The 140,039-nt window shown below is 43.7% G+C and overlaps 4 protein-coding genes across 4 annotated transcripts; 2 read left to right on the plus strand and 2 right to left on the minus strand.

The window, feature by feature from the left end:
• Positions 1 to 17,635: 17,635 nt before the first annotated feature.
• On the plus strand, positions 17,636 to 52,426 carry ttc23 (tetratricopeptide repeat domain 23; the record flags this gene model as incomplete). Its single annotated transcript, XM_084172043.1, is given in 6 exon segments — positions 17,636 to 17,836; positions 17,988 to 18,096; positions 18,337 to 18,515; positions 32,188 to 32,337; positions 52,342 to 52,355; positions 52,357 to 52,426. Coding segments are annotated over 6 exon segments (723 nt in total).
• Positions 52,427 to 61,072: 8,646 nt separating this feature from the next.
• LOC311137517 (synemin-like) lies at positions 61,073 to 68,633 on the minus strand (the record flags this gene model as incomplete). The annotated part of the gene is made up of 4 exons (XM_084172044.1): positions 61,073 to 63,183; positions 64,306 to 64,361; positions 66,051 to 66,175; positions 67,842 to 68,633. 4 exons carry the CDS (start codon positions 68,631 to 68,633, stop codon positions 61,073 to 61,075), a joined length of 3,084 nt encoding a protein of 1,027 aa, XP_084028170.1.
• A 470-nt stretch (positions 68,634 to 69,103) lies between these two features.
• On the plus strand, positions 69,104 to 70,492 carry pgpep1l (pyroglutamyl-peptidase I like; the record flags this gene model as incomplete). The annotated part of the gene is made up of 5 exons (XM_084172049.1): positions 69,104 to 69,137; positions 69,303 to 69,355; positions 69,457 to 69,537; positions 69,932 to 70,158; positions 70,237 to 70,492. The coding sequence occupies 5 exons, from the start codon at positions 69,104 to 69,106 to the stop codon at positions 70,490 to 70,492; spliced, it is 651 nt and encodes a 216-aa protein (XP_084028175.1).
• Positions 70,493 to 76,582: 6,090 nt separating this feature from the next.
• On the minus strand, positions 76,583 to 115,294 carry igf1ra (insulin-like growth factor 1a receptor). The gene is made up of 17 exons (XM_084172050.1): positions 115,156 to 115,294; positions 111,852 to 112,060; positions 111,033 to 111,159; positions 110,649 to 110,884; positions 107,252 to 107,419; positions 106,860 to 107,067; positions 101,654 to 101,925; positions 100,506 to 100,648; positions 100,218 to 100,383; positions 99,976 to 100,078; positions 99,710 to 99,780; positions 99,394 to 99,623; positions 98,623 to 98,727; positions 98,220 to 98,379; positions 97,846 to 97,975; positions 86,299 to 86,433; positions 76,583 to 78,934 (listed from the first exon to the last, which is right to left on the minus strand). The coding sequence occupies exons 1-17, from the start codon at positions 115,269 to 115,271 to the stop codon at positions 78,400 to 78,402; spliced, it is 3,114 nt and encodes a 1,037-aa protein (XP_084028176.1). The 5' UTR covers positions 115,272 to 115,294; the 3' UTR covers positions 76,583 to 78,399.
• Between the last annotated feature and the right edge of the window lie 24,745 nt (positions 115,295 to 140,039).

The following is a 140,039-nucleotide window of genomic DNA, read 5'->3' on the forward strand; positions in this document are numbered from 1 at the left end:
TAGGCTATATCCCTTCAAAATATTGTGGATTTATCACAACACATACCATATTCAAGGAGGCCACAGTGAAAATTGAAGTTATGTCTGGTACTTTACTGACATCTATTGGACCATTTGATAATTTATCCAGCTCTCCAATACAGTCTATGGTCCAGCAGCCCCATCATCAGGAAAGGAATAATGATAGCATGTGTAGATTAAAAACACATTTCCTATTAATACAAACATATACATGTGTAAAATAGGACAAATATAAGCACCCACCTTATTATTATTATTAGAACACATGTTATCAGAATGAAACTGTATAGCACTTATCTGAAGTGCCCTTTTTGTCATAAGTAACTTCTATTGCAAAGCTGGCAATCCAAACTCTAGTAATGCTGCAATATGTAACTTTTTGGGTGACCTGACCAAATTCGCATAGAAACGTGAGTTATAGATCTGTCATTCTCATTGAAAGCAAGTCTAAGAAGAGGTAGATCTGTTCGATGAGCGCTATTTCTATGCTTCCCGTTTTTGCGTCTTTTACTTTCAGTTTTGTACACCAGCCTAAAACAGAAGAAAATACAAGATTTTTGGTTATTTAAAATATATTTCACAGCAGTTTAGATGGTACAATGATTCTTCTCTACACTATACATTGCTTGTTTTGTCACATCAACTGAAATTAGGGGAACTATTATAATTCTTGTAACCAGGAAATGGAGGAGAGATTTCTGCATAGTGCACCTTTAAAAACCTAATTAATATAGGCTTACTGATATTGTGGCACTATTTTGTGTGTATTGTTCACTGCTTTAAAGCAACCCTAATAAAATGAACATGTTAGTTTGAATTCAGTCAAGTTGCCTCTCTTTACATCTTCAGACAGCAAAACAAAGGGATTTGGCATAGCCCATGGAAGAATGTACAACTACACAGACCCAAAGACACTAGGGAACGATGATGGATAGGGATTCCTCTAACTGGATTTCCACTTGGCTGGAGCAAGCTTTTATTAAATGTTTCGATTGGAAAATGATTACCCCGTCCAATGTGGGACTATAGCAAGGTGGTCTGTATATCCTCACACTCCAGGACAATTGACTATAAACCAATAAACCCACAAAGATCAGTCATATTAGAAATTAATGAGGTAGTCAACGGAACAATTTCTTCCTTCCCTAGTGTCCTTCAATGATCCTAGCCAAAATAAGGAATTTTATGAGCTGTTGAATCAAACAATAAGAAAGCATATTATTTATTGCTGCAACTATGACAGTATGCTTACTGTAACGTTGGTTATCAAAACAGAAACGAGGTAACATGAGGAAACTAGAAAAGCTACATTTTTCATAGGGGATTTAACAATAAGTAGACATATCCATGTAGCCATATGATACCACCCCACCTTTTTGTAGGGGTGGTACACAGGTTCTTTACATCAGGGAGTGGAGCATAAATGAGGCAACAACTTGTCATGTAACAACTTTTTTTCAACAGAGTTACACAAACAATGATGTTTGTCTTCAGCTCCAGGTACTTCGTTTTTGTGTTGTGTTCTTACGTTGGGTATAAATTAGGCTTAAGGACTGTGTTGCAGTAAGAGTGGTTTTGACAAACTGATGGCAAGTTTTCCATTCTGGAAATCAGATGGAAAACTAGTTTTGGATTGCTCTTAGTCTTAAAGCTCCCCCTCTTGGGATCTTTGGGACTCACAAGCTTCTCCACCAAGAGAAGGTGGTGACCCACGGATCATATTGTTTCAAACTTGATTTGTCATTGAGTGGACTGTGCCTGGCTGCCTTAGATTCCCCCGAAGATCAAAGGTTGGGTCTGACCGTCATTGGCTAATCAGCTTTCATGTCTGTATTTTGGCAGATTTTTAGGTTGACACTTAAGAGTCCTGAAACCCAGACCATTAGAGTCTTGCCAAAACCCAATATATTGTGGTTGTTTTGGGTATTTGGGAGTTGTTTGGAACACTGTGTTTAAAACAAAGAGGGACAGTCAATTGGCACACAGGCCACATTTCATATTTTGCACACGGGCAGCATTTCATTATCGGCACACGGGCCACATTTGACAATCGGCACACTGGCTACATCTGGCTAAAGGGTTGCTCCGTTCCTCACAAAACTGGAACAAAATAAGACCATCATTTTTTAAGATCTTTCTGAAATGTAATACATGAAAAAGTCGTTTGGAGCAAGGATGTTTGGTACGTATTTGAAATGTGTATGTATTGTTGAGAAATTATTAATTGAATTTGTTATATGTTTTACATTTTGGCCTTACCCAGGATAATGTTTCATCTGTATGTACTAAAAATCAAGAATTTGTGTAATATGAAGTTTTACTACATGCTCTGTAATAAAACATTTCAACGTTGGTTTGGTGTTTGTGGTTTAAACGGATCAAGAGTGGCGAATCCAAAATTTGCTTTTATGGAGTTCAAAAAGTAGGCTATACATAGGCCTACTATCTAAAAGTATACTTTGATGTAATCTATGTTGAGGTAGTCAAGGCCTACCGGTGAACAAAATTAACGCACCCAGCACAACAACAAAAAAACGTGCCCCAGCACATAGCCTCTTTCATCCAATTACAGAACCCAGCCAATCAGTGCATTCGTAAATTCAGTCTGGAGTTTGCGGTGTGTGCGGTTGGGAAGTTTCAAGTATGGGTAACTGCATAATTGGGGTGTCTGAAAGTGGTCGTTACGAAACAAATGGAGGACCAACACAAGCGTGTGTGTCGAAACAGTTCATTGGGCAGATTGGTTGCCACTTAATACAGTTTTGTGTCGCTACTTCCTGTTTCCTTGTAGAGCTTATTTCAAAGAGCGCTCTGTAAACTACGCCCAGTGGGCTGAGCTAGGCATGTTGGATTGGACACGTTTTCATATGGAGAAAAGCCTCTCATTAATGGGTCCGCCATGGTTCTATGTAGCCTAGTTATGCTAATATATTTGAGACCAGTGTATTGCAGTTTATTTCGTCTTTCAGCCTGGTCTCATAGACTAGACGTAACATAGTAAAAGTAAATCAAGGAAAACAGAAATTAGTATGACATGTTACATTTTTTTTTCAGACGCTCTGATCCAGGGCGGGTAGTTTGCCCCCGGTAATGCGTTCGGCAGACCGCACCACCCTCTGGAGAGCCCTGCGGTTGTGGGCGGTGAAGTTGCCGTACTAGGCGGTGATACAACCCGACAGGATGCTCTCAATTGTGCATCTGTAAAAGTTTATGAGGGTTTTAGGTGCTAAGCCGAATTTCTTCAGCCTCCTAAGGTTGAAGAGGCTCTGTTACGCCTTCTTCACCACTCTGTCTGCGTGGGTGGACCATTTCAGTTTGTCGGTGATGTGTACGCCAAGGAACTTGAAGCTTTCCACCTTCCCCACTGCGGTCCCGTCGATGTGGATAGGGGGGTGCACCCTCTGCTGTTTCCTGAAGTCCACGATCACCTCCTATGTTTTGTTGATGTTGAGTGAGAGGTTATTTTCCTGGCACCACACTCCCAGAGCCCTCACCTCCTCCCTGTAGGCAGTCTCGTCATTGTTGGTAATCAAGCCTACTACTGTTGTGTCGTCTGCAAACTTGATGATTGAGTTGGAGGCGTGCTTGGCCACACAGTCATGGGTGAACAGGGAGTACAGGAGGGGGCTGAGCACGTACCCTTGTGGGGCCCCAGTGTTGAGGATCAGCGAAGTGGAGATGTTGTTTCCTACCTTCACCACCTGGGGGCGGCCCGTCAGGAAGTCCAGGACCCAGTTCAGACCCAGGGTTCAGACCCAGGGCCTCAAGCTTAATGATGAGCTTGGAGGGTACTATGCTGTTGAATGCTGAGCTATAGTCAATGAACAGCATTGTACATTTACATTTTAGTCATTTAACAGACGCTCTTATCCAGAGCGACTTACAGTTAGTGAGTGAATACATTTTTTCATACATAGGTATTCCTCTTGTCCAGATGGGATAGGGCAGTGTGCAGTGTGATGGCGATTGCATCGTCTGTGGATTTATTGGGGCGGTAAGCAAATTGAAGTGGGTCTAGGGTGACAGGTAAGGTAGAGGTGATATGATCCTTGACTAGTCTCTCAAAGCACTTCATGATGACAGAGGTGATTGCTACAGGGCGATAGTCATTTAGTTCAGTTACCTTTGCTTTCTTGGGTACAGGAACAATGGTGGCCATCTTGAAGCATGTGGGAACAGCAGACTGGGAAAGGGAGAGATTGAATATGTCCATAAACACACCAGCCAGCTGGTCTGCGCATGCTCTGAGGACGCGGCTAGGGATTCCGTCTGGGCCAGCAGCCTTGTGGGGGTTAACATGCTTAAATGTCTTAATCACGTCCGCCATGGAGAAGGAGAGGCCACAGTCCTTGGTAGTGGGCCTCGTCAGTGGCACTGTGTTATCCTCAAAGCGGGTGAAGAAGGTGTTTCGCTTCTCTGGAAGCGAGACGTCGGTGTCGGCGACGTGGCTGGTTTTCTTTTTGTAGTCCGTGATTGTCTGTAGACCCTGCCATGTCTTGTGTCTGAGCCGTTGAATTGCGACTCCACTTTGTCTCTATACTGATGTTTTGACAGTTTAATTGCCTTGCAGAGTGAGTAGCTACACTGTTTGTATTCTGCCATATTCCCAGTCACCTTGCCATGGTTGAATGTGGTGGTTCGCGCTTTTAGATTTGCGCGAATGCTTCCGTCTATCCATGGTTTCTGGTTAGGGTAGGTTTTAATAGTCACAGTGGGCACAACATCACCTATACACTTCCTGATAAACTCAGTCACTGTTTCAGTCTATTCGTCTAAATTATTTTCGGAAGCTACCTGGAACATATCCCAGTCCGCGTGATCAAAACAATATTGAAGCGTGGATTCCGATTGGTCAGTCCAGCGTTGAATAGTCCTTAGCACGGGCACTTCCTGTTTGAGTTTCTGCCTATAGGAAGGGAGAAGCAAAATGGAGTCGTGGTCAGATTTGCCAAAAGGAGGGCGGGGGAGGGCCTTATAACCATCCCGGAAGTTTGAATAGCAATGGTCAAGGATTTTAGCAGCGCGAGTACAACAGTCGATATGTTGATAGAACTTTGGCAGCCTAGTCCTCAAATTTGCTTTGTTAAAATCCCTGGCTACAATAAATGCAGCCTCAGGATATGTGGTTTCCAGTTTGCATAAAGTCCAGTGAAGTTCTTTGAGGGCCGTCGTGGTATCGACTTGAGGGGGGATATACACGGCCGTGACTATAACCGAAGAAAATTATCTTGGGAGATAAATGGTCGGCATTTGATTGTGAGATATTCTAGGTCAAGTGAACAGAAGGACTCGAGTTCCTGTATGTTACTACAATTACACCATGAGTCTTTAATCATAAAACACACACCTCCGCCCTTCTGCTTCCCGGAGAGATATTTATTCCTGTCTGCGCGATGAACTGAGAACCCATCTGGCTGGACCGATTTCGACAGAATATCCCAAGAGAACCATGTTTCCGTGAAACAGAGTATGTTACAGGCCTTGATGTCTCTCTGGAAAGAAATCCTTGCCCGTAGTTCGTCGACTTTGTTAACCAAAGATTGAACATTAGCGAGTAGGATACTTGGAATCGGTGGGTGGTGTGCGCGCCTCCTAAGTCGAACCAGCAGGCCACTTGTCACGGTTTCGGCCGAGGCTGCTCCTCCTCCTGGTTCGGGCAGGCTTCGGCGGTCGTCGTCTCCGGAGTACTAGCTGCCACCGATCTATGTTTCATGTTCGTTTGGTTTGGTCTTGATGTTGTACACCTGTGTCTAGTTAGTCCTCGTTAGTGTTCTATTTAAGTCTCGTTGTGTGTGTCTGTGTTTGTGTGTTATTGTTTCGCTGTCGTGTTTTGTGCACTACTGTTTGCCTTGTGCATTTCGCATTTTCCTCCTCTGTGTTAGGAGGTTTATTACGCACTGTTTTGTGCGCCTTTTGGTTTTCGCCTGTGTGCGGACTTTCTCGCCTCCGGGCGTTTGACTCGTGATTTTGAGTGTGCTGTTCACTAAAGTTTATTGGACTTATCTTTCTGCGTCCTGCATCTGATTCCTGCACCACACCCACCTACAGCACCCACTGACAGAATAACACACCATTATGGAATCAGCAGGATCGGCTGTGACACCTGTGTCGCTCGAGGAGCATATCCATTGGCAGGAGGGCCAGATAAGACAACTGGAGACCGCTCTACAGGACGTGATTAACACCCTGCACCGATGGGAAGCCAGCAGGGTACCCACACCTCCACCTACCCTGTCCACCCCATCGGCCGGTCCACCAGCCCCAGGTCCGGAACCCAGGAGGATTCGGCTCTCGCTCCCGAGGGCGTATGACGGAACAGCTGCCGGGTGTCAGGGGTTCCTCCTGCAGGTGGAGCTCTACCTGGCCACTGTACACCCGGTGCCCTCGGGACACGAGAGCTTTTCCGCCCTCATCTCCTGTCTCTCGGGAAAGGCGTTGGAGTGGGCTAACGCCGAGTGGAGGAAGATGGACGCCAACACCATCTCCTACGCCGAGTTCTCCCGCCGCTTCAAGGCCGTGTTTGACCATCCACCTGAGGGCAAAGCGGCGGGGGAGCGGCTAGTCCACTTGAGACAGGGGAGGAGGAGCGCACAGGCGTTTGCTTTGGAGTACCGGACTCTAGCGGCGGATGCAGGGTGGAATGAACGGGCTCTCATTGACCATTTTCGGTGTAGCCTCCGGGAGAACGTTCAACAAGAGTTGGCCTGCAGGGATACCCATCTGACTTTCGACCAGTTGGTTGATATGTCCATCCGTTTAGACACCCTGCTGGCCACCCGTGGACGTCCCGAGGGGGGTCCGTCCATTCCGCCCTCCGGCACCTCCGAGCCGAGCCCTATGGAGCTCGGGGGTGCCGGCGCCAGAGAACGGTGTAGGAGGAGCCCGAGGGGGCCTGTCTCCTGCACCAAGTGCGGTCGCGGAGGGCACACTGCGGCCAGGTGCTGGGGAGGGTTCTCCGGGGGAGAAGACAACAGGCCACGCACTGGGGGGGCCTCCCAGGTGAGTAGACGCCCCACCTACCCAGAGCTTTCTGTTGCGCACTTTTGTATACCTGTTGGTTTTCCACAGGTTGCACCTCATTCCCAGCATAAGGCGCTAGTAGATTCAGGCGCAGCTGGGAATTTTGTTGATCGAAAGTTTTGTTTAGAGTTAGGGATCCCTCTCCTACCCGTTGACAAACCTTTTCCCGTTCATGCCTTAGATAGCCGTCCGTTGGGGTCGGGGTTGATCAGGGAGATCACAGCGCCACTTAGGATGTGTGCGCAGGGGGGTCATGAAGAGACTATACAGCTGTATCTGATCGACTCTCCTGCGTACCCAGTGGTGCTGGGGATTCCCTGGTTAAGCACCCATAACCCTGCTATTTCGTGGCAACAGAGGGCTCTCGATGGGTGGTCTGCTCAGTGTGAGGGGCGATGTCTGGGTGTTTCCGTGGGGGCGACTTCGGTGGAAAGTCCAAACCAAGTGCCCGCATTGCACATTCCGCCTGAATATGGGGATTTAGCTCTTGTGTTTAGCAAAACTAGGGCGACGCAGTTGCCTCCCCATAGACAGGGGGATTGTGCGATTGATCTCCAGGCAGGAGCAGCGCTCCCACGGAGCCATGTGTATCCTTTGTCTCAAGAGGAGAGAAAAGCTATGGAGACCTACATAGCCGAATCTTTGAGACAGGGATACATTCGGCCTTCCACTTCCCCCGCCTCTTCGAGTTTCTTTTTTGTGAAAAAGAGAGATGGAGGGTTGCGCCCGTGCATTGATTACCGTGGTCTCAATCAGATTACTGTGAAATACAGTTATCCACTCCCTCTGATTGCGACCATGAAGGAGTCATTGCATGGGGCGCGGTTTTTCACAAAATTGGATCTCAGGAGCGCGTATAACTTGGTGCACATTAGGGAGGGCGATGAATGGAAAACAGCGTTTAGTACCACGTCAGGTCATTTCGAATATCTTGTCATGCCATATGGGTTGATGAATGCTCCATCAGTCTTTCAATCCTTCGTAGATGACATTTTCCGGGATATGCAGGGACAAGGGGTGGTCGTGTACATTGATGATATTCTGGTGTACTCGTCTACCCGAGCCGAGCATGTAACCCTGGTGCGACGTGTATTGAGGAGGCTGTTGGAGCACGACCTATATGTCAAGGCAGAGAAATGTCTGTTTTTCCAGGAATCGGTCTCCTTTTTGGGTTATCGGTTGTCCGCGTCAGGGGTGAGTATGGAGGTGGATCGTGTGTCCGCTGTGCGTAATTGGCAAACTCCAACCACTGTAAAAGAGGTGCAGCAGTTCTTGGGCTTTGCGAATTACTACCGGAGGTTTATCCGGGGTTTTGGACAGGTGGCAGCTCCCATCACGTCCCTTCTGAAAGGGGGTCCGGTGCGCCTGCAGTGGTCAGCTGATGCGGACAGGGCCTTTGGGAGACTGAAGGACCTGTTTACGTCGGCTCCGGTGCTGGCGCATCCGGATCCCACAATTCCCTTTCAGGTTGAGGTGGACGTGTCTGAGGCTGGTATAGGGGCCGTGCTCTCTCAACGGTCCGGCTCGCCACCTAAACTCCGCCCCTGTGCTTTTTACTCCAAAAAGCTCAGCCCGGCGGAGCGTAACTATGACGTTGGGGACAGGGAGCTGTTAGCTGTAGTTCAGGCCCTTAAGGTGTGGAGGCATTGGCTTGAGGGGGCTCAACACCCTTTCCTCATTTTGACTGACCATCGGAACCTGGAGTACATCCGGGCAGCGAGGAGACTGAACCCTCGCCAGGCTCGATGGAGTATGTTTCTCACCAGGTTCGTATTTAAAATCACGTACATCCCTGGGTCCCAGAATGGCAAGGCAGATGCACTGTCCCGGCGGTATGACACGGAGGAGAGGTCCGTTGAGCCTACTCCCATACTACCGGAGTCTTGCCTTGTGGCACCGGTGGTGTGGGAGGTCGATGCCGAGATCGAGCGAGCGTTGCGTACCGACCCCAGCCCTCCACAATGTCCTGAGGGTCGGAGGTACGTTCCGCTCGAGATTCGGGATCGACTCATCTACTGGGCTCACACGTCACCCTCCTCAGGACATCCGGGTATTGGCCGGACAGTGCATTGCCTTAGCACTAAATACTGGTGGCCTACTTTGGCTAGGGATGTGAGGGTTTACGTCTCCTCCTGCTCGGTGTGCGCCCAGTGTAAGGCGCCCCGACATCTGCCCAGGGGTAAGTTACAGCCCCTACCCGTTCCACAACGACCATGGTCCCACCTCTCGGTGGATTTTGTAACAGACCTTCCCCTCTCTCAGGGGAATACCACCATCCTGGTCGTTGTGGACCGGTTCTCTAAGGCCTGTCGTCTTCTCCCTATGTCGGGTCTTCCTACTGCCCTACAGACCGCTGAGGCCCTATTTACCCACGTCTTCCGGCATTACGGGGTCCCCGAGGATATAGTGTCTGATCGAGGCCCCCAGTTTATCTCCCGTGTGTGGAGAGCGTTTATGGAGCGTTTGGGGGTCTCGGTTAGCCTTACCTCGGGGTACCACCCGGAGAGTAACGGGCAGGTGGAACGTGTCAACCAGGATGTGGGTAGGTTTCTGAGGTCGTATTGCCAGGACCGGCCGGAGGAGTGGGCGCGTTACATTCCCTGGGCCGAGATGGCCCAGAACTCTCTCCGCCACTCCTCTACTAACCTAACCCCTTTTCAATGTGTATTAGGTTACCAGCCGGTTCTGGCACCGTGGCAGCAGAGCCAGATCGAGGCCCCTGCGGTGGATGATTGGATGAGGCGCTCGGAAGAGACGTGGAACGCTGCCCACGTCCACCTGCAGCGGGCCGTCCTTCGTCACAAGGCGAGCGCCGATCTCCACCGCAGTGAGGGGCCAGTGTACACACCCGGAGATCGAGTCTGGCTCTCTACCAGAAACCTGCCCCTCCGCCTGCCCTGCCGGAAGCTGGGTCGGCGGTTTGTGGGGCCCTTTAAAGTCCTGAGAAGATTGAACGAGGTGTGTTATAGGTTACATCTACCTGTTGAATATAAGAATATTAACCCCTCGTTCCATGTGTCTCTTCTCAGGCCGGTGGTAGCTGGTCCACTCCAGGACAATGAGATAGGAGAGACTCCTCTGCCCCCATTGGACATCGAGGGGGCTCCGGCGTACACCGTTCGGTCCATCTTGGACTCCAGACGCCGGATGGGGGGTCTCCAGTATCTCGTGGAGTGGGAGGGGTACGGCCCGGAGGAGCGGTGCTGGGTGCCGCGGAGGGACATCTCTCCTGTCGGAGTTCCACCGGGACCATCCTGTGCGCCCTGCTCCGCGTCCTCCTGGTCGTCCCCGAGGCCGGGGTCGGCGCACGGCTGGAGCCGCGCGTCAAGGGGGGGGTACTTTCACGGTTTTGGCCGAGGCTGCTCCTCCTCCTGGTTCGGGCAGGCTTCGGCGGTCGTCGTCTCCGGAGTACTAGCTGCCACCGATCTATGTTTCATGTTCGTTTGGTTTGGTCTTGATGTTGTACACCTGTGTCTAGTTAGTCCTCGTTAGTGTTCTATTTAAGTCTCATTGTGTGTGTCTGTGTTTGTGTGTTATTGTTTCGCTGTCGTGTTTTGTGCGCTACTGTTTGCCTTGTGCATTTCGCATTTTCCTCCTCTGTGTTAGGAGGTTTATTACGCACTGTTTTGTGCGCCTTTTGGTTTTCGCCTGTGTGCGGACTTTCTCGCCTCCGGGCGTTTGACTCGTGATTTTGAGTGTGCTGTTCACTAAAGTTTATTGGACTTATCTTTCTGCGTCCTGCATCTGATTCCTGCACCACACCCACCTACAGCACCCACTGACACCACTCCGAGTGCCTCTCCTCCGCCGGCGATGTTTTGTGTCAACCGCTGGAATCAGTTCAGTTGCCCTGGGGAGAGCAAACAAAGGATCTGCTTCGGGAAAGTCATATGGTATCCTGGTCATAATGCCGGTGAGTTACCGCCGCTCTGATATCCAATAGTTTTTCCCGGCTGTATGTAATAATGCAAAACACTTTCTGAGCTAATAATGTAAAAAGGAATACATAAAAAAAACGAATACTGCAAAGTTTCCTAAGAGCTAGTCGCGAGGCCGCCATCTTCGTCGGCGCCAGGATTCCGTAATTTTATGATGTTGAAATGCTGAAGTTGAAATGGTGCTGGAATAGTGGAGGCAGCTACTGTTTTCATTGCAACTTGTTCTAAATCAATTTCTGTTTAGCCTGGGTCCAGGGTGTCTGGGATGATGGTATTGATGTGAGCCATGACCACCCTTTCAAAGCATTTCATGGGTACAGATGTGAGTGCTATGGGGTGGCAGGTGGCCTAGTGGTTAGAGCGTTGGTTACCTTGACGTTCTTGGGCGCAGGGACTATGGTGATCTGCTTGAAACATGTAGGTATTACAGACTGGGTCAGGGAGAGGTTCAAAATGGCAGTGAAGACACTTGCCAGCTGGTCAGCGCATGCTCTGAGTACGCATCCTGGTTAATCCATCTGGCCCCGTGGCCTTGTGAATGTTAACCTGTTTAAAGGTCTTACTACGGAGAGCGGAATCACACAGTCGTCCGTAACAGCTGGTGCTCTCATGTATGGTTCAGTGTTGCTTGCTTCGAAGCGAGCATAGAAGGAATTTAGTGCCAGCATCGGTTTGTGGTAGTAAATAGACATCTACAAAAAATACAGATGAAAACACTCATGGTAAATATTATGGTCTGCAATTTATCATGAGGTATTCTAACTCAGTCTAGCAAAACCTTGAGACTCCTTTCACATTAGAGATCGCGCACCAGCTGTTGTTAACAAAGAGACACACACATCCCCCTTAACCTTACCCGAAGCTGCCGTTCGGTCTTGACGATGCATAGAAAAACCAGCTAGATGTACAGTATAGTATCCTTGTTCAGCCATGACTCTGAGAAACATAGGATATTTCAGTTCTTCAGGTTCCATTGATAGGATAGTCTCGAATGGAGTACGTCCAGTTTGTTCTCTAGTGATTGTACGTTCGCCAATAGAACGGAGGGTAGAGGTGGTATATTTACTCGACGATGTAGTCTCATCAGGGAGCCCGCTCGTTTGCCTCTCTTCCTCTTTCTAGTCTCGGGGATTAGGGCCTGGTCCGGAGTGAGCTCCAGCTTCATCCAAATCGAAGTGAGTGATCGCTGTTCTGATGTCCAGAAGCTGTTTTTGGTCATACAAAATGATGGTGGAAATATTATGTAAAAGGTTTAGATCAGTGTAAAAAAACACAAAACAACAGAATTGGTCAGGAGCCCGTAAGACGGAAGCTATCATCTCTGCAGCGCCATCTTAGTGTGTGTGTGTGAGTCAGATTGTCCAGTGTCCACAGCAACACTATTGATGGACTATGCCCCCCCCCCCCCCCCCCCCCCCCCACACACACACACACTTTTCTTATTGAAATGGTGAATAAAAGAAAACTATGCTTTCATTTTCAATTAAGACACAATGAAGACATTGTTAAAGATTTAATGTATGCTTTTATACAGTCTGTATCTCTGTATTACAGCAAGTCAAATAAAGATGAGTGCAAACTGGAAGTGTGACTTCTTTCCCCAATGATTTCCTAAGGCTGAGGTATTTTGTCAGTAATCAGTTATTCAATACCAAGGCTAGATGGGGTTGGATGGGGATAGATGGGGCAACACCACACACAACTGCAATGCAACTAATTAATCTCATTGGTACATGACTATTCAGTCTGTTGAATATTCCATCAATGAAAATATGGATTTCTTGGCTGAATTAAGGTTTTATTAAACCTTCGAAATGGACACACACCTACACAATAAAGGAAGTTTGTCAAATAAAATCGTTGACAGGAAAAGTAATTTACTACATGAATTATAGTTATAGCCTCTCCCCTTCATTTGCTTAACTGGGGGAATGGGATGGAGAAATATTTTTTACAATAGGCAGGGTGGGGCTAAACAGGCAGAATGCATCCCAAAGGGCACTCTATTCCTATATCTGGTCAAAATTAGTGCACTATGTATAGGGAATATGGTGCCATTTGGGACACATTCCATCCGTTGATGAAGCCACCTGAAATCAATGGCTGCATACCAATTGTCCATCCCTCTCTTCATCCATATCCAAGCATTGGCTTGAGCTACACTACATTACCATGTGGACATCTGCTCGTTGAACATCTCATTCCAAAATCATGGGCATTAATATGGAGTTGGTCCCCCCTTTGCTGCCATAACAGCCTCCACTCTTCTGGGAAGGCTTTCCACTAGATGTTGGAACATTGCTGCAGGGACTTGCTTCCATTCAGCCCCAAGAGCATTAGTGAGGTCGGGCACTGGTGTTGGGCGATTAGGCCTGGCTCGCAGTCGCCATTCCAATTCATCTCAAAGGTATTCATTGGGGTTGAGGTCAGGGCTCTGTGCAGGCTAGTCAAGTTCTTCCACACCAATCTCGACAAACCATTTCTGTATGGACCTCGCTTTTGTACACAGGGGCATTGTCATGCTGAAACAGGAAAGGGCCTTCCCCAAATTGTTGCCACAAAGTTGGAAGCACAGAATCGTCTACAATGTCATTGTATGCTGTAGCGTTAAGATTTCCCTTCACTGGAGCTAAGGGGCCTAGCCCGAACCATGAAAAACAGTCTCAGACCATTATTCCTCATCTACCAAACTTTACAGTTGTTACTATGCATTGAGGCAGGTAACATTATCCTGGCATCCGCCTAACCCAGATTAATCTCTCCAAAGAACACGTTTCCACTGCTCCAGAGTCCAATGGCGGCAAGCGTTACACCGCTTGGCATTGCGCATGATGATCTTAGGCTTGTGTGCGGCTGCTCGGCCATGGAAACCCATTGCATGAAGCTCCCGACGAACAGTTATTGTGCTCACGTTGCTTCCAGAGGGAGTTTAGAACTCGGTAGTGAGTGTTGCAACCGAGGACAAATTATTTTTACACGCTACATGCTTCAGCACTCCCGTTCAGTGAGCTTGTGTGGCCTACCACTTTGCGGCTGAGCCATTGTTGCTCCTAGACGTTTCCACTTCACAATAACAGAACTTACAGATGACCGGGGCAGATCTAGCAGGGCAGAAATTTGACGAACTGACTTGTTGGAAAGGTGGCATCATTTGACAGTGCCACGTTGAAAGTCACTGAGCTCTTCAGTAAGGCCATTCTACTGCCAATGTTTGTCTATGGAGATTGTATGGCTGTATGCTCGATTTTATACACCTGTCAGCAACAGGTGTGGCTGAAATAGCCGAATCCACTGATTTGAAGGGGTGTCCACATACTTTTGTAAATATAGTGTACTTTACACCATTGTTAAATCCCTGGGATGAGAAGAAATGTGCAAGTCCACACTTTGGTAGAAGGACAATGGATATGCAGCCAATGTTAATGGTCACACACCTTTGAGTTATTAGTTTTAAAAAAAAGTGTATTCTATAAGGGCAAATAATTGACACAAGTTGTTGCAGTAAAAGGCAAGACAATGGTTCCAGAGCTGTATAGGTTAATTAAGGACTCTTCCAGAAAATTGCTGTAAACAGCGCCACACTCAGGCAGAAAACTGAATGTTCTATTCACAGCCATTCTACTACAGAGGGAGGCCTACTGGATGTCCTATTTAAAAACATTGACTCTAGTGGTCTGAATATTACTTTGATCTCAGGCCCTTCTTATGAACAATTATATTTTCTATGAACAAGTCTTATAAATGAATATATTATTTCTACAGCTTATCAGCGTACACCCAATATGTTCCCCCTGTTGATTATGCTTATTATGCATTATGGTTGAAAAAGATTAATGAAATTGGAAACAATTAAATATATATGTGAAATTAAATTAAACAATAATGCATGTTGATGCTAATCTTATGCTAATGCTAATGATAACAATAGCCTAATATATTCAATATGCTGTAAACTATTGTCTTTTAACAGTTTCACTCAAATTATTCTAATCAACCTAATAATTATGACACACCCCTCACTATTGTCATTGGTTGAACTAATTGCACTATATGTCTACATAACCTGGTTCAAGCATTCATGACATAACCCTGAAGAAGGCACAGTGATGCCGAAACGTTGGTGTTTTACCCAATACATTACTGGGAGTTTATACATATGGAGTGTGCGACTCTCTTTGTTTTTATAGCTTACAGTTTATTCGCTGTTAGTCAGCACCTCTAAACTAAATTATTTTCTCTGGGTGTGCGCCAGCTCATGCTTTTTATTATAATATTCTCAGCCAGGCCCATCTTTTCAAAGAAAACACAATTTAATTGTATCTCTATTTGTATCTCTAATGTATTCAAACACTGGTGGTAACCAGATGACCCCAATTATGCTTCTCTCTGGTATGTTCTATTGCGAACTGTCTGGGACTCGTTGTTGTTTCCCTGTTTACTACTCAAATATATTTTATTAAGTCAAAGACGAAATGAACTGCAATACAGTGCATTCAGAATGTATTCAGACCCCTTTACTTTTTCCACATTTTGTTACATTACAGCCTTATTCTAAAATGGATTAAATAAAAAAATCCTCAGCAATCTACACACAATACACCATAATGACATAGCGAAAATCGTTTTTTATAATTTTTTTGTTAATTTATTACAAATAAAAAACAGACATACCTTATTTACATAAGTATTCAGACCCTTTGCTATGGGACTCGAAATTGAGCTCAGGTGCATCCTGTTTCCATTGATCATCCTTGAGATGTTTCTACAACTTGATTGGAGTCCACCTGTGGTAAATTCAATTGATTGGACATGATTTGGAAAGGCACACACCTGTCAATATAAGGTCCCACAGTTGACAGTGCATGTCAGAGAAAAAACAAACCATGAGGTCGAAGGAATTGTCCGTAGAGCGCAGAGACAGGATTGTGTCGATGCACAGATCTGGGGAAGTGTACCAAAATAATTCTGCAGCATTGAAGGTCCCCAAGAACACAGTGGCCTCCATCATTCTTAAATGGAAGAAGTTTGCAGCCACCAAGACTCATCCTAGAGCTGGCCGCCCGGCCAAACTGAGCAGTCGGGGGAGAAGGGCCTTGGTCAGGGAGTTGACCAAGAACCCGATGGTCACTCTGACAGAGCTCTAGAGTTCCTCTGTGGAGATGGGAGAACCTTCCAGAAGGACAACCATCTCTGCAGCACTCCACCAAACAGGCCTTTATGGTAGAGTGGCCAGATGGAAGCCACTCCTCAGTAAAAGGCACATGACAACCCGCTTGGAGTTTGCCAAAAGGCACCTAAAGACTCTGATCATGAGAAACAAGATTCTCTGGTCTGATGAAACCAAGATTGAACTCTTTGGCGTGAATGCCAAGCGCCACTTCTGGAGAAAACCTGGCACCATCCCTACGGTGAAGCATGGTGGTGGCAGCATCATGCTGTGGGAATGTTTTTCAGCGGCAGGGACTGGGAGACTAGTCTGGATCGAGGCAAAGATGAACGGAGCAAAGTACAGAGAGATCCTTGATGAAAACCTGCTCCAGAGTGCTCAGGACCTTAGATTGGGGCGAAGGCTCACCTTCCAACAGGCCAACAACCCTAAGCACACAGCCAAGACAATGCAGGAGTGGCTTCGGGAGAAGTCTCTGAATGTCCTTGAGTGGCCCAGCCAGAGCCCGGACTTGAACCCGATCGAACATCTCTGGAGAGACCAGAAAATAGCTGTGCAGCAACGCTCCCATCCAACCTGACAGAGCTTGAGAGGATCTGCAGAGAAGAATGGGAGAAACTCCCCAAATACAGGTGTGCAATGCTTGTAGCATCATACCCAAGACTCAAGGCTGTAATAGCTGCCAAAGGTGCTTCAACAAAGTACTGAGTAAAGGGTCTGAATACTTATGTAAATGTGACATTTCAGTTGATTATTTTTAATAAATTAGCAGAAATGTCTAAAAACCTGTTTTTGCTTTGTCATTATAGGGTATTGTGTGTAGATGAATGAGGGGAAAAAACAATTTAATCAATTTTAGAATAAGGCTGTAATCTAACAAAATGTGTAAAAAGTCAAGGGGTCTGAATACTTTCTGAAGGCACTGTAAAGGCATAACTAGGCTACACAGAACCACGGCCGACCATTAGAGGCTTTTCTCCATATTAAAACGTGTCCGAGCATAGCCGGAGGAAGTAGGGGTGCTAAGGGTGCTGCAGTACCCCCAGATTTTTTTTATTTAATGTAGACAACACCCCCAACCCAAAATATCTTCCCACGGCAATGTGTCCGAGAGCAATATACTGAGTTCTGCCCACTGGGGCGTGGCTTAGGGGGTTTTCTTTGAAATAAGCGCTCATATCGTCATATTCCAATGGCTCGAGTTATCTCACCACACTGTATCCACGACAACTGATGGAAAAAATAAACAAACATGGCATGAAATTATTCTGCAAAAGGTTTTTAGATTAAAATGGCTAATAATTATCCAAGGGCAAAAACACACTCCAAACCAGGACTTGGGTCAATTGAATGTGGAGAATTTTTAATTCTAAATTGTGTTTGTGCATGCATTGCTGTTTGATGTAAGAAAAAAAACTTTAATTTCAAAGAGATTAATTATGCATATTAGAATCAATGTGAGTTATGCACGTCTATGATAAGAATGATGATGATTGTTGTGATATGGGCAGATCATCTGAATGCACCAGAAGCATCAGTGGGAACAGGTGAATCTCCTCATAGTGATAAAGGACTGGCAAGTGTCTCTCAAAGAGGAATGGATGACATGGGCGAGTCTATGATGATGACTCCTGAGGAAAAACTTACCCAGTATGACAGCAGAGCCCAAGCCTTTGCAGACACCCAACAGGTAGGTTTGCAGGTAGTAGTTATGATAGTTATTCTGTCAGTTATTCTGTCATGTTCAGGAATTGCATCATCAAAGTTATAATGCATGACATGTACCACTCAGCATCTAGAAGGCTGTTTTCAGTAGTGCACCTATGCTTTTCTCCCCACAGTTTGATGCTTGTATCCAGGACCTTGTCCGCTGTCTGGTGTATGAAGACGGGCACCTGAAACTAGCCCAAGCCCATGTCCGACTGGCTAAGGCATACCTACAGTTTAAAGGTGAGTGATGTCATGACACTTTACAATGAGGTACCATCTATAAAGGGTTTATAATCAAGGCCGGATTACCGAACGGACACACTAGGCATGTGCCCCAGGGCCCCCGACCCAGAAGTCAGTGCCCCAGGTCCCCAAATGCGGTAGTCCGACCCTGTTAATAATAAACTGTTAGTATTGCATATATTGATACCTTGACATAAAATCTTGGAATGACCTGTGTGTTGTACTTCATTCCTCCAGGCTGGGCAGTGCAGGCCCAGGAGCATTCCGACAGAGCCAGTGAGTTGCTGCCCCTCTGCTCCCCCAGCTACACCTGCTGGGAGGACAGGCTCCACGTCCACACCTGTCTCCTCAACATATACCTAGCACAGGGAGGCGCCACTGCTGCTGGCCAAATATCCTTTTCACACATTCTGTCTGTGAGAAAACTCTGACTCAAGGATATTAGAATCAGGAGAATCATTAGGAAGTTATTCAATCTTTATATTGAAAGTATGTTATTTGAAGCCCAAAAAAACATTAGGAGAATGATTGTCTAAATGTGAATTCAAACAACTGAATGGATACATGTTTTGTCAAAGGGTAAATTGAGGGCACATGCTTTAATATTGACTTGTTCATCTCCTTAACCATACCAACTCTTGAGGAAGCAGAGTCCAATCATCTAAAAGCAGAAATGCTTGTGGGAGAACTTCATCAGCCAGGAGGAGAAAATGCAGACTGAGTTTGAAATATCATTTTCTCTTTCCAGGTACAGAAGAGAAAACTGAACTAATCTACAGAAATATTTTGTGTCAAATCATTTTAGAAAAATGAAATTATTTGGAGCATTGTGTGTATCTGATCAATCTGGCCTTTACTTCAAAGTTCCGCTGTGAAAGCAGAGAGCACTTTGATATTTTCCTGCACTCTCTAGGTATCACATGCTATGCTGCTCTATTATTTCCCCAGACTTGTCCTGCAGTATCATATTCAGGTTGAAGCCTGACTACCTTGGCACTTCTCAAGCAAAAACAAGTAAATGTTCAAGTGAAGCATCATTGTAGATTCAGATAAGGCTGTTGTTTCACATTTAGATGTCAACATACACCCTGTAACCTTGAGGGCAGAATAATAGCCTATTATTGATACTGTTCTGAATATATCCACTGAGAAAGACAACATTAGGTTTAGGCCACAAGACGGTGGCAATGTCTAACATATTGACTGAGAAAATCAATTTGAAGGGTTCCCCAACCAGGACGGATTTGGCCAGCGGGTGATTTTATTTTGCCCACCAAGTTTTCTGAGCAAAAATGAAGTGTGTATATATATATATACAGTCATGGCCAAAATTGTTGGCACCCCTGAAATTTTTCCAGAAAATGAAGTATTTCTCACAGAAAAGTATTGAAATTACACATGTTTTGCTATGCACATGTTTATTTCCTTTGTGTGTATTGGAATAACACAAAAAAAACAGGAAAAAAGCAAATTTGACATAATTTCACACAAAACTCAAAAAATGGGCCGGACAAAATGATTGGCACCCTTAACTTAATATTTAGTTGCACACCCTTTGGAAAAAATAACTGAAATCAGTCGCTTCCTATAACCATCAATAAGCTTCTTACACCTCTCACCCGGAATTTTGGACCACTCTTCTTTTGCAAACTGCTCCAGGTCTCTCATATTGGATGGGTGCCTTTTCCCAACAGCAATTTTAAGATCTCTCCACAGGTGTTCAATGGGATTAAGATCTGGACTCATTGCTGGCCACTTCAGAACTCTCCAGCGCTTTGTTGCCATCCATTTCTGGGTGCTTTTTGAAGTATGTTTGGGGTCATTGTCCTGCTGGAAGACCCATGATCTCGGACGCAAACCCAGCTTTCTGACACTGGGCCCTACATTGCGACCCAAAATCCTTTGGTAATCCTCAGATTTCATGATGCCTTGCACACAGTCAAGGCACCCAGTGCCAGAGGCAGCAAAACAACCCCAAAACATCTTTGAACCTCCACCATATTTGACTGTAGGTACTGTGTTCTTTTCTTTGAAGGCTTCATTACATTTTCGGTAAACAGTAGAACGATGTGCTTTACCAAAAAGCTCTATCTTGGTCTCATCTGTCCATAAGACGTTCTCCCAGAAGGAATTTGGCTTACTCATGTACATTTTGGCAAACTGTAGTCTTGCTTTTTTATGTCTCTGTGTCAGCAGTGGGGTCCTCCTGGGTCTCCTGCCATAGCGTTTCATTTCATTCAAATTTCGACGTATAGTTCGCGCTGACACTGATGCACCCTGAGCCTGCAGGACAGCTTGAATTTCTTTGGAACTTGTTTGGGGCTGCTTATCCACCATCCGGACTATCCTGCGTTGCAACCTTTCATCAATTTTTCTCTTCCGTCCACGTCCAGGGAGATTAGCTACAGTGCCATGGGTTGCAAACTTCTTGATCATGTTGCGCACTGTGGACAAAGGAACATCTAGATCTCTGGAGATGGACTTGTAACCTTGAGATTGTTGATATTTTTCCACAATTTTGGTTCTCAAGTCCTCAGACAGTTCTCTTTTCCTCTTTCTGTTCTCCATGCTTAGTGTGGCACACACAGAAACACAATGCAAAGACTGAGTCAACTTCTCTCCTTTTTATCTGCTTTCAGGTGTGATTTTTAGATTGCCCACACCTGTTACTTGCCCCAGGTGAGTTTAAAGGAGCATCACATGCTTGGAACAAACTTATTTATCCACAATTTTGAAAGGGTGCCAATAACTTTGTCCGGCCCATTTTTTTAGTTTTGTGTGAAATTATGTCAAATTTGCTTTTTTCCTTTTTTTTTTTTGTGTTATTCCAATACACACAAAGGAAATAAACATGTGCATAGCAAAACATGTGTAATTTCAATACTTTTCTGTGAGAAATACTTCATTTTCTGGAAAAATTTCAGGGGTGCCAACAATTTTGGCCATGACTGTATATATGTGTTTTTTTTGTTGGACATAAAAGACTGTAAAAACACCAGCAAATCAGCTTCAAGTGATTTTAATTTAGGAAGATATATATGTGATCGTATGGAAATGTAAGCAAGGTTTGAAATGATTATGTTTTAGTCAAATATTATATATGTTTGGGCTTCTTGCGGTCAATTTGCAGTCTACAAATGATTTGTAATTTTGTTCCGGCCCACGGCTGAATCTAGTTGATGATCCCTGATTTATAGAGATCAATTGTAATGGTTCAGTTAGCTCAGACAATGTGGTCTTTTCTGCTCTAGTTTAGACCTGTAATGTCATGGAAAGTCTTCACATTAGAAGTGCATTTAGTACCCTTAAAGTTGCGATTTTAGATGTAAACAGCAAGCTTTTCTTCCAGGCCTGTTGTCAAGCACACTACTGGTGAGAGCGTGCACAGCTGCGGGCCAGCTTTGGGTGGGGTTACTGCACGTCCCACTCGTTCAGTGTCTGCTGGAGCAGTGGAGCAGGGGCATGGAGGACAACACATCTCCAGGCCATGCATAAATTATTAATGATTCCCCGCAATGCACTGGCTGTAAGAGCTAACCCTTGTGTACTAGGGATGCTTTTTGCACAAAACTGCATTGATCAGGCATTCCTAGAGGCCGGTGATTTTAATGCAGGAAAACTGAAATCTGTCTTACCTCATTTCTACTAGCATGTCACCTGTGCAACTACAGGCAAAATAACTCTAGATCACCTTTACTCCACACAAAGCTCTCCCTCGCCCTCCATTTGGCAAATCTGACCATAACTCTATCCTCCTGATTCCTGTTTACAAGCAAAAACTCAAAAAGGAAGTACCAGTGATGTGCTCAATATGGAAGTGGTCAGATGAAGCAGATGCTAAGCTACAGGACTGTTTTTCTAGCACAGACTGGAATATGTTCCGGGACTCATCCAATTGCATTGAGGAGTTTACCACATCAGTCACCGGCTTTATTAATAAGTGCATCAACGTCGTCCCCACATTGACCTTACATACATATCCCAACCAGAAGCCATGTATTACAGGCAACATCCACACTGAGCTAAGGGCTAAAGCTGCCGCTTTCAAGGAGCGTGACACTAACCTGGATGCTTAGAAGAAATCCCGCCCTCTGACGAACCATCAAATAGGCAAAGCGTCAATACAGGACTAAGATCAGATCCTACTACACCGGCTCTGACGCTCATCGGATGTGGCAGGGCTTGCAAACTCCCACTGATTACAAAGGGAAACCCAGCCGCGAGCTATCCAGTGATGCGAGCTTACCAGACAAGCTAAATACCTTCTATGCTCGCTTCAAGACAAGCAACACTGAACCATGAATGAGAGCACCAGCTGTTCCGGACGACTGAGTGATCACACTCTCCGTAGCCGATGGGAGTAAGACCTTTAAACAGGTTAACATTCACAAGGCTGCAGGGCCAGATGGATTACCAGGACACATACTCAGAGAATGCACTGACCAACTGACGAGTGTCTACAATGACATTTTCAACCTCTCCCTGACACAGTCTTTAATACCTACATGTTTCAAGCAGACAACCATAATCCCTGTGCCCAAGAATGCCAAGGTAACCTGACTAAATGACTATCGCCCCGTAGCACTCACATCTGTAGCCATGAAATGTGTTGAAAGGCTGGTCATGGCTCACATCAACACCATCATCTCAGACACCCTGGACCCACTCCAATTCACATACTGCCCCAACAGATCCACAGATGACGCAATCTCTATTGCATGCCACACTGCCCTCTCCCACCTGGACAAGAGGAACACCTACATGAGAATGATGGTCATTGACTATAGCTCAGCGTTCAACACCATAGTGCCCTCCAAGCTCATCACTAAGCTAAGGATCCTGGGACTGAACACCTCCCTCTGCAACTGGATCCTGGACTTCCTGACAGGACGCCCCCAGGTGGTGAGGTTAGGCAACAACACATCCGCCACACTGACCCTCAACATGGGGGCCTATCAGGGGTGCGTGCTTCGTCCCCTCCTGTACTCCCTGTTCACCCACGACTGCACAACTCCAACTCCATCATTAAGTTTAAGTTTGGTGACGACCCAACAGTGGAAGGCCTGATACCGACACGGATTAGACCGCCTATAGGGAGGAGGTCAGAGACCTAGTAGTGTGGTGGCAGGACAACAATCTCTCCCTCAATGTCAGCAAGACAAAGAAGCTGACCGTGGACTTCAGGAAATGGGTCTGAGCATGCCAACATTCACATCGACGGGGCTGTTGTGGAGTGGGTAGAGAGCTTCAAGTTCCTCTGTGTCCACATCACTAAGGATCTATCATGGTCCAAACACACAAACACAGTCATGAAGAGGGCACCACAGGAGGCTGAAAAGATTTTGCATGTGCCCTCAGATCCTCAAAACGTTATACAGCTGCACCATTGAAAGCACTGCTTGGCATTCAACTGCAAGGCGCTACAGAGTGTAGTGCGGACGGCCCAGTACATCACTGGGGCCAAGCTTTCTGCTATCCAGGACCTCTTTTATTTTTTCATAATTTTTTTTTAGAGGTGGATCTGAGAGTCACCAGCAGCAAGAGCGACATCATTGATATACACAGAGAAAAGAGTTGGCCCAAGAATTGAACCCTGTGGCACCCCCATAGAGACTGCCATAGGTCCAGACAACAGGCCCTCCGATTTGACACATTGAACTCTATCAGAGAAGTAGTTGGTGAACCAGGCGAGGCAGTCATTTGAGAAACCAAGGCTATTTAGTCTGCCAATAAGAATGCAGTGGTTGACAGAGTCGAAAGCCTTGGCCAGGTCGATGAAGACGGCTGCACAGTACTGTCTATTATCGATCGCGGTTATAATAACGTTTAGGACCTTGAGCGTGGCTGAGGTGCACCCATGACCAGCTCGGAAACCGGATTGCATAGCGGAGAAGGTACGGTGGGATTCGAAATGGTCGGTGATCTGTGTGTTAACTTGGCTTTCAAAAACTTTCTAAAGGCAGGGCCGGATGGATATAGGTCTGTAACAGTATGGGCAAGTTGCAGCGGAGGGTGCAGAGCTGGTGGCTGGGGTAGTGGTAGCCAGGTGTAAAGCATGGCCAGCCGTAGCAAAATGCTTGTTGAAATTCTCGATTATTGTAGATTTATCGGTGGTGATAGGAGGAGGTGCTCTTATTCTCCATGGACTTTACAGTGTCCCAAAACCTTTTGGAGTTAGTGCTACAGGATGCACATTTCTGTTTGAAAAAGTTAGCCTTTGCTTTCCTAACTGCTTGTGTATATTGGTTCCTAACTTCCCTGAAAAGTTGCATATTGCGGGGGCTATTTGATGCTAATGCAGTACGCCACAGGATGTTTTTGTGCTGGTCAAGGGAAGTCAAGTCTGAGGAGAACCAGGGGCTATATCTGTTCTTAGTTCTGTATTTTTTGAATGGGGCATGTTTATTTAAGATTGAGAGGAAATTACTTTTAAAGAACAATAATTTATACATTGTGTTGTTGAGGGAATCAGTTCAAATGACCACACCTCTCCACTCCATTGATTACTTGTTAGTGGTCCTCTGTAGCTCAATTGGTAGAGCATGGCGCTTGTAACGCCAGGGTAGTGGGTTCGATCCCCGGGACCACCCATGCGTAAAAATGTATGCACACATGACTGTAAGTCGCTTTGGATAAAAGCGTCTGCTAAATGGCATATTATTATTATTAAAGAACAACCAGGCATCCTCTACTGACGGAATGAGATCTATATCCATCCAGGATACCTGGGCCAGGTCAATTAGGAAGGCCTGCTCGCTAAAGTGTTTTAGGGAGCGTTTGACAGTGAGGAGGGGTGGTCGTTTGACCGCGGACCCATTACGGACGCAGGCAATAAGGCAGTGATCGCTGAGATCCTGGTTGAAGACAGCGGAGGTGTATTTAGAGGGTAAGTTAGTCAGGATGATATCTATGAGGGTACCCATGTTTACGGATTTAGGGTTGTACCTGGTAGGTTCGTTGATAATTTGTGTGAGATTGAGGGCATCTAGTTTGGATTGTAGGATGGCCGGTGTGTTGAGAGTTGCACCCCTTCTCAAAAAACCAACACTCGATCCCACTGATGTCAACAACTACAGACCAGTATCCCTTCTTTCTTTTCTTTCCAAAACTATTGAGCGTGCCGTCTTTAGCCAACTCTCTTGCTATCTCTCTCAGAATGACCTTCTTGATCCAAACCAGTCAGGTTTCAGGACTGGTCATTCAACTGAGACTGCTCTTCTCTGTGTCACGGAGGCTCTCCGCACTGCTAAAGCTAACTCTCTCTCCTCTGCTCTTGTCCTTCTAGACCTGTCTGCTGCCTTTGATACTGTGAACCATCAGATCCTCCTCTCCACCCTCTCCGAGCTGGGCATCTCCGGCGCGGCTCACTCCTGGATTGCGTCCTACCTGACCGGTCGCTCCTACCAAGTGGCGTGGCGAGAAGCTGTCTCCGCACCACGTGCTCTCACCACTGGTGTCCCCCAGGGCTCAGTTCTAGGCCCTCTCCTTTTCTCCCTATACACCAAGTCACTTGGCTCTGTCATATCCTCACATGGCCTCTCCTTTTGCTACGCTGACGATACACAACTAATCTTCTCCTTTCCCCCTTCTGATAACCAGGTGGCGAATCGCATCTCTGCATGTCTGGCAGACATATCAGTATGGATGACGGATCACCACCTCAAGCTGAACCCTGGCAAGACGGAGCTGCTCTTCCTCCCGGGGAAGGACTGCCCGTTCCATGATCTCGCCATCACGGTTGACAACTCCGTTGTGTCCTCCTCCCAGAGTGCGAAGAGCCTTGGCGTGACCCTGGACAACACCCTGTCGTTCTCCGCTAACATCAAGGCGGTGACCCGATCCTGCAGGTTCATGCTCTACAACATTCGGAGAGTACGACCCTGCCTTACACAGGAAGCGGCACAGGTCCTAATCCAGGCACTTGTCATCTCCCGTCTGGATTACTGCAACTCGCTGTTGGCTGGGCTCCCTGCCTGTGCCATTAAACCCCTACAACTCATCCAGAATGCCGCAGCCCGTCTGGTGTTCAACCTTCCCAAGTTCTCTCACGTCACCCCCCTCCTCCGCACACTCCACTGGCTTCCAGTTGAAGCTCGCATCCGTTACAAGACCATGGTGCTTGCCTATGGAGCAGTGAGGGGAATGGCACCTCCGTACCTTCAGGCTCTGATCAGTCCCTACACCCAAACGAGGGCATTGCGTTCATCCACCTCTGGCCTGCTGGCTCCCCTTCCTCTGCGGAAGCATAGTTCCCGCTCAGCCCAGTCAAAACTGTTCGCTGCTCTGGCACCCCAATGGTGGAACAAGCCTCCTCACGACGCCAGGACAGCGGAGTCACTCACCACCTTCCGGAGACATTTGAAACCCCACCTCTTTAAGGAATACCTGGGATAGGATAAAGTAATCCTTCTACCCCCCCCCCCCCCCAAAAAAAAAAAAAAAATATTGTAAAGTGGTTATCCCACTGGCTATAGGGTGAATGCACCAATTTGTAAGTCGCTCTGGATAAGAGCGTCTGCTAAATGACGTAAATGTAAATGTAAATGTTAAGCATATCCCAATTCAGGTCACCAAGCAGTACGAACTCTGAGGATAAATGGGGGCAATCAATTCACATATGGTGTCCAGGGCACAGCTGGGGGCTGAGGGGGCTCTGTAGCAAGCAGCAACAGTGAGAGACTTATTTCTGGAAAGGTGGATTTTTAGAAGTAGAAGCTCAAACTGTTTGGGCACAGACCTGGATAGTATGATAGAGCTCTCTACAGTAGATTGCAACTCCACACCCTTTAGCAGTTCTATCTAGACGGAAAATGTTGTAGTTGGGGATGGAAATGTCTGAATTTTTGGTGGCCTTCCTAAGCCAGGATTCAGACACTGCTAGAACATCAGGGTTGGCGGAGTGTGCTAACGCAGTGAATAACTCAAACTTAGGAAGGAGGCTTCTGATGTTAACGTGCAGAAAACCAAGGCTTTTACGGTTACAGAAGTCAACAAATGATAGCTCCTGGGGAGTAGGAGTGATACTGGGGGCTGCAGGGGTTAGCCTCTACATCACCAGAGGAACAGAGGAGGACTAGAATAAGGATACGGCTAAAGGCTTTAAGAACTGGTCTTCTAGTACAGAGAATAAAGGGGGCAGATTTCCGGGCGTTGTAGAAAAGATTCAGGGCATTATGTACAGACAAGGATATGGAAGGATATGAGTACAGGCGGTGTCAGAGGAAGGCCCTAAAAATGGTCAAAGACTCCAGCCACCCTAGTCATAGACTGTTCTCTCTGCTACCGCACCGATGCACCAATTCTGGAACCAACAGGACCCTGAACAGCTTCTACCCCCAAGCCATAAGACTGTTAAATAGTTAAATAGTTAACCAAATAGCTACCCAGACAATCTGCGTTGACCCTTTTTGCACTAACTGTTTTGCTGCTGCTACTGTTTACTATTTTTATTTAATTTTATTTCACCTTTATTTAACCAGGTAAGCCAGTTGAGAACAGGTTCTCATTTACAACTGCGACCTGGCCAAGATAAAGCAAAGTAGTGCAATAAAAACAACACAGAGTTACATATGGGGTAAAAAAACAAAGTCAGAAATACAACAGAAAATATATATACAGTGTGTGCAAATGTAGCAAGTTATGGAGGTAAGGCAATAAATAGGCTATAGTGCAGAATAATTACAATAGTATTAACACTGGAATGCTAGATGTGCAAGAGATTATGTGCAAATAGAGATACTGGGGTGCAAAAGAGCAAAATAAATAACAATATAGGGATGAGGTAGTTGGGTGGGCTAATTTCAGATGGGCTGTGTACAGGTGCAGTGATCGGTAAGGTGCTCTGACAACTGATGCTTAAAGTTATTGAGGGAGATAAGAGTCTCCAGCTTCAGAGATTTTTGCAATTCGTTCCAGTCATTGGCAGCAGAGAACTGGAAGGAATGGCGGCCAAAGGAGGTGTTGGCTTTGGGAATGACCAGTGAGATATACCTGCTGGAGCGCAGACTACGGGCGCAGACTACTATCTGTCACTTTATTCCTAGTTATATGTACATATCTACATCGTACCCCTGCACTTCAACTCTGTACTGGTACCCCAAGTTATCGTTACTCATTGTGTATCTATTGTTACTTTTATTATTACGTATTTTACTTTTTTTATTATATATCTATTTTCTTTCTCTCTGCATTGTTGGGAAGGGCCCTTAAGCATTTCACTGCTAGTCCACACCTGTTGTTTACGAAGCATGTGACCAATACCATTTTATTTTATTTTGATTTGATCATTGTGTTCACTTGTGGGGCAACATTGTTAATATATTAATTCCTTCCCACCCTTCTACACTCAAGAAGATGTGTTGTTACAACCAGCATGGTATTGATAGGGTTTGGGAGCTCTCACAGGAGACATTGGCTCAGGGAAAGATAGAGGTTGAGGGATCAGTTTGGATACCTTCAACACAAACACAACCACTACATGAACATCTGATAGACCTGTCTGGGAGTCGTATTGACTTCACTGTTATGGATTTGTCCAAACATAATTTGAGTAATTAATGAATGCACAATATTTGCTGTAGAAGTCAATATTAATTACAAGATATGGCTGATGCAAATGTGGTACCGAAATATAGAATTTTATAGAATTATAGAATATAATGATCATGGTCATTCTGAATATACTCCAGTGGAGGCTGCTGAGGGAGGACGGCTCATAATAATGGCTGAAATGGAGTGTAATGGCTGGAATGGAGTGAATGGAATGATATCAAACAATATGTTTGATACCATTCCATTTACTCCATTCCGGCCATTATTATGAGCCGTCCTCCCCTCAGCAGCCTCCACTGATATACTCAGGTTGGAATAGTAGCATTAGAGTTGTGTTTCAGGGAGCTGAGGTAGAAAGTATTTGGGCGTGAGGTCATCCTTTAAGGTTTTTATGACTGACAGTTTGTTTACGCGATTTGTGAAATTGGAAACATTTGCAGACTCTCGCTGGTGTGTAAGCTAGCTAAATCTCTTTTGTTGGATGATGACTCTGAACTTGGCCGGCTTCTATAGCATCCTAGTCAACAGCACTGTAGTGTTGTGACCGGAGTGAATGTACCCACAAAAGCCTTTGAACAATGAAACAAGCTTTCACACAGTTTTGGGTCCAGGTGGAGATTTTCCATTTAACTCATTGTAGAGGCACAAGGTGCAAGTGTGATGAGCACAATATGAAATACTGATCATAGTCACAGTATTATAGAGTTTATTTTGCCACCTGTACTTTGTTATTGTTGACATTGGATGTTCACAGGCGGCTATTATGGCTCTCATCCCCAACTGACTGTTGCATTCCTATGGCTACATGTCATGTTCTGCTCTCATATCTAGGTGATGTAACAGTAAAAGGAAATGACAAAACGATTGTGTTATGTTCCAACGGGGCACCCTCAGCCTACCAAAGCACCATAGTCTAACAGAGCAGGTGTTCTATATTCATTTTGCTGTATTTACACCTCAATAGTTACTTTGCTGGCCTTGTGAACACTGTATAATCTTCCCTGTTTAAAGAGCAAACCTTCATAGGTAAACTTACGTCAGTATTGGTCTGGTAAGCATTACTAAACAGAGGGCCGTGTGGGCTGCTTGGCAGGTCATGGCAAAATCTCTAAATACATTATTACTCTGCTCTGTGGACAGTGAATTCGATTTCAGCTGCAGATGACATACTGCCTCCTGTGCCAGGAAGCCTGTGAGGATGGCATTGGCTGCTGAATGAGGGGATACAGTGGCATTGTTCACAGGTCTGTCTATGTGGGCAGGAAGGCATTACACTGGCCTGGGCAGTACACACACGCAGAGCTGCTGCTGCAGGCAGTCATCCCAGCTGCCCTAAAAGGCTGTGCTGTTCTCTGGAATTTCTGATGCACAGCAGATGGGTGGAAAAGTCCCTCTCCCATGTAGGCCAGCTCCCATCAAGGCTTGTTTAAATAATCTGGCATCCATGGGAAAACTCAGAAAGAGATGTTTAGTACTACCCTCCACCACATCTATTCCACTGCAGTAACTATACACACTGATGTTTGATTTGTAGTAATTTATACTAGTATTTATGGGGTAAATAATTGAAAATTACAGTTGGCACAAATCACCTGCTTTACTGTGCAATGTCCATGTAGAGGGATTGATTAACAATGGGGAATTTTCCTGCTGCAGTGGCGGTACTGTAGCGTGGTATTGATATGTGAACGATGCCTTCTGAGGAAGACCACCTTCTGACAGTGGAGCTGAATTGAATTCAGACTCCATTAGAGCTTCTGTATCCTGTGGGGGAGTTGAGGCTGTTAGCAGGCTAGATTGATGGAGCCTGACTAGTGTCCTTGCTGAGGATGATGCAAGTCTCCTCTCTGCTTCAGCCCCTGCTAGCATCCCCCACCTCACCCGCAGTATAGTGAGGGAGGGTGTGGTACCAAACACTGAAGTCCTATTGTACCGAGCTTTAGAGCTGGTACTGTGTGCTGGTATTGAATGGCACAATATTAACCACCTACAGAACATGCTGCTCATATCAACAACACATGTACAGATTCTTGTATTTACAACAATATTTTAGAATTGTGGCAATTTGACCGTTATCTTGATGTTTCTGTTGTCATCTCATCATATTTCTGTTCACCTCCACACAGCCTCTATAAGGGACTGTCTCTAGATTTTTTACTGCTGCAGATGGATCACTGTGTTGCGACTACCAGGACAAACCTAATTTAGACATCCTGGTGTGGAGCTCTAGTGGAGTCTTGTGTGGTTGCTCAGCAAGGTGCTGAACTTGTTTGGCAGTGTCAGTAAGTCTATTTATAATGTGGCTCTGAGTGCAACACACTCCTCAGTCTGCCCAGAGGAGAGACCAATAGAGACCTTCAACCAGAGACAAAGTAAACAGTGCTTTGTATGTGAATTCCCTATTATAGTCTGCACTCACTGCACCAGACTTCAGAGACACCAGTCCGCTAGACACAGCCTGGCCTAGCTCGACATTCCTCTTCAGGCCCCACGCTTGGCCCAGCATCAGGCAGTAGCTCCGACTAATACACTGGGCCAAGCTCTCAACACTGCAACAGGCCCACAGAAAGGGCCAGGCTGCTAATGTTCTGCTTTACTCTCTATCTCTATCTGTGTGAGAGTGGTGTGGGGACTGCTGGAGGGTTGGGAGAGGTCAGGCCTGCTCTGTCTAGAAGGACATGGCTGCCATAGAATAGGCCCAAGGACGGCTGGAGAGAGCCATAGAGCACCTCTAAGGTAAGGGTCATATGAAATCTAGATACAGGCTTAAGAGGGCGCAAAACAGCAACACACACACAACATGACAATATTAATATTACACACATACTGACCAAAAGGCTCCTTAACAGCTTCTACCTCCAAGCCATAAGACTGCTAAACAGTTAATGAAATGGCTACCCCGACTATTTGCATTGACCCCCTTTTTTTACACTGCTGCTACTCTGTTTATTGTCTATGCATAGTCACTTTACCCCTACCTACATATTACCTCGTCTAAGCAGTACCCCCACACATTTTTTCTTACTTTAGTTTATTTAATTTCTTTGCAAATATTTTCGTACTTAAAAAAAAATTCTGCATTATTGGTTAAGTGCGTGTAAGTAAGCGTTTCACAGTAAGGTCTACACCTGTTGTATTCAGCACATGTGACAAATAAAATTGTATTTTTATTATATGAGCAACAGTATATGAACAACCACTGCCAGGAATTATCAGCTGCAGAAATTTGCAAGTAGCGGAGGGTTGGACAAACTACTTAAAACGCAGGTGCATGCAGACAGAACCAATAAGCAAAGGTGAAACACCTTCCCACTAATGAGATGGCAACCAGCACAGGTGTAACACATACTCACTAACGAGGTGACACCAATCGACGTGACCTATGTGCTAATGAGCTATACGTGCTAAAGTCCAACCTCAAAACATAAATGGAAAAACCAAAACCTGTAACATGTCTTCCAGGTGTTTACAGCATCACAGACTCTGTTCTGTCGCTCTGAGAGGTTTGACATTCTCAACTGGAATGTACTATGTCAGAGGTGTGTAGAGATCCAGAGGGAGTCACTGCACCCGAAGAGAGAGACATTTGGTGACCTGAGTCCTAAGGTGGCTGACACCCTGCAGCTGATTGGAGGGGTGGAGATGACTCAGGGCCAGGTGAAACAGGCCCACAGGACCATGAGAAAGGTGAACACTGGCAACATACACCCCATTCACGTATGATGCCCAACACTGATTTAAGGCAGTTTGAGGATCTCTGGGCAATATTCTGTAAATTACGTAGTAGGGCAGGCACAGTTATATGTAATACTTTGCCATCAATTCTGTATTACTGTTCAGTTGGATAGACTAGGGCTTAGAAAATATATTTTCAGCTTGGGAAAAATGAGTATGTTGTGTTTACGTGGGGTTCACTCTCTCTCTCACCCACCCACATACAGAATATTGACCTTTCTTATTGCCAAGCTATTTGAGAGGGCTCTGCTAAAGGCCAGGAGTCACAGGGAGTGGCACCCTAACATGAATACACCATTGAGAGTATGTTTATGAAGCTCACTGACACTGGAATGGAATGGCTGTCATACATGTAGAGATTCTGATTTAAGAAATATTTGCAGTGGTCTCTTAATTTTTTTCCAGAGCTGTATATATATATATATATACATATAGATATACAGTTGAAGTCGGGAAGTTTACATACACTTAGGTTGGAGTCATTTAAAACTCGTTTTTCAACCACTCCACACAATTCTTGTTAACAAACTATAGTTTTGGCAAGTCGGTTAGGACATCTACTTTGTGCATGACACAAGTAATTTTTCCAACAATTGTTTACAGACAGATTAATTCACTGTATCACAATTCCAGTAGGTCAGAAGTTTACATACACTAAGTTGACTGTGCCTTTAAACAGCTTGGAAAATTCCAGAAATTGATGTCATGGCTTTAGAAGCTTCTGATAGGCTAATTGACATCATTTGAGTCAATTGGAGGTGTACCTGTGGATGTATTTCAAGGCCTACCTTCAAACTCAGTGCCTCTTTGCTTGACATCAAAGGAAATCAACCAAGACCTCAGAAAAATAATTGTAGACCTCCACAAGTCTGGTTCATCCTTGGGAGCAATTTCCAAACGCCTGAAGGTACCACGTTCATCTGTACAAACAATAGTACGCAAGTATAAACACCATGGGACCATGCAGCCGTCATACCGCTCAGGAAAGAGATGCGTTCTGTCTCCTAGAGATAAACGTACTTTGGTGCGAAAAGTGCAAATCAATCCCAGAACAACAGCAAAGGATCTTGTGAAGATGCTGGAGGAAACAGGTACAAAAGTATCTATATCCACAGTAAAACGAGTGCTATATCGACATAACCTGAAAGGCCGCTCAGCAAGGAAGAAGCCACTGCTCCAAAACCGCCTTAAAAAAGCCAGACTACGGTTTGCAACTGCACATGGGGACAAAGATCGTACTTTTTGGAGAAATGTCCTCTGGTCTGATGAAACAAAAATGGAACTGTTTGGCCGTAATGACCATCGTTATGTTTGGAGGAAAAAGGGGATGGCTTGCAAGCCAAAGAACACCATCCCAAACGTGAAGGACAGGGGTGGCAGCATCATGCTGTGGGGGTGCTTTGCTGCAGGAGGGACTGGTGCACTCCACAAAATAGATGGCATCATGAGGAAGGACAATTATGTGGATATATTGAAGCAACATCTCAAGACATCAGTCAGGAAGTTAAAGTTTGGTCGCAAATGGGTCTTCCAAATGGACAATGACCCCAAGCATACTTCCAAAGTTGTGGCAAAATGGCTTAAGTGCAACAAAGTCAAGTCCTGTGTAGCTCAGTTGGTAGAGCATTGCGCTTGCAACACCAGGGTTGTGGGTTCGATTCCCACGGGGGGCCAGTATGAAAATGTATGCACTCACTAACTGTAAGTCGCTCTGGGTAAGAGCGTCTGCTAAATGACTAAAATGTAAAAAAATTATTGGAGTGGCCATCACAAAGCCCTGACCTCAATCCTATAGAAAATGTGTGGGCAGAACTGAAAAAGCGTGTGCGAGCAAGGAGGCCTACAAACCTGACTCAGTTATAGCAGCTCTGTCAGGAGGAATGGGCCAAAATTCACTCAACTTATTGTGGGAAGCTTGTGGAAGGCTACCTGAAACATTTGACCCAAGTTCAACTATTTAAAGGCAATACTACCAAATACTAATTGAGTGTATGTAAACTTCTGGCCCATTGGGAATGTGAAGAAAGAAATAAAAGCTGAAATAAATAATTCTCTCTACTATTATTCTGACATTTCACATTCTTAAAATAAAGTGGTGATCCTAACTGACCTAAGACAGGGAATTTTAACTAGGATTAAATGTCAAGAATTATGAAAAACTGAGTTTAAATGTATTTGGCGAAGGTGTATGTAAACTTCCGACTTCAACTGTATGTGTGTACAGTGGGGGAAAAAAGTATTTAGTCAGCCACCAATTGTGCAAGTTCTCCCACTTTAAAAAAAAATTCCTGAAAATCACATTGTAGGATTTTTAATGAATTTATTTGCAAATTATGGTGGAAAATAAGTATTTGGTCAATAACAAAAGTTTCTCAATACTTTGTTATATACCCTTTGTTGGCAATGACACAGGTCAAACGTTTTCTTTAAGTCTTCACAAGGTTTTCACACACTGTTGCTGGTATTTTGGCCCATTCCTCCATGCAGATCTCCTCTAGAGCAGTGATGTTTTGGGGCTATGGCTGGGCAACACTGACTTTCAACTCCCTCCAAAGATTTTCTATGGGGTTGAGATCTGGAGACTGGCTAGGCCACTCCAGGACCTTGAAATGCTTCTTACGAAGCCACTCCTTCGTTGCCCGGGCGGTGTGTTTGGGATCATTGTCATGCTGAAAGACCCAGCCACGTTTCATCTTCAATGCACTTGCTGATGGAAAGAGGTTTTCACTCAAAATCTCACGATACATGGCCCCATTCATTATTTTCTTTACACGGATCAGTCGTCCTGGTCCCTTTGCAGAAAAATGTTTCCACCCCCATGCTTCACAGTAGGTATTGTGTTCTTTGGATGCAACTCAGCATTCTTTGTCCTCCAAACACGACGAGTTGAGTTTTTACCAAAAAGTTATATTTTGGTTTCATCTGACCATATGACATTCTCCCAATCCTCTTCTGGATCATCCAAATGCACTCTAGCAAACTTCAGACGGGCCTGGACATGTACTGGCTTAAGCAGGGGGACACGTCTAGCAATGCAGGATTTGAGTCCCTGGCGGCGTAGTGTGTTACTGATGGTAGGCTTTGTTACTTTGGTCCCAGCTCTCTGCAGGTCATTCACTAGGTCCCCTGTGTGTTTCTGGGATTTTTGCTCACCGTTCTTGTGATCATTTTGACCCCACGGGGTGAGATCTTGCGTGGAGCCCCAGATCGAGGGAGATTATCAGTGGTCTTGTATGTCTTCCATTTCCTAATAATTGCTCCCACAGTTGATTTCTTCAAACCAAGCTGCTTACCTATTGCAGATTCAGTCTTCCCAGCCTGGTGCAGGTCTACAATTTTGTTTCTGGTGTCCTTTGACAGCTCTTTGGTCTTGGCCATAGTGGAGTTTGGAGTGTGACTGTTTGAGGTTGTGGACAGGTGTCTTTTATACTGATAACAAGTTCAAACAGTTGCCATTAATACAGGTAACGAGTGGAGGACAGAGGAGCCTCTTAAAGAAGAAGTTACAGGTCTGTGAGAGCCAGAAATCTTGCTTGTTTGTAGGTGACCAAATACTTATTTTCCACCATAATTTGCAAATAAATTCATTAAAAATCCTACAATGTGATTGGAGAGAAAAAATTCTCAATTTGTCTGTCATAGTTGACGTGTACCTATGATGAATATTACAGGCCTCTCTCATCTTTTTAAGTGGGAGAACTTGCACAATTAGTGGCTGACTAAATACTTTTTTCCCCCACTGTATATATATATATATACACTGCTCAAAAAAATAAAGGGAACACTTAAACAACACAATGTAACTCCAAGTCAATCACACTTCTGTGAAATCAAACTGTCCACTTAGGAAGCAACACTGATTGACAATCAATTTCACATGCTGTTGTGCAAATGGAATAGACAACAGGTGGAAATTATAGGCAATTAGCAAGACACCCCCAATAAAGGACTGGTTTTGCAGGTGGTGACCACAGACCACTTCTCAGTTCCTATGCTTCCTGGCTGATGTTTTGGTCACTTTTGAATGCTGGCGGTGCTTTCACTCTAGTGGTAGCATGAGACGGAGTCTACAACCCACACAAGTGGCTCAGGTAGTGCAGCTCATCCAGGATGGCACATCAATGCGAGCTGTGGCAAGAAGGTTTGCTGTGTCTGTCAGCGTAGTGTCCAGAGCATGGAGGCGCTACCAGGAGACAGGCCAGTACATCAGGAGATGTGGAGGAGGCCGTAGGAGGGCAACAACCCAGCAGCAAGACTGCTACCTCCGCCTTTGTGCAAGGAGGAGCACTGCCAGAGCCCTGCAAAATGACCTCCAGCAGGCCACAAATGTGCATGTGTCTGGTCAAACGGTCAGAAACAGACTCCATGAGGGTGGTATGAGTGCCCGACGTCCACAGGTGGGGGTTGTGCTTACAGCCCAACACCTTGCAGGACGTTTGGCATTTGCCAGAGAACACCAAGATTGGCAAATTCGCCACTGGCGCCCTGTGCTCTTCACAGATGAAAGCAGGTTCACACTGAGCACATGTGACAGACGTGACAGAGTCTGGAGACGCCGTGGAGAATGTTCTGCTGCCTGCAACATCCTCCAGCATGACCGGTTTGGCGGTGGGTCAGTCATGGTGTGGGGTGGCATTTCTTTGGGGGGGCCGCACAGCCCTCCATGTGCTCGCCAGAGGTAGCCTGACTGCCATTAGGTACTGAGATGAGATCCTCAGACCCCTTGTGAGACCATATGCTGGTGCGGTTGGCCCTGGGTTCCTCCTAATGCAAGACAATGCTAGACCTCATGTGGCTGGAGTGTGTCAGCAGTTCCTGCAAGAGGAAGGCATTGATGCTATGGACTGGCCCGCCCGTTCCCCAGACCTGAATCCAATTGAGCACATCTGGGACATCATGTCTCGCTCCATCCACCAACGCCACGTTGCACCACAGACTGTCCAGGAGTTGGCGGATGCTTTAGTCCAGGTCTGGGAGGAGATCCCTCAGGAGACCATCCACCACCTCATCAGGAGCATGCTCAGGCGTTGTAGGGAGGTCATACAGGCACGTGGAGGCCAAAAACACTACTGAGCCTAATTTTCACTTGTTTTAATTTTTGTGTGAATTTGTTGTCAGCACATTCAACTATGTAAAGAAAAAAGTATTTAATAAGATTATTTCATCCATTCAGATCTAGGATGTGTTATTTTAGTGTTCCCTTAATTTTTTTGAGCAGTGTATATCTATATCTCAGCAAAAAAAGAAACGTCCCTTTTTCAGGACCCTGTCTTTCAAAGATAATTAGTAAAAATCCAAATATCTTCACAGATCTTCATTGTAAAGGGTTTAAACACTGTTTCCCATGCTTGTTCAATGAACCATAAACAATTAATGAACATGCACCTGTGGAACGGTCGTTAAGACACTAACAGCTTACAGACGGTAGGCAATTAAGGTCACAGTTATGAAAACTTAGGACCCTAAAGAGGCCTTTCTACTGACTCTGAAAAACACCAAAAGAAAGATGCCCAGGGTCCCTGCTCATCTGCATGAATGTGCCTTAGGCATGCTGCGAGGCATGAGGACTGCAGATGTGGCCAGGGAAACAAATTGCAATATCCGTACTGTGAGACGCCTAAGACAGCGCTACAGAGAGACAGGATCGGTACATCCGATCGTCACACCTGTGGGACAGGTACAGGATGGCAACAACAACTGCCCGAGTTACACCAGGAACGCACAATCCCTCCATCAGTACTTAGACTGTCTGCAATAGGCTGAGAGAGGCTGAACTGGGGGCTTATAGGCCTGTTGTAAGGCAGGTCCTCACCAGACATCACCGGCAACAATGTCGCCTACAGACAGGACTGGCAAAAAGTGCTCTTCACTGATGAGTCGCGGTTTTGTCTCACCATGGGGTGTTGGTCGGATTCGCGTTTATCGTCGAAGGAATGAGCGTTACACTGAGGCCTGTACTCTGGAGCGGGATCGATTTGGAGGTGGAGGGTCCGTCATGGTCTGGGGCAGTGTCATTGCAGGCAATCTCATCGCTGTGCGTTACAGGGAAGACATCCTCCTCCCTCATGTGGTTCCCTTTCTGCAGGCTCATCCTGACATGACCCTCCAGCATGACAATGCCACCAGCCATACTGCTCGTTCTGTGCGTGATTTCCTGCAAGACAGGAATGTCAGTGTTCTGCCATGGCCAGCGAAGAGCCCGGATCTCAAACCCATTGAGCATGTCTGGGACCTGTTGGATCGGAGGGTGAGGGCTAAGGCCATTCCCCCCAGAAATGTCAGGGAACTTGCAGGTGCCTTGGTGGAAGAGTGGGATAACATCTCACAGCAAGAACTGGTAAATCTGGTGCAGTCCATGAGGAGGAGATGCACTGCAGTACTTAATGCAGCTGGTGGCCACACCAGATACTGACTGTTACTTTTTATTTTGACCCCCCCCCTTTGTTCAGGGACACATTATTCAATTTACGTTAGTCACATGTCCGTGGAACCTGTTCAGTTTATGTCTCAGTTGTTGAATCTTGTTATGTTCATGCAAATATTTACACATGTTAAGTTTGCTGAAAATAAACGCAGTTGACAGTGAGAGGATGTTTCTTTTTTTGCTGAGTTTATATATTGGTACCAGTCAAAAGTTTGGACACACCTACTCATTCAAAGGTTTTTCTTTATTTACACTATTTTCTACATTGTAGAATAATAGTGAAGACATCAAAACTATGAAATAACACATATGGAATCTTGTAGTAACCAAAAAAGTGTTAAACAAATCCAAATATTTGTTATATTTGAGATTCTTCAAATATCCACCCTTTTGCCTTGATGACAGCTTTGCACACGCTTGGCATTCTCTCAACCAGCTTCATGAGGTAGTCACCTGGAATGCATTTCAATTAACAGGTGTGCCTTCTTAAAAGTTAATTTGTGGAATTTCTTTCCTTCTTAATGCGTTTGAGCCAATCAGTTTTGTTGTGACAAGGTAGGGGTGGTATACAGAAGATAGCCCTATTTGGTAAAAGACCAATTCCATATTATGGCAAGAACAGCTCAAATAAGCAAAGAGAAACGACAGTCCATCATTACTTTAAGACATGAAGGTCAGTCAATATGGAACATTTCAAGAACATTGAAAGTTTCTTCAAGTGCAGTCACAAAAACCATCAAGCGCTATGATGAAACTGACTCTCGTGAGGACCGCCACAGGAATGGAAGACCCAGAGTTACCTCTGCTGCAGACACATCTCAACATCAACTGTTTTGTATTTGTATTTGTATTTATTATGGATCCCCATTAGCTGCTGCCAAGGCAGCAGCTACTCTTCCTGGGGTCCAGCAAAAGTAAGGCAGTTCATAACATTTTTAAAGCATTACAATACATTCACAGATTTCACAACACACTGTGTTCCCTCAGGCCCCTACTCCACCACTACCACATATCTACAGTACAAAAATCCATGTGTACGTGTGTGTGTATGCATGTGTCTGTGCCTATATTTGTGTTGCTTCACTGTCCCAGCTGTTCCATAAGGTGTTTTTTTCTGTTTTTTAAATCTAATTTTACTACTTGCATCAGTTACTTGATGTGGAATAGAGTTCCATGTAGTCATGGCTCTATGTAGTACTGTGCGCCTCCCATAGTCTGTTCTGGATTTGGGGACTGTGAAGAGACCTCTGGTGGCATGTCTTGTGGGGTATTCATGGGTGACCAAGCTGTGCGCCAGTAGCTCAAACAGACAGCTCTGTGCACCCAACATGTCAACACCTCTCATAAACACAAGTAGTGATGAAGTCAATCTCTCCTCCACCTTGAGCCAGGAGAGATCGACAGAGCTCTCTGTGTACATCCAAGGGCCAGCCGTGCTCCCTGTTCTGAGCCAATTGCATTTTCCTAAGTCCTTTTTTGTGGCACCTGACCACACGACTGAACAGTAGTCCAGTTGTGACAAAATTAGGGCCTGTAGGACTTGCCTTATTGATAGTGTTGTTAAGAAGGTAGAGCAGCGCTTTATTATGGACATACTTCTCCCCATCGTAGCTACTGTTGTATCAATATGTTTTGACCATGACAGTTTACAATCCAGGGTTACTCCAAGCAGTTTAGTCACCTCAACTAGTTGAGGTTTAGGGTTTAGTGAATTATTTGTCCCAAATACAATGCTTTTAGCTTTAGAAATATTTAGGACTAACTTATTCCTTGCCACCCACTCTGAAATTAACTGCAACTCTTTGTTAAGTGTTGCAGTCATTTCAGTCGCTGTAGTAGCTGACATGTATAGTGTTGAGTCATCCGCATACATAGACACTCTGGCTTTACTCAAAGCCAGTGGCATGTCATTAGTAAAGATTGAATAAAGTAATGGGCCTAGACAGCTGCCCTGGGGAATTCCTGATTCTACCTGGATTATGTTGGAGAGGCTTCCATTAAAGAACACCCTCTGTGTTATGTTAGACAGGTAACTCTGTATCCATAGTATAGCAGGTGGAGTAAAGCCATAAGATAAAGGCGAATGAAACGCACACCTATTTAGGCGAGGTGCTGGCTGACGGCGTAAAACACTTGAAAAAGAAAAGGAAAGCCGCACACTCTAGGAGCTCAGATGCAATAATTTAATGTCCTAATAACCAACGTTTCGACAGACAAGCTGTCTTCATCAGGGTATAATGACAAACACTGCGGGTCACTAGTTTATATAGTGTCAAAGGACACACGCAGGTGTCTGTAATCATGGCCGGGTGTGGCCTAATAGCATTTGCCAATTCACAGATAAAAACAACATACAAAGAACATGGATAGCATATGATCATAGATACTTGGCTACATAGGCCCACAACATTTACAATGAATAGCAAAATCACAAGAATGGCTTCAAATCAAAGTCTACGTTGAGACCGAAGGGAGCAAGGGTCTTTAAATTAAACATCCAGGCAGCCTCTCGTTTTAACAATAAGTTGTCGAGGTCACCCCCTCTCCTAGGGAGGGTGACCTGTTCGATGCCGGTATAATGTAGGGAAGAAATCGAGTGGTTCGCTTCCAAAAAGTGGGCAGCGACTGGGTATGTCGAGTTTTTGCACCTAATGGTGCTACGATGCTCCGAGATTCGTACTTTTAATTCGCTCTTTGTTTTACCCATATAATTTTTACCACAAGGACAAGTTATAAGATAAATAACTGCCTTAGTGGAGCACGTAATAACACCTTTGATTGGGATCTGTTTCCCTGTTTGGGGGTGTTTAAAGGATCTACATTTGTAAGTGCCATTGCACTGAGCGCAGCCATTACACTTGTAGTTTCCATCCGGTAGAGGCGCAAATAGACGTTGTGCAGGGATATTTAGGGGTGGTAAATCAGAGTTTACCAATTGATCTCTGAGATTTCTTCCCCGCGAGAATACATCCAAGGGAGGGTCTGAAAACACATTACCAATACTGTCATCGGATCTTAGAATGTGCCAATGTTTGTGAACGATTCCCTTAATTTGTTCAGAGCACTTTGAATAGCGTGTAGTTAGAACGCAAGAATGCTTCTTTTTGCGAGACTGTCCTTGAAAGAGATCAGGTCTCGATTTGTTTTGAATTTTCTCAATGGCAGTATTAGTCTGACCAGTATTAGTCTGAATTTTCTTTGCGTCTCAGCCATATTACGGTCTAAATCTGATAGTTTTTTACAAATTATTTTGATTTGACAGAATTGGCTGTAGGGCAAACTGTTTTTCAAGGGAAGCGGCTTTCCCCCTTCTGATAACCAGGTGGCGAATCGCATCTCTGCATGTCTGGCAGACATATCAGTATGGATGACGGATCACCACCTCAAGCTGAACCCTGGCAAGACGGAGCTGCTCTTCCTCCCGGGGAAGGACTGCCCGTTCCATGATCTCGCCATCACGGTTGACAACTCCGTTGTGTCCTCCTCCCAGAGTGCGAAGAGCCTTGGCGTGACCCTGGACAACACCCTGTCGTTCTCCGCTAACATCAAGGCGGTGACCCGCTCCTGCAGGTTCATGCTCTACAACATTCGGAGAGTACGACCCTGCCTTACACAGGAAGCGGCACAGGTCCTAATCCAGGCACTTGTCATCTCCCGTCTGGATTACTGCAACTCGCTGTTGGCTGGCCTCCCTGCCTGTGCCATTAAACCCCTACAACTCATCCAGAATGCCGCAGCCCGTCTGGTGTTCAACCTTCCCAAGTTCTCTCACGTCACCCCCCTCCTCCGCACACTCCACTGGCTTCCAGTTGAAGCTCGCATCCGTTACAAGACCATGGTGCTTACCTATGGAGCAGTGAGGGGAACGGCACCTCTGTACCTTCGGGCTCTGATCAGTCCCTACACCCAAACGAGGGCATTGCGTTCATCCACCTCTGGCCTGCTGGCTCCCCTTCCTCTGCGGAAGCATAGTTCCCGCTCAGCCCAGTCAAAACTGTTCGCTGCTCTGGCACCCCAATGGTGGAACAAGCTCCCTCACGACGCCAGGACAGCGGAGTCACTCACCACCTTCCGGAGACATTTGAAACCCCACCTCTTTAAGGAATACCTGGGATAGGATAAAGTAATCCTTCTGGCTATAGGGTGAATGCACCAATTTGTGAGTCGCTCTGGATAAGAGCGTCTGCTAAATGACGTAAATGTGCCCTTGAGCAAGGCACTTAACCCTAATTGCTCCTGTAAGTCGCTCTGGATAAGAGCGTCTGCTAATGACTAAAATGTAAATGTAAAAATGTGACAACTATCAGCCCTCAACAAACTGTTTCGATCAGTAGGTTTCCTGTAAAGATCAGTGTATAGAACATTATCCTCACACAAAATCAGAAGATAAAGTAAACTGATTTGACGTGTGTCAGATTGCATAGTAAATCTCAGGTGCTCAGAACAAGAGTTAAGAAAAGCATGGAATGCCTGGAGCTGTTTTGAATCACCCCTCCATAGAACAAAAATATCATCAATGTACCGTTTCCAAATAATAATGTTAGGCAGGGGAATTACTTTTGCTTCCCTCCAAGCCTGGGGGCACACACATTCTAGTAGGCTTAAATTGAAAATATGGCAAATAGGAGTGGCAATATCGTCCGCTATTATCCTCAGTAATTTTCCATCCAAGTTGTCAGACCCCGGTGGCTTTATATTGTTGATAGACAACAATACTTTTTTCACCTCTTCCACACTCACTTTATGGAATTCAAAATTACAATGCTTGTCTTTCATAATTTGGTCAGATATACTTGGATGTTTAGTGTCAGCAATTGTTGCTGGCATGTCATGCCTAAGTTTGCTAATCTTGCCAATGAAAAAATCATTAAAGTAGTTGGCAATATCAGTTGGTTTTGTGATGAATGAGCCATCTGATTCAATAAAATTTCATTTAAGGTGCTCCAAAGATTATTTACTATCATTCTTTATGTCATTTACCTTTGTTTCATAGTGTAGTTTCTTCTTCTTTTTATTCAGTTTAGTCACATGATTTCCCAATTTGCAGTACGTTTGCCAATTGGTTGTGCAGCCAGAGTTATTTGCCATATCCCTCTCAACCATACCATTTTAAAATTCCTCATCAATCCACAGGTATTTAACCGTTTCTACAGTCATTTTCTTAATGGGTGCATGCTTATTAGTAACTGGAATAAGCAATTTCATAAATGTGTCTGTCACGACTTCCACCAAGGCTGCCCCCCCTCCTGGTTCGGGCAGGCTTCGGCGTTCGTCGTCACCGGAGTACTACAGTGGGGAAAAAAAGTATTTAGTCAGCCACCAATTGTGCAAGTTCTCCCACTTAAAAAGATGAGAGAGGCCTGTAATTTTCATCATAGGTGCACATCAACTATGACAGACAAATTGAGAAAAAAAATCCAGAAAATCACATTGTAGGATTTTTAATGAATTTATTTGCAAATTATGGTGGAAAATAAGTATTTGGTCACCTACAAACAAGCAAGATTTCTGGCTCTCACAGACCTGTAACTTCTTCTTTAAGAGGCTCCTCTGTCCTCCACTCGTTACCTGTATGAATGGCACCTGTTTGAACTTGTTATCAGTATAAAAGACACCTGTCCACAACCTCAAACAGTCACACTCCAAACTCCACTATGGCCAAGACCAAAGAGCCGTCAAAGGACACAAGAAACAAAATTGTAGACCTGCACCAGGCTGGGAAGACTGAATCTGCAATAGGTAAGCAGCTTGGTTTGAAGAAATCAACTGTGGGAGCAATTATTAGGAAATGGAAGACATTCAAGACCACTGATAATCTCCCTCGATCTGGGGCTCCACGCAAGATCACACCCCGTGGGGTCAAAATGATCACAAGAACGGTGAGCAAAAATCCCAGAACCACACGGGGGGACCTAGTGAATGACCTGCAGAGAGCTGGGACCAAAGTAACAAAGCCTACCATCAGTAACACACTACGCCGCCAGGGACTCAAATCCTGCATTGCTAGACGTGTCCCCCTGCTTAAGCCAGTACATGTCCAGGCCCATCTGAAGTTTGCTAGAGTGCATTTGGATGATCCAGAAGAGGATTGGGAGAATGTCATATGGTCAGATGAAACTTTTTGGTAAAAACTCAACTCGTCGTGTTTGGAGGACAAAGAATGCTGAGTTGCATCCAAAGAACACCATACCTACTGTGAAGCATGGGGGTGGAAACATCATGCTTTGGGGCTGTTTTTCTGCAAAGGGACCAGGACGACTGATCCGTGTAAAGGAAAGAATGAATGGGGCCATGTATCGTGAGATTTTGAGTGAAAACCTCCTTCCATCAGCAAGGGCATTGAAGATGAAACGTGGCTGGGTCTTTCAGCATGAAAATGATCCCAAACACACCGCCCGGGCAATGAAGGAGTGGCTTCGTAAGAAGCATTTCAAGGTCCTGGAGTGGCCTAGCCAGTCTCCAGATCTCAACCCCATAGAACATCTTTGGAGGGAGTTGAAAGTCCGTGTTGCCCAGCGACAGCTCCAAAACATCACTGCTCTAGAGGAGATCTGCATGGAGGAATGGGCCAAAATACCAGCAACAGTGTGTGAAAACCTTGTGAAGACTTACAGAAAACGTTTGACCTGTGTCATTGCCAACAAAGGGTATATAACAAAGAATTGAGAAACTTTTGTTATTGACCAAATACTTATTTTCCACCATAATTTGCAAATAAATTCATTAAAAATCCTACAATGTGATTTTCTGGATTTTTTTTTCTCATTTTGTCTGTCAGAGTTGACGTGTACCTATGATGAAAATTACAGGCCTCTCTCATCTTTTTAAGTGGGAGAACTTGCACAATTGGTGGCTGACTAAATACTTTTTTTCCCCACTGTAGCTACTGCCGATCCCATTCATATCACTCCGCTTGTCATGTCTTGTCAATCACACACACCTGGTGCTCATTTTTTTTTTGTCATTTAGTAGACACTCTTATCCAGAGCGACTTACAGTTAGTGAGTGCATACATTATCATTTTCATACTGGCCCCCCGTGGGAATCGAACCCACAACCCTGGCGTTGCAAACGACATGCTCTACCAATTGAGCTACATCCCTGCCGGCCATTCCCTACCCTGGGCCAATTGTGCGCCGCCCCATGGGTCTCCCGTTCGCGGCCGGCTACGACAGAGCCTGGATTCGAACCAGGATCTCTAGTGGCACAGCTAGCACTGCGATGCAGTGCCTTAGACCACTGCGCCACTCGGGAGACACTCATTCCCCTAATTAGTATGTGTATAAGTGTTCCCCTTGTCTTTGTGATTGTTTGTTGTGAGAGCGTGTAGCTCGGTTGAGCTACTATTCTTAGTGTTTATGCCAAGGTGGATGTTTTCCCTTGTTAGTTTCATTTTGACACTTTCATTTTGACAGCGTTTGAATTATGTAAACGGAATAAACTCTGGACTTCGGTATTTTACCTCCTGCGCCTGACTCCTTCCTTCACACCTCGTCACAGTGTCAAGTGCAGTGTCTGTTTGCTCCTCATTACACACCACCGACCAACATATATTCTTTACATCAACAACATAGGAATCACTACAAAATGTATTGTATTACCTCATATACACACTATTAGGCCCAGCCTTTGGAAATTTGGTTTTCCTAGATATGGGATCACTACATCCAATGGATTTGGATACTGCTTTCAAACAAATCTCTGCAGCATTAGTAAAGATATGATCAATACATGTTGATGATTTAATTCATGTACTGTTTGTAACTACCCTGGTAGGTTGACTGATCACCTGAACTAGGTTGCAGGCACTGGTTACAGTTTGAAGCTTTCTCTTGAGTGGGCAGCCTGATGAAAGCCTGTCAATATTTAAATCACCCAGAAAATATACCTCTCTGTTGATATCACATACAGTTGAAGTCAGAAGTTTACATACACCTTAGCCAAATACATTTAAACTCAGTTTTTCACAATTCCTGACATTTAATCCTAGTAAAAATTCCCTGTCTTAGGTCAGTTAGGATCACCACTTTATTTTAAGAATGTGAAATGTCAGAATAATAGTAGAGAGAATGATTTTATTTCAGCTTTTATTTCTTTCATCACATTCCCAGTGGGTCAGAAGTTTACATACACTCAATTAGTATTTGGTACCATTGCCTTTAAATTGTTTAACTTGGGTCAAACATTTCGGGTAGCCTTCCACAAGCTTCCCACAATAAGTTGGGTGAATTTTGGCCCATTCCTCCTGACAGAGCTGGTGTAACTGAGTCAGGTTTGTAGGCCTCCTTGCTCGCACACGCTTTTTCAGTTCTGTCCACACATTTTCTATAGGATTGAGGTCAGGGCTTTGTGAAGGCCACTCCAATACTTTGACTTTGTTGTCCTTAAGCCATTTTGCCACAACTTTGGAAGTATGCTTGGGGTCATTTTAACTTCCTGACTGATGTCTTGAGATGTTGCTTCAATGTATCCACATAATTTTCCTTCCTCATGATGCCATCTATTTTGTGAAGTGCACCAGTCCCTCCTGCAGCAAAGCACCCCCACAGCATGATGCTGCCACCCCCGTGTTTCACGGTTGGGATGGTGTTCTTCGGCTTGCAAGTAACCCCCTTTTTCCTCCAAACATAATGATGGTCATTATGGCCAAACAGTTATATTTTAGTTTCATCAGACCAGAGGACATTTCTCCAAAAAGTGCGATCTTTGTCCCAATGTGCAGTTGCAAACCGTGGTCTGGCTTTTTTATGGCGGTTTTGGAGCAGTGGCTTCTTCCTTGCTGAGCGGCCTTTCAGGTCATGTCAATAAAGGGCTAGTTTTACTGTGGATATAGATACTTTTGTACCTGTTTCCTCCAGCATCTTCACAAGATCCTTTGCTGTTGTTCTGGGATTGATTTGCACTTTTTGCACCAAAGTACGTTCATCTCTAGGAGACAGAACGCGTCTCCTTCCTGAGCGGTATGACGGCTGCGTGGTCCCATGGTGTTTATACTTGCGTACTATTGTTTGTACAGATGAACGTGGTACCTTCAGGTGTTTGGAAATTGTTCCCAAGGATGAACCAGACTTGAGGAGGTCTACACAAATTTTTTCTGAGGTCGGCTGATTTCTTTAGATTTTCCCATGATGTCAAGCAAAGAGGCACTGAGTTTGAAGGTAGGCCTTGAAATACATCCACAGGTACACCTCCAATTGACTCAAATTATGTCAATTAGCCTATCAGAACCTTCTAAAGCCATGACATCATTTTCTGGAATTTCCCAAGCTGTTGAAAGGCACAGTCAACTTAGTGTATTGGCCCTCCTGTAGCTCAGTTGGTAGAGCATGGCGCTTGCAACGCCAGGGTTGTGGGTTCGATTCCCACGGGGGGCCTGTATGAAAATGTATGCACTCACTAACTGTAAGTCGCTCTGGATAAGAGCGTCTGCTAAATGACTAAAATCTAAATGTAACATGTATGTAAACTTCTGACCCACTGGAATTGTGATAGAGTGAATTATAAGTGAAATAATCTGTCTGTAAACAATTATTGGAAAGATTACTTGTGTCATGCACAAAGTAGATGTCCTAACTGACTTGACAAAACTATAGTTTGTTAACAAGAAATGTGTGGAGTGTACATTTCAACTGTAAATTATCAAGCATTTCACACATGTTATCCAGATACTGACTGCTAGCACTTGGTGGTCTATAGCAGCTTCCCACCAGAATGGGCTTTAGGTGAGGCAGATGAACCTGTAGCCATATTCCTTCAACAGTATTTAACATGAGATCCTCTCTAATCTTCACAGGAATGTGGTTCTGAATATAAACAGCAACACCTCCACCATTGGCATTTCTATATTTTCTGTAAATGTTATAACCTTGTATTGCTACCACTGTATCATCAAAGGTATTATCTAAGTGAGTTTCAGAGATAGTCAGAATATGAATGTCATCTGTTACTAGCAAATTATTGATTTCATGAACCTTGTTTCTTAATCTATAAATGTTAACGTGGGCTATTTTGAGCACTTTTCTTCTGGGATGCTTACTTGTTTTATTGCTTTACTGGGAAGCTTAGCAGCAGTAGATGTGGTCATGTTCTTGATGTTAGTCCAGGGTGAGCTGCACACAGTGGCCTTCCTCCTCAGGCACACCGGCTCAGTGCTAACAGTATAAATCTGGTTCTTAGGTACATGATTACTGCATACAATAGCTGTAGGATCAGGGCAGTCAGGGCAGTTAGAGGGACATAAATTAGGTTACTTATATTGTGTCTACCGACGCCCCTGGTGTAATGTACATTTTCTGAAGCATTTTGACAACTCTGCGTCACAATGGTAGGGGTTAGCTGAGCTGGGCTTGGGTCATTGCTAAGTCATTTTCTCAACGCAGCCTTATAATGCTGTGAAAGGATCCAGGAACCCAAATGATTTGGGTGGATCCCATCCTCCTTATAAAACATGTTTTGTTTAGAAAAGGTATCGAAATTGTCAACAAAAGTTACACCCATTGAGCTGCAATAATCACGTGTCATAATAATCAGTTTGAACTGTTCAGAGCTGCCCTTCATAATGTCATTAAAACCCACATGGACTACGATAGAATCGATTTCCATGTCCTGACTTAGTACATTCGGGAGCAGCTTAGTAATATCATTTACTCGAGCTCCGGGATAGGACATTGTTTTTGCACCAGGAACGGTCACATTTCTTACCATGGAGCTGCCCAAAATCACGGCTGGCGAGAAGGACGAGGAAGAGGAGACTGTGTGAATCAGGCCTTTATGGTCGAATTGCTGCAAAGAAACCACTACTAAAGGACACCAGTAAGAAGAAGAGACCTGCTTGGGCCAAAAGACATGAGCAATGGACATTAGACCGGTGGAAATTTGTCCTTTGGTCTGGAGTCCAAATTTGAGGTTTTTGTGAGACTCGGTGTGGGTGAACGGATTATCTCCACGTGTATTTCCCACCGTAAAGTATGGAGGAGGAGGTGTTATGGTGTGGGGTGCTTTGCTGGTGACACTGTCTGTGATCTATTTAGAATTCAAGGCACACTTAACCAGCATGGCTACCATCAGCATTCTGCAGCGATGCGCCATCCCATCTGGTTTGGGCTTAGTGGGACTATCATTTGTTTTTCAACAGGACAATGACACAACACACCTCCAGGCTGTGTAAGGTCTATTTTACCAAGAAGGAGAGTGATGGAGTGCTGCATTCTGCTGCATCAGATGACCTGGCCTCTACAATCCCCCGACCTTAACCCAATTGAGATGGTTTGGGATGAGTCGGACCGCAGCGTGAAGGAAAAGCAGCCAACAAGTGCTCAGCATATGTGGGAACTCCTTCAAGACTGTTGGAAAACCATTCTAGGTGAAGCTGGTTGAGAGAATGCCAAGAGTGTGCAAAGCTGTCATCAAGGCAAAGGGTGGCAATTTGAAGAATCTCAAATATAAAAAATATTTGGATTTGTTTAACACTTTTTTGTTTACTACATGATTCCATGTGTTATTTCATAGTTTTGATGTCTTCACTATTATTCTACAATGTAGAAAATAGTACAAATAAAGAAAAACCCTTGAACTGGTAGTGTATATTCACACACACAAACACACACACACACACGCACACTGAGTCCCTGTCATTGTGAGGGCAGCTATTTCCACCATGGTCTCCTTAAGAGTAACATATGCTAATCTAGGCTCTGTGCAGTGTGCACAGCCAGCCACTCTCTCTGGTGTAAAATGTCACACAGAATGATGTTGTACTGCTTTTTCTTTGGACACAGCCAGACAGAGAGATGGGCCTGGGGAGGATGGACGGAGAGTATAACTTTTCTGACCGCTGTCTATTAAAGGACCACTGACTCCAATTAGCATGGCAAGCCATTACGTCCTTCTAAGCCAAAAGTGAAATTCTTAAATATGTCTCTGTATATGGATGGAATGTGAGAAGTATATGAAGACATTCACTCAGTTAGCAAACAAGAGACAAAAAGTTGCATTACAAGTTCCTTGTCAGCACCATTTTTATTATATTACAATTATGTTTTATTTATAAAAGACACAGTTAATACTTATAGCAAATACCCATCATCAATATTTATATACAAAGTAGGATGCACATACACATTGACACACTTTCTTCATCCTGGCCTTGCGAGCTCAGTCTCTCCGTCCTCAGAAAGACACTGAAATAGCCTAGTTCTGGGGGATTTCAGAGTACTAGTAATAACATGCCTGTAAGTTAAGGAGCCTCGTTGCTATGTTGCTTTGTTATTGTATCTAAGTGCAAAGGGGGTCCATGTATCCCAGAGTGAATCGGAGCTCTCACACTCTGCTGCTCGTCGTCAGGATGGGACATATAACCTTTCTGAATTACCCCTGACAGATAACGTGCGGTGATATCATGTTCTTTCTCCAGTAAATCATGACAACAGCTGCTCTATGGAGCCATGATGTTCAATTTAGGATTCTGGACGGGATCAAAGAGGATTTGACAGAGGGAAAAATACATGAAAGCTGACAGTAAGAGAGTTGTTCTTATCCTAAACCTTTTCCTCTATAGGGGCTGTCAAGGAAACCTGACTCCAACATGACATGTTGATGAAAGGAGAAAGCAATAACTTGAACACACACTTGTAGTTTTCCTCCATCTTGTAGTCCTTCCATTACATAATGCAGCAGGGAGAACTGATAAAAACATTAATCAAGGCCAGATGGCTATCTGTCAAACTTTCCCTGAGTCCTTTACTCTCCCTCTTCCATCGCTAGGCAGGAAACATTGAGCACTCACGTTCCTTGGTTTCACAAAGTTCTGTTGACATCCTGTGATTTATGTTGATTGTGGAAACCTTGAATAATCTTTGTTGTTGCTTCATCAAACGTGTGTGTGTGTGTGTGTGTGTGTGACACCAACAACATAGTGTTTTGGGTACATGGCTACAGTACATTCTGCAAATATGCTCTGACAACATAGATAAACAAATAGACATGGTCATGGCATTCTTATTTTAATTGATTGAAGGCAAGTAATTATGGAATGGAAGATGCCCATCACTGCTACCTGAGTTAGCAGTGATGGGCCAGTAAACTAGTATAAACCAGAGCAGATGTCAGGGTTATTAATGTTTGGTCCTAGAAATACCCTGAGATGAGCCGGTCTGTGCTGGTCAGTGTCTACTCCCTGGGGTGAGTGAGACAGACTGGTGTTAACTGAACCCTGTTTACTAAAGGAGTTATTTCTGGATGGGAAGAGCTCTTTACGGAACTGGACAGGAAGTGTTTAGCATTGTTTTGTTACCCCTCAGCTGTCTGAGTGTAGCTCTAACTTTCCATATTTTTTGTAGACAAGAACAATCCACAAGCCTCCCTACTTTTTGTCATACATTAACACAAAAGCACTGTATTCACTGAGTGCTTTGAACTTGAATGAACTTTAATCTTAGACTTTGTGCTAAATTATTATTCAGAAGCATGTCTTATCTTCTCCTATTTAAAACCACGTCTTACCCCACAGTGAACCATCCTTGTTCCTGTTCCAGTGTCTGGACATTGAGTGTCCTGTATGGCCCTCAGCATAAGAAGACAAGAGCCATGCAGAAGACAGTGGACATGCTGGCCCAGTAAGCAACTCATAGTGTCTTAGCACAATGATAAAGTGCATTCCCTACACTGTCTGCTCTGTTAAATGCATTAAGTCATATAATCGTTTACAGTACTGTATTTTTTTCTGAGGTTGCTGGGAGACAGAGGAGGGAGGGCAGCCTGAAAATAAGGCCTCATTTCTGTGCAGTCCTACCTTCCTATAGCAAGGCAGGAGGAAACGCAAACATGTCTGACTCCTAACATGCCATCAGAGCTGAGCTGGATGAATGGGCCTGAGCCCGCTAAGAAAATAGATACCCTCCCTCTGTCGCAAGTAGAAATTAGATCAATTGGAAGTGGACCAAGAAGACCCCTGACAATCATTTCTGTTTTCATTGTCCATTCTCTGAGAAATTGGTGTCAGGCTGTTGTTAAGACCACGCAGACAGAACTCTTCAGAATGAAGTGGCAGAGGGTTCTACAGCTCAGAGAAGAGCTGCAGCAGAGGACTCTCTGTCCCTTCCATTCCACTCTGTGTATACAATGAAGAGATTCCATGTTATGCTGCTGTACTTAACTGTACCATTGTTGTTGATTTTGTAAAATAAATGACCCAAGGCTTATTAATAAAGACTCAAACTCAGGAAAACACACTCAAGTAGTAATTTAATTGTTTTTGCAATAGGAACTGGTGTTTAAACAATGGTTCAAAACAGATTCTGACAATTCACCCATCTTTGTTAAAGTGAATTACACCAATGAGTCATGAGGGTAGCACACCCCTTTTTAAACATAAAACATTTAGGCATAAAAGGCTCTTTGGCACCGCAGTGTGTTTAAACACGGCACATTGGATAGTTTGGAGATTTAATTTAACCTACAATGTTTTGTATCAAAAAGGATTGCCTTTTTGACAATGTTCTTAAGCCCAAAATGAACTTAGTGTATTTAAGTGTATTGATCAAACTGAGTGTTTTAAGGTTTTCATGTTATATTCACACACTACAGAGATGTTTAAGGACTTGCACCTGTTTTCTAATGTATCTGGGCACTTAAGTGCAAGTTCAACCAGGTGTGTCATGCACCCCAAAAATCTGAAGGGGCACAAAGTTTGTGAGGATGGGGGGGGATACATTGGATAATTTTTCATACACCTGAAACAGATTTATTTCTTCAATTTAGAGCCATAATCATTATTCTTAATTCTATGTAAAAAAATATGCATTTTTTTTCTGCATATCTAAGCATACATCTTGACCTGTCTGTATCCTCCTGACTGGTGATATTTTTTTTAATAAACATAATATGCTTCTCTGAAAAAATCTGGGTAAAAGTTTGAAGGGAATGTGAGTCTTATTCAGTACATTTAGTTATTGCTTGCTTTTCTAAAGTCTACCAACCTTGCCAGCAGGCATGCCAGCTAGGTTAGTTAGACAAGCTACTGTAGCTACTATAACTTGATTGATGGCCTGAAATTGCTTCTTGGTAGCTAGTTAGGAGGTTTGGAGATTGGGAACCTATCTGGGCTAGCTAAAGCCAACTTCCTAAAATTGTATTAGTATTACAGAGAATCCCCCCAAACAAATGTTTTTGTCGATATACTGTACATAGCAAAAAAATTATGTAAACAGGAAAAATATGACTTGGCACGTGCCCCTGTGCCCCCTATGAGCATGATGCCTCTGAGTGCAACAACAAACTATTATTAGTTATAAATCTTTCAACTCTAAAGTGCTCTACTTTAACTCATTTGCATTTAGCTTAGTCACAATAGCATTTGTAAAGCAATGATATTTTAATTCCACACTCTTTATAATCTGTTATAACAAGACAGTGCCAAGTAAGCTTAATGTGAATGATCTGTGTTCGGTGTTTCTGCACTGTTACATAGGAGAACTCTAAAGCACCGTACTGAGGAAAAAGAAAGGGGCTTGAGGGGTGGAGCCATATTGGAGGTACTTTTTTTTTGCACATGCACACAGTCACACACATACACTCAAACTCTCACACACACACACTCAAACTAACACACACACATGCAAACTCACACACACACAGGCAGTGATACTAAGCTGGTACTCTGTTCCTAAAATAGCCACAGTGGTACACACACTAACATGCTGTCTAGACCGGGCACGCGCATGCGTCTGTGTGCGCCATGGCGCGCATGTTGATTTTGTACATCCACAGCAGACGCGATCCAAGACACGCAGGTTGAAATATAAACACGAACTCTGAACCAACTATATTAATTTGGGGACAGGTCGAAACACATTAAACATTCATCGACATTTACAGTTGAAGTTGGAAGTTTACATAGACTTAGGTCGGAGTCATTAAAACTCATTTTTCAACCACTCCACAAATTTCTTGATAACAAACTATAGTTTTGGTAAGTCGGTTAGGACATCTACTTTGTGCATGACACAAGTAATTTTTCCAACAATTGTGTACAGACAGATTATTTCACTTATAATTCACTGTATCACAATTCCAGTGGGTCAGGAGTTTACATACACTAAGTTGACTGTGCCTTTAAACAGCTTGGAAAATTCCAGAAAATGATGTCATGGCTTTAGAAGCTTCTGATAGGCTAATTGACATAATTTGAGTAGATTGGAGGTGTACCTGTGGATGTATTTCAAGGCCTACCTTCAAACTCAGTGCCTCTTTGCTTGACATCATGGGAAAATCATAAGAAATCAGCCAAGACCTCAGACAAATAATTGTAGTCCTCCACAAGTCTGGTTCACCCTTGGGAGCAATTTCCAAACGCCTGAAGGTACCACCTTCATCTGTACAAACAATAGTACGCTAGTATAAACACCATGGGACCATGCAGCCATTATACCGCTCATGATGGAGAAACGTTCTGTCTCCTAGAGATGAACGTACTTTGGTGCGAAAAGTGAAAATCAATCCCAGAACAACAGCAAAGGACCTTGTGAAGATGCTGGAGGAAACGGGTACAAAAGTATCTATATCCACAGTAAAACGAGTCCTATATCGACATAACCTGAAAGGCTGCTCAGCAAGGAAGAAGCCACTGCTCCAAACCCGGCATAGAAAAGCCAGACTACGATTTGCAACTGCACATGGGGACAAATATCATACTTTTTGGAGAAATATCCTCTGGTCTGATGAAACAAAAATAGAACTGTTTGGCCATAATGACCATCATTATGTTTGGAGGAAAAAGGGGGTGGCTTGCAAGCCGAAGAACACCATCCCAACCGTGAAGCACGGGGGTGGCAGCATCATGCTGTTGGGGTGCTTTGCTGCAGGAGGGACTGGTGCACTTCACAAAATAGATGGTATCATGAGGAAGGAAAATTATGTGGATATATTGAAGCAACATCTCAAGACATCAGTCAGGAAGTTAAAGCTTGGTCGCAAATGGATCTTCCAAATGGACAATGACCCCAAGCATACTTCCAAAGTTGTGGCAAAATGGCTTAAGGACAACAAAGTCAAGGTATTGGAGTGGCCATCACAAAGCCCTGACCTCAATCCTATAGAAAGTTTGTGGACAGAACTGAAAAAGCGTGTGCGAACAAGGAGGCCTACAAACCTGACTCAGTTACACCAGCTCTGTCAGGAGGAATGGGCCAAAATTCACCCAACTTATTGTGGGAAGCTTGTGGAAGGCTACCCGAATCGTTTGACCCAAGTTAAACAATTTAAAGGCAATGTTACCAAATACTAATTGAGTGTATGTAAACTTCTGACCCACTGGGAATGTGACGAAATAAATAAAAGCTGAAATAAATCACTCTCTACTATTATTCTGACATTTCACATTCTTCAACTAAAGTGGTGATCCTAACTGACCTAAGACAGGGAATTTTTACTAGGATTAAATGTCAGGAATTGTGAAAAATTTAGTTTAAATGTATTTGGCTTAGGTGTATGTAAACTTCCGACTTCAACTGTAGCTAGCTAGCTTGCTGTTGCTAGCTAATTTGTCCTGGGGTATAAACATCGGGTTGTTATTTTACCTGAAATGCACAAGGTCCTTTTTTTCTGGATCTTTGTAGAATTCGGACCCATTTTGATTAACACAAAATCATGTGTTCTCTACTCCGACATTTAATCCACAGATAAAAGGGGAAACCTAGTTAGTTTCTAGTAATCTCTCCTCCTTCTGTAGTTGTAGTAGTAGTAGTAGTAGTAGTAGTAGTAGTAGTAGTAGTAATAGTAGTAGTAGTAGTAGTAGTAGTAGTAGTAGTAGTAGTCTTCTTCTTCTTCTTCTGTGGACTTTATATGTCGATTGGCAACCAACTTTAAGGTGCATTACCACCAACAACTGGACTGGAGTGTGGACCTCAGTTCATCTTTCAATCACCCAAGTGGGTATATGCTCCTAAAAACCAATGAGGAGATGGGAGAGGTGGGACTTGCAGCGTGTCAAGCATCAAAAATAGAACCCATTTCTATTTTAGCGCCTGGCTGCGTAGACGCGCGCGAGCAGTTTAGATGAAATTATTGAATAACATGTATGAGTACATTTATTTTGCAACGCTTGCGCACGCAATGCAAGTGGTGTAGTCAGCATGTAAGGCCTAGATTCAATCAGATCAAGCGTTAACCGATAGCAGACACTCTCACAAAGCGGATGTTTTGGCAGTGTTGACTATATAGAAATAATTACGCTCAAATTGAAAAATCATTATATGAAATAATGAGGATTTTTATCATCCTAATCGAAGTCTAGATAACATTACACATTCTAGTGTTAGAACTTGTAAACAAGTCTGCATGGGGATTTCTGTTAATGCAACTCCGTGCAGCCAATGGCCGCTTTAGGTATAATGCCAGCAGCCACTTGTGGATTTGACAGCTCTAATGAGATTCCACCTCCGACACCGTCGAAACAACCGCTATGTGGATGTCACCTCTAAGCCAAAGTGAATCCTGACACTGGTCACCAACACAACATGACTCAAGCCGAGGGAATTCATATGTACTGTGTACTGAAATTATGTCTACCAAAGCTGTTGCCAGAGAATTGAATGTTAATTTCTCTACCATAAGCCGCCTCCAACGTTGTTTTAGACAATTTGGCAATACTTCCAACCGGCCTCACAACTGCAGACCATGTGTAACAATGCCTGCACAGGACCTCCACATCCGGCTTCTTCACCTGCGGGATCGTCTGAGACCAGCCACCCGGACAGCTGATGAAACTGTGGGTTTGCACAACCAAAGAATTTCTGCACAAACTGTCAGAAACCGTCTCAGGGAAGATCATCTGTGTGCTCGTCGTCCTCAACAGGGTCTTGACCTGACTGCAGTTTGGCGTCACAACTGACTTCAGTGGGCAAATGCTCCCCTTCGATAGTCACTGGCAAACTGGATAAGTGTGTTCTTCATGGATGAATCCTGGTTTCAACTGTACCGGGCAGATGGCTCGTGTGGGCGAGCGGTTTACTTTTGTCCACGTTGTGAAGAGACTGCCCCATGGTGGCGGTGGGGTTATGGTATGGACAGGCATAAGCTACGGACAACGAACACAACTGCATTTTATCTATGGTAATTTGAATGCACAGATATACTGTGACGAGATCCTGAGGCCCATTGTCTTGCCATTCATCCGCCGCCATCGCCTTATGTTTCAGCATGATAATGCACGGCCCCATGTCGCAAGGATTGTACACAATTCCTGGAAGCAGAAAATGTCCCAGTTCTTCCAATGACTGCATATTCACCAGACATGTCACCCATTGAGCAGGTTTGGGATGCTCTGGATCGACGCGTACGACAGCGTGTTCCAGTTCCCGCCAATATCCAGCAACTTCGCACAGCCATTGAAGAGTACTGGGACAACATTCCGAACATGCGAAGGAGATGTGTCGCGCTGCGTGAGGCAAATGGTGGTCACACAAGATACTGACTGGTTTTCTGATCCACGCCTCTACCTTTTTTTTAAGGTATCTGTGACCAACAGATGCATATCTGTTTTCCCAGTCATGTGAAATCCATAGATAATGGCCTAATGAATTTATTTAAATTGACTGATTTCCTTATATGAACTGCAACTCAGTAAAATCTTTGAAATTGTTGCATGTTGCGTTGATATTTCTGTTCAGTGTAGATGTACAGGTCTTATCTCAGACACTAACCATCTGCTTATCTCCAGATTATCTCTAGCTGGCTGTCTCTCCATTCCTTAAATTCACTCCACCTTGTTTATAGTCTCTGTCTGTCTTGCTACCTCTCTTTGCAATTCAAGATGGCCGGATTTCTTCTTGCCCCTCTAAAGCCATTTACAGATTAAAAGATCATGGTGAGGGAACCGGAAGGATAAACTATAAAACACTTTTGAGGGTACAATTTTGTAAGTTTTGTAACTTAATAGTAATGTCAAACATGTAGAAAACTGTTAGTGGTTTTGCTAAGTGGTGATCAGAATCACTCGATGACACCCCATCTGATTTTACAAATTGCAGTTGATTTTTTTCTTTTTTTTTCTTTCCAATTCAAATTATTAATAGAGAGTAGATTTCATTTGACAAGACATGATACACTTACTTTTGTGCCCTATCATAAACACATTCAAATATAGCCATCATTAGCATTGTACTGGAGGATTCCACTTATTAACCACAGGAACTCACTCAGCAACAAACCACTAGTTTTAAATGTGGTTACAAATAACATGGCATTACAGGAAACAATAGGTATAATGTTTTTTTTTTTTCTAGCTACATACTGTACATGTTGAAAATGTTTTAAGACTGCAACATTAACCGTAACAATGGAAGATACAGTGGGGGAAAAAAGTATTTAGTCAGCCACCAATTGTGCAAGTTCTCCCACTTAAAAAGATGAGAGAGGCCTGTAATTTTCATCATAGGTACACGTCAACTACGACAGACAAATTGAAGAAAAAAAATCCAGAAAATCACATTTTATTTGCAAATTATGGTGGAAAATAAGTATTTGGTCACCTACAAACAAGCAAGATTTCTGGCTCTCACAGACCTGTAACTTCTTCTTTAAGAGGCTTCTGTCCTCCACTCGTTACCTGTATTAATGGCACCTGTTTGAACTTGTTATCAGTATAAAAGACACCTGTCCACAACCTCAAACAGTCACACTCCAAACTCCATTATGGCCAAGACCAAAGAGCTGTCAAAGGACACCAGAAACAAAATTGTAGACCTGCACCAGGCTGGGAAGACTGAATCTGCAATAGGTAAGCAGCTTGGTTTGAAGAAATCAACTGTGGGAGAAATTATTAGGAAATGGAAGACATACAAGACCACTGATAATCTCCCTCGATCTGGGGCTCCACGCAAGATCTCACCCCGTGGGGTCAAAATGATCACAAGAACGGTGAGCAGAAATCCCAGAACCACACGGGGGGACCTAGTGAATGACCTGCAGAGAGCTGGGACCAAAGTAACAAAGCCTACCATCAGTAGCACACTTCGCCGCCAGGGACTCAAATCCTGCAGTGCCAGACGTGTCCCCCTGCTTAAGCCAGTACATGTCCAGGCCCATCTGAAGTTTGCTAGAGTGCATTTGGATGATCCAGAAGAGGATTGGGAGAATGTCATATGGTCAGATGAAACCAAAATATAACTTTTTGGTAAAAACTCAACTCGTCGTGTTTGGAGGACAAAGAATGCTGAGTTGCATCCAAAGAACACAATACCTACTGTGAAGCATGGGGGTGGAAACATCATGCTTTGGGGCTGTTTTTCTGCAAAGGGACCAGGACGACTGATCCGTGTAAAGGAAAGAATGAATGGGGCCATGTATTGTGAGATTTTGAGTGAAAACCTCCTTCCATCAGCAAGGGCATTGAAGATGAAACATGGCTGGGTCTTTCAGCATGACAATGATCCCAAACACACCGCCCGGGCAACGAAGGAGTGGCTTCGTAAGAAGCATTTCAAGGTCCTGGAGTGGCCTAGCCAGTCTCCAGATCTCAACCCCATAGAAAATCTTTGGAGGAAGTTGAAAGTCTGTGTTGCCCAGCGACAGCCCCAAAACATCACTGCTCTAGAGGAGATCTGCATGGAGGAATGGGCCAAAATACCAGCAACAGTGTATGAAAACCTTGTGAAGACTTACAGAAAACGTTTGACCTGTGTCATTGCCAACAAAGGGTATATAACAAAGTATTGAGAAACTTTTGTTATTGACCAAATACTTATTTTCCACCATAATTTTCAAATAAATTCATTAAAAATCCTACAATGTGATTTTCAGGATTTTTTTCTCTCATTTTGTCTGTCATAGTTGAAATGTACCTATGATGAAAATTACAGGCCTCTCTCATCTTTTTAAGTGGGAGAACTTGCACAATTGGTGGCTGACTAAATACTTTTTTTCCCCACTGTATATATATATTAGCATCATTCCATATTTGGTTATAGTATCTCAGGCAAAAAGAGAGCCCTATGCTGTGGTACAAGTTAGTACAAAAATATAGCAGGAAATTAATATCACATATTCTTAAAGAGAAGCAGAGAGATGTGTGAAAATGGGTAACAAATGCTATTAAAACTTTTTTATATACATGTATATGCAGTAGCTATAATTTGTACTCTTACCACGATTGTAGGCATAGCAATTTCTGAATCACATCTAATAACGTCCCCTTACAGTTCGTTGCAACTGATTGACTGGTGTGTGGCTTAATATGGGGAGTATTATAATAAAAATATCTAATTTGAATCAGAACTCATCTTCATTAGATTCAAGATAGACTGTGGCAACTCTTTTCTTATGAGTGACCTTCAGTGGGGGATCCTGTCCTTGGCCGTTATTTACATCCATCTGGAAGGTGAAGGACTTCTCTGATGGCCCCAGCTTGATGTGCTTCTCAGTGACATCAGTTGTGGACTCTCCTCCCTGTCCCTCACTGCTAGTCACCCAGCACATCTCCTTGGTGTCCAAGGTGTATCCTCCCTCTGCTCCAAGGTTGTGGTTGGAGGAGCGTAGAGCCGCCATGATCTGCTCCTCAGATACATCATCCCCCTGCAACCCGGAGTCCTCCAGAGTTGTTGAGTTCTTGAGCTCTGCCACGATAGTCGTGGTTTTGTTGTCAGAGGACTGGTGTACTTTTTTTTTGTCAATAGACATGTTCTGAGGACTATCATTGCCGCCTCTTGTGAGGAGAGCCAACTCTTCATTCAGGCTCCCTGTCCCTTGGAGCTGCTCTAGGGCTCCCCTCAGCTGCTCTTTGGGGTCCAGAGTTTCCTCTCTCAGGTATCCAAGCATTGACTCCTGCATTGTGGGGGAGACATTGATGGTCTCCACTTCAATGATGCACTCTGGGAAACTCTTTCGGTCCAAGGACTGGTCACCTTTCATGTACTGGCTGTCCGATGCAGATCTGTAACTATCGCTTTCCCCAACAAACATTCTGTTCTTTGAGAGTCCCCCCTCCTGGTAATACCTTTCATCTGAAAGGTCGTCCACCACTCGTCCACCACTGAAAGGTCGTCCACCATTTCCATATGATGCAATAACACCACCCTCCTCAGGCTCTGACAGATTGCCATCAGGTGTGGAGACAAAATACTCTTGAGACTCTTGGTCGTGACTGTAGTATGGAGATTCACTATCTCTGAAGTCTTCCTGGACCTTCACAGAGCCACCATTACTGCCATAGTTTGCAGCTGTCATGGAGGTTTTCATTACTTCAGCACCACTCTCATGGTATTTGGTGCCATTAGGGTCATTCTCTAGTTCTTCAATCTGAAAGAACATTGAAGAGGGCTTGGAGAACTTGGGTGTGGACTTCTCCTCAAACTCGTACTCCTCGTCACTGTAACCCTCCATTGGTTCTTCGATGATCTCCACATTGACAGACTTGTTTCCCATGTCCTCTCCTCCATGCAGCCCAAGGCTGAGCAGGTTCTGAATCATGTTTCCTGTTGCAGTGCCCTTGATATCCTCCAGTGACACGTGTTTTACTCCCTTGCTGAGCAGTTCCTCCAGTGCAAAGTCCTCTGACATATCCAGTTCCTCTTGCACCTTGGACTCCAGGATAATCTGTGTCTTTGTTGACCCGTCCTCCTGCTCCGTTTTCTCCACATGGTAAGTGATCTTGGAGTCTGGAGATGAGCTGCAGACCTTTCGATCCAAACCAGCAGGTTTCATGACCTTCTCAATGAGTTCCTCCATAGACACAGAGTCTAGAACCATCTTATCACTTGTCGTGGTTCCTGTAATGCTGCCCTCTTTAGCATGCATCTTGACATTCTGAAGACCAAATGCATTTCCTCTCACCTCTCTTTCAACTTGCCTCTCTGCTTTCTTTTTGCTGTCCTCCTCCGTGTTTCTGCTAAGACTCATCATTGGTGGTGACACTATTCTCACTGATTTTAGGTCAGCAGTGGGTGAGGCAATGGGACTGGACATGTTTGCTGTGCCTCGAGAATGGTCAAGAGAATCCTTAGCTGAGTGTTGTGATACCTTTTTGATTCTCACACTCCTCTCCTCCACAACTTTCTTCTGAGCATCTATATTCTTCTTGTCGGTACTCTGGGCCACAGGTTTAACGGTAGTGGAGGAGGAGCTTGAGGATGCAGACTGGGATTTAGTGAATGAGACCATGTCCCTTCTGGCGGCAGGACTCTGATTCCTGTTGTAGCTGCTGCCTGTGACTGAGATAGGGATGACCCTGGAAGGACTGGTGCGACCATACTGAAATGGAACAGGTGATCTTCTCAAGCTTGAGGTTGGCTCCATGTATTTCACATCCAGATGTTTCCTGACATCCTGTCTGGTTGATGTGGAAACTCTTGGTTTGTAGTGTTGTGGAGGCATCATCTTAATATCTGAGGTAGAGAGTGAAGCACCAAATTAATGCTGTTATAAATTGGGAAATGTCTATCACTGCATATACACTGGGTGTACAAAACTTTATGGACAGCTTCTTAATATGAAGTTGCACCCCCCCTTTTGCCCTCAGAACAGCGTCAATTAGTCGGGGCATGGACAGTATCGAAAGCGTTCCACAGGGATGCTGGCCCATGTTGACGCCAATGCTTTCCACAGTTGTGTCAAATTGGCTGGATGTCCTTTGGGTGGTGGACCATTCTTGATACACACAGGAAACTGTTGAGCGTGAAAAACCCAGCAGCGTTGCAGTTCTTGTCACAAACCAGTGCGCCTGGTACCTACTATCATACCCCTTTCAAAGGCACTTCAATCTTTTGTCTTGCCCATTCACCATCTGAATGGCACACATACACAATCCATGTCTAAATTGCCTCAAGGCTTTAAAATCTTTCTTTAACCCATCTTCTCCCCTTCATCTACACTGATTGAAGTGGATTTAAGTGACATCAATAAGGGATCACAGCTTTCACCTGGATTCACCTGGTCAGTCTATGTCATGGAAAGAGCAGGTGTCCATAATGTTTTGTACACTGTATATACAGGTAACTGACAAACATGGAAATATGAGGAATACAAAGTATATTGAAACCAAATGCTTCCACACAGATGTGGTTCCTCAGTTAATTAAGCAATTAACAACCCATCATGCTTAGGGTCATGTTTAAAACAGCTGGGCAGGCCATTATTTTGGCTACCATTGCTATGCCCCCATAAGATGGCAATGCCCCCATCCACAGGGCACGAGTGGTCACTGAATGGTTTGATGAGCATGAAAACGTTGTAAACCATATGCCATGGCCGTCTCAGTCAACAGATATCAAACCAATTTAACACTGTTCTGGCTCATGGTGGCCCAACGTCCTATTAAGACACTTTATGTTGATGTTTCCTTTATTTTGGCAATTACCTGTTGTTTGTGTAATTAAGAAAAACTAATGAATGCTACTAAAATGATGTCACCAATAGAAAAAAATCCTAAAGTAAATTTACTCTCAAGTGTATAGTAACACAAACGTCCCAGCCGAAAGTATGACTTATTTGAAAATAATGTACAATACCTATGACTCTTTCTCTTGACTGCAGATATTGCTGATGCTCTCCTTCAATAAGTGCCCTATAGAGAAACAAAAACAAAATGGCATTAAAACCAAGGGTACATACATGGCAATGAAATGATTAGATTTGTATTCTTAGGGCAATATTGCTTCTTCAAAATGAAGCAATGGTTTGTTTTCAAACAAATACAATCACCTCACAGGAGGATGCTGATCATCCTGCCCTGCCATCTCAAACCTCAAATCAAACTCAGAGGTAGGATACCAGACGATGAACACAATGCATGGGTCTGGCCATATACAGAAAAGAGCAGAGGTCAACAACAACACTTTACCACAACAGACCGAAATACATCTAACAACAAACATACTGTACCAGTAAAGTTGAACAGCTCACCTACCTCGGCAAAGCAATGGCTCCACAAAATAAGCGCTGGAAAACAAAAGCTACCGTAGGAGACTTTGCTGAAGCTATAACCCCTGTGAAAGTCTCCGGTGTGCCTCCTGAAAGGCTAACCTAAAAATAACAGCTACAATGCATTGCTGTCTGCTTTTTACTGTGGATCTTAATGTGTACACAGGCACGCACACTAAGAGACAGACCAGCTTTCCCACTAACTCTCCAAGGAAGACATTTCATTTATTCCAAATATTTTAAACAAAGTGCAGATGTACCGGCCTAAGTAGGCTTACAAGAGAACTCCATACAGAGCCTAGGGAGACCAGTGAATATTATGTAAATAAATATCCTTGATATAGGCCGCAGACCAGAAGAAACAAAAAGAGACCAGTGTTTGTATTACATTTCTGAAAGCAGGATAACAGGGGTGAAGCAAATGAGTTTTGACATGGATATTTCATTTTAAATGTCATTGCTTGATATAACTATGTGCATGGATTGTACTAGTGTTGTGGGACTAAAATAGCCTCTGTTATGATAGTATTGAAGTGTTCTTGAAGTGATCCAATGTCACCAATATGATTTGTCGTGACATTGTATTAGTCTGGCATTGCCATATCAGGGCTCAACAAGACATTTCACAAATCACTTCAATACTTTATTTCTAACAGAGAAATGAATAGCACATACTTCCTGTTCACCTCAGACCAAACTGTTTAGGTCTTGGCTGTTTACAAATGAGCAAAATATCCCTACAGATATCACATTGTGGATAACATTAGGAGTTAATATTGGTGAAGGCTGTGTGGAGGAATGCTAAGTGCCCCTGCCAAATGGGAGGGCAGCAGAGCAGTTGCTTTGCAGTTACAGTGAAGGGTGAAATCACTACAAATACATTTCAAGACCAACAACACTGCAGCATTGAAGGGTCTGTGTTGGGCCTAACATGACAGAACAAGCTTCAACAGGCAAAACAGATGTATTACTATACTGTAAAGGCTGCTTTGTAATTCTATGGTATTATTAAGCTGCAATAATAAACTCACTGTATTTACAAAAGCACTACACCACAATTCTCTCAGCATTTCCTGAGAATCAGCATTTTCAGCCACCTCCACTGATTTCCAAAGATACTGTAGTAAAAAGGAGCACTGCACAAGCTCTAACCCATGAGGCAGAATAATGTAACATGACAGTTTTAATTATGCTTGGATCATGTGGGAAGTAAGGTTGTTAGTACTATGTCTTGGTAACTACTGTTGGTTGCATAACAGCAATCTCTGCTAAAAGTCTCTATAGTGGTCTCTATATAACTCAGAAAGGACTAGCTGTACATAGGAAGACCTACTTGTAGTAAGCCACCTCCATGCCCAGATCCATCTTGATCTGCAGGAGCTGCTGGTGGTCTCTGACCTTTTCTGCCATGGTGTTGGCCAACATTTCCCGCTCCCGCTCCAACTCATCAATAATCACCTGCAAAGAGACAATGGAATGTAATTGTGAACATTGTCTTCTATCCTGCCCTACATTTTTCTCAAATACTGTTATGAGACTATAATTATAGGGTCGGTCTATATGGATTACATATTAATACATTTACTACATTGCTCATTACATATTGCAATATCAGATGTATGGAATTCAGATGAGAGATTGTACCCCGAATACGAATATAAACACATCTTTCAGGCCACAATTTACTGTCCAGATTTATCCCTCTACAGTACCCATATGATCATTCATTGTACTATGTGTCAGTTTCAATAAGGTATTTTGGTTCACCATCTAACCCTCCTCATTTATCCCTCAGTAGGTAACTGATCCAATTGTATTGAGTGTGTAAGGGTGAACGTGGCAGTGCTGTTTGTGTTGTGCACCTGTTTCAAGGCCCTTGAGACACCTTCCATAGTCACCTCTCATTTAAAGGAGAAGCAGGATGAACTGGCTGAATCATGGGTGATCCCTCTAACACATCAGACTAAACAGCTAGGTAAACAACTGTCCCTTTAAGTCTAGTCTTATGCTCGCATATGGCAGGGTTCCCCAACTGGCGGCCACAGGCGGAATTTGGCCTGCGGGTGGTTTTATTTGGCCCCCTGAGTTTTCTGAGCAAAAAAATAAGAATAAAAAACAAAGTTCATTGTTGGACATAAAGAAACACCAGGAAAGTGATTTTAATTTTGGTCATCTTTTCTCAAGTAGTTACATTTATAATAAAGAGACACGTGACAAATACACGCAAGGTTTGAAATGATGATGTTTTAGTCAAATATTACATCTGTTTGGGCTTCTTGTGGTCAATTTGCAGTCTACAAATTATTTGTAATTATGTTCCGGCCCCCTGACCATCCGCTCAAGATAAAATCGGTGTGATACAACCAAATGTCACTCCTCACTGTGGTCCCAACAGGCCTGTCTGGGAACAGGTGCTGGTTGATAGTTTATATGGAGTAGTTGTGCACATTTAGAATCGCAAAGTAGTACAAGGCCCCTCCAAGTAGGAAAGTGATACTTCACAAGGAGGTGTGGCTCATGTATCAATTTCTTAGTTCCTGCAGTAACATTTGCTCCTCTTTTTAATTCCTGTGAGCCAATGTGATTGGTGATTGAAGTACATGCACACCTAAGCAAGAGTGCCCTATGCTGTTCCATTAAATATATGCATATTTTGTGTCGTTTAAACATAACTTTGAAAGCATACTGTGAACATTATCATATATATCAGATCAATAAATTCAGTCATATAGTGAAATTTCATAGCAGTATAATTCATAATAAGGAGGTAAAGGATCCATCTCACTCATCATAATAATTATGCATCATAATATAAAATATGATTTTAAAAAACGATGTTTGAGACTGCAGCAATTGCATTTACTATGGAGTAACAATACAGCTCTTTCTCCTAAGATAGTGGGTGTGGCACCTAGAGAAGGAGGAGGCAGTCAGCTCTGATGGAAAGGCTGGGCAATCTGTGCGCCGCATCCATCACTTTGTAGAAATACATGCATTTCATGATCCATGAACAGAACCAAAAATAACACAAATGTTTGCATTGTTATAACTTTTGTATATATACTGTCAAAAAGACAGACACAGAATGGTGTCTAAACATCAAATGCAAACCCAATTTGCTAACCTGATACTGGGTGATGTCCCCATGGAAGTTCTCCTGCATGTCTATGAGCTGTTCCTCCAGGTGTATTTGAATCTGACCTTGCTTTTCAGCCACTTTACGTAATTTGTCAAACTCTGAGGCATAATGCATCTTTTCCCTTTGGAGATCATCCAGCTTTGCCTGGTCTGCTTTGATCGATTCCTCCATATCCTCGACCTTCCTACGATACATCTCTAAGGTGTCCATCCATCCTTCGGACAGGCTGAGAGCATACTGTTGCATCTCTTCCATCGAGACCACTGGAGGACCATGGTACGTTTGGGTAACAATAGGTCGTGAATGGACCTGGCTCCGGAGTTTGGTAATTTCTTGTCTGTGTGCATCCTCAATTAATTTGTACTCGTTCTCAAGCTGGAACAGACGTTCTTCAAGTTCCCCATTGGTCTGTTGAGCTTTATGAAGCTGCTTCTCGCAGCCTTTTAGCTCTCCACCTATGTCTTTGCATACCACATGCTCCTCACAACACATCGACTGTAACATCTGAAACTCTTGCCAAAGCTTCTCTCGTTCCCTCTCGGCTCTGGACTTTTCGAAAGATAGTTGCCCCACCATTCTCCTCAGGTCCCGCATTTCAGCCATACATTGGTTGTCCCATTCCACCGTCTTCTCTTGTCTTATCTTGTTTATTTCAGTTATGAGGATTGCATTGTCATGCTCCAACTGCTTTGTTCTTGACAGGTACTGGCCCAGTCTGTTGTTGAGCTCCTGTAATTGATGTTTTTCGGCTTCAAAGCTTCTCCTGAATTGTAACATCTTGTCATTTACAAATGTTACTCCTTCGCTTCTTTATATTTCAGTACGGAGAAAATGTTGTTCTGGTCGTATTTGCGAGTGTGTCTGGGAGCAGAGCTGTGATACAACTCAGCATGAGGGCTTGATTTGTCAAGTGCAGAAGGTGGGCGGAGACTTAATCATGGCTTCTAGCGGCCCGTTATCCTGGCAGATGTTAGTGGGTTAAAAATCTTATTTGCTTTTGCTATGGTGGTGGGATATAGCTCTCCCAAGTGGAAAGAAATTGACAATGCAACGGCGCACCCGTTCCAACAGAGACAGTTGACTACAGCCTACAAATTACATTTAAAAAAGAAGGCTCTTAACAAACTATTCTTGATTACACGTCACGGACATAAATGTTATTCATTGGTAGGGATTCTAATTTCTGAATGTACAGAATATTTCTGACTCATCTGCCTGTGTAAAATGAAGAGTATCAGTCTCGCGTAATGGACGCAGATGAAGTCGCCGTGGTATTAACTGGTCTGTGTTACTTTTAAAGTTTTATTTCGAAGTTATATTAGGCTATTGTATGTTTTATTGACAGCTGAGAAATGTATGCTCCTGCTATGTAGGCTATTGTTTGGCTACTGGAATGGAAAGCGCTGGTGTTCCCCTTTGGACAAGTTCTGTTTTATTTTTTATCAGGGTTCGGACCTTTCAGACAGTACTTAGTAAATCCAAGTTGGCAGGCAGCTCAGGTAATGTAACATGTTGGGTATCTCAATTGAATGTGTACATTTAATTCAATACATTTAGTTATTGTGTAAACTATATATCTTATGTCCTGCATTTGCAACAGGGTTTGGGGAAGGTCAGACTGGGAGAGAACATTAATATCTACATTAAAGAGGTACCAGTGAGCTACACCAAATCACAGCAGGTCATAGTTTATTTTATTTATTTTATTTTTATTTTAGTCATTTAGCAGACGCTCTTATCCAGAGCGACTTACATGAGCAATTTGGGTTAAGTGCCTTTCTCAAGGGCACATCGACAGATCTTTCACCTAGTCGGCTCGGGGATTAGAACCAGCGACCTTTCGGTTACTGGCACAACGCTCTTAACCACTAGTTGGCATGTGGGAAACTGTTAACCCAAAGGTAAATATGCATACCATGATGGAAGGGGGGTTGGGACAAGAGTGCAATCCTCTTCTAACAGTCAAATAACGAAAACATGTTTTGCTTCTTTACCTGTGTCTATACTGCTTTTCAGCCCCATTACTGTACTCAAATGTGAAGATTGACTTCCTGACTTTTGTCTGTGATTCCAAGTTTGCCATACACCTTGGAATAGCCCCGGGTTCCAGAGGCATCTCTCTGGAGCAGACAGGCAAGAACCATGGTTACAGTGATAGAGATGTGTGTGGCTTTTGTCCTGTCAATCATTGCTGTGTTGAAGGAGGACCAGACAGACTAGACTCCATCATAGACATGAGGTCCCTCTCCAAGGACCTCAAACAAATGGGTCTGGATGTCATCTACTCAAGGGATGCAGGAAGGTAGGGTTCCATATATCTCAGATATACTGTACATTAATAGTAAAGACAATGATTTGTAAGGCATTCTCTCTTACCCAGGTACCTGTGTGATTTTGTGTATTACTGCTCTCTGTACCATGGCCATGGGAGGGCAGCCTTCATCCACGTGCCAGCCTCAGGCAGCCTGGCCACTCCTGACAGACTGGTGCCCCTGCTGCAGACTGTCATTCAGGCCATGCTCAACCAGCTGGAGGCCCTACAGACAGCACAAGACCACATGACAACTGTCTCCAAGACTCCCGAAGACCCAACCATGGCTACCTCAGGCATAGTGCACACAGGAGATGACCCATGACCGGTGTGAGTTAGATCATGCCGCCCTTATTGTTACTATTCATACTGTATCAATGTGTTGTAAACAGAAAGTCATTCTGCTAAATATACAATAATGGAATACAGTCAGGGTATGTTGAGATAAGCAATCAGTCATGACAAAAAGTCATCTTTCTCATTCACGTTTTTATTCAAATTTTAAGAAAAAAAGAAAAATACAAGAAATTCTCATAGATACACATTAAGAGAATGGCATGTCAAAAATACACCATCTCAACTATACGTGTGAAAAACCAGGAGGCCTCAGATACAGAACTTGCAAAAAGACAGAGTCTAGACAAGCTGTTTAACCAAATCTATTTGCCAATCATTGAAATGACACAGAGATTCAGATTTTGTGAAAGTAAAAGTAAATAAAAACTACGTAAAATCTTCTCAGTAGATCAAGGCCCCTTTTTGAAGTTGTCGGAATGCAAAGCAGAACAACAGTGCCTGAAAAATTATACTGGTAAACCTCAAGCTCATTATTGCGATTTGATTGCATGGATGCATCTTCTATAAACCTGAGGTTTGCATATAGAACATTCTGAAGAAAATACAATTAAAATTATATTAATGATTATTGAAATGCAACCTTTTCAGTCAATCTTATCTCCATGTTTGCAAATTGGCAATGCAAAAAGAAACAATTTCTCTACTGTAAACAACTCTTCTTAAAACTCTAGTCATGCTATTTACTCTCTGCCATGACTACCCGTAATCTACTGGACATGTCTGTCCTATTTATGTCCATGTATCTACTTGAGTTGTGGTTATAATAGGTATGTAACCTTCTGGTAACTAAGGAACCCAGACAGCATTCCAAGAAAACAGATAATCACTGCGCAACAGGCCAACCCTTTAACCAATTTTGATAACTGAAAAAAAGAAGAAATAAATATCACATATCTCTATCTTTTATCATTACAGACACCAACACTTGAAACACTACATCTAAATGTGAAACACTCCCATCCATTAAACTGTACTCAACAACAGAAGCACAGGGACCTTGTTAAAAAGGTGATCTGAATTATTTAAAAAAAATCTGGTAGTATATATATATATATATAGTATAGTATAGTATATATATATATATATATATATATATATATATATATATATATATATATATATATATATAAAGGCGTTTGTTTCTGCCAATGTGCCATTCATCCAACCAAGTCTCTTTTGCTGCACTCATCCCCCCCAATGGATTTAAAGCCTAAAAAAAGTATAACTTCAGAATATTGAACACTTAAGCCTTCCAGGTTTTGTTGAGCTGTGAACCAAAAACCTTTCTCCATCCCGCTACCAAAAAAAGATTGTTTCTTAAACAACTGGTAAACATAACTCAGAATCATGTTTATATGCCTTCAACTCCACTTGACTTTTTGGTCAAATCAGAGCTTCCCCTTTCTATGACCCTTAATGAAAAATACCTTTGATGAAAATTTGAGGTCTAAATCCAACCATGCCATCTCAACTATACTTCCAATGATATTGGCCCAGTCTTGATTGGCCCACCCCCAGATTGAGACACCATTTTTGAAGCAGCGCTATTATCAGCAGCAGTAGAATAGAGAAAGAAGAGGGTGCAGTCTCAAAACTAATCACAATGAGGATGATGATGAAGATTACAATGAAGGGACATTAACATCAACTACCTCAACATCTGAGTCTATTCAGATGTTAAGTCTATTCCAAGCCAATTGGAATTATTTAAAAAAATCTTAACGGGACAAAAAAGATTACTACAATATTTGAATGTGGGAGCTTTGTAGGTGTTATTTAGAAAAGCTAGTCGTTAGGAGCAGGTGGATAGGATGGAGAGATTAGATGAGGAAGGAGTACAGATGAACCAACAGTGTCCTGTCTGTCAGATGCATGAGGAGGTGGAGCAGCAGCAGACAGCTGTAGATGTTCTTTCTACAGTTGGTCTGCTTTGAGACATCCCTCCCAGGACAGAGTATGTGGTGTCTTAACCTGTTTTGCTTTCATGTAAGACAATTACTCCATATTGACCTAGTATCTCGCTAATGCCGGTTATTTCTACACTCAACTGCTCCCAGCAACATAACGGACAAAGCACCTTTTCGTAGTTGTAGCACTGACTTTGAGAAAATGTATGGGGATATTGAGTGTAGGAGTATGTGAGTATGGTTTATGTTGTCTTCACTAAGAGGGTTTCACATAAATAAGTGCCGTCATTTATACTTTAGGGGAAATCAGTACTTTACATAGATATTAGCAACTGACATTTTTACAAGAAGAAATGTCTAAGCTGAAACCAGAAGCCAGTGTTGGCAAACATTCTATAGGAGTTGTTTCAATGTCAGTAGTGGTTTAGTTATCCGGAATACAGGCTAAAGCCAAACATCCTCTGATCTACCTTATTTTCCAATATACAGTACATTACAACAGCAAAGGATTTCTGTCTTGCAAAATGTCTTGAATGATTAAAGATGATAAATGCAATGTTTCCCATTAAAAACTTTTTTGTTTGTTGCTTAACTCCAATGTACTGATTTGTTTTAAATCTACCTAAATACATACAAAATAAAGAAGATACCGTTCAGCTTCACCCTTCTTGGCAGCTGTATGATCTGAGGATTTCTTATTGTGAAATCATTGTTTGCGGAGGAGGGGAGATGGGATTTCTGCAGGGTGTAGCTACATATGAGGACACTGAGGTCCAGACCTCAGTAATAAAAAAATACAATTTACTGTTGAGAGTTAGAATAGTAGAATACATAAGGTGCAATTTTGAAACTTGGTTGTGCATCAGCAGTTTTTCTCTTGTTATATGTCACTTACTTACAGTCACTCAATCAGCCCATGTCCGTTAAAACATTTTAGATTGGTAAATTAGTCTAGTTAGTCTAGCCAGCTATCTAAACTTATAGTAATCATGGCCAAATTCCTGACCGGTAACGCAGGAGACATGCCCAGGGGCCCTGGCCTCCATTGATTTTGTTAGTTACTCTCACACAGAAATCATATTAACATGGCATAAATCATGGCAAAATGTGTAGAATTGCAGGAAATTAGCTCTAAAACGGCAACAAAAAATAGTTATGTATAGCAAACGTATTTGTTCACCTTTTGTTAATAAAATATTTTTTCTGATAGACAAATCCCTCTGTACGTATTCAATTATAGTTTTTAATCTAATTGTGTAATTTATAGGCTATGTGTTTGTAGATCGACTGAGGTGAATGAAGCTACAGCAACCCATGTGATAATGCTTGTTTTTGCTGTTCTCCAAATAGCATTTTACAGTTTAATTGTATAGAAATGCAGTAAATAAGATTCAACTTTCTTAAAATGTCCTTGGCTATGGCCCTGGATGTCTGAGGTGGCTGTGTCCTGCTCTCTACCAATACATACTGTACTGTGACTTTGTGTAGCCTACTGGAAACACTTCCCATCACAATAGTCATTTGATGTTATTCTAAGTTAGCATTATTAGGTAACCAGGTTAGCATGTTAGTGCTCAAACCATTAGAGTTGGACTTGAGAAATACAGGCCAGACAACGTCTTTCATTAAATCAAACCCATAACATAATCTGTACCATATACATTATAATCCTCATACTTTCAGTTAACTACAAACATACTTTATTTTCTATTTAAAATAGCAGAAAATAGCAGAAAATTGAGTTGATATAGAAATCTTTAAGCATATGGGACTAGATAGAATTAGAACCACCCTAGCTACATCCCATCTCCACTCCAACCTAGTGTGTGTGTGGTGTGTATTGATAATGAGGTCTACCCGGATCCAGAGAACTGTGAGGTTACCTTATACGGACTAATGAGAAAAGGTGAGATGTACTTTTGTTTTCATACACATACATATATTTTAAAAGAGTGAGGTAGATATATATACTTGAAGGGAAAAAAAGAAAAACATCCCCAGTCATGACACCAAAGAAAATACATAACAAAATCAAACTTTATACTGAATCATGGGGCCTTTATACAGTGATTTAAACTGATATCACAAAAGGAAAATAAAAAAATAAATAACAATCCTACAGAGAAAACCTTCAAATAAGGAAAAAAGTATAACCAAGCAACACTTCTTCAAAAGGAGAAGTGCTTCAAAAACACTTTTCATACTGACACCCCCAGTAAGACCCATTCCATTCATGACATTGAAATGTGACCACTTCCCTGGACTTTAACCCATCCTTATTTGGTTTACAGATGCCATGTTTAAGGAGACAAACAACATAAACTGTTTTCACTTTGATCATAAGAGAATGAGTATGACAACAGAAATGAATTGAATGATAAAGGAGAATAAGCAGTAATGCTGCGCTTGAAAGCTAAGACACAAAAAGAGAACCATGATTATGGATGAGTCTTCTTTGAGGGAATGGAGAGTGGTTGGGATAATTAAGGCAAACGAGACAACCCAATTAGCCCTATTAATTGAGAGGCAGGAAAATGGATGGGTTAAAATACCAGATGCAGTAGAAAAAAAGAAAATCCTGTGTAACTAATCCTGACTTCAAAAGGAGGCACTGGGGGAGGCAGGTATACTGTACATTTCAGTGTGGGGCCGGAGGGGAGGGGAGAGGGCACTATTGGACTTGACAGAGAGGTGAAACAAGCAGAGGACAGTAATGAGAATGTATGGAGAAAGCAAAACCTTTACTTCGACCTGAGATTGAGTTGCACCTAGGTGCAGTGCTAGACAACTGGTACAAGAAGGGTGCCAAACGTACATGCTCACACAAGGAGCTAAGGTGTCCATTCAAACTAATAATAATAATAATAATAATAATAATAATAATAATAATAATATAGAAATCTACAAAAAAAGAATGCAAAGGAAAACATGTTCATAAAAAAGAAAAAAGGCAATGGACAATATGTGGTGATACAGACAACATTCTGGGGTAAAGAAGAGAGAAAAGTCATTTTATATCTAAATGATCATTTTCTTTGCTTGGAGAAGTATGACGCATAAGAAATGGACTGTAGTGGAGATCATAAACTATTAAACCTGAAGGATTTCTTATATATATATATATATATATATATATACATATATATATATATATACATATATATATATATATATATATATATATATATATATATATATATATATATATATATATATATATATATATATATATATAACATCCCCAAAAGAAAAAGAATACAATAGCAGCTTCATTCTGTACAGGTGAACATCTGAACAGTATAAAAGTTATAAAAGTGACAAACCAATGATGTGTGTGAAAATGATCCTAAGGTCTAACATACAACTGTAAGACCTTTATATAAATGTTTGAATTGTACAGAGAGACAATGACTAGTCTAAAAAAATACCTGCTGTGTACAATGCCTCGCATGCCTTTAGCAGACGTATGTACGCTCACAAGGTGGAGTTCTGTTGAGTCCTTTAGTTTTCCTTGTATCAGAACTGATCCAATACCTTCCACTTCAGGTTTGTTTCTGTATGTGTTGCATTTTTGGCGCCAAGTCCTTTTTACTCAATGTCTCTGTTGGTGATGTTGGTATTTTCATCTCTCAGATGACATACAATAGAAGAGGAATCCAATAAGGGCTCTGATGTAAACCAGAAAAAAATAACAGAAGAGAAACAGGCAGATTCCTTTTACAATGTGATTGTAATTGTGAAGTAGAAAACAAAATCAACAGGTTAGGATGCTTGATTGTGTTTCTCTCCATGTCCAATCAAAAGGACAAATGAAGAGCAAGAGGGAGAAAATCACTAACTTTGATTTGGCAAAAAAATTGGCCGATTCACAATAGCCCCCCCTCTGTCATATCTACCCAAATAATTCCCTCCTACCCAGGAATATTTACAGGAAAACCAATTATCCTAGTCCAGAGCACATTAATGTCTGAAATGTGGGAGAAGTATACCAATGAAAATAAGTTTGGAAGAGCAGCTATATTTTGCTGTCGAGAGAATCATGTGTTTGTATAAAAATACAGTGCATTTGGAAAGTATTCGGCCCTTGACTTTTTCCACATTTTGTTATGTTACAGCCTTATTCTAAAAATATTTTTTTATTTTTTAAATCCTCATCAATCTACACACAATACCCCATAATGACAAAGCAAAAACAGGTTTTTAGACATTTTAGAAAATGTATTAAAATGAGAAAATGAAATATCACATTTTCATAAGTATTCAGATCCTTTACTCAGTACTTTGTTGAAGCACCTTTGGCAGCGATTACAGCCTGAAGTGTTCTTGGGTATGACGCTACAAGCTTGGCACACCTGTATTTGGTGAGTTTCTCCCATTCTTCTCTGCAGATCCTCTCAAGCTCTGTCAGGTTGGATGGGGAGTGTCGCTGCACAGATAATCTCAGGTCTCTCCAGAGATGTTCGATCAGGTTCAAGTCCGGGCTCTGGCTGGGCCACTCAAGGACATTCAGAGACTTGTCCCGAAGCCACTCCTGCGTTGTGTCTTGGCTGTGTGCTTAGGGTCGTTGTCCTGGAGCAGGTTTTCATCAAGGATCTCTCTGTGCTTTGCTCTGTTCATCTTTCCCTCGATCCTGACTAGTCTCCCAGTCCCTGCCTCTGAAAAACATCCCCACAGCATGATGCTGCCACCACCATGCTTCACCGTAGGGATGGTGCAAGGTTTCCTCCAGACGTGACGCTTCGCATTCAGGCCAAAGAGTTCAATCTTGGTTTCATCAGACCAGAGAATCTTGTTTCTCATGGTCTGAGAGTCCTTTCGGTGCTCTACAATAAAGTCCTGATTGGTGGAGAGCTGCAGCGATGGTTGTCCTTCTGAAGTTTCTCCCATCTCCACAGAGGAACTCTGGAGCTCTGTCAGAGTGACAATCGGGTTCTTGGTCACCTCCCTGACCAAGGCCCTTCTCCCCCCGATTGCTCATTTTGGCCGGGCGGCCAGCTCTAGGAAGAGTCTTGGTGGTTCCAAACTTCTTCCATTTAAGAATGATGGAGGCCACTGTGTTCCTAGGGACCTTCAATGCTGCAGACATTTTTTGTTACCCTTCCCCAGATCTGTGCCTCGACACAACCCTGTCTTGGAGCTCTACGGACAATTCATTCGACCTCATGGCTTGGTTTTTTCTCTGACATGCACTGTCAACTGTGGGACCTTATATAGACAGGTGTGTGCCATTCCAAATCATGTCCAATCAATTGAATTTACCACAGGTGGACTCCAATCAAGTTGTAGAAACATCTCAAGGATGATCAATGGAAACAGTATGCACCGGAGCTCAATTTCGAGTCACATAACAAAGGGTCTGAATACTTGCAAACCTATTTTCACTTTGTCATTATGGGGTAAAAAAATATTTAATCCATTTTAGTATAAGGCTGTAATGTAACAACATGTGGAAAAAGTCAAGGGGTCTGAATACTTTCCGAATGCACTATACACACACTCAGATATACACATTATTATCTCAGAAATTATCTAAATGGGATCGTCTGTTGGATTTTCTAGCAGATATGCTTCAAATTCTTTTTATAAGTTATTGTCTCTCACTTACAATACCTGTCAGTCAGGGAATATTGATGATGTCCTTCTTTAAGGATTTTTTAAAAGTAACAAATACTAAACAAGAAGTAAACACTAGAGCTTCCCAGTGTTGTTGTTCGGTCTGAGCCACCATACTCAAAACGCTTTAGCAGGTTTCTGTGCTGTTTCTCAGTCTTGGTATTCAATCATAAATCTTGATAATATTATTTAAAAATGAAAGACTCCTACTGCAGTAGAGTAGTATAATGTCTGTCAGTTATTCACTCATCCATCACCCCATTATAACTAAAGCAGGGGAGAAGTTTATGTTACCCTGTGTGAGAAGAGGAGGAGTGGGGTGATCTGGCTGAGGGGGGAGGAGGGGAGCAGGAGATCAGCAGGCTGAAGACTGGGGCAGTGGCAGCGCCCGCTCATTCTTGCGCCCCCCGTTCATGTGAGCGTAGTTCTGTGTGTCCTCAAAGTTGGGCCGCAGCACCACCACTGGCCCGTTGGCTGATACCTGTCCTGAGTGCTTGTCCAAGGCCAGGCCTGGGGAGGCTGAGGCAGACGCAGCCGGGGCTGAGGTGGAGGGAGAGCCAGGTCCCATCAGGGTATTAGAAGGGCCTTGCATTGGGCATAACTGCTGGGGAGGAGGGGGCGCTGAGCCCCCTGTGGCCCCCATGGGTCCCTGGGAGGGCTGCGGGACAGCAGTGGGGGGTCTGCTGGGTGCAGGGTCCAGTGGCACGTTCTCCATGTTCTCCACCTCCATGTCCAGCTCCTCAGTGTCCGGGGGCTTGTTCTCCTCGCTGAAGAAGAAGCTCATCTCACTGAATGGAGCCTCCAGCTCCTCCTTGAGGCTATTGATGATCTCCAGGAAGGAGGGACGCATCTTGGGGTTGTACTGCCAGCACATCCGCATCAGCTCAAACCTAAGGGCACAAACACATGATCTCATTTATTATACATAATATGAAGGATTCAACTCAAATATGTTCCAATACATCTATCATTGCATCTTCTCACCATAAGGTGGTAGAGTGCACCAAGATAGAGCCCATGAAAATGTTTCTGACACTCACTGAACCAAACAACTTCCAGAGGTTTCTATACAAACAGCTACTGCACTCTGCATAGAACATCAGTAAGATTCTACCATCAAATATCATACTGCTGAATGTGTATAACTAGACAGTAAATCATAAATGAGCATACTGAGCTAGGCCAGCGACAGAACACAGAAAACATCAAAACAACATCATAAAAAGAGAATCATTACAGTTTGGTGTGGTGCTCCACCACACACCACATACAGTTGAAGTCGGAAGTTTACATACACCTTAGCCAAATACATTTAAACTCAGTTTTTCACAATTCCTGACATTTAATCCTAGTATAAATTCCCTGTCTTAGGTCAGTTAGGATCACCACTTTATTTTAAGAATGTGAAATGTCAGAATAATAGTAGAGAGAACGATTTATTTCAGCTTTTATTTCTTTCATCACATTCCCAGTGGGTCAGAAGTTTACATACACTCAATTAGTATTTGGTAGCATTGCCTTTAAATTGTTTAACTTGGGTCAAACGATTTGGGTAGCCTTCCACAACCTTCCCGCAATAAGTTGGGTGAATTTTGGCCCATTCCTCAAGACAGAGCTGGTGTAACTGAGTCAGGTTTGTAGGCCTCCTTGCTCGCACACGCTTTTTCAGTTCTAACACAAATTTTCTATCGGACTGAGGTCAGGGCTTTGTGATGGCCACTCCAATACCTTGACTTTGTTGTCCTTTAGCCATTTTGCCACAACTTTGGAAGTATGCTTGGGGTCATTGTCCATTTGCAAGACCCATTTGCGACCAAGCTTTAACTTCCTGACTTATGTCTTGAGATGTTGCTTCAATATATCCACATCATTTTCCTTCCTCATGATGCCATCTATTTTGCGAAGTGCACCAGTCCCTCCTGCAGCAAAGCACCCCCACAGCATGATGCTGCCACCCCCGTGCTTCACGGTTGGGATGGTGTTCTTCGGCTTGCAAGCCACACCCTTTTTCCTCCAAACGTAACGATGGTCATTATGGCCAAACAGTTCTATTTTTGTTTCATCAGACCAGAGGACATTTCTCCAAAAAGTATGATATTTGTCCCAATGTGCAGTTGCAAACCGTAGTCTGGCTTTTTTATGGGGGTTTTGGAGCAGTGGCTTCTTCCTTGCTGAGCGGCCTTTCAGGTTATGTCGATATAGGACTCGTTTTACTGTGGATATAGATACTTTTGTACCTGTTTCCTCCAGCATCTTCACAAGGTCCTTTGCTGTTGTTCTGGGATTGATTTGCACTTTCGCACCAAAGTACGTTCATCTCTAGGAGACAGAACGCGTCTCCTTCCTGAGCGGTATGACGACTGCGTGGTTCCATGGTGTTTATACTTGCGTACTATTGTTTGTACAGATGAACGTGGTACCTTCAGGCGTTTGGAAATTGCTCCCAAGGATGAACCAGACTTGTGGAGGTCTACCATTTATTTCTGAGGTCTTGGCTGATTTATTTTCATTTTCCCATGATGTCAAGCAAAGAGGCACTGAGTTTGAAGGTAGGCCTTGAAATACATCCACAGGTACACCTCCAATTGACTCAAATGATGTCAATTAGCCTATCAGAAGCTTCTAAAGCCATGACATCATTTTCTGGAATTCTCCAAGCTGTTTAAAGGCACAGTCAACTTAGTGTATGTAAACTTCTGACCCACTTGAATTGTGATACAGTGAATTATAAGTGAAATAATCTGTCTGTAAACAATTGTTGGAAAAATTACTTGTGTCATGCACAAAGTAGATGTCCTAACTGACTTGCCAAAACTATAGTTTGTTAACAAGAAATTTGTGGAGTGGTTGAAAAACAAGTTTTAATGACTCCAACCTAAGTGTATGTAAACGTCCCACTTCAACTGTATTACATTATACATAAACAAGCTAAGAATAACTTTTTCAGCCTATTGACATAAACAACCAAGTCATCTCCCTCTCTCTCTCTCTCGCCCAGCAGCCACCTCTCTATGTCTGATCCCACAACAGCCTGTACAGCCTCTCCGCACCAAAGCATTCTGGGTAGTTCTCTCTGAAGCAGACACTTAACTTCAAACTAAGTTTGAGCCAGCGGGAGGGAGGGTTGGTCGGTCATGGCTTGTTCTTTAGCCTCTCAGTGAGTGAGTCTCTTAAAGTTGTCTTTCAGATGGCTAAACTAAACCCCGGCTCCAAGACCTCCCATGAAAATGGCTGTAATGCTTGGAGCTGGGCCCACGCACCAGAGTAACCTGTCTGCTTGGCATTGGCCTGCTGCAAATTCTTCCTGGACAATCTGTCACTGTGTATAACTTTCGCTGATGTGAAATGAGAAAATACGCTGCAGTAAATCATGTCTGCATGTCAGCACCCAGCTCCTCATCACACACAAACACATTCCAGCACATTTTACCTTTCACATCATTTCACTCACATCATGAAATGTAAATGTTGCATCGTTCACAACATTATAAATACCCATACCAATGCAAGCCTCTAGAGATAGAGAGAGCTACAAAAGAGAGCAACCTATGCTATGACAGACCATTAACGTAAACAGGAATCTTCAGCTGCAGACCATTAACATGTTCCACAATATCACCACTCAGAAAACAATTTATTTTCATGCAGTTTCCTAATATTGGACCAAATGTCTAGTCATATTTCACCATAGAACAGTAGCTTAGATATTCCCAGAATTATATCTATATTGAACAAAAATATAAACGCAACATGCAACAATTTCAAAGACTTTCCTGAGTTACAGTTCATATAAAGAAATCAGTCATTTGAAATAAATTAATTAGGCCCTAATCAATGGATTTCACATGACTGGGAATACAGATATGCATCTGTTGGTCACAGATAACTTAAAGAAAAGCTAGGGGCATGGATCAGAAAACCAGTCAGTATCTGGTGTGACCACCATTTGCCTCATGCAGTGTGACATCTCCTTAGCATGAAGTTGATCAGGCTGTTGATTGTGGCCTGTGGAATGCTGTCCCAGTCCTTTTCAATGGCTGTGCGAAGTTGCTGGATATTGGCGGGAAGTGGAACACGCTGTCGTACACATCGATCCAGAGAATCCCAAACATGCTCAATGGGTGACATTTCTGGTGAGTACGCAGGCCATGGAAGAACTGGGACATTTTCAGGTTCCAGGATTTGTGTACAGATCCTTACGACATGGGGCTGTGTATTATTATGCTGAAACATGAGGTGATGGCGGCAGATGAATGGCATTCAAATTGTCATAGATAAAATGCAATTGTGTTCGTTGTCTGTAGCTTATGCCTGCCCATACCATAACCCCACCGCCACCATGGGGCACTCTGTTCACAAGCAGACATCAGCAAACCGCTCGCCAACACGACGGCATGCACACTGTCTGCCATCTGCCCGGTACAGTTGAAACCGGGATTCATCCGTGAAGAGCACACTTCTGCAGTGTGCCACTGGCCATCGAAGGTGAGCATTTGCCCACTTAAGTCAGTTACCCTGGTGAGGATGACGAGCATGCAGATGAGCTTCCCTGAGAAGGTTTCTGACAGTTTGTGCAGAAATTATTTGCTTGTGCAAACCCACAGTTTCATCAGCTCTCCAGGTGACTGGTCTCAGGTGAAGAAGCCGGATGTGGAGGTCCTGGGCTGACGTGGTTACACGTGGTCTGCGGGTGTGAGGCCGGTTGGAAGTACTGCTAAATTCTTTAAAACTATGTTGTAGGCGGCTTATGGTAGAGAAATTAACATTCAATTCTCTGGCAACAGCTCTGGTGGACATTCCTGCAGTCAGCATGCCAATTGCACGCTCCCTCAAAACTTGAGACATCTTTGGAATTGTGTTGTATGACAAAACTGCACATTTTAGAGTGGCCTTTTATTGTCCCCAGCACAAGGTGCGCCTGTGTAATGATCATGCTGTTGAATCAGCTTCTTGATATGCCACACCTGTCAGGTGGATGGATTATCTTGGCAAAGGAGAAATGCTCACTAACAGGGATGTAAACAAATTTGTGCACAACATTTGAGAGAAATAAGCTTTTTGTGCGTATGGAAATGTCAGGGATCTTTTATTTCAGCTCATGAAACATGGGACCAACACTTTAGTTTATATATTTGTTCTGTGTAGTATAGACTATGTGTATTTAATTTTCCACTCATCCCCATAATCATTCAGATTTGATGGAAAGTGGTCCTTTGGAAATCTGAATTTCCTAACTAATTGGGGATATGGACTATTTTGACTATTTGCATTTTTTACGTTGCTGCTACTCGCTGTTTATTATCTATGCATAGTCACTTTACCCCTACCTACATATACATATTACCTCAATTTACCTCGACTAACCTGTACCCCCGCACATTGACTCGGTACCGGAACCCCCTGTATATAGCCTTGTTATTGTTATTTTATTGTTGCTCTTTTATTTTTTACTTTAGTTTATTTACTAAATATTTTTCTTAACTCTTATTTTTCTTAAAACTCCATTGTTGGTTAAGGGCTTGTAAGTAAGCATTGTTGTAAGGTCTACACCTGTTGTATTCGGCGCATGTGCCAAATAAAAATTGATTCGATTTGATTTGATACCCATATATGGTAAAGATCGGAAAACCTTTCAAATATGGCTCATACTTTTTTCTATTATGTTATCGTTGTCTTCTTCTCTCTCAATCCCCCTCTTTCTTCAGACTGACTACAGCATTGTTCACCTCTGCAGCCCCCTGCTGGCTCCTGGCTCTGCAGGTCTCTGTCCTGCAACCCTCCACTAACTCACTACAGGAGAGGCTACCAGCAGCGGCAACCTTTCCAGTATAAACCCTCCTCCACCCCACACTCTCCCTCCCCTGCGTAACACAATTCACACTCTCTTGCAATCAGGACACCACTGTGAGGCTGCCATAGAAACCCAAGGTTTGAGTCTGCATAACAATCGCCCCTCTCTCCCCTCTCTGTAAGGTGAGGTCAGCCATGGAGAGTGGAGGGAAAGAGGGAATGCCTTCGCATTGAGATCAGAGGCAGAGGAGAAATGCATGTACACAGCAGAGCCGTCTGACAGCTAGGGAGGCTGTTCCCTTCCACTTTCCCAGACAGAAAGACAGACTGACAGACAGACACACTGTGTGACTTCATTCAGACTAACAATTCCTGCTCTCTCTCTCTGTCTCCCTCTCTCTCTCTATATATATACAGTGGGGAGAACAAGTATTTGATACACTTCCGATTTTGCAGGTTTTCCTACTTACAAAGCATGTAGAGGTCTGTAATTTTTTATCATAGGTACACTTCAACTGTGAGAGACGGAATCTAAAACAAAAATCCAGAAAATCACATTGTATGATTTTTAAGTAATTAATTTGCATTTTATTGCATGACATAAGTATTTGATACATCAGAAAAGCAGAACTTAATATTTGGTACAGAAACCTTTGTTTGCAATTACAGAGATCATACGTTTCCTGTAGGTCTTGACCAGGTTTGCACACACTGCAGCAGGGATTTTGGCCCACTCATCCATACAGACCTTCTTCAGATCCTTCAGGTTTCGGGGCTGTCGCTGGGCAATACGGACTTTCAGCTCCCTCCAAAGATTTTCTATTGGGTTCAGGTCTGGAGACTGGCTAGGCCACTCCAGGACCTTGAGATGCTTCTTACGGAGCCACTCCTTAGTTGACCTGGCTGTGTGTTTCGGGTCGTTGTCATGCTGGAAGACCCAGCCACGACCCATCTTCAATGCTCTTACTGAGGGAAGGAGGTTGTTGGCCAAGATCTCGCGATACATGGCCCCATCCATCCTCCCCTCAATACGGTGCAGTCGTCCTGTCTCCTTTGCAGAAAAGCATCCCCAAAGAATGATGTTTCCACCTCCATGCTTCACGGTTGGGATGGTGTTCTTGGGGTTGTACTCATCCTTCTTCTTCCTCCAAACACGGCGAGTGGAGTTTAGACCAAAAAGCTATATTTTTGTCTCATCAGACCACATAACCTTCTCCCATTCCTCCTCTGGATCATCCAGATGGTCATTGGCAAACTTCAGACGGGCCTGGACATGCGCTGGCTTGAGCAGGGGGACCTTGCGTGCGCTGCAGGATTTTAATCCATGACGGCGTAGTGTGTTACTAATGGTTTTCTTTGAGACTGTGGTCCCAGCTCTCTTCAGGTCATTGACCAGGTCCTGCCATGTAGTTCTGGGCTGATCCCTCACCTTCCTCATGATCATTGATGCCCCACGAGGTGAGATTTTGCATGGAGCCCCAGACCGAGGATGATTGACCGTCATCTTGAACTTCTTCCATTTTCTAATAATTGCGCCAACAGTTGTTGCCTTCTCACCAAGCTGCTTGCCTATTGTCCTGTAGCCCATCCCAGCCTTGTGCAGGTCTACAATTTTATCCCTGATGTCCTGACACAGCTCTCTGGTCTTGGCCATTGTGGAGAGGTTGGTAGGTGATCAAATACTTATGTCATGCAATAAAATGAAAATTAATTACTTAAAAATCATACAATGTGATTTTCTGGATTCTGGATGAAAAATTACAGACCTCTACATGCTTTGTAAGTAGGAAAACCTGCAAAATCGGCAGTGTATCAAATGCTTGTTCTCCCCACTGTGTGTGTATATATATATATATATATATATATATATATATATATATATATATATATATATATATATATATATATATATATATATATATATATGTTTCTCTCTCTCTCTCTCTTACAGAAAAGGGCTGATGAGCAGACACTGAACTGTCTCCTCGCACCCTCACTAATCGGGAATGAGGGGCATCTTTCACACACGGGCTGTGGCATCCCTTCTATGGGCCTCGGCTTACTGCTGAGGAGGGAGCTCCCGTCCCACCAGCTGAGCATGGGGGCCATGATGTCACTGTGCTCCATTTAACCTGTGATGTAAATGTCACCAGTCAGGCCTTTGCTTGGCTCCCTCTGGCATATGGATCTCATGATATGGTACGCACATTTGGCCCCTCAGCTCTAAATAGAAGCCACAATGGAAATATTGGCAGATTTAGCTAGGGAACAATGACAGTGAGCTGGTACTAGAGGACAATATCATCAGAAAATGCACCTAAGGAATAAGCCTAACAGTAGAACAGACAACAGGAAAAACACCACATCTTGAAAGAAGTAGCTAATACTGTCATTGAGAAATTCTCCTGCGCCTGACCCAGTCCCTGAGCAAGAGTGACATTGAGAGAAAGAGCAGGGGACTCACAGCATGTCAGGACAGTTGTCAGGCTTGTCCAGGAGTCCTCCCTCCATTACGAAACGCAGCACCTGCTCGTTGGACATGCCTTGGTACGGCTGCTCAGACAAGGTAGCTATCTCCCACAACACCACCCCAAACGACCTGCAGGGGGAGACAGAGAGGAGACAGGCCTGTTAGAAACAACACTCATTTCAAGTTTCAAGTTTTATTAGTCATATATATAGGATACAAATGGTATACACCATCCAACTAAATGCTTACTTGCTGGCTCCTTCTTGACAATGCAACAACAATAAGAAATAATACAAGATAAGAATACGAACATAAAATATTCTACTGAGCCATTTACTTTATATATTTTTGCATAAGTATAATACAGGAAGGCAGAATTTATAGTCCAATATTTACACGTTTTGGGGATGGGGGGATTGGGGGGCAAGTGTTTAAATTGTGCAATATTTAGCAATAATAATAAGAGTCTGGTAGCAGCAGTTGTGATGTGTGTGTGTGCGAGTTTGCGCGAGCTAAGGTGCGGAGAGTCAGTGCAAGTGATCAGTCCAGTTCAAGTGAACAGCTCGAGGCTGGGGTGTGTGGGGTCCTTGATGATGCTGTGGGCCTTCCTCTGGCACAGCTTCAAGTAAATTTCCTGGATGGGTGGGAACATGGTCCCAGTGATATACTGGGCAATCTTCACCACCTGCTGGAGGGCCTTGCGGTCATGGACCGAGCAATTCCCGTACCAGGCCTTGATGCAACCGGTCAGGATGCTTTCGATGTTGCAGTGGTAGTATTTGGAGAGGACCCGGGCTGGCATGCCGAATTTCTTTAGCCGCCTTAGGAAGTAGAGACGCTGTTGCGCCCTCTTGACAAGAGTGGTGATGTTTTTGATGTTGTTGTTTTTTTGTCATTTTAGCAGACGCTCTTATCCAGAGCGACTTACAGTTAAGTGAGTGCATACATTTTCATACTGGCCCCCCATGGGAATCGAACCCACAACCCTGGCGTTGCAAGCGCCATGCTCTACCAACTGAGCAACACAGGGCCTGTTGTTGGTCCATGTCAAGTCCTTGGTGATGTGGACGCTGAGGAACTTAAAACTGCTGACTCTCTCTACTGCAGTCCAGCTGATGTGGATCAGGGTGTGTTCCCTCCTCTGCTTCCTGAAGTCAACAATCAATTCCTTTGTTTTGCTGACGTTGAGGTAGAAGTTGTTGTCCTGGCAGCACAATGCCAGTTCACTTACCTCCTCCCTATAATATAATATGCCATTTAGCAGACGCTTTTATCCAAAGCGACTTACAGTCATGCATGCATACATTTTTGTGTATGGGTGGTCCCGGGGATCGAACCCACTACCTTGGCATTACAAGCGCCGTGCTCTACCAGCTGAGCTACAGAGGATCACATAGGCTGACTCATCGTTGTTGGTTATCAGGCCTACAACCGTGGTGTCGTCAGCAAACTTGATGAAGGAGTTGGTGTCGTGCAAAGCCACGCAGTCATGGGTGAACAGGGACTACAGCAGAGGGCAGAGTACACACCCCTGTGGGGGCCCATGTGTTAAGAGCTCAGTGTGGAGGAGGTGTTGTTGCCAATCCACACAGCCTGTGCAGACCACCATCAGGAAGTCCAGGATCCAGTTGCAGACAGTGGTTTCCAGTCCCAGGGCTATGAGCTTGGTGTCGAACTTGGAGGAAACAATAGTGTTGAATGCTGAACTGTAGTCAATGAACAGCATTTCCACATTCTGAGGTGTTCCTCTTGTCCAGGCCGTGTGAATAGCGATGGAAATGGCATCTTCCATCAGCAGCAGCATACTGTAGTAGGACCATGCAGGGTAATACAGGCAAAATCATCCATACACAGGGCCCAGCAGGGCATGGAAATAGTCTCTGGCAGCACTTTACAAGGATGGTGCTGCATAGTATAATGTTGAGTAAGACCGCTCTCTAACAGTGGGAAGCAGATGGTGCAAAGAACAGAATAAACGTTTTTTCATAAATTCATGCTCCATATATTATTCAAAAAAGGACATAGGCTGCATTGTCTGCCAAATGTAAATGTTTGTAAATGTTTTGCCGTATCCATATTTTGTTCATTCATACAATGAGCCTGTATACTACCTAGAGACCACTAAGGAACTGCAACAGAAAACCAAAACCTAAGCTTGACACAAAGAGCGCATCATTGCCAATGATTATTTGTTAGCTCTCTAAGGCCATACAGTGAGGGAAAAAAGTATTCGATCCCCTGCTGATTTTGTATGTTTGCCCACTGACAAAGACATGATCAGTCTATAATTTTAATGGTAGGTTTATTTGAACAGTGAGAGACAGAATAACCACACAGAAAATCCACAAAAATGCATGTCAAAAATGTTATAAATTGATTTGCATTTTAATGAGGGAAATAAGTATTTGACCCCTCTGCAAAACATGACTTAGTACTTGGTGGCAAAACCCTTGAGGTCAGACATTTCTTGTAGTTGGCCACCAGGTTTGCACACATCTCAGGAGGGATTTTGTCCCACTCCTCTTTGCAGATCTTCTCCAAGTCATTAAGGTTTCGAGGCTGACGTTTGGCAACTCGAACCTTCAGCTCCCTCCACAGATTTTCTATGGGATTAAGGTCTGGAGACTGGCTAGGCCACTCCAGGACCTTAATGTGCTTCTTCTTGACCCACTCCTTTGTTGCCTTGGCCATGTGTTTTGGGTCACTGTCATGCTGGAATACCCATTTTCAATGCCCTGGCTGAGGGAAGGAGGTTCTCACCCAAAATTTGACGGTACATGGCCCCGTCCATCGTCCCTTTGATGCGGTGAAGTTGTCCTGTCCCCTTAGCAGAAAAACACACCCAAAGCATAATGTTTCCACCTCCATGTTTGATGGTGGGGATGGTGTACTTGGGGTCATAGGCAGTATTCCTCCTTCTCCAAACCCGGCGAGTTAAGTTGATGCCAAAGAGCTCCATTTTGGTCTCATCTGACCACAACACTTTCACCCAGTTCTCCTCTGAATCATTCAGATGTTCATTGGCAAACTTCAGACGGCCCTGTATATGTGCTTTCTTGAGCAGGGGGACCTTGCGGGCGCTGCAGGACTTCAGTCCTTCACGGAGTAGTGTGTTACCAATTGTTTTCTTGGTGACTATGGTCCCAGCTGCCTTGAGATCATTGACAAGATCCTCCCGTGTAGTTCTGGGCTGATTCCTCACCGTTCTCATGATCATTGCAACTCCACGAGGTGAGATCTTGCTTGGAGCCCCAGGCCGAGGGAGATTGACAGTTATTTTGTGTTTCTTCCATTTGCGAATAATCGCACACTGTTGTCACCTTCTCACCAAGCTGCTTGGCGATGGTCTTGTAGCCCATTCCAGCCTTGTGTAGGTCTACAATCTTGTCCCTGACATCCTTGGAGAGCTCTTTGGTCTTGGCCATGGTGGAGAGTTTGGAATCTGATTGATTGATTGCTTCTGTGGACAGGTGTCTTTTATACAGGTAACAAACTGAGATTATGAGCACTCCCTTTAAGAGTGTGCTCCTAATCTCAGCTCGTTACCTAAATAATAATATAATATAATAATATGCCATTTAGCAGACGCTTTTATCCAAAGCGACTTACAGTCATGCGTGCATACATTTTTGTGTATGGGTGGTCCCGGGGATCGAACCCACTACCTTGCCGTTACAAGCGCCGTGCTCTACCACCTGGGAGCCAGAAATCTTTCTGATTGAGAGGGGGTCAAATACTTATTTCCCTCATTAAAATGCAAATCAATTTATAACATTTTCTGGATTTTTTTGTTGTTATTCTGTCTCTCACTGTTCAAATAAACCTACCATTAAAATTATAGACTGATCATTTCTTTGTCAGTGGGCAAACGTACAAAATCAGCAGGGGATCAAATACTTTTTTCCCTCACTGTATATCCCCTGCTGTTGAGGGAACTAACCGTGGCTACAAGCTCCACTCTGATGATCTACGTGCATGTGTGCACGTGGGTGGAGTCGTTTTTTTGGGAGCAGCAGACTCTTTTCATTGCATTCCACCCAGAGAGGAAGTCCACCTTGTGTAGTGTATATCCACTAGGGGGCTTGGGGAGCCAGAGTAGCTTACCAAGCAAGAGAGGCCGAGGCACTCTTTTTGACCAGCTAGCGACGACGTTTGAACTTCCGGATCCGGTGTTATATGCCTGTTTACAAATGCTAGCTACATGTCAGGCTAGTCTGGGGTTCTATGCTTTACGACACAATTTTTTTTGCCACAGAAGCAAACATGTCTCTTTTTGAATTGCAATTGCTAGAGCTTGAACAGCAAGACCTTGAACTGCTACTACTACTAAGGAGGTGAAGAAAAAAAAGACTGAGAAAATTAGTCCACTGAACACTAGAAGAGTGGACAATGGAGAATACACGTCTCTTGTCCAACCTATGCGAAGCATTGATGAGGAAAGACATTTTCAATACTTTCGGATGTCGGTTGCCAGATTTGACGACTTGCTTCAGCGGCTTGCCCCTCACATCTCGCACGAGAGAACTCACAGCTTGCCCGTAAGTGCTGCAGAAAGGCTGTCTGTGACCCTTTGGTTTTTGGCGAGTGGCAGCACACAGCAAAGTATCGCTGCGAGTTATAATTTATAAGCTAGGAATCGCGACAGGTTGTGCCATCGTCACGGAAGTGTGCCAGGCTATCTGGCATGTCCTGAAGGAGGATTTTGTTGCTTATCCCTCCGTGGAACAATGGGCCGAAATCGGCAGAGATTTTGGGGATCGTTGGAATGATCTGTTTTGTGAAGTTGCTGTCGATGGAAAACATGTTACGATCTGAGATCCGGCAAACTCGGGCAGCGATTACTACAACTACAAGGGCTTTCTCTCAATGGTCGTGATGGCAGTCTGCGATGCAAAGTACCGACCATATCCAGGTTAGATACGCTAACTACATGTGACTATATGCATATGATGTGAAAATTATACTAATATAGACGTTGTAATGATTTGCCTCACATAAAAGTGATTTTGCATCCCAATAAGAGGATGTAGCCTATGTCCAAAGCATAGGCTACACAGTTGTTACAGTACACATTTGATAGCCTGTTCAATACTAATGGAAACACTTTATTGTATTCAAAGGTTGATGACGCCGAGAAGATCTACAACTACCGCCACTCAAGAGCCAGAAGAATTTCAGAGAACTGCTTTGGGATCCTTGCTGCCAGATGGAGGATCCTGGGACGAGCCCTTGAGGTTGCCCCAGAGAAAGCTGAGACCATTGTGAAGGCCTGTGTGGCCCTCCACAATTACCTTTGCACCACAGACACTGACAACACAGATTCATCAACACGGTACATCCACCCCGCGTTTGTTGACCACTCCACACCCATTGGGGACCTGCTTCCAGGAAAGTGGAGGCAGGTGGTACAAGGGGACACCAGCTTCCTGGACCCAATAAACATGTCGGCAGACAGGGCAACCAGAGTGGCTATAGACGTGTGCTTCCTCACCAGCAGGTCAAGTGTCTTTCCAGGATGCTGCTATCACACATGGCACCCTACAGTAAATGTTGGAGTGTGGTTTGGAAAACATGTGCACACATACGTTATTTTCTTCTGGTTGATGACTGTTTGTTTCATGTTGTGAGCTACACACTTGGTTTTGCTGTTTGGATTTTGCTGTTTTTCTTATTCACACGTTACAAATCACATCCTTGTTTTATTTTTTCATATATTTTTTGGGAGGCTAGACCCTCAAGACATTTACCTAACCTTGTGTTATGTGTAGTGGCCTTTCAATGAGAACTTTCCTGCTATGGTAAATGGGTGAGAATGGCCGTCCAGCTGTAGATAATAAGGCTAGACCCTCGAGACATTAACCTCATCTACATAACACAAGGTTGCACATGGTCATGTGCTGTGGCCTTTCAATGGAGACCTTCCTGCTTTGGTACATGGGTGTGTCCAACTATAGACAATAAGGTCAGACCCCCCCTTTCATTTTTAAATAATATTATCAAGATTTATGATTGAATACCAAGACTGAGAAACAGCACAGAAACCTGCTAAAGCGTTTTGAGTATGGTGGCTCAGACCGAACAACAACACTGGGAAGCTCTAGTGTTTACTTCTTGTTTAGTATTTGTTACTTTTAAAAAATCCTTAAAGAAGGACATCATCAATATTCCCTGACTGACAGGTATTGTAAGTGAGAGACAATAACTTATAAAAAGAATTTGAAGCATATCTGCTAGAAAATCCAACAGACGATCCCATTTAGATAATTTCTGAGAGAATAATGTGTATATCTGAGTGTGTGTATAGTGCATTCGGAAAGTATTCAGACCCCTTGACTTTTTCCACATGTTGTTACATTACAGCCTTATACTAAAATGGATTAAATATTTTTTTACCCCATAATGACAAAGCGAAAATAGATTTGCAAGTATTCAGACCCTTTATTATGTGACTCGAAATTGAGCTCCGGTGCATGCTGTTTCCATTGATCATCCTTGAGATGTTTCTACAACTTGATTGGAGTCCACCTGTGGTAAATTCAATTGATTGGACATGATTTGGAAAGGCACACACCTGTCTATATAAGGTCCCACAGTTGACAGTGCATGTCAGAGCAAAAACCAAGCCATGAGGTCGAAGGAATTGTCCATAGAGCTCCGAGACAGGATTGTGTCGAGGCACAGATCTGGGGAAGGGTGCAAAAAAAATGTCTGCAGCATTGAAGGTCCCCAAGAACACAGTGGCCACCATCATTCTTAAATGGAAGAAGTTTGGAACCACCAAGACTCTTCCTAGAGCTGGCCTCCCGGCCTAACTGAGCAATCGTGGAAGAAGGGCCTTGGTCAGGGAGGTGACCAAGAATCCGATTGTCACTCTGACAGAGCTCCAGAGTTCCTCTGTGGAAATGGGAGAACCTTCCAGAAGGACAACCATCTCTGCAGCACTCCACCAATGAGGCCTTTATGGTAGAGTGGCCAGACGGAAGCCACTCCTCAGTAAAAGGCACATGACAGCCCGCCTGGAGTTTACCAAAAGGCACCTAAAGGACTCAGGCCATGAGAAACAAGATTCTCTGGTTTGATGAAACCAAGATTGAACTCTTTGGCGTGAAAGCCAAGCATCACGTCTGGAGGAAACCTTGCACCATCCCTACGGTGAAGCATGGTGGTGGCAGGGAAGCATTCTGTGGGGATGTTTTTCAGTGGCAGGGACTGGGAGACTAGTCAGGATAGAGGAAAAGATGAACAGAGCAAAGTACAGAGAGATCCTTGATGAAAACCTGCTCCAGAGCACTCAGGACCTTAGACTGGAGCGAAGGTTCACCTTCCAACAGGACAATGACCCTAAGCACACAGCCAAGACAACGCAGGAGTGGCTTCGGACAAGTCTCTGAATGTCCTTGAGTGGCCCAGCCAGAGCCCGGACTTGAACCCGATCTAACATTTCTGGAGAGACCTGACAGAGCTTGAGAGGATCTGCAGAGATGAATGGGAGAAACTCCCCAAATACAGGTGTGCCAAGCTTGTAGCGTCATACCCAAGAACACTTGAGGCTGTAATCGCTGCCAAAGGTGCTTCATCAAAGTACAGAGTAAAGGCTCTGAATACTTTTTTTTTTTTTTTACAAATTTGCTAACATTTATATAAACCTGTTTTTGCTTTGGCATTATGGGGTATTGTGTGTAGATTGATGAGGAGGAAAACAACAATTTAATCAATTTTAGAATAAGGCTGTAACGTAACAAAATGTTGAAAAAGTAAAGGGGTCTGAATACTTTCCGAATGCACTGCATTCGGTATAAAAGTATAAAAAACATGCACCAAAAAAATCCTATAAATTACCCACCACCTTAACGTACGAATAATAAAAAAAAAAAACACACAACAACAGATTTTGGGGTGAGACAAACGGGAGACGTTGATCTGCAGGAATAGACACCATACATGTTACCATGACGTTGTAGACAGCCTTTGCTGAACACTGCTGCTGTTTCTGTAACTCCTGCTGCAGTTTCTTTAAGTCATCCACCCGTTGCATAATGTCAGTGTCCAAAGGGTCGGGGAGATGGGAGGTTGATGGAGTTGCAGGGCAGAGAAAAGGGTGCGCCTGGACGGTGGGCTAGGTGTTGGTGAGAAGGGGCATTGGGGAGAGGGGCCGGAGAGGTGATGAATCAAGGCATGATGAACCACCTGTAGATGGGCCCTCAGGGCTCAGCTCCATCTCTGGACTGTCCAATACACCACCCCCCTCCAACACCAACAAGCAGATGGCGAATGTATTAGAATACAATACAAGCAATTTTAAAACATCTCCATGGGTTCCTTTGAGTTAAAATGTTTACCCAAAATAACTGATTTCATTAACATCTCAATCTACTTAACACAACACACTGTCTGTTTTCTGATGTTTGAACTAGCCCTGCTAATCATTATGATAACACAGGCACTGAATATTTCCCACTCACAGTTTCTCCCATCCAGAAAAGAGCTGATTTCACATGTTCTAACTAGGTCTGCTAAACATAAGATCACACACACACACACACACTGACTGTACAAAAGGACTCGGCTGCATGACGAGTACATACCGTATCTGGCATATTGGTGTCTTTCTGACAATGTTTCACGAAGCCAATCCAGTTGTCTGACAATCGGTGGAACACACCAGCGGCAGCCCCACTCCTCGTCTCCTTCACCCTTTTCAGATTGCGAACATACCGGTCCCGAATCTTTCTCCATGTTTCTTTGGTATCAGTATCAGTGTTCACATTTCGTGATATCTTCCTCCAGTTGATGTCTTTAGCTTGCTTGTCCGAATACAACCGCATCGAAGGGTTGTAAAACTTATCGTATTGCCTCACCAGATCGCACAGGCGCTCCTCCAAACTGGCCATAGACATAATTGCGCTTAGCAAATCTCGAAATAAAAAGCACAAAAAAGGAAGCTTGCAAGTAGTAGAAGTGAAGTAGCAGAACGTCCATCTCTTCTGTGTTTATACCAGTATAAAAAATGTATGCACTCACTAACTGTAAGTCGCTCTGAATAAGAGCGTCTGCTAAATGACTAAAATGTAAATAACAGAAGGGATACTGGAAAATATGTGATATAGACACAGGGGCGGGACTTCCATTGCAAAACGCACTCAATACTACCCCTCAGTCTTAGCAAAGGAATGATACGTCGGGTCTCAATTTCCAAGTAGGAAAAAACTGTGTTGAATGACGGAGCATTTTACAAAGAGCAGCCCCTTTTGTGAGGAGAAACGACATTGCAACACTGCGCTATGCTCCGTCGGCTCTGTTTGCGTATTGTCTGTAGACCCCTTAAGACGGCTCTCAACACAACCCTCATATTACCGAGTGGGGTCATTTTGACCCCAAAGGCATATTTTTTTGACCCCAAAGCCCATAGGTGTTTTTTCATGTCTTCCAATTTTTCATGACTTTGTCAGTCAACTTGTTCTTAATAAATAGATATATTTGTTAAGTGTTTCTGTATCAGTATGGGAAAAATATATATATATAACATACACTACCGGTCAAAACTACTCATTCAAGGGTTTTTCTTTATTTTTACTATTTTCTACATTGTGGAATAATAGTGAAGACATCAAAACTATGAAATAACACATATGGAATCATGTAGTAACCAAAAAAGTGTTAAACAAATTAAAATATATTTTATATTTGAGATTCTTCAAATAGCCACCCTTTGTCTTGATGACAGCTTTGCACACTCTTGGCATTCTCTCAACCAGCTTCACCTGGAATGCTTTTCCAACAGTCTTGAAGGAATTCCCACATATGCTGAGCACTTGTAGACATTGTTAATGTTGTAAATGGCTATTGTAGCTGGAAATGGCTGATTTTTAATGGAATATTTACATAGGCGTACAGAGGCCCATTATCAATGTCTACACTGTATTTCTGTTCAATTTTATGTTATTTTAATGGACAAAAAAATTGATTTTCTTTCAAAAACAAGGACATTTCTAAGTTTCCCCAAACTTTTGAACGGTAGTGTATATGCTTAGTTGCAGTCAAAACAGCTCATAAAAAGTATGTCAGTGGTATGAATACTTGATAGAACTATAGTAGAGAAACCAGCTACCCTCTGAATGTACACATAGTGCTGTATTGGTGTGTATTCTCCGAATAATAGTTATTCTCCAGGAAATGTTACATAAATACCAGAAATCCTATACTATATTCTATATGTGCAACTTGTTATGGTATTTTGATTGCTATAACATTTGGTTTAACATGACATCGAGGATTTGGGCATGCTTTTTGAAGCGTCCTGCCATAGGCCTTACCACTCCCATTGTTTCACTAGCAGCGATGCTAATGCTATCTGTGGGGTAATAAATAAAGAAAACTTTGCCATATTTCTGGTCATTGTCTCTCAGGATCAATGGATGAATCACTTTTTGTGAATAAAATTAAGAACATTTCAAAATTTGGTGTACCGCCCCTTTAAATGGCAGTCGGTTTTATCACATAAATATGATAAAATTAGTATTTACTTCAAAATTCTAAGAACTAAATGATACTACAACCAAATTATGGTAAATCAGCTTTTTAGTACTAATGTGGATTGTACTTCTGAAAAAATGCTGCACATTATTTAAGGGAAAATATAAATATTTTTGTTTTACAGAATATTCAAATTACCTGTAATTTTGCTAGAATAACAGTCTGTTTTGGTTATTTTTTATTTTAGATACACATTATTTACATGCCTAATGATGTTTTAATAAGAAATAAGTTGATATTTTTCTATGATTGTTGCTTTTTCCAATAGTTTCTTCTTAGGGTCAAAATGACCCCAGTTGGTAATCCATGTATGTAAAAGATGATGGTAGTATGAGTGTTAAAAAAGCCTATTATAACATTGACTTGTATCTAATTGGCTGAAACAGGAGTGTGTTGAAATACAAAACCACATTAAGATACTTTTTTAGATAAACAACTAAAGACACCTACTGGTAATTTCATAGGAGCCCAGAATGGGTTCCCACAATGTTGTTTTCATCTGTGTGACTTCAAAGAGGAAGATAGGGAGCAGGACGTGGAGGTGAATCTTTGTTGGCACTCTAACCCATCATTTGAAAACATCTGGAGGAGTTTAAGTGTGCTTGTAGGGACAGACCCGTGGGACACTTTGGATGGGAAACAAAAACTAAGGAGCTAGTAAACAGCTATATTTCTCTAAAGCAGCCCATTCCAGAGAGAGAACTGTAAGGAGCCTTGATCTGCTGTTCTAAACTCACTCTATGTTCCTGAGAGCACAGAGGATCTTGACTAAACAGGAACTGTTTTTCACTGCCAAGACGTACTGTACCTACTAACTATAATAGCATCCAGATGAATTCCTAACTTCCTTAGGACATGGGCTGTGTGTGTGAAGTGATAGGCCTGTTTTCTCCATGCTAGTCCCAGAGAGAGCATGCAATATTCTAGCACACAAACAGCTAGTGTACTGCGCAGGTCTGTGTAAGCGTGTGTGTGTATGAGTCAGAGAGGACGGCGGGGAGGTCTTACCAGACATCAGAGTTTGTGGTGAACACTCCGTCTTTCAGCGACTCTGGGGACATCCAGCGGACTGGCAGAAGGCCCTTCCCTCCTTTCCGATAGTAATCCGTCTCGTAGATGTCTCGCGTCATGCCAAAGTCTGAGAAGAAGAGAAGAGAATTTTGAGTGGCCACTAAATATCCCACTAATTTGAGGGAGAGGATGCTCATGAGGCCTAATCCATTCCCTCACCTCTCCTATTCTGTCCATTTAGATCTACAAGCTATTCCTCCCCCTCAAGCACTAAGTGATCTCAAAATACTTACTTTGGAGTACAGCAGAGGGAGTTTAGCATTAAACAAACAGGGGGGAGTAGAAGTAATACTGTATTTTAAGGCACTCACCTCCGATCTTGACGGTGAAGTCCTCCGCCACCATGCAGTTCCTGGCAGCCAGGTCTCTGTGGACGAACTTGTTGGCATTGAGGTATGCCATGCCGTCCGCAATCTCCCCTGCCATCTGGATCATCTTCTTCAGAGGGGGCAGAACCTGGCTGGACGAGTTCTGTGGCAAAGAGGCAGAGACGTGAGCACAAGCAGGCCATTCAGTCTCTCCCTCCAACCTCCTTCTCCCTGCTGTCTGCAGCACTGAACCATGGCCAGGGCACACCACACAATGTGAGAGACCAACTGACGGAGGTGTGTGTGTGTGTGTGCGCCGTATTAATACATGATTAATGTACTGACACATAGACTTGAGTTCTGTGAGAGACTATGTTAGAAAGAGCAGGAGGAGTAATGTACATACCTCTTTACGGAGCGAGCGCAGGTGACTCTTCAGGTCTCCACGGGTCATCAGCTCCATTATCACCAAGGTGGGCTGTCCCTGAGAGACCACGCCCAGCAGCCGCACCTACACCAATCAGAACACAGCACAGAGATGGTGTCAGGGTACAAATAATTCTCGTTGGTGTAGTATTCCTTCTGAAACATTTGGGCAAGAAACAGATTTCTAAGTGCTAATATTCCCTAAGTGACTGAAATGATGTGGAATGTTCTTGCTTTTGAAACTACTCTGGCTCCTCTTAACTAATACTACTGTGGAGCTTTGAGGAAAGCAGGAAAAAAACCTCCTCCTTGCCTCTAAATTATTCAAATTGAGCTTAATAATTAAGTGTTTGGCTTTTAATCACCAAGACATGCTGAAAGGTTGTAACAGAGTCTTTCCAAGGGGGAAATCCTTAACATTTCCGTTTAGCTGAATTAATGAGGATTCGGCTGTGATAGAGCACAGAGGTCTCAGATCACACAGTTACAGCTGGCCTCAGGTTATACTGGAATTTTACTGCAGCTCCCTGTGTAGCTTCCTGTGCCCTGGGTAGTGTGCCCTGGTTTTGACCTCTGACCTCAGCAGCCAGCCAGGTGTCTCCGACCCTATGCAGCATTCTCTGCCTGAGGCCCTTTGTTTCTTACCTTGAACCTCTGTGAAATTGAAGCAATGATCTCATCACTCAAAGCTAGTGTTTCTGAGCCAATGTCCCTGATGTTAAACTGGTGTTTTGGACTCTGTCTCTCTCACCACATGGTGACAGTTGAACTCCTTCATGACAGAAGCCTCATTGAGGAACTCTATCCTCTCCCTCATGCTGGCCGACTCGTTGACCGTCTTGATGGCCACGCGTGTCTCTGGGTCGTCTTTAACCACGCCCTTAGCGAGGCCCTCGTACACCATGCCAAAGGAACCCTGGCCCAACTCCTTGTGCATGGTGATCTTCTCCCTGGCCACCTCCCACTCATCTGGAACATACACTGAACACAGGAGGAGAGGACAGTCAGAGACAAAGTGGGACATTTTGCATTTAAAATGATACTGTAGGTGTTCAGATGGTTCTTACTCTCAGCAGCACTGAAGTACTCAGGGTTGACAGAAGCATAGAGGACACCATTCCCCAGCCTGTCACTGTTCCTGTGGACACAAACACATCTGTGTGAGCCAGTGAAGGCAGCTTCGGCAACAGATAAATGGGATCGTTCATTCTGCAGAAAAGCCAACAATCTTATGAACTGCCTAAGGCAGGAAAATGATCACAATAGCACTATTATATTATTCAACGGATTAATATCGCACTAGTCAAACATTTTGTTACAGAGATACAGTTACCTTTTTTTGTTGATAAAGAAGAGTGCAGTGATAAGGCTGGTGATAAGGATTATCACTATGATGGGGATGATGATGACCAGATAGAACGTGTTGTCGTAGTCCCCTGCAACAAGATGATAACAGAACAACTATTCAAATCTGACCAATGAGAAAACGAGGATTTAACACCAATAGAATTTCTGAGCATGAAAATCATCCATATAAAAGGCTTTTTTATGAGGAAATGCATGTGTTCTTCATACGATTGGGTGGGGTCACGTAGAAGGACACTGGCTCAGTCCAGGACCCGTTTCCTGCCAGGGTGGTGGCACGCACGCGGGCAGAGTAGTTCCCAGAGCCCAGGTTGGTCAGACGAGCTCCTTTGTGCACTCTGTAGTGCTGGCTTGACACACACTCATGTTTCTCAGGCTGGAAAACACACATACACAGACAAAGTGTCAACCTGATGTCTGAGTGCCACAGTGGGTTGAGGGGTTGAGGCCCTGCAGAACTCCCAGGGGCCTCAGGGGCCCTGGCCCATACAGACTCACCTCGGTGCCCTGGCGGAACTTAATCTCATACATCAGGATGAGACCGTTGGGGTTGACAGGCTCCGGCCATCTCAGCAGCACCGACCCATCCCCCTTTTCATCCCTCTCCTGGATCACCCTGCCTGGCATGTCATCCGCTTTGTCTGATGGGCAGAGACACAGACACTACATATCAGATGGCTTTTTTTTTTGGCCATTTCCAAAGAGGCACAATGAGCCTAGAACAATAACACTATGCAGATGGCCATGGTCATGATTGTGGACTACAGGAAAAAAAGTGGACTGAGCATGACCCCATTCTCATCGACGGGGCTGTAGTGGAACAGGTTGAGAGCTTCAAGTTCCTTGGTGTCCACATCACCAACAAACTATTATGGTCCAAACACACCAAGACAGTCGTGAAGAGGGCAAGTTATACAGCTGCACCATCGAGAGCATCCTGACTGGTTGCATCACCGCCACTACAGAGGGTAGTGCGTACGGTCCAGTACATCACTGGGGCCAAGCTTCCTGCCATCCAGGACCTCTATACCAGGCGGTGTCAGAGGAAGGCCCTAAAAATTGTCAAAGACTCCAGCCACCCTAGTCATAGACTGTTCTCTCTGCTACCGCACGGCAAGCGGTACCGGAGCGCCAAGTCTAGGTCCAAAAGGCTTCTTAACAGCTTCTACCCCCAAGCCATAAGACTCCTGAACAGCTAATCATGGCTACCTGGACTATTTGCATTGTCCCCCCCACCCCACCCCCTCTTTTACGCTGCTGCTACTCTGTTTATTATCTATGCATAGTCACATTAACTCTGCTCACATGTACATATTACCTCAATTACCTCGACTAACCGGTGCCCCCGCACATTGAATCTGTACCGGTACCCCCTGTATATAGCCTCGCTATTGTTATTTTACTGCTGCTCTTGAATTATTAGCTATTTTTGTTTTTTACTTATCAATCTTTTACTTAACACTTTTTAATATTTTTTATTAAAACTGCATTGTTGGTTAAGGGCTTGTAAGTAAGCATTTCACTGTAATACCTGTTGTATTCAGCGCATGTGGCAAATAAAAATTGATTTGATTTCGATTTGAAGGTGTTGTTGTTGAAGCCTTTGTGTCTAGCGTCGTCTGTGTCTGTGTGTGTGACTGCCTCACCTGCAGGTTTGGTCCTGGAAAAGACGAAGGCTCCAGCACTGCAGCGGCGGACCTCCTGGTTACAGGCATGGATGTCGATGCGGTAGACAGTGAAGGGCTGTAGGTTGGGGATCTCTATAAACTCTGTCTTGCTCCGGTCCTCCATGAAGGGGAACTCCCTCTCGGGGGGTTCTCCGTCCGTCCCATTACCCTCCAGGCCTGTGGTGTTGCCACCCCGCGCCAAGGTGCCGTTAGCCACACCAAATAGATCCCTACGCCGCCGGTCAGGGGGTCTGAAGGACAAAGGGGGTTGCATAAATAAATGTTAGAGAGAGAGACCCACTGACTGACTGTAGCAGAAAAGGCACATGTGCGGCAAAGAAAGACATTGTCTCTTATCCTAAGGTTGAGGAGAAGGAGGAGTGGAGAAGATGTGTGGGCTTTCAGCTTCTCTGGAAGGGAGCTGAGGCACAGTTAAAGAGGAGAGAAGGGAAGGGAATATGAAGTCAGCTAGCCATACAGTAATACAGTGGTTCTCAACTGGTTTTGCCTCGGGACCCAAATTGGACAAGGTTGTCTCCGTCGCGACCCAATATTCACATCGCGAAAAATACAATCTGTAAAACTATTTTTAAAGCTATATTGATAGTAAATGTAGCAATTATATGACAAGGGAACAACATTCCACCTCTTTCATCGTCAATAATGAAATCATTCCCATATTCTTGATGAAGAATGTTAATAGACTCCCTGGTTTGAGAGCACAAAATCAACTAAAATAGGGCTGCTAATAGATCTATATTGAAAATACTGTGATAGAATAAAAAACATTCTGAGATTAAATTAGAAAGAAATGTAAGTTCATTATTATTTCTACACACTTTCTTGCAGTTAAAAAAACAAACAAATTATATTATTTTACACCTGTGACCCATTCAAAACCTCCTGATCGCGACCCACCAGTTGAGAATCTCTGCAGTAATATCCTCTGGAACACCATATTGTCCATACAGTATACTGTAGCCTTCATACACAGCCCACATAATGTCATTGACACTGAGTCACACTGAGCAAAAGCATCCCCTTCAACCTCACTAGACAGGGTGGGGTCCTCTACAGGAATATAGTATGGGAATAAGAAGTAGTAATAAGTACTATCAAGCAGTAAAATGACAATTTCCAGTGGGATACAATTTAACTGAGAGTAGAGTACAGTATGTTGAAGTGGCCTGGTTTTATTTGTTGTTGCAGTGTGTCTGTCCAGCTGCAGTGTTCTACTCCCTGTGGAGCTGTGTGGTGTGATGAGGTCAGAGAGGTGGGACAGAGGTGTAGAGAGAGCACACATCCACACACTGTAAGCACCCTGCCTGTCCATACAGACCCCTACTGACTCTGTTAGCCTACATGTCCTCATCCACAGGACAAATGCACTTTTCAGGAGAAAGTTATGGGAGAATAATGACCACCTGTTTGATGCACAGAGAGGCGTTTTTCACATGATACAAAAATAAGGCAAATAAAGCAATAAACACGAAATCAAATGGTACATTTCGTCAAAAAGAGCAAACACGAGAACCTGCAACAGGACTGCAACCCTCTTTCATGGAGTGATGGAGATGGATGTAAACACAATCATGAGGATGATGAGGAGGATGATGGTGTGAGCCACAGAAGCTGGAGAGCCAGCTGGCTGCAAGTGGATCCTGGCTGGAGCCACTGACAACATGCAGGCAGCGGTAGCAGCAGCAGCTCACCAGACACTACTAGGCGGGGCCACTGGGACTCCACAACACACGGGGCGCTGTGCCGATACCGAGAGGAGCAGACCTTACCTAGAGTCACCTTTAGGAGACGTGTAACGACTGGCTCTCTCTGGGTCTCTGAAAGAATTCAACAGTCAGCCACAGGCAGCTGATGGCACCTTAATTGGGGAGGGCGAGCTCATAGTAATGGCTGGAACGGAATAAATGGAATGGTATCGAACTCAAACCATGTGTTTGATACATTTACATTTAAGTCATTTAGCAGACGCTCTACATTCCAATGAGTCCATTCCAGCCATTATTATGAGCCATCCTCCCCTCAGCAGCCTCCTGTGCAGTCAGCCCACAGTGCAGTCAACTGAGGTAAGGAGAATACAGGACTGTCTGACAGTGGTGGGATGTGCTGTGTATATGTTGGCTCAAACAACAACGAATCCAGAACATATTTAGATTCATAGGGTATTTACAGTACACATGAACAAGATAAAGTAAATATGTAAAGAGTCTTTAAGGAGAGATAAATTAATTAGTGAATGAAAGTGACTGTGACAGATGAGTGTGTCTGAAATGACTGATCTCCTGAGTATCCCTCTCTAACTCCACCTAACAGTACAGGCCAGCAGGGTTCACTCAGGAATACAAGAGAATGTTGTTTCTGCTTTATTTTCCATTCCAGCATCTAGACGTTCAGAAATACTGTACAAAGCCAATGTCCTCTCAGAACTATTCCTCTGAAAAATGACAAATATGAGCAGGTGACAAAAGACCTTGAGACTGACCGGGCACCCACAGGAAAATAGTATTTACGGTGAGTGGAAAAACACAGCCGACCGACAGGCACACAAATCTATGGGAAGAAAATAGTAGCCATCGCACACCTCTATCAACATTCCATTCGGACAGTTTTTTCTGCTCCAGCAAAGTCCACGGTCCACTGCGCTCCAAAACGATCAGTTACTATTAACAATACACAACAGCACTGAGGACTGGCAGAGCTTTAATGAACATCTTGTATAAGAGACAAGTGCATGGAAGGGAGCACGAGACAGCCTGCCATTGAAGACTGGGTCGCCCCAAGATGAATGAGAGGGGTGATGGGTAGACACCCCCGTGTGCCAATTTGCCCAGGAGAGGGGACAGATGGCTGGGTTGCCAGAGAGTTGCAGTGCAGAGCAGAGCAAAGCAGACCTGTCCTCAAATGAACTATAGACAGAGGACTGAAGCTGAAGCGTGACCTTCTAACCAGGCGCCGCTGACTGCAGCTGGTGTACTCCCTCTCCAGCTCCCCTCCTAAAAAAAAGACCTCCCTCTTTCTCACCTTTACGCTGTGCGAGGGATCCTAAGAGGGACATGACTGCACCCTCTGTCTGGAGCCAGAACAGCGTGATTTAACGGTACTCTTTTACCAAAGCAGCTGAACATAGTAGGCTCTCATGCCAGAGAAAGGATACTCTTTTCTACTTCATGCTCATGTACAGTATGAAAGCACAGCTGTGATGGTGAGTGCTTTCTGAAGGACACACAGGGTGATAACCAGATGGTAAGGGCAGTGCCAACTGCCAACAACAGGAAAAACACAGGAACCTTTGCTGTACTTCTCAATGTCATTCTGTTTGTGTCCATCATGAGTTAGGTGATGTCATGGTTGCAACAACCCAATCAGCTGATGTCCAGTCAGTGAATCTGATAGGTTGTCACCCATCCCTGTCCCCTGACTACTCTCCTCTACTTCTCCAGCCAGTCAGTCTGTCTTGCTGAATGGTGTTCACTGGTCTGGCCAGCTCTAAGGGGATCTTCCCTTTCTCTCCTCATTCATTTGAATTCCAGATGGCTTCTCTGTACATTTCCTGGCAGCCGGTCACTCCGAACCACGCCGCGGACTAAGAGAGCATGTGAGAGCAGCGAGGAGGGTGAAAGAATGGAAAATATTTCCTCTTCTCTCTGTTTCTGTTTCCCCGCTCCCTTCCCCCTTCTCTCTAAACCCTGGACTTTAAAAAAAAACTTTCACTAAATCAGAGGCACTTTCCTAGAGTGTTTTGTGATAATGCTGGCTCTGTTGTGGTGGAGTACCTGTGCATACACAAGCAAAGCCCTTAGCGGCAGGCCAGATGACCTGGCACTCCTCGGTTTCCTAGACAACTATAACAAATCAACAAAGTCACAGAGGCATGGGGGAGAGAGTGAATGAAAACAATTAGTTACAATAGTACTTGTTTTATTGTTAGTTTTCCAAGGAGGACATCATTTGTTTTAATACTGTGAAAAAGAGCATCACAGAGGCGAAGGAAAGGGCATCATAACATTACATAAATGCATGAGCTTAGCACAGCAGGTGATGAAGAGCATACACTGTACTAAGCAGGCTGGGATCAGGGCAAGAATTGGAATTTGTCAAGCACCAGAGAAGTTTGCAACGCCAGGGTTGTGGGTTCGATTCCCACGGGGGGCCAGTATGAAAATGTATGCACTCACTAACTGTAAGTCGCGCTGGATAAGAGCGTCTGCTAAATGACTAAAATGTAAAAAATGTAACGAGTGCATTAGAATTTGTTTTCCATTCAATTTGTTTTGCGATGAAATGGTACTAATTCAGTGAATACGCAAACCTGTACCCTGAATACACTGGGTACACAAACACAATATCGCTCATGCACTCATTCACCTCAGACACACAGACACACACGGCCTGATCTGCCATCTGGTATGGAGAAACAAGTGGCCTGAGTTTACCCTGAAAAATTATCAATTTCAAAAAACAGTGAGTACATCTGTGTATGTGTCTATGTATGTACAACATAGACTGAGTGTGTGTGTGCGGGAAGGGGTTGGTCTTTGAAACTGTAAAGCATCCGTAACCATGAGAAGGTAAAATTATAACACCATACAGATGCCATTCCCCATTCTGGAAAACAAAAGGCTAACGGGCTGAAAGGGTGCAGCCAGCCCAGCGAGCAGAGCACAGCACAGGCCCTTCAGACTCATTAATCAGATCCCTCTCCCCGGGTTTGTTTGTGCTGCCTAAATTACAGCCTGCTAGGCCTTAATATCCGCTGCCGCCGTCGTCATGGCGATGGAAAAGCCACAAGTGCCGTAAGCAGGCATTGGATTCCTGCTCCCCATGTTTCTCTCTGTCAGGCAGGGTCCTCTGACACAGCTACAGCCCAGAAGCCCTACACCCTCCGTCCCTCCCTGCCTCCCTCCAAACCCTCATGATGTTTAGATCCTGTCAGTCCCAGTCTCAGGGCTGGGTAATTACAGCACCACTGCCTCCTGATCCTGGATCTCTCTCTGGGCTATTAAAGCAAACAGGACCCAGACTGTGAGCTCAGCTCTTTGATAATAATCTACAGTCTCAGAGAAGGGTTTGGTCCAAAAAATGGGGGAGGTTATAGCCAGAGCTTTAATATCACACTGTTGAATTATCTCTCACCATAGAGAGAGACTGCCTGCTGCCTGGCACCTACCTGGGGGTGAAGATGGAGTTGTGCAGGAAGTTCTCAAAGACTTTGCGGTAGGATGCGTCGTCTATCTCTGCCTTCAGGTCCTCCTTGGTCTTGGGGCAGGGGCAGCAGGGGCCCTTGTCCCCCCCAGACAGGTCAGACTTGGTGGGCTTGGTGTCCTCCTCCATGTCTGCCAACCCCGTGGCTGAGATTCTAATGGGGATCTTCAGCTCTTTTGTTGAGAGTGGGAGGGGAATAGGACCCGTTAGCGAATGACAGCATTCACCAAAGAAAGCAAAAACGAAAAGGGATGATGTGGTGTGTACAGGGCATTATAACACTAGGGGAGGAGAGATAATGCACAAAGATGAAAAGTAGACAAGGGAAAGGGAAAGAGGAGGAGTTGGAATGCTGACCTTTGGAGCAGTAGTTGTGTTGGTACAGTTCCCTGTCTTCAGCTTGCTGCTGCCAGCGGATCAGGTAAAATGTGAGATTGCCGTTAGGGTTGAGGGGAGGCGACCATTTCACCACCAGCTTGGAGGACGAGTTGGAATACGCCCGAGCATCCATTGGCATAGATGGCTCTGTGACAAAAACACACACGTTGAAATGTTGTGAGGGAAAAAAAGTATTTGATCCCCTGCTGATTTTGTACATTTGCCTACTGACAAAGAAATGATCAGTCTATAATTTTAATGGTAGGTTTATTTGAACAGTGAGAGACAGAATAACAACAAAAAAATCCAGAAAAACGCATGTCAAAAATGTTATAAATTGATTTGCATTTTAATGAGGGAAATAAGTATTTGACCGCTCTGCAAAACACGACTTAGTACTTGGTGGCAAAACCCTTGTTGGCAATCACAGAGGTCAGACGTTTCTTGTAGTTGGCCACCAGGTTTGCACACATCTCAGGAGGGATTTTGTCCCACTCCTCTTTGCAGATCTTCTCCAAGTCATTAAGGTTTCGAGGCTGACGTTTGGCAACTCGAACCTTCAGCTCCCTCCACAGATTTTCTATGGGATTAAGGTCTGGAGACTGGCTAGGCCACTCCAGGACCTTAATGTGCTTCTTCTTGAGCCACTCCTTTGTTGCATTGGCTGTGTGTTTTGGGTCATTGTCATGCTGGAATACCCATCCACGACCCATTTTCAATGCCCTGGCTGAGGGAAGGAGGTTCTCACCCAAGATTTGACGGTACATGGCCCTGTCCATCGTCCCTTTGATGCGGTGAAGTTGTCCTGTCCCCTTAGCAGAAAAACACCCCCAAAGCATAATGTTTCCACCTCCATGTTTGACGGTGGGGATGGTGTTCTTGGGGTCATAGGCAGCATTCCTCCTCCTCCAAACACGTCGAGTTGAGTTGATGCCAAAGAGCTCCATTTTGGTCTCATCTGACCACAACACTTTCACCCAGTTCTCCTCTGAATCATTCAGATGTTCATTGGCAAACTTCAGACGGGCAAGTATATGTGCTTTCTTGAGCAGGGGGACCTTGCGGGCGCTGCAGGATTTCAGTCCTTCACGGCGTAGTGTGTTACCAATTGTTTTTCTTGGTGACTATGGTCCCAGCTGCCTTGAGATCATTGACAAGATCCTCCCGTGTAGTTCTGGGCTGATTCCTCACCGTTCTCATGATCATTGCAACTCCACGAGGTGAGATCTTGCATGGAGCCCCAGGCCGAGGGAGATTCACAGTCCTTTTGTGTTTCTTCCATTTGCGAATAATCGCACCAACTGTTGTCACCTTCTCACCAAACTGCTTGGCGATGGTCTTGTAGCCCATTCCAGCCTTGTGTAGGTCTACAATCTTGTCCCTGACATCCTTGGAGAGCTCTTTGGTCTTGGCCATGGTGGAGAGTTTGGAATCTGATTGATTGATTGCTTCTGTGGACAGGTGTCTTTTATACAGGTAACAAGCTGAGATTAGGAGCACTCCCTTTAAGAGTGTGCTCCTAATCTCAGCTCGTTACCTGTATAAAAGACACCTGGGAGCCAGAAATCTTTCTGATTGAGAGGGGGTCAAATACTTATTTCCCTCATTAAAATGCAAATCAATTTATAACATTTTTGACATGAGTTTTTCTGGATTTTTTTGTTGTTATTCTGTCTCTCACTGTTCAAATAAATCTACCATTAAAATTATAGACTGATCATTTCTTTGTCAGTGGGCAAATGTACAAAATTAGCAGGTGATCAAATACTTTTTTCCCTCACTGTATTTACTACTCTGAACAAAAATAAAAACGTAACATGCAACAATTTCAAAGATTTTACTGAGTTAAAGTTCATATAAGGAAATCAGTAAATTGAAATGAATTGATTAGGCCCTAATCTATGGTTTTTTTAAAAGGTAGGGGGTGGGCGTGAATCAGAAAACCAGTCAGTATCTGGTGCGACCACCATTTGCCTCATGCAGCGCGACACATCTCCTTCATATAGAGTTGATCAGGCTGTTGATTGTGGCTTATGGTAGAGAAATTAACATTACATTCTCTGGCAACAGCTCTGGTGGACATTCCTGCAGTCAACATGCCAATTGCACGCTCCCTCAAAACTTGAGACATCTGTGGCATTGTGTTGTGACAAAACTGCACATTTTAGAGTGTCCTTTTATTGTCCCCAGCACAAGATGCACCTGTGTAATGATCATGCTGTTTAATCAGCTTCTTGATATACCACACCTGTCAGTTTAATGGATTATCTTGGCAAAGGAGAAATACTCACTAACAGGGATGTAAACAAATTTGTGCACAACATTTGAAAGAAATAAGCTTTTTGTGCATATGGAACATTTCAGGGATATTTTATTTCAGCTCATGAAACATGGGACCAAAACTTTACATGTTGCGTTTATATTTTTGTTCAGTGTATAAAGTTTTAAATGTGTTGTTTTCATGAAGCTTAAAATAAGAGTGATACCTTTCCTTATTGAAAGTTCTGATAAGAAGTGTTTCAGTTTATCTTGGGTGAAAACATGTCCATGGCTGAGGCGACCTGCTGCTGTGTACAGTAGCTTTACTGTAGTCTAGTCTGTGTACAGTAGCTTTACTGTAGTCTAGTCTGTGTACAGTAGCTTTACTGTAGTCTAGTCTGTGTACAGTAGCTTTACTGTAGTCTAGTCTGTGTACAGTAGCTTTACTGTAGTCTAGTCTGTGTACAGTAGCTTTACTGTAGTCTAGTCTGTGTACAGTAGCTTTACTGTAGTCTAGTCTGTGTACAGTAGTCTTACTGTATTCTAGTCTGTGTACAGTAGCTTTACTGTAGTCTAGTCTGTGTACAGTAGCTTTACTGTATTCTAGTCTGTGTACAGTAGATTTACTGTAGTCTAGTCTGTGTACAGTAGCTTTACTGTAGTCTAGTCTGTGTACAGTAGCTGTACTGTATTCTAGTCTGTGTACAGTAGCTGTACTGTATTCTAGTCTGTGTACAGTAGCTTTACTGTAGTCTAGTCTGTGTACAGTAGCTATACTGTATTCTAGTCTGTGTACAGTAGCTGTACTGTATTCTAGTCTGTGTACAGTAGCTGTACTGTATTCTAGTCTGTGTACAGTAGCTGTACTGTATTCTAGTCTGTGTACAGTAACTGTACTGTAGTCTAGTCTGTGTACAGTAGCTGTACTGTATTCTAGTCTGTGTACAGTAGCTGTACTGTATTCTAGTCTGTGTACAGTAGCTGTACTGTATTCTAGTCTGTGTACAGTAGCTGTACTGTAGTCTAGTCTGTGTACAGTAGCTGTACTGTAGTCTAGTCTGTGTACAGTAGCTGTACTGTATTCTAGTCTGTGTACAGTAGCTGTACAGTGTCTTACCTGAGGGGCTGGTGCGTATATAGACCACGTCACTCTTGGCTCCCGGGATGTGTTTGTCCTCCACCACCAGGGTGATGGCCTTGACAAAGATGGCATACTGGGTCCAGGGCTTCAGTGGGGACAGCAGCACACCAGGGTCTATCTCTTTGTCCTGCGGTAGGTCCACGTCAACCATGTTCCAACTGTTGGAGCCACACCCGTCCTGGCCATCAAACTCTGTGATGTTCTGGTGCGGTCTGGATTGCATGGATAAGACACCTTATGTCAATTTAGTATGCACAGCAACTCTGAATCCATAAACATAGCAGATAAAGTCCTGTCTACAAGTATAAAAGCTCTATGCAGTACAACAGGGAATGGAATATCTCTGGTGAGAGTACTTACGCCTCCTTGTAGTAGACGATGAAGCTGATGAGGTCTCTGTAGTCTGGTGGTCGGTAGCGCTCCCAAGTCAGCTTGATCCGGTTACTCATCGTGCTGTTGGACTTGAACTTCAGGATGTGACTCTCACCTACAAACACAAACCACATCTTAGATCAATAACTGGTGTGGCGGGGGGACACCCCGGCTTTCAACTCAGTCCGGCTTTCAAATTACTCTTGAAAGTTGTAGCTAATAGTAGAATGCACAAGAAGCAATTTAAAAATTGGGTAGTGCATCATCAGTTTTCCTCTTGTCATGTTAGTCATCGCATACTTTAGAGAGCTGTCTATAACTTGTCAGAAATGTCCAGATCAACTAGCCCATGTCAGATAACTTTTTTTGGCTAGGTTTTTTAGCCCACAGATTGTGTAGTAATGTTCGAGTCACTCAAATATCACATGAATAAACATTAGACATGGCAAAATGTATAGAATTGCAAGAAAATTAGCTTTAAAATTGCTAGATTTTCTCTACACCCCATGACAAAATGTGTAGAGTGGCAGGAAATAAGCTTTAAACCTGCAAAATGTTCTCTCCTCCAACAAGAGGGGGTGAACAGTTTGTGTCATGAACAGTGCTTGTACCCATAGAAATAGACATGGCGTGGGCGCACAGGGGGGGTGTGGGATGTTCCCCAATGCTGGAAGGGGGCCTGAGTGAAAAAGTTTGGGAACCCCTGTCTTAGATAATCTCCTCACAACACATACAGGAAACTTAGTTGTGATAACAGAGTATTGCATTAGATTAATGCTTCTTATTAAATCACATAGGTGTACTCACAGCTTGCTCTGTCTCCATTGTTGCGGAAATCGCCCTCCTCAAACTTCTCAGTGATGTCTGTCTTCTCCCACATATTGTGGATCTCAGACAAGCAGAGTTTGGGGTTGAAGCGGAAAGACAGCCTCCCAGCCCTGATGGTCAGATTGTGTTGGGTCCAGTCCCACAGATACTGCAGGCGCTGGTTGTCAATGGCAGAAAAAGCGTACATCCTGAAGGGAAAACAAAACAGACAGGTGTTAACTTACTAACACACCTAGCAGCTGTGATTGCATAGATGGGACAAACCACTTTTTAATCAATCAATTTATTTACTTTAAAAACACAATACAGCACTGAGGATAAAGTCATCAAAATGTTGTGGAGTGGTTGGCCTAGTTTTCCATCTGGTGGATGTGTAAAGTGTTAAGAGGAGACGACGTCAGAGCGGATTGTGTGTCAGTGTGTGTGGGTGTGTCTGTCTAACACTGAGCCGTGCACACATAGAGGGCCAGAGATGAAACAGGGCGACTCAGAGCCTCTCAGCTCCATGGAATACCTCGGGAACGAGCGGAATGCCAGCCCTTCTCTAGAGCATTCCTCCCGCTGTAACTCTAGCTTGGGAGGGATGACAACAAGAGACCTCAGAGGCTTTCCCATGACCCTCCTGGTCATCTCCAGAAACACTCTCCCTATCTCTGACAGGGGATAGGCCCCTGGTGATGTCATGCTACTGCCAGAATAGGCTGGGAGACCTGAGAGTTTCCATTCAGATAGAGCCCACTGGGAACAAATTGGTTGAATCAACGTTGTTTCAATGTAATTAGTCAGCGTATTGTGATGTGAAATCTACGTGGAAAATACATTGGATTTAAAAAAAGTAATCAACTGCTGGGTGAAATTTAAATCACAGGATTATGTCATCATGGTAACCAAGTTTCAAAATAGACAACGTCAGAGCTTCATTGTTATATGCACTATCAGAAAAAAAAACTATAGCCTGAACAGCACCTCCTACTGGAGAATTGATCTATCTGCAGTTACCCTTTGGTCTTCCATTCAGGGTTTTAACCAAGCCCAGCCCTACTTAGCTATTATATTTGTCACTGACTATTACCAATGTGCTATCGTGAGAATAACTGTTGAGAGATCTCCACTTAAAAACTAAATAGATTCACTATTGCTATCGAAGTCATTCCAAAGGGTAGGTTTAAGAGAGCAAATAAATCACTCATATATCATCAATGATGCTACAGTATTTAGGCCTATATAGCATTTCCAAAGTCATCAACAGCTATTGTTTAAATTTAACCCAGAATTCAACTAACAATAGACAATACAATAGGCCTAGGGTTTCAAGCTCCGGTTGATTTAGAATGTAATGATATTTGGTGATATTGAATTGTGTTTGGTTGTCTCTCCTTAATTCCAGTGTATCTACAATTTAATAATTGATATGTTGGATTCACATCTCCATTTCAACCAAAAATATAAGTTAAAGAATAAGACTATATCAAATAAAGTGTTATTTAAAGTGCATTTGAAGTTTTATTTTATTTTATTTAGTCCTATTCTTTAACTGAGATGAGATGAAGACGTGAATCTAACATATCAATTATTAATTGGGCGACAAACTGGAATTAAAGGAGAAGTTTGTTTTTTAAGAACCAAATCTCTATTTCTGATGTAAATGGCATGTTATAGAAGGGTCCAGAGTCCAGACACTTGTTTTGCGTCTTTCACTTGTTTTTGAGAAACCAGCGATTCACTTCCTCATCCTCGTTGTGCATTACGGGTGCTCTAAAAAAAACACCCAAATACGTCCTTTTAGACACTGAAACGCTCTGAGTATAGTGATGCAAGTCTTTAGACGTTGTACACATGAAATTGTGTCATTCCGAACTTTATCCTCAACGTCATATTACATTTTGTGCGACTCAAGCTGTTTTCCCTATCCAGCTGTTCCATTCTCCGTGTAGCTTGCTGCTAGAATGGACGGAGAGGTATCGCTCGAGTCGCAACAAAATGGAATATAACGTTGCGGATAAAGTTTTGAATGACGCAATTTCATGTGTACAACATCTAAAGACCTGCATCACTATACTGAGAGCCTTTATGTTTGTTCATGTTTTTTCAGAGCCCCCTTACTGCACAATGAGAATGAGGAAGTGAATCGCTGGTTGGGGTAAGTTTCTCAAAAACAAGTGAAATCACAAAAAAATTATGTCTGGAACCTTCTATAACATGCCATTTACATAAAACATTTTATTATCCTTAAAGCCAGACTAAATCAGTGGCACAGATGGAACTATCCACGCAGAAGATAGATATCCTTCTAATGTTGATATTTTGTTGCATTGACAACCAAACACAATCCAATATTACTTTTGTAATACAGTAAATATCCTAAAGTTAAGGCTATCTTAAAAACGAATGTAACATTCAACCTTAAAACGAGTAACACACCAATGGCCACATTTTGAGGTTACTGTAACTATACATTTCTTATGTAATCATATAAAGTGACTGCGTGCATGTTCAAGATAGCATGCACAATCGCTGTAATATTCTGCGCAGAATGGTGAACGGCATTGATCACTTGCACCATGTGTTTTTAATGTAATCTCAACTGCAATCAAGGTCTTTTGGTTCTGCTATTAGATGAAGCACAGTGATATTAATCTGTTGTATAAATAAACAAAACATTGTATTCCCATTGGAATTTGCTGTGCTTTAAATCGTTGGAAGCGCAGTGATAGACATTTGGGTGACAACTAAATCAAAACTCAGGCTTTGTTTTTCCATTGGAATTTGGTTGTGTTTTTATAAGGTTGAAAGCATAGTGATAACACATTGAAATTCAACAAACTTTTGGCTGTCTTTTTGAGTGGGTGAATATACTGTAGGTTGTAATCTCATTGATCAACGTCTCAACCAAATAATACCCAATTATCCAAGTTGAAATGACATGGTGTGCCCAGTGGGATAGCTCATCCACCTTTTCATTATATAACTGGGAGAGGTGCCATGTTATGGTGGTTTAGTGTGAATTCCTTTGTACTGTAAATGTTATGGCTGGTAGCCTTACTTTATCTACTCATATAGAAATAATGAATGAGGCATTCAAAACCTGCTGGGATACATCTGACATGAGAAGGATTCCAAAAATCCATTTAAATCATCCATGTGTCATTTTTCCTGGTAGAACATATGGCTGAACCCCACTGATATTGGAGTGACAACATCTTTCCTCTCTAGGCTGTGGTTCAAGGCTGACACGTCCCCAAACACATCTCAGACTCAGAGAGCAGAGAGCAGCCTGCCGTACCCGTCCATGAGCTCCTCCCCGTTGATGTAGCGCAGGCTCTTGAGGAAGGAGAGCGAGCCTAGCGTGTGGGAGTGGCTGATCCTCACATAGCCTGTCACTGTCTGGATCAGCCCCATGAAGCTCTCTAGCTCTGAGGCGATGTTATCTGGGGAGAGGAGAGAGTCAGCAAACACTAGTCAGACACAACAGCCAGTGTGTGAGAACCACAGCTCTGAACACATCAAATCCCACAGGCAACTGTACTGCTATACTGTATGACTATACTATACTGTATGACTATACTATACTTACTGTATGACTATACTCAATGCTCTAGAGGAGAATTACCCCGGCCCCAGCAAATCCAGAGTTGTACAAACGTTTTCATATCTAAAGATAAGCTGTAAGTCACCCTGTCAACTGAGCAAATAAATAGCATAATAGCATAATGTGATAATTGGTTTGGGGCACAGAGCAGGCAGCTGATGTAATGTTGACTCTGTGGCCCACACTAGCTCTCCCAGCGGCCCGTGCTCCGTGTTCCCTTCCCGGTCTCTGGGGAGACAGACAGACTGAGTGGTCCTGGTTACTGGTACTGGTACTCACTGCCACGGCGGATGTTGATGTGCAGGTTGCCTTTGATGACTGTGCAGCCCATTAGAGACTGAGCAGCATCTACTGAGTCGATGGTCTTGGAGTCGCAGATCTTATCACACAAGCCATCACAGGCACTGCAGAACATACTGTGATTGAGGAAGAGAAAGGAGGGGGAGAGAAAAGGGAAAACAGTCAAGAAATGACCTTTACTTAAATAAAACTACAAAATAAGACTATTTCCAAGAAACTTAATTAAGACGCCTCACCCAAACTCACCCAAAAAATCCCAAACTTCCAGAAGTAAAAATTTGTCAAATTTTGCTTTTTAAAGTACAAGGACACTTTATTTGTGAACTATGTAATTTCTATGGGTCCTCGTGAACCATTGGTTTCGTGAGAGAGTGACTCACTAAACGGCCCTAAAGACAAAACAAGACTGATATGGTAAAAAATATAGCAGGTTAAAGTTTTTCATCATGAATCTTGTTCTGGAGGCAGCTATTCAGAGCTGTCACTAGCTGGCACAGCCACAATGTAATAAAATCTGATTTAAACCTAACACTAACCTTAACCTTAACTTTAACCACACTGCTAACTCTAATGCCAAACCCTAACCTTAAATTAAAACCAAAAAGCTAATTTTTACAATATAGCCAATTTTGACTTTACAGCTGGCCTATCTAAGGGGAAATCGCTCAGTGCTGCCTCCGGGTCAAGACTCATGACAATAAATGTCAACCTGCAAAGATATGATGAAACCTGCAACAAAGACTCAACATGGAAAGTTTGAAAAATGAAAATACGGAGATAAGTTACCCTGAGTCATTAACAAAGACATTCTCTTATTCTAACTTAATGTCAAACGGGAAATGTCAAACAGGGGAAATGTTCTGAGTTATAGCACTGCTATGATGAATCACTCCTGAACGCATTCAAGCAATGTTCATAAAGTCCCTTTTGTATCTGATGTTTACATTTATGCTTGCTACAGTATGACTACACCGTACAGGCCCGGCTGTAATTTACGGAAATTCACCAATGGATGAGTCTTGTGTACTGGGTACTGAGGTGAGCATCTTCCTCTGATTCTGAATTACCTGGAAAGTCCACAGGCTTCAATCAATCATGACCGAACATTACTTTCTGCCTGAAGCATTTTTAGCTCTGAAGCTTCTCTTTTGACAGGAAGCCCAGCGGTTAGAGCAGGGCCGAATGTCTACCTCTGTTTTTGGTTTTTCCTTTCAATTAAAACCTAGACAACCAGGTGAGGGGAGTTCCTTACTAATTAGTGACCTTAATTCATCAATCAAGTACAAGGGTGAAGCAAAAACCTGCAGACACTTGGCCCTCTGTGGAATGAGTTTGACACATGTGGGTTAAAGCATTGGGCCAGTAACTGAAAGGTCGCTGGTTCGAATACCCGAGCCAACAAGGTGAACAATCTAACGATGTACCCTTGAGCAAGGCACTTAACCCTAATTTGCTCCAGGGGCGCCATACTACTATGTCTGACCCTGTAAAACAACACATTTCACTGCACATATCCGGTGTATGTGACAATAAACAAGTTTTTTTTGTTTTTTAAGAATGTTATCTCTGAAAGGACCAGGTGGGGGAGGTGTTCAGATAGAGGTGAATTATTCAGAAGACCTCTGCACGCAGATTCATAATGCAACAAAACGCACACGGCCAGAAAGACACCCCACAATCAATATGTCAGAGGACTGTATACAGTAACAATGACTGGAGTGAAATCATAATAGTACTCTATATAATACTGTAGACAACCCATAACCAGAACCATGCCTGATACTGGGGAGCCCTTGAGGTGAAGTGTGATCTCTGCTCTCTTACCTATTGCTCTCATTGCGTGTGAAGCCTGATGGACACTCAGGCATGCACTCCCCTCCGTGGATGACAAAGTCAAAGTCACTGGGCAGGTGCACATGGGCACACAGGTCCATGGTAATGCAGCGCCAGCCCTCAAACTTGTAAGTGTCTGGGGGGCAGTCCTGCACGCAGCGGCCCTCGTGGTAGTAGTGCAGGCAGGCTGCGCAGGCCATGTCGTCGTCCGGCTCCGTACAGCTTCCCAGGCACTGGGCATGGCAACACTCACCACCGTCCGTACATGCCCTCCGCTCACACTTCTTCTCTGGGCACACTGGGTGAAACAGACAGAAAGAAACAGGTTAGTGAGATGTCAAGACTAGGTCAGAGTAAACAGTCACCATATTACTGTAGGTCTGGATGACAGGGTCAGAGAGGAAACACACTAATGCAGCTAACAGATAAAGCACAGCTCACTCTAATTAGCTCATATACAGTGTTGAATTACAATAAATTAAAAGGCTTTTAGACTGGAATACATTTATGAGCTTATTTCCCTGGAGAGGAAAAAGGGTTAAATGGGTTAACTATTATTAGACCTATATCAAGTTCTGAGGACAGGAGTGAGGATAGGTGGCATGACGAGACTCTGATTAAGCTGGACGGTGTGTGTGTGTGTGTGTGTGTGTGTGTGTGTGTGTGTGTGTGCGTGCCTAGCCTGTACTGTGCTCGTTGGAGGTCGAGGAGAGGCAGGCTTTAGGATTAGTGGGCTGTAAAATGGTAATCGCTGAGCAGAGCTGGGGAGCTGTAGAATGCTCTCAGAGAGGAAGCGGTGTGCCGTCAGGGCGTCGAATGTTTGTGCAGGGCCCCACGCTGCTCTATGCCAGCCTTGTTAGTAAACTGCAGAGCTGGCCCCACTACAGATAAATATTATTGCTCTTTGGGACTATTAACGGAATTCAAGGGAGGGGAAAGAGAGAGGGGGGGAGAAATAAAGCAGTTGTATCGCCAGTAGATGGATTGCCGTTGACTCCAGGAGCAGGGGAGGGCTCCAATCAGACTGAGCTACTGAGCTTCTCTGATACTACATCTACATGGCAGTAGGGGAGCAGACCTGGACCAGGTCCCACTGACAAGAACCTTCTGGTGGACAGTGCACCCTTACCAGATTACAGTGCATCCCTTTATTCAAGTATAGATTTTATTAAAGCAGCTACCACCCAAGGCAAGAGCAAAAAACTCCAAAGAAAACCCTCAGCTAATAGATAATTTTCAGTCAATTGCTTGAGAAACAACATTGATGAATTTTATTGGTTTACCAATAATGTGCCAAAAATGGGACAAAAATGACGTCACTTACAGAAATCAGAACTCCTAGAGTAGCTTCCAAGACATATGAACTTCCTTCAAGACCGTGAGAAAATCAACAGTAAAACAATTATGTGGAGAACACTGGCATGTTTCAAATTAAGCTTTTAGCGTCATGAATAACAATTGTCAGTGTTTACTGAGGATAGCAAAGGGACTAAACCACAGAGAAATGTGGTATCAATAACACCAGCATTACCTCTGGTTGAGAAATACACTGACTTTGGTGGGAAAGACAGGCTCCAAACAGTTCATTTGGAGTTGCTGCACTATGAACTCTATAAGCACAAGACTATAGATTTAATCTGCCTGTAATCAGCTCTGAATATCCGCCCAGGTATTAGGCCTATGCTGTTAGATGTTTAGACCTAAGTAGTATTAACCCATAGTTATTATGCGTATTATAATCCTTATTTATTATTTGGTGATGTTGTCCCCGGCAGGGGAAGAGGAGGTGAGGTGATTCTGTCTAGTGAGGAAACTCAGTACTTCTGTCTAATGTATCAAAGGCCACCTGAGTTTGGACAGGAAAGGGAAAAATACTTTATCAGCGGCCCCAGTTATGCATGAGAGAAGGTGAGGCAGCATGTCCCCATGGTAACTCAATGACAGGAGCTCTAATCTGGAGGCCAAGGGAAGTCTACTACACAGAGACAGGCCTGGGTATGGACTCAAGTGAATGGATGTGGAGGAGCTCTTGGTGACCTAGTGCTTTTTGCAAATGATTGTCCCCTGTCTGAAGAGGATCTATCTAGTAAAAGACTAACTCCAACTGAGAAGGCCACCGAGCGACACGATGACACTCCTGATTCCTAGGCAACGGCCTCTTGGTGCCGAGCCCTGCAGGCTGGGGGGGGGCACAACCAAACACACACACACACACAACACGTCTCCATCATTCTGTCTGTTCAGGCCTATATAGCCTCCAAACAACTAAGGAAATCCACCCATTGTGTGTTTATCAGGATAATTAATGTGCATACAAACATATAGAATTATTATTGTATTAGGACAGAGGAGGCAGGTGGGAGGACCTATCGGAGGATGGGCTCATTGAAATGGCTGGAATGGAATAAATGGAATGGTATCAAACACATCAAACATATGGAAACCACATGTTTGACTCCGTTCCATTGATTCCACTCCCGCCATTACAATGAGCCCGTCCTCCTATAGCTCCTCCCACCAGCCTCCTCCATATTAGGTGTATACTGGGTGTGGTGCAGAGAGAGAACAAGAAAATGAAAGAGAGAGAGTGTGTGTATAGTAGGGGTGTTTCTTCCAAAGACGTGTGTTTGCTTGTGTAAGATCTGTTTAGTGTCAGAAGATCAGCGGTGCTTTGTGAACCAGGGGCGAGAGGGAGTTGGGCTGCTAAGCTAATCTCAACATGAATATTTCATGCTGCTTTACCAAACATCTGTGTAAGTGAAGAAGAATGTGACAATGCACTACAGCAATGCTGCAGAGCAAACACATCATACTCCCACAGTACCAACTAGCCTAGGAGACTCTCATCATTCCCACTCTTAACCATTTCTCAAATAGTTGAGATTCTTTCTCACATTTGGTAAAATCACAAGCTGAACATACAAGAGGTGAAATACGTCAACAAACATTCCATTAGAGTTTTGTAACCAACAGAAAAATGCTTGTTTTTTTCAACAGAAAAAAACAAAAATGTTCAGCTATTTGGTCAAAAGAACACAGGCATGATCCTTCTTAATTCTGCTGATATCTTTAGCCAAGACTTAGGCTAATCACTCTATTTATTGCCATCCATTATATAATAATTGGTTTATTACTGATCCGTTCCTCACCTTTAACACACAGGAGTGAATGAGGAGAAACCTTTTATAAACCCTAACACAGGATTGTTATGGTGGAATGAGTATGGGTGGTAAATGAGAACTGCACTTCCTTAAATAGCCATATGGCCTGTTTATGAGTTATATATAGATGGACAGTTCCTTGTACCAATTCCAACTCTCTAACCAGGCTCTGTCTCAATGCTCCATAAAAACCTAGCCATTCTGGACCTAGTCCAAGAAGACAAAAGCATTATTTTAACTAGCCTATCCAATGCCAACACATACTATGCATTGATCTAGGAGTTGACGGAGGTGAGCAGAGAGAGAAAAGCAGAGAGAGGGAGAAAAAAACTGGAAGCCATTAATTTCTTGGAATTCCACCAAAAGGGGGCAGCCCAGACAAGCTCAAAGGGGCCTCGTTGGGAGAGGTTCCGCCTCATTTGAACAGATCCCTCAATGAAGAGAAATTCCAAACATGTATACCTTTCGCTGGGAAGAAGAAGGGGTAGCTGCTGCCTCACAATCCATATAAGTCAAGCCAATTTCCCTGTGTGACCAAACAAAATGTGGTCTCTATAAACGCTCCAAGTGCAGCCAGCCTATTTCCACGCTGCTCTGCTCTACACACAGCTATGCATGGCATCGTGGGTTTCCACTGCTTCAGAGGAAAGGGAAGGGACCACCAGATTACCTAACAAGAAATGCAGGACTGGTCAGCGAGTATGTCTCATCAGTTTAGTTAGTTAGGCCCAATAGTCCTTATCAGGAAGTAATGGTCTATATTGCACAGTATTGTATCAATAGGCTATTAATCACAATTTACATATATATCAATGAATTGAGGATAAAATGTAAATAGATACAGTGTAAATAGTGCACTTACAGTTATCTTTAAATTAGTAACTCAAGAGTTGATTATGATACTGGAATAATCAATGCCAAACACTGGGCTCCGATAAGATTGTATGGCCCCATTGAGAAAGCTAAGATAGCGGTATGTTGTGGTTGTGCCCAGTCATGTGTGACTGTCAGTAGAGGAGAGAGGCTTCGTACAGCTGACAACACACTCCTGCTACAGTGATCCAGAGGGTTGGGGAGTGGGTTATGTACCCAACTCTCATTTCTGCACAATCCCTCCTCTCCCTCCCTCCCTTCTTCCTCTCCCTCCCTCTCTCCTCTCTCTCCCTCCCTCCCTCCCTCCCTCCCTCCCTCCTATCTCTCCCTCCCTTCTCTTCCACCCAGAGAAAACCGACAGGTCAGATGCCATAGACACTGCAGCTTCCCAGCCTGCTCCCGCTGCACACAGCAAAATCACTGCAATGTGAGGAGCGGCACGGTCCATCTCCTCTGTAGTAAACAACACAATGAACACAGAGAGAGCGACAGAGAGTCGGCTCCCCACAGAGACATCCACACATTCCTGTACCCTCAATAAACGGAGAATGAACGAAGAACTACAGTCAAAACAGTGCTGTAAACCTACATGCTGTTTAAAAGCCCATTGACCCACTTGGATGTTTTTCCTGTGATATGTTGTTGCCTCTGGTCTGAAGTCAGTGGAGTACACAAAGAATCTCTAGCAGCTCAGTAATCAAGGAGTAGAATGTAAATCCCTTTGTCCTCTGCACCAACACACAATAACACACTTCAAGAGACTATGAAGAAATATGAAAGCTTGTTATGACTTGACTCAAATACTGTATATCATAAATCCTGGATATGTTGTAGTGGGCTATGGATGTAGCAGAAGGATTAGAATGCTTGTTTTGCTGCAGGAATGTGACTGCATGGCCAGGATGCAGATAAGTGATCTGAGACAAATGGAGGTTTGCTGACACGCAGCATCTGCATCAGAGAGAAAGCGTCAGATCCTTGCATCGAGAGTCCTCGCAATGCTTGGCTGGCGGGGGACATGCGATTGGGAGCTGTTGCGAATCTGCGATCTTGGGTTTAGTAGCCTATGGGAACATCATGAGTCCCGACCGCCGGCCCAACGGCCCCCTCCCCTCTCTCTCTCTCTCACCCTGTCTGTCTGTCACAAAATGCTCTGCTCCATTCCGATCTGATAAGGAGATGGTGAGGTTTCAATTGATGCCTGTTTTTCTCCCACAGGATGCTTCGTTGATTGGGAGAACATTTCTCTGTTTGACATTTATAATCCTAATATTGTATCACATAATTTCAATTTTTTCTTACAAGACTGATCCTTGCAGAGAGCATTATGCACCAATCCTCCTCTGGGTTATTTGAATGCGTGGCATGTCGCTCTAGCCAGGGTGCTTGCGTCGTCGACTACTACAGTGTTTACATCTGGGGAGACTAGTGACGCATTTGCAGCCCGCACGCAACGATGCTGCAGTAGAATAGTAGTCTATTCTATGTGCATACCTCCACTGCTGTATTTGCTATCTCACAAAGTCCTAAGGTGAAGGTAAAATAATCGAACTGGATACAGATTCAGAGGAATGTAATTTAAAGCCACGAAGATGGCAAAATGTGAGGTGATCCTATATCTTTTCTATTTCTATTTCAATTGATCTGTGCTTTTCAAGGCCAATTTAGATGACCTCTAGAAACAGAAATAAAAACTTTAAAAAAGAATAATAATACTGTAGTAATAACAAAAATAACAGTTATTATAATACACATTGGATTATTATTATTATTAATATGAGTATAAGTATTAGTATTATTCGACATATTTTTTATTATAATAAATATCCACTTTGCACAGTGTCATGAAAAGGATGCAGGACAGACTGTTGGGAAATCATTCATTATTAACGGGGGAGGAGTTTGAGGGGTGTAACTTGGAGAGATTTCTTGTGGACCAATAGCAGGCTTGCAGGGGCGGTTCTGGATGATTGACATGTTATTGAGTCTGGAGTAGAGATGGTAAACAAGTCCTCTCTGGTGAGGGGAGTGGGAGGGGGAGCTGTAACCATGGTGATTAAACATGCCCTTTTCAGCATGCAGTGTCTTTATACCTTCAGGAAAAACCTGAAAATATGTTGTTTGATACGATACAATACAATATTACTCTCCTAAACCCACTAGGCCAGTCCCCTTTGTTGTAGAGGATGTTATTTGGCTTTCGCTGCAACAAAACCAATATCTTTTGTATTTCATCTGACCTGGAAACAAACCTACATCTGTGGCAAATCAAATGTACCATATGTGGTCCTCTGTAGCTCAGCTGGTAGAGCACGGCGCTTGTAACGCCAAGGTAGTGGGTTCGATCCCCGGGACCACCCATACACACAAAAAAAAAAAATGTATGCACGCATGACTGTAAGTCGCTTTGGATAAAAGCGTCTGCTAAATGGCATATTATTATTATTATTTATGTTCGATCAGATTGGTTATCTCCTTCCTTGCCCTATTAACATAGATTCATTAATGGTTCAAGTAATCTGCACAAGCATCCATTTATTGCATTTTCCAGCCTACACACCAAGACTATCTATGGAGCTTGAAACTAGTGAGCTCAATGCTGGTCCCAGCAGTCAGGTACAGTAGCCCCTCATTTTGTATACAGTCAAAGCTCTGTGTCTCAGATTACCAGCAGAGCCAAGAGCAGGAGCAGCAGTCTGCATCCGTCTGGCTCAGCCGCCCCCCACCAGACCTGTGTAGCTCCTGCAGCCTGAGTCCCCCCGACCCCCAGCTCCATCAGGCCACATCCTCATCCGGCAACCCGATTCTCCCCTGGAACCCCCATCGGATCACTCTAGACACTTGTTTAAACCACATCAGCACAGAGAGCCAGGGAGAGGATGCTTCCTACACTAGCACAGCCAAAAGGGAAACCGCACCACCAAATCCAATACTACTGTTGCTGTTACAGCAAATAGTTTTCAAGGACTATTTTAAATGGGACGATTTAATCAGATGTTTTGTACACTTAGAGACACAACATCCCCTGCACGTTTATGGAGTTACTGTACATGTTTTGCTTTAAACAGTATTTTTCATGGTCAAACTCTGTAGCATCTACAATCATGCCATATCTAGTTTTCTCATGCAGACTGCTGCCTTAAGTAAGCATAAAACATTTATCTTTAGTGTTTTGCACAAATAGGTGTACGTGAACTCATTCCTCCCAGCCCAGTGTGTTTGGGTCTCTTCCACTCCCATGCACACCAAGGACCAGCACTGTGTTTTTCACTGAGGTATGTGCTGGTCTATGTGTTCAGGCATGCATGGCATTTCCCATCACCCGCGTTCAGTCACAACAACACACACCCTTCCTTCCACCCTACGGCCTCAGCCCACTGCAGCTGCTGTTGTTATTGATGTTGTTGTTGTGTTGTTTATATGTACTTATACATATGCACTACATTATTATATAGAAATCTATTTTCCTATCAGAGATGTGTGTGAGACACCATTTAGTGGAAAGCATTTTGAGCATAGGCCTATTCTCTAGCAGCTACAATAAGGAGCCACAGACATGGTCTTCTGTCATAAAGATTTGTAAATATTGTTGTTGTACTTTTGTTCAGGATTTCTGTAATATCAAAATGCTTTTAGGAATCAGGGAGTGGACACATATCTCATCTTTATCAACTATCAGTACTGAGTCTTACACAAGTACAGTATATACAGGGAGACAGATAGTGAAAAAATCTCATATCTTTGACCGGGACCCTTCCTCAATCCTAAATGTGTTGTCTAATCATAGTGGTTGTGTGAGGTCGTGGGCTTCACAGATGAGGCAGCCCAGTTTCTCATTCCAGTCTCCCAGCCCTCTCTCATCCCAGTCTCTCATCCTAGTCTCTCATCCCAGTCTCTCATCCCAGTCTCTCATCCCAGTCTCCCAGCCCAGTCTCCCAGCCCAGTCTCCCAGCCCAGTCTCCCAGCCCAGTCTCCCAGCCCAGTCTCCCAGCCCAGTCTCCCAGCCCAGTCTCCCAGCCCAGTCTCTCACCCCAGTCTCCCAGCCCAGTCTCTCACCCCAGTCTCCCAGCCCAGTCTCTCAGTTCATCCCCAGATAGACACAGACAGACAGAGGACGCCTCTGGATCTTATTTTTAGGCCAAACAGTGGTTTCAGCAGTCTCCCTTATTAATTCAGAAAACTCTCCAAGTTCATCTAAGGACTCCTCACGGTGGTTCTGGCTGTCATGAATTGGCGTGTTTGTGAAAAACAGTTTGTGTTCACTGGCATGGAACACTCCTTTTGCTCTTGTTTTCTCGTCTGTCATCTCCCAGTGTGACTAACCTGCCCACTATGACACTGCTAAAATTCACAACAGCACGACATTTGATCTCCACTCTGCTCCACTGTTCAACACTTTAAATCAAGGAGTTTTATTGAGATGCCTGTTTTGTGAACTTCCTTTCTTGACAGCCAGCAAAATGTATCATGAAATAAACTATGGGAATATAGTGCATACTGCATTTCTGTGGTAAACCCATTCACATAAGAATGTAAAGCCATGTTAAGACTGTCAGCAAGAGCAAATCAAATTTACTGTCTGTTTTTTTCTGATCAGGCATGATGATGATGACATTAATGGTCGAACACAAACATGGGAAGCATTCTGGCACTCAAGGTTTTATCTGGCAGGGAGAAAGCAGCCATGCCTTCTCCCTGGCTTAAACCCACATTAGTATGGGAAAAGGCAAACTCTGAAAGAAACCAGGCTAGACTTTTTTTCACAGATTCAGAGGTGTTTCCTCTCACTGTAAGTGGCTTCTAAAAATACCTGAGTTCCCAGATCTGCTTCATTAAATGCACTGTGTTTCCTGGCAGCCCTGAGTTGGCTGGCTGGCTGGCTGGCTGGCTGGCTGGCAGACTGGCTGGCTAGTTGGCTGGCTGGCTGGCTGACTGGCAGATTGGCTGTCTGACTGGTTGGGGGTAGAACCACCAGCCACAGCCTCCCTCCAGGTATGCCAGCAGTGAAGAGTCCAGCCATCACACCTCTGAGCGCTACAGCCACACACTATGTACTTTTACTATTTCCAAAGGAGCAAAAAACAACTAAGCACATGATTTCTGGCCACGGGTCTGCATGTTCACCTAAGACATGCCCCATACTACTACTCGGCACATTCTATAGCATATCCCATATTTTATTCAGTGGTGTAAGCCTCCAGTCACAACAATATCACTACACATGGCCTTGTCACTCCATGACTTGTTTTGACTGAAGGAGGAATGAGTGACGCACTTCAGTGTGGCTCTGCACCTCCCTGTCCACAGACTGCAGGAGTCAGAGACTAGGAGCATTATAGGGGAACATTACATCACAACAAAAGCTAATACTAAAACAGGCCAACACCTTGGCTGCAAACTGGTCCTTTTTTCATTAACTGGATTATTACACTGCCTGTAAGTACGCTGTCTGCACGGAACAGAGACTGAGAGTCCACAAGCACAGAGCCAATCAGAGCCTCTGGATTGTGGTGGTTATGATGCTGCCAAGCCCTATTTTCGTGGATAGCCATCTGCAGCTTTGCAGCAGGCTTCAGTACGATTGGCACACAGCACACACACTTCATCCTGGCACTGAGGCCTGCACACACTCTCTCTGCTGGCACAACATCTGTATTTAAAACGACACATCTGTATTTTACATTTACTTCAAGGAGGCCCTAATCCTGATCAAGCATACAAACATTTACCCTCATTTAAAAAGTGATGAAGCCGTGTTCATATTATGGCTGTCCCCAACAACAACAAAATCTTGGTTGACTAATCGATTGCCAAAAAAATGTTAACTCCATATATAGACACATCCTATGTGTTTTAATCAAATCAACTATATGCACTGAGCTTGTCTGATGCTTTAAGCGCACTGTTTAATGAAAAAATTAAGACACACAAATGACTAGAGGGAGTCTGACCGCAATTGATTTGATTGTGCCGGGCCGGGCTCTCCTCCCTCCTGCAGTGACCACCACTGAACATCAACAGTTTATCGCGCTGTGTTGTTGAAGCTGCAACATAATTCTGTTACCAAAATCCCTAATTTGTTTAGGAAAAACATTCCCTATTCCCACAACCCTTGCTCTCTTTACGTGACACACGTATGCATCGCATGCATGTGACCAATAGAGCCTGACCTATAGCATATAATAATCACATCAATACATTGGTTATGACAAACTCTGAACACCGCAACACATGTGACAGCAAAATGGACGGAGAGGACGTGACAAATAAAGTCAAAACGGGGGAATGTTTACTGGTTGCTCAGGAGGTAAAGGGGAAGTCAGATGTGTGGGATAAATTTGACTAGTTGTGGAAAATACTGGAGATCAAGAAAAATAAGGTAAGGAGCAAGTGCTGCGTGCATATTATGTGTGCCAAACAGGTGCCGTTAGATTACAACATAATTTTTCTGACCGTTTGGAATAATGTAAACACCACTAAATAAATTATAAGCATACCAGACAGTCTGTTCTAAGTTTTTTTTTGTAAAGCCTATATTACAGCAAAGACTAAAAACAGTCGCATTCATTTGTGAATGCAATTTCCGAAATGGAACGGTTTATTTATTGTTTACGTTAATTATTCAAGGTTCACTTTGTTATTTTATTTTTAAACTAAAATCCTTGATTGCATTTCATGAATGACTCGTATGCTGTGTTATGACATAAACAAATGAATGATTGATTGATACATTAGCCTATATAACTATTGAAACATAGGCCTAAGTAAGTTATGGTATTAAGACTAAACATGATGCACTCTTTATTGGACAATTTGGAACAGTTTGTGAAATTTGTTAAATTGTTTTTCTGACATGCTGTGGTTGCATGAGGCTTGGTGCTCACGGAATCAGTAGGCTATTAAAAAACACTCAAACAGGCAACAGAAGCAGGATCTGTCTTATTTCTGTAGATATATATGGATGATTTATAAAGCCAGGCACATTTAACAGTTAGGATATTGATTATAGACCTAATTAAGTTTGGGTTTCCTCTCTCCTCACTTTTCTTAGACAATTAAGGCAAGGGCTGTTTTCTCATCTCCTAACTCAGCTGCTGCCTCCGCAGCATTGTTCTCAACACGAATATGCTGGTTAAATTTGGTCTAGGAAAAGGCGCCAATTCAACAGCGCACTGATGTGTTTCAGAACCGCGGACAGCGACCGCTATCCAACGCGGGAGAACACGCATTTGTTAACAAATAATATAATTTTTACTGAAATTGCATATGGTTATATTACTGTAATATAACCAAATACAATGTCAGTACCACATGTCTTAGAGTGATGGACTGTGCCATCCCCAAGGCCTCCACAATGGATTAGTCCACTCAGACAGGTGCGAATCAGACAGGTGTCTTGTACACCATTAATTAGTTTTTCTTTTTTTTGCTACTGCTCAACTAAAGAAATCTCGGCCGACCAACAGTTTATCGACAAAACAATCGACCAGTCGACTAAATGGGGTCAGCTCTATTTCATATTCACTCTGAGCTTCCTCATTTGGATAAAATGGGAGTGCTTTACCTAAACTGATAAGGTCATTAGTGAATTGCTAATCAGACAGATGGTGGATATTAAATCCTAAAATTGTGTGTACTTGTTTTCCTACTTTATCTGGACCCTGGTGTCCTAACAATTCACCTGAATGTCCTGACAAGGTAGAAAAACAATAACTTTTTTAGAAAGGACATTTTTCATGTCCTGAATTTGTTCAAATACTATTTTAAGCTTAAGGGTTAGGTTTAAGGTTTGGGGGTTAAGGTTAGGGTTAGGGTTAGGGTTAGGGTTAGGTTAAGGGTAGGGTTATGTTTAGGGAAAATATAATTTTTAATGGTCAAACATTTTTACTCCCCAAAAACTCCAGAAATGTCACGTAAATAAAGCTGTTTGTGTGTGTGTGTGTTATAACCCAGATGATGGTACTGTTGTCTTGAAGCACTCTTTAACAGAGGTTGTCAGGGGCGATACGTCTGACTGCACAGTCTAGGTTGCACAGTCCCTCAGACTCTCTGCAGTCTCTTCTCTTTCCTCTCTCTCTCTCTCTTCTCTCCCTCCCACTTTCTATTTACTCCCTCTCCCTCTCTCTCGTACGAGCATGGCCAGGCAGCTGGCACACCCAGACCAGCCTGTGGTGAGATACATTTTGTTTTGCTGCCCATTTCACTGGCTTTCTCTGTCTCGTTTTGTTATGGGGATGCCAGCATGCGTCTGCCACATCTCCGGCTGGCATTCCGATCTTCAAGAGAACGCTTGTGGCCACTTAAGATCTGACATCTGGCTGGGAGCCCCGTTCTCCCAGTGTAATTTCAGTTTCATATTGTGTTTCTCAAGGGTTCATATGGGTGGTGTGTGGCTGTTTTTCTTATTTAGTAAGGACAAGCCAAGGGTCAACAAGTACAGTTGTGCCTGGTCTTGACATCTGTTCAGATAAGGCAGAAAGACTATTCTCAGCAGTCTGCCCAACTTCACTGAGGACTTTGTTTGGGTTTTAGGCCTTTCAAGTGTAATGGCCTGACAAGGTTATACTCAGCCTGACTGTATCAATAGGTAGGACATGATAGCATAGACCAAGTAGCCAACACAAAGTACCATAAGCTTCATTTCACATGAGACGTAGCCTATGGTCTTTCACATCACAGGAATATCAAGGGTTCAATGCTTGTTTTGCCAATTTCATGCCTGCCTATCTATTGTAAACCCCAGGTCTCTCTGGCTGTTCATGGACACTTGAACAAACATATAGAGCATAAAAATACACACTGATAAGATTATAGAGGAGTAGTCATATTAGAAGATACACTCCCTTTTGTATAGCTTACACAGGAAAGATTTGAGAGTATTATACCCTCTCCTCTTTTCAATTTGATCCTGTTGTATCAAAGGGGCACATCAGAATACAAACTGTACAGACGAGATCTTAGCACTCTTCTTCATGCTCCTTTGTTAAAGAGGACAAAAAAACAGCCAGTATGGGTTACGGTGAGGAGTAAAAGGCTTTGATTACACTAAGAAGCTATTATATTGCCGTAAACAATGAACTCATAATAGCTTGTCCTCATTAAGCATTGGGTAACAACAGCACCAAATAAGTATATGCAGTTACACATATGCAGTGGAGTATAAAAAATGTCACTGTTTACAGTCTCTGAACAAATTGGGGGTTACGTCACCTAAGTTTCTCTCCCAGACTGAGTAAACACAGTTGGAGCTTTGCAGTAGAACTGAAGTTAATCTAAGGTATTATACCACACGTTTTCCACTACTGGCTTCAAATATAAGGTTGAAGGAACAATATAAAGAGCTCAAAGTAAAAAGGGATAGGCTGTGTGAGGTCCCCTGGCTGGCACACGTAGTCTGACACAGGGATCACGGGACTGAGGATAGGGGCCAGAGAAAGCCTGGCCTAGTCAGCCCTCCAACAGTACAAGCAGGCAGCTGATGTGGATGGAGCAGGACAGCTGACAGCCCTTAAACAGTCTGCAGCCCACACTTCCTATTGGCTGCCAGTGACATCATCATTTTATTCCCCCTTTTCACCTCCTCTTTTCAGTGGGAGGAGAGTTTTGCTCTCTCTCTCTCTCCCCACCTCTCTTTTTTTAGTCTCGCTCCCCCTTTCAGGGACCTCAGCAGCTCATATAGCCACCCTAGTGCGAGAGGATAAATAAGAACGAGGGAAAGAACAAGAGAGAAAAAGGAGAGGGAGAGAAGTTGTAGGCACTGGTACAGCTATTATGAGCATCAGAACTATAAAATCCCATAATGCAGAAAGGCTTAACTAAGCCGTTTTCTCTCTCCGTGCTTCCCCTTGTTTTGATACAGTGCCTCTTGGTGGAGCTGGCTGGTGGTTGGGCTGCGCGAGGCCAGCATTCGGCTGGCTGGTGGTTGGGCTGCGCGAGGCCAGCATTCGGCTGGCTGGTGGTTGGGCTGCGCGAGGCCAGCATTCGGCTGGCTGGTGGTTGGGCTGCACGAGGCCAGCATTCGGCTGGCTGGTGGTTGGGCTGCGCGAGGCCAGCATTCGTGCGTTGGTGTGGGAAGTGCACGCTGTGTGTGTGACACTCACAGGATGTGGCATGCGCGCAGGGCTGCAGTGACCACCCCCAGTGATCGCCCTCTGCCACATCACACTCAGTTAACATTAATGTCCACCGTCAGTGTGGGCTCCCAAGGGTCAGTGTGTGGTCAGCTTGGACAGGGCAGGAGTGCGCACACGCACACACACACAACTGGCCAGTACTGCCCGGCTGAAAGTTCACAAAATCTTGATGTGTTATGGTATGTTAACTTGCTTCAACACCAGCTGAGCTTCACAAACATATAGTGAACCCAAGAATGAGAGAGACAGAGAAAAAGAGACACAGAGAGACAGACGGACAGAGAGACTGTGCGACATAACAGTGGGGTTTAGGTGTCTCTGAATCACAAGGATTGATCTCTGTACCAGACAGGTGTCTCTTGTCTGACGTGGCAGGGAGGGAGGGAGGGAGGGAGGGAGGGAGGGAGGGAGGGAGAGACGGAGGGATGGAGAGGGGGAAGGGGAGGAGTGACTCAGCCAGTCTGCAAGGCAGCTCTATTCTGATCTGATCTGAGGCCTGGCCCAACAACCCACATGTCCCCCGTGACAGATTAGCCCTTAGTCGGATTAAGGAGGAGTCAACTTTAGCTCCACGTAGTAGAGGTGAAATGTCGTCAGAGCACTGCAGGAGAAGTCAAGGGGGCTGCGCTGCAGTGGGGAGCGCAGCACAGCACAGCGGGGGGCCCAGGGAGGAGGCCGCTGGACCAGGGGCAGATGGCCAAAGTTCTGCTCCACTCCACAGGCACGCCACACCATGGCACGACACAGGCAACAGTCAGTCAGTTAGTCAGTCAGTCAGTCCCTACAAATCTCTCCTGAGGCCTCACCACATAAAGACACAGTTTGAAAAAGGCTCTCCCCTCTCCAAACCCTCTCCCTCTCAGATGGGACATTGACGAGGCCAGGCAATGCCCCAGCCCACTCCGGGGCCCCTGCTCTGAAAAATATGCCCTTTGTCTTCTTGTCGTCAGAGACCTCACACAGCTCAACAGCCATGCAGACCCAGGTTCAGCAGCACTACCGCTGCCAGCCAGCGGGGGGCTAGGGGGTTGGACTACACCAGACTAGACGAGAAAAACAAGCTGCTGTTGCCACTTAGTACTGTTTTACAGCAGGGGAATGAGGCGCAGAGTAATGTTACCCACATGATTACATGTGAACAACTGAAACAAAAACGTAGAAAGCAACTGTTTCCTAATCATGGGGATCATTACCAATACCAGACCCCTAGCTCCAACCCCCAATATTATAATAAAGATTAATGGTGTTTTTAGTCACAGCATATTTGTATATGGTCCCTAGAGTATTTAATCTTAATCTGTTGATGACAATAAAACAAAATATTTGTTTTTCATACATGATCCCAAAGTGAAAAATGACTCCCAAGTTCTCCAGTCACACTCAAGGTCACAGTGAGTCACTACCAGCCAATCACGTTACACGATCAGACACAATAACAAACTAACGATTCCTCATTGAGTCTACTCAATGGGCTTGTCTGAGATGGAACAATTGTTGGCCACATCAGATGTCTTCTCATTCAAACAATACAGTCTATGGCTTAGCCTATTCTGCCTGGGGCCTTTTCCTAACACATTGCAACACTTCTATTTTCCCTTCAATCAAAAGGAGGATATTTTGTTCCAAACCTAGCCTACTACAACCAACTAACTAATACCCTTTACAGACAGACTTTACGGTATGTTGCCTGTTTTTTAGAACCCAATTCATACAGTCCCATTTTTACCACATTCTTGCTGGGATAAGCCTTTTATATCTCCTGTGCACATGGCGGCAAGTTTAGGTGTGGGAGTAGATGTGGGTCGATGTGGGTGGACGTCTATTTTAATAAATCCATTGAATATACACCATCACAAAGAAATCCATTACTAATTTGTTTTAGCCAGGTTCTAAGAAACATTACAAGACTAATCAAATGTATTTTCAAAGGAATAGAATGCCATATTTTGAGTTTAATGATGTTACTGGTCTGTGCAGCCTATAGGCGACATGGCTGTGCCATGCACATGAAATCAACAGTTATTTTGTTCATTAAACAGACAAGACACACTTAGGTTGCCCTGATCACAGTCAACACACATATATTTTATAGTAGGCTAAGAATATAAGCATGGGCTATATTTCACAGGCCAAGGCAAGCCCATACTTTTTTAAATCCATGTTTCATCTCTTTCCTACCCTCACTCCGCTTTGTTAGGGAGCAGGCGTAGGGTCTTACATTGAGAGTATCTTTATCATTATACCGATAGAAAATAGGCCTAATAGCAGTCTCGTATTCATATTTTACAACCTCTGCAGGCTTTTGGAGTTCAAGTAAAATAATAGGCCTACATGCGATTTAGGCTACATTATTGCATGCTAAATGTCTCTGATCAGTGATAGATGAGCAAACGAATAGATGAGCTATACCACCTCCACTTATTTGCCCAACCAGAGAATTAACCAAATATACAGACAGAGATTCAATGAAACAAAATTACATTGATTAGTGAAACAAAATCACAATGATTGATTAAGACAAATCACAGGCTTTTTGTCGGGAGTAGGCCTAAGATACTAAGCGACTGCGAGTGAAGGGCAACATAATCCACTTGTTAAGCTACATAACATGATGGCAAAATGTTCTGATGAGTGCTAATAAATTAGCCAACTAGACAAGATGATCATGAGCAGCACTCGCCTTAACTTAGCTAACATTTCCACAGCCTAATTGTAGCCTAACCAATATCCAAGGGAGAATCAGTGGAAATAAAAAATCTGACATTAATTGATTTATCAAGGCAAGACCCCACGCTTGTCTCAAAGCAGCGTGAAACGGTACTGAAATAGTTGACCACGTGGGCAGGCTATTGCTTCAAATGTATTATCACAATTGGATGACTTGGGAGTTTCAGTAAGCAACAATGTGATGCTTTCAATTGCAATAGCCTACTTGATTCCAATACTTTCGTCATTCAGTGATATTTATTCCCACAGTTATTCTTTATGAATCCATCCAGTTGTGGTTAAGAAAACAGTGCATGTGGTGGGCTATGCAAAAAGATGGGTAAAGTGACGTGCCTCGCAAAGTTTAGAACTGCCAGGAGGATAGTAGTAACGGGCGCTGCCTAGCAACCATCAAGAGCTTAAGAGTGTAGTTTGCAGTGCTTGACTTGGGCAGGAGCTCACCGGAGCTGAGTACTGGCACCTCAAATGTTCTACTGCTTGAGCTCTTGTTCCTCTAATAGAAAATTAGCTCAAAAGTATTGTGGAGCTTCTGCACCTAAATATAAACAGTACCGGTACCCAAAATGAATACTGGCACCTATTTCAGTATAAGTCAAGCACTGGTAGAGCGTGCCAATGCCGCCTCAGCATTATGGCTACATTTCATACTAAGCCGTAGGCAGAACTTTACAGCAATCATGACTAGGCCGGTTTGCAGAAATAAAAGTTTAGGCTTTGATACCGGCAACACTTTTCAGATATAAAGTAAAGGCTGAAAAAGTATGGCTGGATGCTAAAGTTGGAAGAAAAATGAATTGGTTTGAAAGGTGTACAAGAGACCAGACCCACCAGCTCACACCGTCCAGGGTAGGAGGAGATAATAAAAGGTTCAGTTTCGATTAATCTGTGCATTAAATGTACCAGATAGAATGGAATGTTCTCCACTACTTCCCTTTATCACCCCAAGTCTAGTATGTCTCCTGATTTGACATATACATTTTTTACATTGTGAATTATCGCTGATGTTTGATGTAGTTATTTGTTGAAGGTATTTCACGAATGTTTAGTTAACTGCCACTTGTACGGAAGGTACCAAATTACACAGCTCAAACTGTTACAAATGAAAGGGCAATATTTACTGTTACACAGTGTAGTACAGCTCTGGAAGCAGTTTTAAAATGTGACTATGGCTGAAGCTAGTAAAACTAGCAAATAAGGAGTTTATCTAGCGCCTGAGGGAACTAAAAGCAGGGGCGCAACTTTTACTGGGGACGGGGAGGACATTCTGTCCCCGCCCATTTTTATGGTGTGCTTTAGGACCATGCGGATGCCTCCGAGCGGTTGGGTAGGCTGTTCGGAGTGTTTATCCGACTGGATAAAAATATATATATATACACTACCGGTCAAAAGTTTTACAACACCTACTCATTCAAGGTTCTTCTTTATTTTTACAATTTTCTACATTGTAGAATAATAGTGAAGACATCAGATTTATGAAATAACACATATGGAAATCATGTAGTAACCAAAAAAGTGTTTAAAAAATCAAAATATATTTTATATTTGAGATTCTTCAAAAAGCCACCCTTTGCCTTGATGACAGCTTTGCACACTCTTGGCATTCTCTCAACCAGCTTCACCTGGAATGCTTTTCCAACAGTCTTGAAGGAGTTCCCACATATGCTGAGCACTTGTTGGCTGCTTTTCCTTCACTCTGCGGTCCGACTCATCCCAAACCATCTCAATTTGGTTGAGGTTGGGGGATTGTGGAGGCCAGGTCATCTGATGCAGCACTCCATCACTCTCCTTCTTGGTAAAATCGCCCTTACACAGCCTGGAGGTGTGTTGGGTCATTGTCCTGTTGAAAAACAAATGATAGTCCCACCAAGCCCAAACCAGATGGGATGGCGTATCGCTGCAGAATGCTGTGGTAGCCATGCTGGTTAAGTGTGCCTTGAATTCTAAATAAATCACAGACAGTGTCACCAGCAAAGCACCCCCACACCATAACACCTCCTCCTCCATGCTTTACGGTGGGAAATACAAATGCGGAGATCATCTGTTCACCCAGACGTGTCTCACAAAGACACGGCGGTTGGAAACAAAAATCTCAAATTCGGACTCCAGACCAAAAGGACACATTTCCACCGGTCTAATGTCCATTGCTCGTGTTTCTTGGCCCAAGCAAGTCTCTTCTTATTATTGGTGTCCTTTAGTAGTGGTTTCTTTGCAGTAATTCGACCATGAAGGCCTGACTCACGCTGTCTCCTCTGAACAGTTCATGTTGAGATGTGTCTGTACTTGAACAATTTCTGAGGCTGGTAACTCTAATGAACTTATCCTCTGCAGCAGAGGTAACTCTGGGTCTTCCATTCCTGTGGCGGTCCTCATGAGAGCCAGTTTCATCATAGTGCTTGATGGTTTTTGCAACTGCACTTTAAGAAACTTTAAAAGTTATTGAAATGTTCCGTATTGACTGACCTTCATGTCTTAAAGTAATGATGGAGTGTCGTTTCTCTTTGCTTATTTGAGCTGTTCTTGCCATAATATGGACTTGGTATTTTACCAAATAGGGCTATCTTCTGTATACCCCCCCTACCTTGTCACAACACAACTGATTGGCTCAAACGCATTAAGAAGGAAATACATTCCACAAATTAACTTTTAACAAGGCACACCTGTTAATTGAAATGCATTCCAGGTGACGACCTCATGAAGCTGGTTGAGAGAATGCCAAGAGTGTGCAAAGCTGTCATCAAGGCAAAGGGTGGCTATTTGAAGAATCTCAAATATAAAATATATTTTGATTTGTTTAACACTTTTTTGGTTACTACATGATTCCATATGTGTTATTTCATAGTTTTGATGTCTTCACTATTATTCTACAATGTAGAAATTATTAAAAATAAAGAAAAACTCTTGAATGAGTAGGTGTGTCCAAACTTTTGACTGGTAGTGTATATATGTCCCCCCACTTCTAAAACCAAAGTTGTGCCCCTGACTAAAAGTAATGGCATGTTGATTAATCAAAAGTCATTTTCTCCCACACAAATGTCTGTTGAGACAGATATTTCTACCAAGTGATATTTCCCCAATGTGTTAAACATTGCCCTGGTTTTGCATTGCTGCTAGTCACATACTTTAAATATATTACTGTGTAACAATGGTAGAACAGTGTAGAGACTGGGTGAGATGACAAATCCCACCTTCTCGATCAATGAGTTAGGTCCTCTAACTAACATGTCTCCTCCTAACCTAACAGGCTGTGTGTGTTGACTGGCTGGGCTGGGCGGCAGACAGGGAGCAGATAGCTGCCTGGCTCAGAGAGGAAGTGGGAGCACACTGCTCTATCAATGATCCATCAATCACACAGAGAGAGAGGGAGAGGAGAGACGGAGAGACAGGGAGCAAAAACAGGAAACTAGAGACCATTTCCTTTAACTAGCACTCAAAAGAAACCCATCAAAGAGCTGGCTAGGACTTCAGACTTTTCCAGCCAAATTTCCAAGCATTGGTTTCACTTGTGGTGATTTGATTAGAACCACTGGTGCTGTGACCCCGCAGAGAAGAGTTCCCTCTGTCCTGCAGCCTGATGTGGTACCTGCTTCTAGGCTATATCCAGCTACTGCCCAGCCCACCACTACAAGGTTTTAGGCCTCACAACACTGTACTGGGTTTCCAGACAAGTAGGGGTTTGCAGCACTTTGTTTTCAGGAAAGTATGAGTTTGGGGTTGGGAAGGGGAGGGGTGGGATTGGGATTGATTGTCTGTGTATTTCTACAGTGTGGGAGAGAGAGGGAACAGGAACACAACCCAGCTGAAGGTTAGGTTAACACCAGACAGCCTGTAGATCAAAGGCACATTCCAACCTCCCTCCGTAGCTCCGGCCCTATTCTGCCTGCAGGAGAACATTCTTACTGACTACATGCAACAGAAAGCACACCTGAAGCATTTTATTACCCGCCCACCTGCCTTCTCTGGAGGGAACATAGACAGACAAAATAAAACCTTACAACCTGTGAGCTCACACAGCTCAGCAGTTGGTGTTTTGATGAATATGGTTTTAACTTTGAATGAGACAATCTCTAAAACAGTGTGCAGAGCATGGTAATGGTGCCAGGGTCTGTTGTTTGTCTCCATGGCCTCCGTGTAAGGTCAGGCTAAAGAGAGGAAGGGCAGCCTCTGTTGAGCAAGTATAGACGGTGAGTAGAAAACAACACCGGGGACGTCCTACTCATATCCTGGGCCGGCTGACAACATGTCCTCCTATCTACTGTGCCACTCTGTGTCAGCTCTGATTACTGGCCATTACTGTCTAATGGCACCTGCACTGTCTTTTGGGGGGGGGGGGGGGGGGGGGGGTCACCACGACAACTCACAGGCCCTGGAAAACCACAACCTCGTTCATGGAAAGCTTGCCAAGTCTCAGGTAAATCTAATGAGGGCACTACAGTATATCCTCCAGTTCATCCACAGTGTTTCAAGCATTCGCCTACCCTTCCATGTTTACACTATGCCTTCTCATTTCTCAACGAGCTAGGTAGTTGCCTTTTTACGGGCTGCGATTTAACGTAAGGAAAAAAAAAATTCAGAGACAGAACAATGGGGAGATAAATAAAGATTTGTGCAGGACGGGACAGGCTAAATGAAAAAGACTCCCCCAGACGTTGTCTCTTTGCCTGAACAAAATGGCCTTCTACCTCCATAAAAGCCTGTCTGCTTATTTAACAGCAGGCCTGAGTTATCTGGAAATAAAAATGGAGGAGTGGGGGTGGGGGTGGTGAACGTTATGACCCATTTCCCCTTATGTGGGCCCCTGGTCCCATCATGCATCAAACAAAGCTGCACACCTCTCAGCCTCCTCGGGACGGAGTGGCGGCCATGTCAGCATTGTTGGCGGTTTAAGGATGAATGCAAGTCAACTAGCAATGGAAGCATGGATCAAGTCTTTGTGGTCTGAACACCACATCAGGGACATCAATGTAATATTAGTGGCACGTATTCATGGATGCCAAGTGAAGCCAGGCTTCCCCAAATATTTGACCAATAAAAATATTAAAATTATAAAACAATTTATCTTTCTTCTCCTGTGTTTTCATAATTTTCCTTCAATTCGCTGAATCTATCTCACTGGAAAGATTATCAGAGCGAGGGAAACAGCACCCCTCTGTCTCAGTATGTGTAGCCATGTATCCGATACTGTCTGGAAAAAAATTGTATGACATGTTGCCGCCATAGCATTTCATTGATTGATGCCAGCAAGCATTTGGCCTCCCTTGATAAAAAAAAAAGAATAATTAGCCAATCAGCATTGTGGGTAGTCCTGTTTGGATTTGGCTTCACACCAATCAAATCACATCAAAAACAAAACATTAGGAACACCTTTGCTTAGTCTAATAAAGTGAAAACAAACTTAAAGATACGAAAAACTATTTAGTCCAATCAATGTTGCTAAATAACATGTGGCTGTCCATGGTACAGATTTCTGTGTGTGTGTGTGTGTGTGTGTGTGTGTGTGTGTGTGTGTGTGTGTGTGTGTGTGTGTGTGTGTGTGTGTGTGTGTGTGTGTGTG

Source organism: Coregonus lavaretus (genome assembly GCF_964263955.1).
Source record: "Coregonus lavaretus genome assembly, chromosome: 11".
Taxonomy (NCBI): domain Eukaryota; kingdom Metazoa; phylum Chordata; class Actinopteri; order Salmoniformes; family Salmonidae; genus Coregonus; species Coregonus lavaretus.

Coding starts and splice junctions, on each gene's coding strand:
- igf1ra (XM_084172050.1), bottom strand. CDS start 115,271: ATGGGGCTGATCCAGACAGTGACAGGCTATGTGAGGATCAGCCACTCC. Junction 100,649..101,653: donor TTCCAGGACCAAACCTGCAG/GTGAGGCAGTCA, acceptor TCTGCCCATCAG/ACAAAGCGGATGACATGCCA. Junction 99,624..99,709: donor GTACTTCAGTGCTGCTGAGA/GTAAGAACCATC, acceptor TCCTGTGTTCAG/TGTATGTTCCAGATGAGTGG.